The following is a 123659-nucleotide window of genomic DNA, read 5'->3' on the forward strand; positions in this document are numbered from 1 at the left end:
TGGAGTGTCTAAAAATAAGGAAACAAAATACAGGAAACTATTGTCTCCAACTGATGAGAAAGGGCTAAAAATTAGGAAACAAAAAACCATACTCAAAATTCGATGACTTTTTCCTGATTTTTAGCCACTTTTCACCTCACCTCAACCGGCCCACTCTTTCCATCTCCCACCCAACCTACGCCTATTTCGTAACTTGGAGACAGTAATTTATCATGACAAAAAATTCCTTGCTGCCAGACATGGCCTAAGTTGCATACTGGCAACCCAAGACAACCAATTGTCATGCTCAGCACATACAAAGTGACCGCCCTTTCAATCATCTAAACCGTTCATCTAGATGGACTATGCCCTATGCCTTCCCCCTTATGATGATCCTAACCATCCAATTGTTGGCTTGGAATTGGACAGTTAAAATGGAAAAAAGAAAGAATTCATAAAAGGAGCATTAGGGGTCATCTGATGAGGAAATTTTGAAGAATACCCAAACCTACCGTTTTTATGGGTTCCACCAGATAAACGGCTCAGATCCTACCAATACTTCTGGAGTATTGCATTGCTCCTCTTACTGATTTAACCTGTCACTTATTTTAATTTTCAGCAACAAAGAGAGCAAGAGTTATACAAATCTTTTGCAATTTTTCTTCATTTCTGGCCATGACTAGCAAAAGTTTCTTCTAACATGAATGGCAAAATGTGTAATAGACTAGGACTGAAGTAAGCTGTTATTTACAGAAGTAAAGTAAAACAGAAATACTATTTGCAAGTGTAGTGTAAGAGTTCTAACATGGAAAATTATTTTGAGATTTACCTACTTGGTTATCTTTGGTCAGTGATGACTTTTCAATGCTATCCTCTCTTTCCTGAGAGATTAATCATCTCCTTGTCCTCCCAAAAGAGTAAGTAGGAAAATGAAGAGATTGACAATGTCAAGATATAGACAGATAGAAGCACAGATGTATTCATCATATGTAAAGCGCTTGATCAGATTGTCGGTGTCATAGACAATGTAGCCACTGAAAAGGATCACACCCAAGGCCCCGTAGATCATCACCGCGATCTTTCCCAGTGGGAAAAAGATCTGCAAAGTAGGGAACGAGAACCCTTGATTCAAAACACGATAAACATCTAATCATTGGAAGTTTTGCATAAAAGTGGAAACAGACCCAAATGGAGAAATGGTGGAAAAGGTAAGTAACCGAATGTGATTTACCTGGATAATGCCATAAACCAATAGCACTGTGAGACTGCCAAACAAAAAAGGCCCAAGGAAGCCAAAATCATGGCCTCTCCTCGCCGCCCAAAATGTATAGAGGGAAAGGCTCACAACCAACACAGCTGTTAGAATCACGGCTTCTAAAATAACTCTTCCTGTTTGGAACAATAAATTAAAAAAGATTTAGTTTTGTTGATATAATCAAGGTGGAAGTCCAAAACATGGGAAAATATGTGCATAGTTTCCAATTAAGGTCCAAAAAACGAAGATTTTTTTTATATATACTTTTGGTGGTTATATTTGCATGAGCAGAACACCAAACAAGCACATAGAATTAATCAGCTTCTGTTTATTCCTTTTACTTTTTAAATTTTTTTTTTATATCCCCAATCAGGGTCTCAAGTCTCAACACTCCACGGGGCTAAGGTGCAGATACCTTGAAATTGAACCCAGATGGGTATAGATGTACAATCGTATTTTTAGTTTTCACAAGATGATTTTAAAAGTAACACTTCTAAGAAAGTAGAAATTTATCACCAAAAAAATAAATAACCATCTCTATGACTTTTAAGCAGACATCAGCAAGAGTAAATCTAAAAAACAAAAAAACAAAGTCATCCTTCAAGGCAAGGAATATCAAATAATCCTTTTAGCTTACATAGTTTTTCCAAAGAGTATCTTAAAAGGAAAAGAATAAGTCCTCTTTCCAATGAAGTATACCGCCATCAGGGCAGAAAATTAAGTTTTTACCTTCATAAGAGGATGGTTCAATACATTATTTAACTACTTATCCGCACTAACATTTGCAATCTTGCTCGAAAACAAACTACTCCATGCAGCAGGAGTTTTCTTGTGGCCATCCTGACAGGACCCACCTATAGAGAAGTTCAAAACCAGAGCATAAGCCAGATACGTCTAGTCTTTTTTGTGGTTTCTGTTGTTCCATGACCATCTCGGCCTTGAGTCTCTTTTTTCACTTTGCTTAAATAAATTTGCTTTGCCATTAAAATTTATGAAAACAGTAAAAAATTTCCCTTGCAGAGGCAGAAAGTCCAAGTGACCTATAAGATAGCTTCATAGCGCACTGTTCACCTGTTAAGGTTTCTATTTTGCACAAACATCAACGAAAGGAAGAATCCCATTTCTTTTCTAATTTTCGGTCGATGATTTAGTATAAAATTTTCTTAAAGATTTGGAGACGAAGTATTGAATCCGAGAACATTATATATATTCTATGAAACCACTATGATTGGACACATAACAATTCAAATCAGCGATGGAACAGAAATCAAAGATTCTCCATGGGAAAAACACATAAAATGACGGAGAATTGAATTTGACCTTGAACTCGAAGGGAAAGACGCTTTTGCATGCGAATCCAAAATTGAACCTGAGGAAGACTACAGAATTCACCTGATTCAGAACTATAATTTGAACTTGAAAAAGATGCCAATCCTGATAGAGAACTAGAGGATACCTAACTTGGTCAACTACCAAATAATAAGCTCATAGAGGATCTGAGATTCAGATCTGAGTTCTTTCATCATATTACTTTATTGAGAACTTCTGGGTTTTTTAGAATCATCTTTCAGGGAAAGATGACAAGGAGGCCTCTGCCAAATCAGGTGATCTCGGGTTTTTATTCCTTTGCTCCTTGACGTATGAAAATTTTATTATATTACAAAAAAAAAATTTAGACAGGATTTAAAGAACAAACTTGATGCATGGGATTTAATGAGAAATGAATCAAGAAACCTGATGAAGAAAAACTAAGAATAATAACTTGTCACAAAGTTTTCATGACAACTCAAAAATAAGGATGGCAAATTCATGAGACCTTCTTGAAACTAAGATTAAGAGATTGCAAGATAGCTGCGCACCCATCACGAATAGTATTGGACATCATGATTGGGACATGTTTTACCATAAAGAGACCTCTCAAGGATGAACTTTTTGACGACCAAATTGCCACCAACAACCATTACTGGCACAGAGAAAAAAAACCCTCTCCATTTCAAATTTTGAATACGACAAGGTACCCCCAACATTCAAGGTGAATGATTATCCCGGCTGGAAAAGATTTATTTGGGTGTGCTTTTATGTAAACCCAAATTGCAAATTAGCTTCAATGTAAGTCTTTTTACATTGCAGTTTACACATAAAATGCAATCTGAGAGGCACAAATTGCCAAAATGCAACCAGGTACCACAACCCAAGTAAGGATTTTTCTTCTTCTATTAAATTATAGATTCCGAATTTCTTCACCAAGATTAACAAGAAAGGATTAGGATGTCTTCCATGATTCCATATATAACTGGAAATTATAAATTATATCTCCCCATTCAACTAAATACTAGGTTAGGGTTTAGTTGAGTTGAGTTGAGATTCAACTAAATAGTAGGTTAGGGTTTCTCCCAAAGTTTTTGTGTAACAAATATTGCAAATTGGCTTCAATGTATGTCTTTTTACGTTCTAGGTTCCGAATTTCTTCACCATGGTTAACAAGAAGGGATTCGGATGTCTTTCATCAATAACTAGAAATCATAAATTACAGTTCCTCATTCAAAATACTACGTTAAGATTTCTCTCTAAGCTTTTATGTAAACCAAATTGCAAATTGGATTCAATGTAAGTCTTTCTACATTCTAGGCTCCAAACTTCTTCCCCATGACTAAGGTTAGGGTTTCTCTCCAACAAATTAGAGTTTATATCCTCATCAAGGATTTATATCTTACCACTTGCAAATGCACATGACAATCCAAGGCTGAAGCTTAGCAATACGGTAAACAGCATTAGTAGCAGAAAATTGATGGGATGGAGCTCATGGAAGACGCGTACAAGAATCAAAACTGCAGAATGAGACAGATTAAAAGAAAAAATAATCAGAAACAGCAGAAACTAAAATCAAAGGAAACAAGAAATTGGACTGTATATTACAGAAATTTAAATAAAATATAAATTATACCAAAAATCAACGAAAGAGAGTACCCAATAACAAATTGCAGATATTAAATGAAAAAAAAAAAAAAAAAGGAAGATCGCCGAAAAAAGGAAAATAAAAGGAGAAGAACAAAACCCATAATGGGATTTCATTCGAGAATTAAATTACCTATAACAGACTGTTTAATGATGGAAATGTAAACCCCAAGAAACGCAGACTCTATATTACAGAAATAAAAATAAAAATAGAAGACACCAAAAATCAAAGAAAGGGAGCAAACCCAGATAAGAAATTATAGAAATTAAAATTTTTAAAAAAAAAAACAGAAGATGGTCGGAAAAACGAAAATGAAAAGAGAAAAATAAACCCAGATTGTAATTTCCTTCGATAATTAAATCAGCAATACAAGAAAAAGATAATGAGAAATGTAAACCCCAAGAAACCCAGATTGAATAAAACAGAAATTTAAATAAAAAAAAATAGAAGACACCAACAATCAAAGAAAGAAAAGAAAGATACCAAATTATAGAAAGAAAGAAAACCCAGATCCCAAGTTATAGAAGTTAAATGAAAAAAATAAGAAGATGGTCGGGAAAACGGAAATAGAAAGAGAAAAACAAAACCAGATTGTCAATAACCCCAAGAAAACCAGACTCTATATTACAGAAATTAAAATAAAAAATAAAAAAACACCAAAAATCAAAGAAAGGGAGCAAACCCAGATAACAAATTGAAAAAATTAATTGAAAAAAAAAAAAAACAGAATATGGTCAGAAAAACGAAAATGAAAAGAGAAAAATAAACCCAGATTGTAATTTCCTTCGAGAATTAAATCACCAATAAAAGAAAAAAAGATAATAAGAAATGCAAACCCCAAGAAACCCAAACAGTATATAACAGAAATTTAAAGAAGACACCAAAAATCAAAGAAAGAAAGAAAACCCAGATAACAAACTATAGAAGTTCGAAAAAAAATAAGAAGGTGGTCAGAAAAAAGAAAATAGAGAGAGAAAAACAAAACCCAGATTGTCAATAAAAAACAAAAAACAAAACCCACATTGGAATTTCATTGGGGAATTAAATTACCGATAAAAGATGAGATGACGATGGCAATGTAAACCCCAAGTCCGGCCCGGGAGGAGACGAAGAAGTTCTTAATTGGATGAACGTTGATGATAACAGAAGAAACGGCAATAGTGAGAAGCAATTGAACGGTCACGATTGCATAGACTTTTCGGATGAAAGCCCATCGGAGTTCTGGCCGTTCTATCATCGTCGGATACAGAGGCCGATTTCCGGTTTCGATTTCAGGGCCGAATTTAGCCTCCGTTGGTCTTGACATCTTGAAAGAGAGGGCAATGGAATAGGGTTTGGGAGGTGTGTTGGGAAAGAAAGGTGGGAAAGAAATAGAGTTCTATAGATTGTTGGGAAAGAGAGGGGATGGAGACATAAGATTTGGGGAATTTTTGGGAAATTTTTGGGAAATACATTTTCAGTTTCCAAATCGAAAAAAAAAATAATAATAATAGCGCGGGGTTTCCGATTTTTGGCGGGAGCTTGGAAAATCCAGTTGCACTGCTCCGATGGATTTAGAATGATTTCATGATACCGATCAAGTCATTCTATATATAGTGAAATCGAATTAATAAAAGAGTGTCAATGTTAAGAAAGGGGTTGCGTGTATCAGAGTTTTTATACGGTGTGTGACCATATATATATCTAGGGGTGCAGCTGGGGTCGGGTTGGATCGGGTTGAGGCCAACCCTAACCAACTCACCTCCAACTCTCTCACCCCTAACCCAACCCATCTAATCTGAAATCGGCTTGGGTTGAATCGGGTTGGTTCAGGTTCAACTTATACCAAACAAAAAAATACAATAACCCAAAGAAAATAAAGATAAAATTAGAGGATGAAGGTCGGGCTCAGGTTGGGTCAGGTCAGGTTGGGTTGTCAAGGCCTCAACCCTAACCCAATCCGAAATCAAATTGGTTTGGCTTTTCCCAACCCAAGCTGTTGGGTTCGGGTTGAGCCCGACCCAAGTTGCACCCCTTATATATCAAAGTTTTTACATAATGTATACCCATACTGTCCATTTGAAGGGCCACGGTATAAATAGGTTGTGCCCAAAAAAATCATTTTCATAATATGATCCTAGCCCTCTAGATTCGTAGAGGAACTGAATATTATGAAAATGGTTATTGGGGCACAATCTTTTTATGCTTTGACCAATCAAATTATGGAAATGGTTTTGGGGGCACAATCTATTTATGCTTTGGCTGATCAAATGGATCTTCTGGATCGCCCTACTGTGTGGGTTGGGCTGTATAGTACTTTTTAAAAAAAAAATACTATACCACACATGATTACACCATACAAAAACTCTATCAATACCCTACAAAGATAGACGGTTTATTGGTTTAGCTTTTCTTTGTGGACCCTCGAAAACAACCTTATTTGAAGTGATATTTACGTCCCTTTGGATAACCAGGGACGCCCAGTTTACATTGGGCCCAACAAGTAAATGATTTACATCTTCAAATAAGGTAGGCCCCACAATATGTTATTAAAAACATGTGCATTCGCTTGCTAACACCTTATAAAAGCTCGAGAAATTTAAATCAGGATGAGTGGGCGTTCAAACACGTAAAAGCGGTACAATGGAAGTACCCCCCTTCATATTCGATCCAACGGCAGCTTCTCAAAAAGTGAGCTGCTGTTTGATCAAATATCAAGGGCAGTACCGCTAACATGAGCGGGCAAACCCGCTCATCTTATAAAATCTCATAAAAACTTAGTAGGGATTTCCTAGGCAATTTCAAGGAAAGCCGTTTCACGGCCGGCTTTTGCATGTGTAACTAGGAGAAATTATATTACAAAATTTATGTAATTAGGCCCTTCAGTTTACATAATTATGAAAATGCATAAGATAAAAACCATAATCTACATAATAAATAAATGATTTCATTAAGCACCATATGAACTTTTGCTTTGTAGGATTCGCACATGGGAGTGGAAGTCACGAGGCTTTGTTCTCTATGTGGTGGATTGGCAATAATGGTGGAGGTCCATTTCATCTAGAATATGGAGTTTTTATATGGTGTAAGGCCTTACAATTTTACGGTGGAGGTACCACCCTTAGATCAAATATCAAGGGTGGTACCTCCACCATATAATTTCTCATAGAATATGTACTTAACCTGAATCATTGCTTTATAATTCATTTTTTCATTGTAATTTTTTTACCGTGAAAACTTTATATGAAAAGTTTTATTGGAAATATTTTCTTAGTAATATGAAGACCGGTGGATGGACATTGGACCCACTAGGAAAAAAAGTGTTAGATGGGTTGCGTTAGGGTTGAGAGATTTAGAAGCAGATTGAGCTAGGGTTGACCATTGTCGACCCAATGCTTGTTTCGGGTAGGTTAGAGTTGCAGGAATGCTATCTTTGGCTGGGCTGCGGGTAGCCTCAACCCAACCCAACCCTGCCCGAGTTACACCCCTAAACAGGGCCTGTAAAAAAACATAAATGAAATTTTTTTCTCTATGAAATTTTAACGGATCTATGACACTCCATTGGACGCTCTAATTCTTAACGGAACCGTGACCCAAACATAGAAAATAGGATCCGTGAATCCTACCGGATATAGGAACCAAAGATGCTATGATTTAAATGGATCGTGAAATAGACATAGGTGAATCCGATCTAAAATGGTTGTCTAATGGCCCTAGAAATGGGATTAGCCCTAGACATGAGAATACCATGACAGTAGTTTAAAAGTGTTTTAGGTGGAAACCCCCACAAATTCTCTAATAATAATAATAATCATTTTCCTAATAATTATAATTAGGAACATGAGAAAGGCATGAGAAGCTTGATACCAAATTGATATATCCACCCTCACATCCCACCACTTTTGAAATGATCGAAACATCCTGACATCATATGGGTGGGCCCATCCGAGTTAAACAAGATAATCATAGAGACTCCAACTGGGTAGAGATAGAGAGAGAGAGAGAGACAGAGAGAGAGAGAGAGAGAGAGAGATTCACCCCTTTTTCTTTCACATACCACCCCCCTAGCATATTTTTGACGAGTCTTTTTTATACGGTGTGTGGCCATATAGATTTTTTGAAAAGTACTGTACGACCCAATGATTTATGGGGCACAACCTTTGTGGCCCAACAAATGGACGGTTTGGATCATCCTATGGAGTCGGCCATACAGTACTTTTCAGAAAAATACTTGACTACTTGACCACACACCGTATCAAATCACCATGGTTTTACACTAGAAGGGGGTGGCCGGGGAGGAAAAGGTGGGATATATCATTTCCCTTCGGATATATATCCATTGACATTACCGTGGGGTCTTATGGTCGTGGCTCGTTGCGTGACTCATCAACACACTCGACAATGGTCCCTAACTTGGTACCACACAAATGCCAGTGGCCCCACCCCGTTATCCATTCTACTTCTCCACTTCTCGTTAATAGGCTGCCAATATCAAAACAAGGGACTGCAAATCTAAACCCCCTTTCTCTCTTTTATCACCAAATTATACCGCACCAGAGCTTACACAGAAGAAGGAGATGGTGGGTTGTGAGATGATGAATCCATTCGTAGCCGTTGGATTGGGCCATGGCCCACTTCTCAATCCCTCTCCGATCTCATCCACCGTCGGATTTAACCCTCTTCTTCCACACCCACGAAAGAATCGAGCCATTGTTTTGGCCGCTGCTACAAAACTCTCCAGTTTTTTCTCTTCCAATATTGCTCTCGACACTCAGGTTTCTATTCCCCTCAGATTTATCAAATTGGATAGCTTTTGATTTTTGGGTTTCTGTTTTCTTCTTTGAATTTTGGAATTTAGAATTTGCCGCATTTGATACAGTTAAATTTGAAGAAACATGGGTTTTTTGTTGAATGGTTGATAACTCCAAATAGATTGATTATAGACACCCATGTTTCTATTCTCATCAGATATATCGAATTGGGTAGCTTTTGATTCACGCGTTTATGTTTTCTTCTTTAAAATTTAGAATTTAAAATTTAAAATTTAGAATTCAGTTCATCTTGATGAATTTGGCTACTGATCATACCGGGGCGGCGAGAAATCGATGCGTAATTTCTTGCATTTGATACTGTTAAATCTGAAGAAACAAAGAGGATTTTTGAATTGCTAATATCTCCCAAATATACCATAATTTTTTACATTGATTACATCTTGAGTGATAGTTGCTACCCGTATCCTTTGTTTCAAATTAGGGTTTTAACCATGACTTAACTTTATCAATCATGGTTGTGTCATTTTCAGCTAACAAGATATCATCAACATATAATTATAATATCACAAACGAACTCCCACCTTTTAAGACATATACGCAATGATAAAAAAAAATGTTTGGTATCAAGGTTTTATCAGAGCATTGTGAAAGGTGTGATCCCATTGCCTAGGGGACTGTTTTAGTCCATGTAATGACTTCTTTAGCCCGATATCGCACTCGAAACCCATGCTTATATTTTCCTCAGAAATATCAAATTAGGTAGCTTTTTATTTTTGGGTTTCTGTTTTCTTCTTTAAAATTTAGAATTTAGTTCTTTTTGATGAATTCGGTACTGATCTTACCAGTGCTGCGAAAAATCGATGGGTAATTTCCTGCATTAGATACTGTAAAATCTGAAGAAACATAGGGGCTTTTTGAATTTCTGGGTGAGGTTTGTTTCATTTGAAAAAGGACATCAGTAGCATTACATAGACATAAATTATCCTGGTTTCAATTTAAAATGAGAAAGGCGCGAACATATAGTGTTGGACCTGAGAATCTATCTGGAAATCCCTAACGTACAGTCCGAAGAAAGTAAACCATAATTCACTCATCTTAGAGAGTTTTAGGGCCTTTTGGGATTGTTGATATCTCCAAAATATGTGATAATTTTCTACCTTGATTAAGTCTTGTGCTATAGTTGCTTATCCCATCTTACTACCAAGGGATGGTTAGAAATGAAATGTGATTCTTCAATGTCTTGAGTGTGTTTCGATGGGTAGTTTCTTGTATTAGATATTGTTAAATCTGAAGAAACATTGGGCTTATTGAATTGTTGTTATCTCCCATATTCTTACTGATTTTCTACATTGATTAGGTAATTGAGCTATAATTGCTTAGATGGTTAGGGGAAACTATAATTCTTCTGCTGTCATCTTTCAAAAAAACCAATTCTTCTGCTGTCATGTAGGGAAAATGCTTTTTTTTTCTAAAGATTTCCATGGGATCTTCATCGTTAGCTGGTGATGCAATTAGATGATTTCCAATTTCTTGATTTAAGATCTACTTTTTTATGAGATGGGTGTGTAGTATACCATGCTTTCAAATCACTCTTTCTTTCTTTTTTTAGGGGGGGGGGTTATAAATGATGTGTGTGTGTTTTTTTTTTCTTTTTAGAGGAAAAAAAATCAAAATGTATGTATGAGAATTATGCAGGTGAGAAAATGAAAACTAGATTAAAAGAATAGGACGGTTTTCTAAATATTCAAGCAAGGTCTGGCAACACCCTAATCAGCAAAGGATCTGTGGTTGCATTTGCCTTGCCTGTTTTGTTTGAGTGTAACAAATTATTTTTCTCTGATACATTCACATGGATCACCAATATTCAATTTTCATCTTCTTGGATATGAAGAGGATGGTGGTTCTAGGAGAAAGATATTTTTTTGGTTGACTGACAGATGTTTGTTCCCTGCATTTTCAGACCTTTCAGACTCAAGATTCGTCTAAATTGTCTTGGATTGGTCCAGTTCCTGGTGACATTGCGGAAGTTGAGGCATATTGTAGAATTTTCCGAGCTGCAGAACAACTTCATATTGTCTTAATGGAAACTTTATGCAATCCCCAGACCGGAGAATGTACTGTTTCATATGACATTTCATCCGAGGAAATGCAGCTTTTGGAGGAGAAAGTAGTAGCTGTGCTCGGATGCACAATTGCTCTACTTAACAGAGCGAGGGAGGACGTTCTTGCAGGGAGATCTTTTTTCACAAATTCATTTCGAAATTCAGATGTAAATATCATGGATGGAAAGCTTCCCCCACTTGCTGTTTTCCGGGGTGAAATGAAAAGGTGTTGTGAAAGTTTGCACGTCGCACTTGAGAACTATTTGACACCCTTCGATGACCGGAGCACTGATATATGGAGAAAATTACAAAGGTTAAAGAATGTTTGTTATGATGCTGGTTATCCTCGTGGCCTAGATTCCCCATGTCAAACAATTTTCGCGAACTGGGCTCCGGTATATTTTTCATCTAAGAAAGGAGAGACGGTGTCCAAAGATTGTGAAGTGGCTTTCTGGAAGGGCGGTCAGGTGACAGGTGATGGTTTGGAGTGGCTAGTGCAGAAAGGTTATAAGACTATTGTAGATCTTAGATCAGAAAGTGTTAAGGATGAGTGTTATGAAGTAGCTATAGAGAATGCTGTTTCGAGCGGGTTAATTGAAGTTGTTAAATTGCCCGTTGAAGTTAAAACTGCGCCTTCAATGGAGCAAGTTGAGGAATTTTCATCATTGGTATCAGATTCCAATAAAAAACCACTTTATCTCCACAGCCAGGAAGGAGTTTGGAGAACTTCTGCTATGATCTCTAGATGGAGGCAATATACAACGCGCTCTCAAACACATGTTGTCCCAGACCATCCAGTCAATTTCAATGATATTCCATCAAAAAATGTAAAGGTAAATGCAGAAACACATCTATGCACACAAAACATCAGCGCCGCAGAACTACAAGGAGTAAATTTTTTAAAAGACGTCAATGGTTTTCTTCGAAAGGACACAGATGTCATTAAAAGTTCCAACGGGGCGTTCCACAAACAGGGCCAAGACAATGGATCAATAAATAGAGCTGATGCTGCTGAAGTAGGATCTCTTGAGAGCTTCTCTAGGGAAATTGATCCACTCAAGGCACAGTTTCCTACGTGCGATGTTTTCTCCAAAAGGAAAATATCTAGTTTTTTCAAAAATAGAAAGATCTCACCCCTTACTTTTTTCAATTTTCAACGGAAAAGATTTGAGATGCCGCAAGTTTCAAGAGAGATAACAGTTCAAGAGCCTACCATGATACCAAGACATCTCCAGCCAGTAAGTTCAAATGGGACTTGTAATGAGAGGGGTTTATTTTTCACTCATAATGGTTCCAATGCTGGCAATGGAAAATTTCTCAGTGATGATAATCATGGTTCTGTTGTTTTAACTGTGAACCGGTCTGGTACAGGGGATAGGTATCTCGGCACTCGGTTGAAGATCTCTCGTGGTGTGAGTGATAGCTCAGAAAATAAAATTGTATCTAGTACTACCGTAGAAGAAAAAAAGAAGAAATCCAAAGTCTCTTTAGCTTCGATTGATGACCGTGTGGAGCTTCTTGAGGGGAATATGTGTGCTTCAGCAACTGGTGTTGTAAGAGTGCAGTCAAGAAAGAAAGCGGAAATGTTTTTAGTTCGTACAGATGGGTTTTCGTGTACTCGGGAAAAGGTTACAGAGTCATCCTTGGCTTTCACCCATCCTAGCACCCAGCAGCAAATGCTTATGTGGAAATCTACACCAAAGACTGTATTACTGTTGAAGAAATTAGGGCAAGAACTCATGGAAGAAGCAAAACAGGTACAGCCCTGAGAACCTGTCGTTTTATTCGAATAATATATTATAGCTAAGTACTCTTTCGACTGTTTTATGTCAAAGTTTGACATGGATATGACATATTAATACTAATCATCCAAAAGTTTAGATGAAGATGCTAATGATGCAATCCCGAGTGATTTGATGGAAAGAATAAAAGTGTGAAAAAACTTGTAACTTAGAGATGGGTACGTGTTGGTGTTGGGGGATGGACAAGAAGTGTTAGGTAGGATACCCTGGAAAACCCGACAGACACGTCCATACACTCCATGATGGTTTGATGATACTGAAAATTATGCTACTGTGTAAGTATTTGCTTATAAATGCATGGAATAAATACTAAAATTTATCAATTACGGTAATGTATATAAATAGGGAGTTGATATCTGCACTCACTTGTTTTTATACTGACGCTTTTTTTAAACTTCTCTGATTGACTGTTGATAGCTTGTTTGGAATTTGTACCAGCCAATGGGAGAGTAAAAAGTTAATATAAAAGAAAAGGGAATGCATATATCAGCTCCCAAATAAATAATACTAAATACTAGGGAAAATTGTAAGGTTTTTCTTCCTAGAGCTTCTACGTATATTAGACATGTTCTTGAACTATTTGAGTCTAAACTCTACACATTGCATTTTTTGTGTGTAGGGTTTCTATTTAGAAAAGTTCCATTCCAGCTATCAAAAGCACTACCACCTTTCATGCGAAATGTGGATCCTGCCCCATTTCCATTTTCTCCCAAGAAAACTTCTCAGATTCATGTGGTTTTGTATAAATCACTCATCTATTTATGTAGTTTGAAAAATGACACTTCATACAATAATGCATCTCATTAAAATGTATCTTGTAAAAATGTTTATTATTTTGGTCCAAGCACTCAATTGCAGAGATGCATTCTTTAATCCAACCTCTTCATTTCTCTCCAAGTCCTATTCTTACCAAGCTAAAAAACAGTACTGGTTTTTTCAACCTGAATAGTCAATGAATTCTCTCTCTCCCACCTGCTATTGATGGATGAGTCAATTTCGCTACCAGATCCAAAAATAGATCCTCAAGATGGATTGTGGTCAGTACCATTCTAGACAAGGAACACTGTCATAGATTGATTTGACGTGAACATTAAAAGTAACATCCAAAATAATAAAAATATCTAGTTTATGTATCTGTGCTTGCCAACTTTTGTGATATGTACATGCGTGTAGTTTTTTTTAATGGTACATGCGTGTAGTTAGTATTCATGCATTTGTCTACTTTTTTGTTTGGTTAATTGTTTTCAGCTGCGTCTTCTGTATCTGTAGGTTGCTGCATACTTACATTATCAAGAGAAAATGAATGTTCTTGTTGAACCTGATGTGCACGATATATTTGCAAGAATCCCTGGATTTGGGTTTGTTCAGACCTTTTATACTCAGGACACCAGGTATTAAAATTTATGGATCTCAAGACAATACAATGGAATGGTATTATTATTGTGCCTACATGCCAAGGGCCATTGCTCATCATTTTCAAATGTTCTTGATGCAGCGACCTTCACGAGAGAATTGACTTTGTGGCATGCTTGGGAGGGGATGGCCTTATACTCCATGCATCCAATTTATTCAGGGGTGCAGTTCCTCCAGTTGTCTCATTTAATCTTGGGTCTCTTGGATTTCTCACTTCTCATTCCGTATGTTTCGTAACTCTCCTGTTATTAATCAATTGGTACCTTTTATTTTTAATTATGTTTTCCATTTCTTCTGACAACATTCCTTTTGTGATACAGTTTGAGGACTACCAGAACGATTTGAGGGCTGTCATCCATGGAAATAATACAGTGGATGGTGTTTACATAACTCTTAGAATGCGTCTCCGCTGTGAAATTTTCCGAAATGGAAAAGCAATGCCTGGAAAAGTATTTGATGTCCTGAATGAGATTGTTGTGGATCGTGGTTCTAACCCTTACCTTTCCAAAATCGAGTGTTATGAACACAATCGGCTTATAACCAAAGTAAGACCAATATTCCAATTTGATCAATTCCTTGGAAAATTGAAATTATTGCGCAAGTTTTATATTGTCAGTGAATTTAATCTTGCCCTCATAACTGTTACAATTGTTTCAAACAGTTTCTTTCCCAAACATCATCTTGAGACCAAACACGCTACTCTATGATGCTCCTTTTCTTTTCTTTTCTTTTTCTTTTTGCATTAACCCATTGAATATACCTTACTGCATTTGATTAATTTCCATATAACTTAGGTGCAAGGTGATGGAGTGATAGTAGCAACACCTACAGGGAGCACAGCCTACTCTACAGCTGCCGGAGGTTCCATGGTAAATCAATTTGTGCTCTCATGTTATACATTAATGTTTATGTTTATGACGTACTTAGTATTTTGAAATCTGTGTGGACGCGTATTTGAGCACTGTTAATGAACTTCATCATCAAGCTTTAGAATTTTCTCCTTAGAATAGCAATTTATCTCCTTCGGCCCTCTTCTTCTTGCATTCTTAACTTCGCGTGGGGGTTGTAATTCAGTTTATGCGAATACCATGGAGACCCCAAAGTGATTTCTCAGCTAATCTCTTTGGTGCGCCAGTGGTATTTAGACCCCAAACTAATTTAAAGTTGAATTTATAGGCTTAACATAATCAAACCCTTTTTTTTAAAGTACTATAATCAAACCCAATTCATGTTGGTTTAATTAGCCCGATTAATTTGAATTTCCAGACTAACTGCAAGAGACCCAACTAGTTTGGGACAAAGGCTTTGTTGAGTTGAGACTAACTGCAAGAGACTATTTCCATCAAAGTAAATTATTTGTTTATCTGTCTTTGCTTTCTCAAAACAGCATAATTTGAATTATTTTCATGAAAAAAAAAATTCGAAAATAAATAAATCTGGATCTGGTTTCTAGTGAAGGACAATCCTATGGTACCAATGTTTAATGATAGTAATGATATGTATCCTATCCATGCCCATTGCTTGCACTTGTAAAGTAAATGAGTTACTAACTGTTGAAGTATAAAAGTTAAATAATGCCTTTCTCTAACAGCATAAGCTTTTGGAGAAGTTGTTAACATGGTGTCAGCGTCAAAGGTCTCGAGTTCAAACCTCCCGGATAGCAAAAATCCACATGCGATGGTTGGCCCAAAATGGGGCCACATGTGCCACGTGTTTGCCAGGTGGGCCACACGTGCGGGGGAGTGTTAAAGTGTAAAAGTTAAATAACGCCTTTCTCTAACAGCTTAAGCTTTTGGAGAAGTTGGTAGTTAACACTAACACCATAACCATTGTGTATAAAAGTTAAATAATGCCTTTCTCTAACAGCATAAGCTTTTGGAGAAGTTGGTAGTTAACATGGTATCAGAGTCAAAGGTCTCGAGTTCAAACCTCCCGGATAGCAAAAATCCACATGCGATGGTTGGCCCAAAATGGGGCCACATGTGCCACGTGTTTGCCAGGTGGGCCACACGTGCGGGGGAGTGTTAAAGTGTAAAAGTTAAATAACGCCTTTCTCTAACAGCTTAAGCTTTTGGAGAAGTTGGTAGTTAACACTAACACCATAACCATTGTGTATCCATGGATTTAAATTTCAGTTTTGGTTTTCGGACATAGCTGAAACAGAAATTTCGGCCGAAAAATCAAAGCAAATTTCATTATTCATTATTGTACCGAAATTTCTCAAATTTCGGCCAAAATTTGGTACTCTGGCAAATTGGTTACCTGAGGAAGGTATTAATGGCCCTTTAGAGAAGAGTTTTGATAGCAAGGGGGGCGTAAATTTGGCCCATTTGAAATTTACATCCTTGGGTAATGTGCCAGAAATTGAAGTGGAAGACCATCTCAGCTCTGGGAATCCATTGCCGGCGGTGAAGTCTGTCTCCAATGAGTGGAGGAAAGGAAAAGGGGTCACACCAGACAGGCAGAAGGCGGCGATCGGACCGTTGGATGATTCAAATTTCAAATTTGAATTAGGGTCCAGTAAAGTGGAGTGCTCATTGGCTGCCATGCTTAGGCTTAACAAGGCTGGCGTAGATGCAGACTAGCTAGATGGATTGGAGTACCCTGAATTAAACGTGTTGGCCATGTGGCCATTTAGGAGGGGATATTAGGGCGGCAGAAGATGAAGCAAGGTTGAAAAAGATCGATATCAATCCGCATTCTTCTATGAAAGAATGAAGAATGTCAGTTTTCTTGAGTATGAGAAAGATAATTATAAGTGTTGTAAGAAGTGTCGATTCTCAACCTGTAGTTTGGAAATGTGGTGTGCATAATCTCGCATTTAAACACTTTGGTTGGTGATTTTTTTTTTGGTTAATCTATTTCATGATATTTGTATCATTAAAATGTGCTGTGATCCCATCTTTGTGCCGTTTTGCTCGTTGCAACTTGGTTTGATTTATTTATCTGTTTCTCCTTTTTACATGTGTCAATCTTACATCTTTTGCTCAATCTTCAGCTTCATTTTTCCATGACCTATATCTTGTTAACATTTGTTTGCTACTTTGATGTTGTAATTTTTGTAACATTCGTATAATTTTCTTTCTACATCTGGTGTGCAATTTAACATGCAGGTGCACCCAAATGTTCCATGCATGCTTTTTACTCCAATCTGCCCGCACTCCCTGTCATTTAGACCTGTGATACTTCCTGATTCAGCACAACTTGAATTAAAGGTGAAACCTCTTTTTGATGCACTCCTATTTCCATACCATATCTCACTGCTGAATTTAATGGTGGACTAATCTTATTGATATCTCTCATGAAACAAAAAAGGTTAAGTTGTTCAGCTATTTCTGTTCGTGTTATTTTGAGCACAGATCTTTCTTCTGCCTGTCTTTTTTACTGTGGTGTCTACAATATATCTTTACAACTTGTTGACTCCATTCACAACTTACTTTAGTCAACTTGCTTGTGACGGTCAATCGAGTCATCCAAACTAGCAATTCAGACTTCAGAGTGCTAGAATAAAAGTATCATAAAATTGAACCATGTGCACCCGGAAAGTTGGTCCCAAGTTTTAAGTATTTTAAGCATGTTTTAAATAATACAAATAAAATTGTTGGGTTATTCCTGGAGTATTTGTTTGTTATTTTTGTTAGGCTGTTTTCGTCCTCAATTGAAGATGAATGGTTAAAAGATAGATGGCTTGAAACCTGTGTTGCATCAGTACGGGTACGAGGGTCAAAATCTGACACCGGTATCGTGTGTATCGGATTCGGCAAACCTCAGCAAGAACGATTCGTAGATTGGCCAAAATATTTTAATCAATTCTCAAGTTTTAAAATTTCTACACAATAATATGATTATGACAAGTAATATATTGAATTTTTTAATAGGTTAAGTAGATAATAATTTTTTGCTTTCATGTAAGAAACTTACTATTAAGATGGGTAAAACTTGAAACATGTGGAAATTGTAAAGTTGTAGAGGTAAAAAACAGAAGAGATCCAGAAGTGTCTTGGAGAATTTCTTCAAAAAAAACAAAAAAAAAAAGTGTCTCAGAGAATCTTAAGTATTGGAATCCGCCAGTGGTACTTCACCCATTTAGAAGAATCCATGTAACATGGCTTGAAACTAAACGGTTTTGGAGTGGCCTTTTTTAACCTTGGCACATTTTTCAGACTTAGTAGCTTGTTCTTTCGTCTTTGTTATTTCCCTTTAATATCCTCATTATTATTATCCTGTTTTAGCCTGCATAATACATTACTATCACTTCCTCCCAAGTCTCTTTCCGCTGTTTAAAACGTTCAAATCCAACAGATACCAGAGGACACGCGAAGTAATGCATGGGTGTCATTCGACGGGAAGAGAAGGCAACAGCTCTCGAAAGGCGACTCTGTTCGTATATATATGAGTGAACACCCTCTACCAACAGTCAACAAATCTGATCAAACAGGTGATTGGTTTCGCAGCTTGATACGCTGCCTGAACTGGAATGAACGGCTAGATCAGAAGGCCCTATAATATGAAAAGAGACCCAAATACTGTATATAACTGTACAAAACATATATATATATATATATATATATATATATATATATATATATATATATATATATATATATATACACCAGGTCATGATAGTCACTCCCCACATTGGCTCCCAAGTATGAAGGGTTTGCCTAATTCTTCTTATTTCAAATTGTATGTAGAATGATTTTGTAATAGAATTTCATCTCTCACCCCTACTAAACCTTATTGTAACAGATGCTGATTTAGTATTTTTTTCAATTATAATCTCTATCTGATTGTCTTTTGGCTAGAATGTTGAATATTTTTAAATTATTTTATTTTTAAAAATAGAAAAAGGAGATTTTTCAGAGACACTTATTTTTATGTGAAAAGAATCAAAGATGTAATTTTCATTTGAAAGGGTGCCTTCATGTCTTTTTATCTTCGATGAAAGAAGATCCAGGGTCTCATTTTCAATAAGACTGTCTCCTCTTTAAGCCTTCTCCTTTTTTCTTTAATTATGGACATACTGGTTGTCTTGAACTCGGGCTGCAGCCTTTGTTCTTGGCGTAGGCATTGTACTTATTTCCGTGAAGCTACCTGCATAAGCGGGAAGATAGAGTCTATTAAGAGTGCTTCGGCTCGCCTTGGCTACCTCTCTCTCTTTCCTCCTATTCTCTTTCTATTTTCTCTTTATGTTTCTTCGATGATTTGCATCTCCACCAATCGATCATTCAAGATACCACTTTGCCCCAACATAGAATCATTTTATGTTATCAAAATGATGAGATTTGTGCGTGACCATTCATCTTGTTATAGGGGTGCAACTTTTGGGTCAAGCCCAATCCGAACCTTACGGGTTCAACCTGATTTCAGCTCAGTTTGGGTTGGGTTGGGTAGGGTATGATGACGATCATCAACCTAGGGCTCGGGGAAGGGGATTAGATATTCCCCGCGGGGAGAGGAGGGGATTCCGCACCATCCCCGCAGTGGGGGAGGGCGGAAATTCCCCGCAGCGGGGAAGGGATCGGGGACCCCAACATCCCGCCCCGCCCCATTGCCAGCCCTATAGGTGCATAAGGAAAAGATAATAACTACAAGAGTAAGAAAGATTATTTGAGTCTTTTTACCCATAAGAATTGGTATATTGGTAAATTTTTTAAAAGAATGAAACATCACTGTTTTTTAGTTTTTGAATGATTATCCTAGCCATCCAATTGTAGGCTTGGAATTGGACAGTTAAAATGGAAAGCAAAAGGCAATTAGAAAAAGAGGATCAGGGTCATCTGATGGGGAAATTTTAAAGCATACCCAATCCCACCTTTATGATGGGTCCCACCAGATGAACGGTTAAGATCCTACCAATAATTCTCTGCAGGATTGCATCGCTCTTAACCTGTCACTTTTTTTAAAAAAAATTCAGCAACAGAAAGAACAGGAGTTATACAAATCTTCTGCAATTATTCATTTCTGGCCATGACAAACATGTGTTTCTTCTTGCATAAATGGGTAAAGGTGTAACAGACCAGGACTGAAAGTAAATTGTTATTTACAGCAGCAAAGTAAAACCGACTTACCACGTGGTGAGTGGGTCTTTGCGTGTATACGTAGGTACTAGTCCTACTCCCGAAGGGGGTGGGGACATCCTACGTCATAAAAAAAAAAGAAAAAAGAAAAAAAAAAGTAAAACCGAATTACTATTTGAATGTGTAACGAAAGAGTTCGAAGATGGGAAAGTGACCACCTTTTCAATGTTCCAGATTCTCCTCCTCCTCCAAGTGACTAATTGTCTTCTTCTCTCCCAAAAGCATACGTAGCACATTGAAGATATTTATCATGTCAATGAATAGGCAGACAGAAGCCCAAATGTAATCATCATATGTAAAGCGCTTCATCAGGTTGTCGGTATCATAGACAATGTAGGCACTGAATAGGATCAATGCCATTGCCTCATAGATTACCACCGCGGTGTTTCCCAATGGGAAAAAGATCTGCAAAGGAACAAGAACCCTTGATTCAAAATTTGATAAACATCTAATCATTGGAAATTTTGCATAAAAGTGGAAACCGAAGAAAAGCATCTGTAAAGTAAGGAACAACAAACACTTGATTCAAATATTGAAAACATGTGATCACTGGAAGTTTTGAATAAAAATGGAAACAGACCCAAATGGCGAAATGGTGGAGAAGGTAAGCAAACAAATCTGGTTTACCTGGATAATGCCATAAACCACCAGCACTATGAGAGTGCCAAACAAGAAAGGCCCAAGGAAGCCAAAATTATGGCCTCTCCTCGCCGCCCAGAATGTATAGAGAGAAAGGCTCACAAACAACACAGCCGCAAGAATCACGAATTCTAAAATAACCCTTCCTGTTTGGAACAAAACATTAAAAAGATTCAGTTTTGTTGATATAATCAAGGTGGAAGTCCAAAACATGGGAAAATATGTGCATAGTTTCCAATTAAGGTCCAAAAAACGAAGATTTTTTATATATACTTTTGGTGGTTATATTTGCATGAGCAGAACACCAAACAAGCACATAGAATTAATCAGCTTCTGCTTATTCCTTTTTACTTTTTAATTTTTTTTTTAATCCCCCAATCAGGGTCTCAAATCTCAACACTCCACGGGGCTAAGGTGCAGATACCTTGAAATTGAACCCAGATGGGTATAGATGTACAATCGTATTTTTAGTTTTCACAAGATGATTTTAAAAGTAAAACTTCTAAGAAAGTAGAAATCTACCACCAAAAAAATAAATAACCATCTCTATGACTTTTAAGCAGACATCAGCAAGAGTAAATCTAAAAAAAAAAAAAAACAAAGTCATCCTTCAAGGCAAGGAATATCAAATAATCCTTTTAGCTTACATAGTTTTTCCAAAGAGTATCTTAAAAGGAAAAGAATATGTCCTCTTTCCAATGAAGTATACCGTCATCAGGGCAGAAAATTAAGTTTTTACCTTCATAAGAGGATGGTTCAATATATTATTTAACTACTTATCCGCACTAACATTCGCAATCTTGCTCGAAAACAAACTACTCCATGCAGCAGGAGTTTTCTTGTCGCGATCCTGACAGGACCCACCAATAGAGAAGTTCAAAACCAGAGCATAAGCCAGATATCCTCTAGTCTTTTTTGTGGTTTCTGTTGCTCCTTGACCACCTCGGCCTTGAGTCTCTTTTTTCACTTTGCTTAAATAAATTTGCTTTGCCATTAAAATTTCTGAAAACGGTAAAAAATTTCCCTTGCAGAGGCAGAAAGTCCAAGTGACCTATAAGATAGCTTCATAGTGCACTGTTCACCGGTTAAGGTTTCTATTTTCCACAAACATCAACGAAAGGAAGAATCCCATTTCTTTTCTAATTTTCTGTTGATGATTTAGTATAAAATTTTCATAAAGATTTGGAGATGAAGTATTGAAGCCGAGGACATTATATATAATCTATGAAACCACTATGATTGGACACATAACAATTCAAATCAGCGATGGAACAGACATCAAAGAATCTCCATGGGAAAAACACATAAAATGACGGAGAATTGAATTTGACCTTGAACTAGAAGGGAAAGAAGCTTTTGCATGCGAATCCAAGATTGAACCTGAGGAAGACTACAGAATTCACCTGATTCAGAACTATAATATGAACTTGATAAAGATGCCAATCCTGATAGAGAACTAGAGGATATCTAACTTGGTAAACTACCAAATAAGAAGCTCATAGAGAATCTGAGATTCAGATCTGAGTTCTTTCATCATATAACTTTATTGAGAACTTCTGGGTTTTTTATAATCATCTTTCAGAGAAAGATGACATGGAGGCCTCTGCCAAATCAGGTGATCTAGGGTTTTTATTCCTTTGCTCCTTGACATATGAAAATTTTATTATATTACAAAAAAATAATTTAATACAGGATTTAAAGAACGAACTTGATGAATGGGATTTAATGAGAAATGAATCAAGAAACCTGATGAAGAAAAACTAAGAATAATAACTTGTCACAAAGTTTTCATGACAACTCAAAAATAAGGATGGCAAATTCATGAGACCTTCTTGAAATTAAGATTAAGAGATTGCAAGATAGCTGCACACCCATCAAGAATAGTATTGGACATCATGATTGGGACATGTTTTACCATAAAGAGACCTCTCAAGGATGAACTTTTTGACGACCAAATTGCCACCAACAACCATTACTGGCACAGAGAAAAAAACCCTCTCCATTTCAAATTTTGAATACGACAAGGTACCCCCAACATTCAAGGTGAATGATTATCCTGGCTGGAAAAGATTTATTTTGGTGTGCTTTTATGTAAACCCAAATTGCAAATTAGCTTCAACGTAAGTCTTTTTACATTGCAGTTTACACAGAAAATGCAATCTGAAAGGCACAAATTGCCAAAATGCAACCAGGTACCACAACCCAAGTAAGGATTTTTCTTCTTCTATTAAATTATAGATTCCGAATTTCTTCACCAAGATTAACAAGAAAGGATTAGGATGTCTTCCATGATTCCATATAACTGGAAATTATAAATTATACTGCCCATTCAACCGGGTTTAGTTGAGTTGGGTTGAGATTCAACTAAATAGTAGGTTAGGGTTTCTCCCTAAGTTTTTGTGTAACAAATATTGCAAATTGGCTTCAATGTATGTCTTTTTACGTTCTAGGTTCCGAATTTCTTCACCGTGGTTAACAAAAAGGGATTCAGATGTCTTTCATCAATAACTAGAAATCATAAATTACAGTTCGTCATTCAAAATACTACGTTAGGATTTCTCCCTAAGCTTTTATGTAAACCCAAATTGCAAATTGGATTCAATGTAAGTCTTTCTACGTTCTAGGCTCCAAACTTCTTCACCATGATTAACAAGAAGGGATTAGGATGTCTTCCATCTATAACTAGGAAACATAATGACAGATCCTCATTCAACTAAATAGTAAATACTAAGGTTAGGGTTTCTCTCCAACAAATTAGAGTTTATATCATATCAAGCTCATCAAGGATTTATATCATACCACTTGCAAATGCACATGACAATCCAATGCTGAAGCTTAGTAATACTGTAAACAGCGTTAGTAGCAGAAAATTGATGGGATGGAGCTCATGGAAGATGCGTACAAGAATCAAAACTGCAGAATGAGAGAAATTAAAAGAAAAAGAAAATCAGAAACAGCAGAAAAAAAAAAAAAGGAAACAAGAAATTGGACTGTATATTACAGAAATTTAAATAAAATATAAATGATACCAAAAATCAAAGAAAGAGAGTACCCAATAACAAATTACAGATATTAAATGAAAAAAAATAGGAAGATGGCCGAAAAAAGGAAAATAAAAAAAGAAGAACAAAAACCAGAATGGAATTTCATTCGAGAATTAAATTACCTATAAAAGATGGTTTAATGATGGAAATGTAAACCCCAAGAAACGCAGACTCTATATCACAGAAATAAAAATAAAAATAGAAGACACCAAAAATCAAAGAAAGGGAGCGAACCCAGATAAAAAAATTATAGAAATTAAATGAAAATAAAAAAACAGAAGATGGTCGGAAAAACGAAAATGAAAAGAGAAAAATAAACCCAGATTGTAATTTCCTTCGATAATTAAATCAGCAATACAAGAAAAAGATAATGAGAAATGTAAACCCCAAGAAACCCAGATTGAATATAACCGAAATTTAAATTAAAAAAAAATAGAAGACACCAACAATCAAAGAAAGAAAGAAAACCCAGATACCAAATTATACAAGTTAAATGAAAAAAGAAGAAGAAGATGGTCGGAAAAAAAATATAAAGAGAAAAAAAAAAACCCAGATTGTATATAAAAAACAAAACCCACATTGGAATTTCATTGAGGAAGAATTAAATTACTGATAAAAGATGAGATGACGATGGCAATGTAAACCCCAAGTCAACCCCAAGTCCGGCCCGGGAGGAGACGAAGAAGTTCTTAATTGGATGAACGTTGATGATAGCAGAAGAAACGGCAATAGTGAGAAGCAATTGAACGGTCACGATTGCATAGACTTTTCGGATGAAAGCCCATCGGAGTTCTGGCCGTTCGATCATCGTCGGATACAGAGGCCGATTTCCGGTTTCGATTTCAGGGCCGAATTTAGCCTCCGGTGGTTTTGAAATCCTGAAAGAGAGGGCAATGGAATAGGGTTTGGGAGGTGTGTTGGGAAAGAAAGGGGATGGAGATATAAGATTTGGGGAATTTTTGGGAAATACATTTTCAGTTTCTCAAATCGGAAAAAAATAAAAACGCGGGGTTTCCGATTTTGGAGGGAGCTTGGAAAATCCAGTTGCACTGCTCCAATGGATTTAGAATGACTTCTTGATACTTATCAAGTCATTCTATATAGAGTGAAATCAAGATAATCATAGAGACTCCAACTGGGTAGAGAGAGAGAGAGACCCCCTTTTCTTTCACATGCCACCCCTAACAAATGGACGGTTTGGATCATCCTATGGAGTCGGCGACTACTATTTGAAATTCCCATGGGGTCTTATGGTCGTGACTCACCAACACACTCGACAACTGCGTAGAGAGAGAGAGAGAGAGAGACCCCTTTTTCTTTCACATGCCACCCCCTAACAAATGCACGGTTTGGATCATCCTATGGAGTCGCGATTATATGACCACACTCGACAATGGTCCGTAACTTCGTCCCACACAAATGCCAGTGGCCCCACTTCTCGTTACTAGGCTGCCAATATCAAAACAAGGGACTGCAAATCAAAACCCCCTTTCTCTCTTTTATCACCAAATTATACCGCACCAGAGCTTACACAGAAGAAGGAGATGGTGGGTTGTGAGATGATGAATCCATTCGTAGCCGTTGGATTGGGCCATGGCCCACTTCTCAATCCCTCTCTCATCTCATCCACCGTCGGATTTAACCCTCTTCTTCCACACCCACGAAAGAATCGAGCCATTGTTTTGGCCGCTGCTACAAAACTCTCCAGTTTTTTCTCTTCCAATATTGCCCTCGACACCCAGGTTTCTATTCCCCTCAGATTTATCAAATTGGGTAGCTTTTGATTTTTGGGTTTCTGTTTTCTTCTTTGAATTTTGGAATTTAGAATTTGCCGCATTTGATACAGTTAAATTTGAAGAAACATGGGTCTTTTTTTGAATGGTTGATATCTCCAAATAGATTGATTATAGACACCCATGCTTCTATTCTCATCAGATATATCAAATTGGGTAGCTTTTGATTCACGCGTTTATGTTTTCTTCTTTAAAATTTAAAATTCAGTTCATCTTGATGAATTTGGCTACTGATCATACCGGGGCGACGAGAAATCGATGCGTAATTTCTTGCATTTGATACTGTTAAATCTGAAGAAACAAAGAGGATTTTTGAATTGCTAATTTCTCCCAAATATACCATAATTTTTTACATTGATTACATCTTGAGTGATAGGTGCTACCCATATCCTTTGTTTCAAATTAGGGTTTTAACCATGATTTAACTTTATCAATCATGCTTGTGTCATTTTCAGCTGACAAGATATCATCAACATATAATTATAATATCACAAACGAACTCCCACCTTTTAAGACATATACGCAATGATAAAAAAAAATGTTTGGTATCAAGGTTTTATCAGAGCATTGTGAAAGGTGTGATCCCATTGCCTAGGGGACTGTTTTAGTCCATATAATGACTTCTTTAGCCCGATATCGCACTCGACACCCACGCTTATATTTTCCTCAGAAATATCAAATTAGGTAGCTTTTGATTTTTGGGTTTCTGTTTTCTTCTTTAAAATTTAGAATTTAGTTCTTTTTGATGAATTCGGTACTGATCTTACCAGTGCTGCGAAAAATCGATGGGTAATTTCCTGCATTAGATACTGTAAAATCTGAAGAGACATAGGGGCTTTTTGAATTTCTGGGTGAGGTTTGTTTCATTTGAAAAAGGACATCAGTAGCATTACATAGACATAAATTATCCTGGTTTCGATTTAAAATGAGAAAGGCGCGAACATCTAGTGTTGGACCTGAGAATCTATCTGGAAATCCCTAACGTACAGTCCGAAGAAAGTAAACCATAATTCACTCATCTTAGAGAGTTTTAGGGCCTTTTGGGATTGTTGATGGATTGTTGATATCTCCAAAATATGTGATAATTTTCTACCTTGATTAAGTCTTGTGCTATAGTTGCTTATCCCATCTTACTACCAAGGGATGATTAGAAATGAAATGTGATTCTTCAACGTCTTGAGTGTATTGCAATGGGTAGTTTCTTGTATTAGATATTGTTAAATCTGAAGAAACATTGGGCTTATTGAATTGTTGTTATCTCCCATATTCTAACTGATTTTCTACATTGATTAGGTAATTGAGCTATAATTGCTTAGATGGTTAGGGGAAACTATAATTCTTCTGCTGTCATCTTTAAAAAAAAACAATTCTTCTGCTGTCATGTAGGGAAAATGCTTATTTTTTCTAAAGATTTCCATGGGATCTTCATCGTTAGCTGGTGATGCAGTTAGATGATTTCCAATTTCTTGATTTAAGATCTGCTTTTTTATGAGATGGGTGTGTAGTATACCATGCTTTCAAATCACTCTTTCTTTTCTTTTTCTTTTTTTGGGGGGGGGGGGGGGCGGGGTGGCGGCGGCTGTTATAAATGATGTGTGTGTTTTTTTCTTTTTAGAGGAAAAAAAAATCAAAATGTATGTATGAGAATTATGCAGGTGAGAAAATGAAAACTAGATTAAAAGAATAGGACGGTCTTCTAAATATTCAAGCAAGGTCTGGCAACACCCTAATCAGCAAAGGATCTGTGGTTGCATTTGCCTTGCCTGTTTTGTTTGAGTGTAACAAATTATTTTTCTCTGATACATTCACATGGATCACCAATATTCAATTTTCATCTTCTTGGATATGAAGAGGATGGTGGTTCTAGGAGAAAGATATTTTTTTGGTTAACTGACAGATGTTTGTTCCCTGCATTTTCAGACCTTTCAGACTCAAGATTCATCTAAATTGTCTTGGATTGGTCCAGTTCCTGGTGACATTGCGGAAGTCGAGGGATATTGTAGAATACTAGAATTTTCCGAGCTGCAGAACAACTTCATATTGTCTTAATGGAAACTTTATGCAATCCCCAGACCGGAGAATGTACTGTTTCATATGACATTTCATCCGAGGAAATGCAGCTTTTGGAGGAGAAAGTAGTAGCTGTGCTCGGATGCACAATCGCTCTAATTAACAGAGCGAGGGAGGACGTTCTCGTGGGGAGATCTTTTTTCACAAATTCATTTCAAAATTCAGATGTAAATATCTTGGATGGAAAACTTCCGCCACTTGCCGTTTTCCGAGGTGAAATGAAAAGGTGTTGTGAAAGTTTGCACGTCGCACTTGAGAACTATTTGACACCCTTCGATGACCGGAGCACCGATATATGGAGAAAATTACAAAGGTTAAAGAATGTTTGTTATGATGCTGGTTACCCTCGTGGCCTAGATTCCCCCTGTCAAACATTTTTTGCGAACTAGGCTCCGGTATATTTTTCATCTACGAAAGGAGAGACAGTGTCCAAAGATTGTGAAGTGGCTTTCTGGAAGGGCGGTCAGGTGACGGGTGATGGTTTGGAGTGGCTAGTGCAGAAAGGTTATAAGACAATTGTAGATCTTAGAGCAGAAAGTGTTAAGGATGAGTGTTATGAAGTAGCTATAGAGAAAACTGTTTTGAGCGGGCTAATTGAAGTTGTTAAATTGCCCGTTGAAGTTAAAACTGCGCCTTCAATGGAGCAAGTTGAGGAATTTGCATCGTTGGTATCAGATTCCAATAAAAAACCACTTTATCTCCACAGCCAGGAAGGAGTTTGGAGAACTTCTGCTATGATCTCTAGATGGAGGCAATACACAACACGCTCTCAAACACATGTTGTCCCAAACCATCCAGTCAATTTCAGTGAAATTCCATCAAAAAATGTAAAGGTAAATGCAGAAACACATTTATGCACACAAAACGTCAGCGCCACAGAACTACAAGGAGTAAAAATTTTAAAAGATGTCAATGGTTTTCTTCCAAAGGACACAGATCTCATTAAAAGTTCCAATGGGGCGTTCCACAAACAGGGCCAAGACAATGGATCAATAAATAGAGCTGATGCTGTTGAAGTAGGATCTCTTGAGAGCTTCTCTTGGGAAATTGATCCACTCAAGGCACAGTGTCCTACGTGTGATGTTTTCTCCAAAAGGGAAATATCTAGTTTTTTCAAAAATAGAAAGATCTCACCCCTTACTTTTTTAAATTTTCAACGGAACAGATTTGAGATGCCGCCAGTTTCAAGAGAGATAACAGTTCAAGAGCCTACCATGATACCAAGACATCTCCAAGCAGTAAGTTCAAATGGGACTTGTAATGAGAGGGATTTATTTTGACCATAATGGTTCCAATGCTGGAAATGGAAAATTTCTCAGTGACGATAATCATGGTTCTGGTGTTTTAACTGTGAACGGGTCTGGTACAGGGGATAGGAATCTCGGCACTCGGTCGAAGATTTCTCGTGGTGTGAGTGATAGCTCAGAAGATAAAATTGTATCTAGTACTACCGTAGAAGAAAAAAAGAAGAAATCCAAAGTCTCTTTAGCTTCGATTGATGACCGTGTGGGGCGTCTTGAGGGGAATATGTGTGCTTCAGCAACTGGTGTTGTAAGAGTGCAGTCAAGAAAGAAAGCGGAAATGTTTTTAGTTCGTACAGATGGGTTTTCGTGTACTCGGGAAAAGTTTACAGAGTCATCCCTGGCATTCACCCATCCTAGCACCCTGCAGCAAATGCTTATGTGGAAATCTACACCAAAGACTGTATTACTGTTGAAGAAATTAGGGCAAGAGCTCATGGAAGAAGCAAAACAGGTACAGTCCTGAGAACCTGTCATTTTATTCGAATAATATATTATAGCTAAGTACTCTTGCGACTGTTTTATGTCAAAGTCTGACATGGATATGACATATTAGTACTAATCATCCAAAAGTTTAGATGAAGATGCTAATGATGCAGTCACGAGTGATTTGGTGGAAAGAATAAAAGTGTGAAAGAACTTGTAACTTAGAGAGGGGTACGTGTTGGTGTTGGGGGATGGACGGTTAAAATATGATCTGTCATGTTGTTAAAAGATAGTTATTTTGTGCTTTGTATGTTGAGATAATAATTGGGACACTACATCAATTTGGAAAACCACCAAGATCATAATGAAACGAAAGTAGTTGAATTTCAGGGACGAAATTCCTTTTAAAGGCTACCAATCCATAATGCCCCTGGAATTTTAATTAGCTTTGCTTTCTCTTCCATGTGTGCGGATTTCTAACTTGAGCATCAGAGTGGTCCCCCGGAACCATCACTCCGGGCCTCTAATGCTTTTTTTTGTGAGTGCAGGTCTATCATAGGTTAGAGCTCTACCATCCTAGATCGTGCAATCAGATTCTGGCACCATCAGCGGGCAAGTTGCAACCCTGCAAAAATGCTGTCGGCAGCTAATTAAAATAGAAAAAACAAATGTGAATTTGTCTTATTATCAAAACATGGTAGTGCAGATATCAGTTGCCGTTGGAAAACATTCTACTTTAACTATTAAAGTGACTATTTAATTAAGGGCAATGATAAATTCGCACCCCCTGTAGGATAATTCACACTCCTGTAAACGTGGGTATGTGGCAGACTTTAACGTTTTCTAACCTCAATTCACGTTTATGTGGTGCGAATTATTCTATAGGGGGTGCGAATTTATCATTGCCCTTAATTAATACTCTACAAAACAGGGATACATGACTTCGCTTCCTTCATATCTCTACAACCTTTTCGACTTCTCTTCAATTTTCTTCATCTCCATTCCGTGTCGCCCTCTCTACAAACCCAAATCTGAGTTTTGTGATTTCACATTGAATTCCATCACACCGGTATGAAAAATCCCTTCCTACCCATCTCTCCTTTTTTTCTCTCTTAAAAAATGGTGGGTTTTTTTTTTTTTACATTGATTTCTTGTGCTTTTTCTTGAATGTTGGGTTTGATTATGCAGGTTTGGATTTGGATCTGGTGGGTTTCTGAAATTGGGTTTCACTGCTTAGGGTCTTACAAGGGCGAATATGATGGATTTGTCGTCAAGTCAACCAGAATTTGATTATTTATTCAAATTGTTACTAATTGGAGACTCTGGGGTGGGGAAGAGTAGCCTCCTATTGAGTTTCACCTCTGATTCCTTTGAAGATCTTTCTCCAACAATCGGTATGTCAAATGTTTATTCTTAATTCACAATTATCTTTTTATGGGTCTTATTGATTTATTTAGAGCCAAATAAGAAAAGAATTACTTGTTAGGTACGTACCCAATATGCCAAAAGCTATAGAGATAATGGAAATGATAAAATGATAATGGGTTTTCGATGTCGGTTTGGTTGAAAAAAAATTTCATTATTCATTTGGAACCAATTGCAACAATGGAACTGTCTGTCTGTTACCATTTGCCTTGTTAGTTGTGTTTTCCTGGTTCTTTCCCATTAGGAAGAATGTTATGTTTGGTTTTTAAGGCGACACAAATAAGTAGCATTGGAATGCAACCTCAATGTTCCTCTATATTTTTCTCTCCTTACTGCATCCTACCCGTGTAGACATTATTTTGCATCCTACAATGGGAAATATTATGTAGAAAAAACTTTGCGTTCTTCATATGTGGAGGTTATTGCATGTATTTGTGTTGAACAAATCAGTTTTACTGCTGGTTGTTTTAGATTTTTGTTTTGTTTCCTTTTTATGTTTTTTTAGTGATATGCGCATTGGTAACTTTCAATGTATATCTCTTGAAGAACATTGAGGTTGGTGGTATCTATAAATCTCTCTTGGAGCTAAATGGTGGCTATGGGGCTGAAAATATTAGAGGATGCTTTTATTATGTGGGGAATAGAACAATATTTCTTTCATTTACCTTACCAAAACTGCAACTCATGAAGAGGTCGTCTCTTTATAAATCTTAGTGTGAAGGCCATCTACACAAATTTTATAGAACTCACAGATAACTCTTTGCTTCACACGCACAAGAATTGTTTGAAAGATAGAGCAATCTCCTTTATAAGAGGGATTCAGATTTCTGTTTCGAGGTGTGTTTCGGTGTGATGAAAATAGAAGCATGTCAGTTTCGGATGAAAGTTTCGGTGAAAATCACGGAAACATATGGAAACTTATGCAAATGATGTTAATTTAGATTGAAACTTCCAGACGTGCTAGACTAAGCACAAATACACACTAAAAAATCATTACATTGTGCCAAAACCACGTATATTGTTTAACAACATTGGACATCATGTTGGGCATGCCCAATAATTCAATACAGACATCTCATATGTAATTCATATTAATATTTATATAATATATCCACTATATTTCACGTGCAATTTCTATAAATATAATTATGTAACACATATTCGGTCTACATTTTGGTTTTAGTACGTGTTTCATTAGGGATGGGAGCAGAAATATTCCGGTCATTTAGTATCAATTTTTGCGGAACTTTAAAACCATGTTAATAAGTGTCTGTAATTTGAACTAACCAACGTGTTTTTAGTTATAAACAAGAATGGGTTGCTCCATAGATCACATCAAGGATCCTTACTCTATTGGAAGCTCAAGTTTCACGGTGATAGCTGAAGGTGCTTAGGTTTTATTGGAGAGGGAGTTTGTCATCAATGTTGACTGTTTGGCATTTTGCCTAAGCTTTGAGAGCACAAGCAAAAGACCTTTGGAAATGGTGCTGAGTCCTTTATCCATTTAAGGACCTCTCTTGTGTTTTAAGGACCACTACACAAGGTGCACTTAGAAGTTAGGTCTGTTACTTTATGGTGGCGATCTCACTTCAGGGCCATGGATTTGCAAGTTAGGAGAGGACTCATACAGGGAGCATGTTCCATTGCTCCTTGTGAGAAAGTGATCCCACCCCTCTTGGGAAGGTGGCCCCTCCATACGTTGAGTATACCATCATAGTTAGCAAAACTTTGTTTTAAACAGTGTTTTTTTTCTTTTGAAAAAAAAAAAAAAACGTTTTGGCGGTTCATTGTTTAATACTCTGCTTAAAACTTTTACAGCAAAAAAAACTTCATTTTTTAGGATAACGTTTTAAATGCATTTTAAATGTATTAAACGCGTTTTTTGGCGAACTTTCTAGCTCTACCCCCACTATATTTTATAAATGACAAAAATTTAAACGTATTAAATGAGTTTTTTCATGTTTCAACTTCATTCATTTGACTGTTTTTTTAACCAATACCGCATTAAACTCAAATTCCCCCCCTCCTCCTCCTCCTCCTCCTCTGCCGAATCATGTTTTGCTAACTTATGTACTGTATGTTCCATTCTAACATGAATATTATATGCTACAATTTGCATGTTTTCTTTTTGAATGGTGCATGGTTATACTAATAGATATTTATTGTCATTTAAGCACTACATTAGTCAATGATACCTGGATCTTAATTCAACATCTGAATATTTTATTAAAATAATATATCATCTAATTATTTGATATATGTACTATCAGTTCTTGAGAAAGGTTTTAAGTTTCAATTTTGACACGTGCTTCGGTCGTGATGGAAATAGAAACATGTGGTTTCAAATGGAAATTTTATAGAAACGTATGAAAGCCTATGTAAATGGTAGACATTTAAGATGAAACTTCAAGAAGTGCTATAATAAGCACGAAGACACTCATAAACTATCAAATAAACAGAAAAACCAAACAACATCGAATACATAGTGACGTGCATTGCCGCACATGCATGGTAATTAAGTACATACCACATTTCACATGTAATCATATAAATATTTATGCATAATGCATACACCACATTTCACATGCATTTCATATGAATATAATTACGTAAATAATACATGTTGGTGTATTATATTTATATCACTAATATGGTTACAATTTTTGTTTCACTTTGTTTCTGTTTCATATGTGTCGGTGGGGATGGCAATGGAAATGTCATTTCGATCTTTTTGTATCGTTTTCAGTGGAAATTTAAACTATGTTCCTAGGTGGACTTCACCGCCCATGATGGCTTTATAGTTCATATTAATAAAATTAAATTAAATTTTAACTTAAAATTTAATCTGTTACAGACTTGCAACAAAAAGTTATGTATAAAATAAATTGCATCTATAATATCAGTTAAAAAAATGCAAAACACAAAACTAAAATTTTATTGTTGCCTAAAAAGAGATTATAAGTTTTATCGAGAGGATGTATGTTCCAAGCAAATCTATCTCTTATCACATCCCTCTCTCTCTCTCTCTCTCTCTCTCTCTCTCTAACACACACAAACACAGAGAGAGACTCAAACTGATATCACTTTTATATGCCTAACGCTCCAATCTATAGTTGTGCAACTATTACAGTCATCATGCAATGGGTGATATTGTCCGTGGCGATGGGTTGCACTAGCTGGATGATCCTAAACGACAGATCAAATTTCCTAAAGGGCCACCTTAATCTTTCTAGTAGGTAAGCTAGGAGACCATCTGACTAGCAAATGGGAAGGCAGAAAGCCTGAATTCATGGTCTTCAATTTCAATTTGGAGGTTGTCCTGTTTTGGATTGAAATGCTTTGATGTTCTACTCATTCTATTTTTTTGATTTAAAAAAATGCAATTTTTTCTTAAAGAATAGACTTTGAAAAATGAAATAGAAGCATTGCAACAATCTGTAATAACCGACCCTACCATAAAGGGTCGATTATTTTAAGATGTCTAATGGTAGCCTCAGATCCTATGATCAATGGTTAGATCTTGAGGATCTTATTTATCCATGATCAAAGGCCTTTATTAAATCTAGGAATTTCTAGGTTATGTACAAAAGATTTCCTAGAAAATATTTCCTTAAATGCGTTTTTTTTCAAAACACCCTAATGGGTGGCCAAAATTCCATAAAGGGAAAGTGGACCACACATGTGATCTTACTAGAATGTCTAATTTAAATTAAGGCAACTTTTATTTGAAATCTGTAAAGGAGGGAATATAAATATAGCAAGATCTAAATTTAATCTTCAGTAATTTAGAAAGACAATAAATCAGTTCTAAATTAGGAGGGGAAAAAGGGAAGTAAAATTCGAAATTTAGGAGAGAGGGAATGCCCAACACACCCTCTCTCTCTCTCTCCCACTCCCTCTTCCTCTATATCATCGCCCAAGTTTTGTTCTTCCTTTCTCCCCTCACACACACATCAACAGTCGTAAGAAAGATAAAGAGAAGCGGAGAAAAGTGAAGACAAGACGTGAACCTTGGTCTCCTTGTTTCAAACACATTCCAAGTAAGTATATGATACTTTTAATAGATTGATTTCTCAACAGTGGAAGCCCACTAAATTTTAAATAAATAAAAAAATGATAATAGAGATTCACTATTCAACAGTTAGTGTGTTTATCAAATGAAATTTATTATTGTTTGTATGGTTTTGATTTCAAATAGTTGAGTGATCATATGTTAATCGAATAAAACCTTTATATGTTTATTTATTTTTCCAACAGTTGAAGGGTCACAAAAGACATTTTTTTTGTATGATCAAATTAGATCTATGAGTTCGATTTTTCTCAACAGTATGTGGACCCATTTATTTAGAATAGAGTCTATTGATAAAAATAAAAATAAAAATAAAAGGATTTTTACATAAAACCTAGACCCAAAAGTACATATACATGTTATTAGTGTTTTGAATTTAATAACATATAAATATAAAATTTGGAATGAAATATTGACCAATCAGTATATATATATATATATATATATATATATATATATATATATATATATATATATATATATATATATATATACATAGTATTTTGATTCGTCCCAAAACGGGACAGCATCATAGTGTTTCCGTGCGTGTGTTTTTGTCCCAAAAGGGGACAACAACATAATGGTTTGTAGTGTGTGCTTTGTGTCCCAAAACGGGACAGCAAAATGGTATTTATTGTGCGTATTTTCTGCCCAAAAACAGGGCAGTAATAGAGTCTTTCATGACCGTATTTTAATGCCCAAAACTGGGCAGCAATATAAGGTTTTGAATGTATAGAATTATGGCCAAAACTAGGCAGCAGTTAAGTATTCTAAATGTGTGCTTTTGATGCCCCAAACAAGGCAGAACCGTAGTGAAATATGTGCAATTTCGCTCGAACAGGGCAGCAACTTTGTGTGCGGTGCCAAATCAAATAATTTTCACACAAGTTAAATTATTACATCAATACCTTAAATTAATTAAGTACTCATTGCATAAATAAGCTGAGAAATATATATATATATATATATATATATATATGTATATATGTAAATATGTAAATAAATAAATAAAATTCTAACATCTGAGTAGGACGTAATTAATTTGAAAGACAAACATAGTAGTAGGAAGAAAATGGTTAACGTTGTTGATATGAAATTTATGCAGGGCGTCTTTCTCATTTATTTCTAGAGACTTCGGATTTGTCTCTTAAAAACTTCCTCACACCGTCGGTTGGAAAAGGCAGGTGATAGCTAAACTTTGCTCGTATGGTTTTCAAGTTATACAACAAGAATGGTGAAGTATCTAATTCTTTATGTTTTCTAAACTAGTCTATGATAAATGAAATTTTGTCTCTTGTATTCTAATGGAATCTGATTTCTAATAAAGATTTATCAGTTTAATTTTATTTGTCAAATACATGAAGCAGTTTGGAAATATAAGAAATATCCAAAGAGGAAATGGGAAAGGGTGATGGGAAACCTTGAGTTATCCCCGTAATAAAAGTTATACAATTTGGGAGAACCGCGCAACTCCCAGTTGATGTCGGAATCCTACGGAGACCAAGAGTCCCTAGGCGGTATGATCTATCGTAATAAGTCCCCACGGAATCGACCGTGTTGGCAAGGGCAACAAGCAAGTGGGAGCTGGAGTGCCCTGGGTTTAAATGAAATTGTTATGATAAGAATGTGGTAAATTTATAATTGTTCTAAATATTCTCTTTCAGTTATTAGTACATCTGATTATCATAAATGACTTTTCTATTCAGTTGCTGAAGATTTTGGTAAATTATTATTTTGAAAAATTCATATTGTCTTATCTATAATATGGATCTTGAAATGTTGTTTTAAATTGAATTCTCCTACTGGTTCAGTTTCTATCATCCTGCTGACTCTATTTTCTCCCAGGGCTAGAGAATTCTAATGAGGGTGCGTTTGCGCACGAGGACGTCTAGGAGCATAGGATGGTGGGAGCAAATAATTAAGGAAGACGATACCCTTCGTCAACCCCTTTGATTTTATTTTAGATTGACTAGTTCGAGACTTTACTTCATTGAATAAATTGGTTTTAAATTCAAGTTATTGTAAGGAGATATTTTGAAATGGAATAAGAATGGCAGTTGTTTAAGTTTCATAGATGGTTTGTTTAAAAAAAAAAAAATATTGTGAGTATTTTGACTGATGTTGCTTGTAGCGATCCGGTCACGGGAATCGGGTCGTTACACAATCTAATGTAACAAATAAACACTCATTTCCTTAGTTAAATCATCTACCAAATCTAATTACTATCAAATTGGCTCTTGAAGGTCTCACATTCATTTGGGACTTGTTAAAAAAAACAAAAAACAAAAAACAAAAGAGAACAAAAAAATTGGAGACCTTAAAGACAATTGTACCCATAGTTACCGGAAACTTCCTAGTTGGATGGGAAGCTTGCTTCCCCGAAAACTCGCTTCGGGAGCTAAGTTCTTCTCGCTTCTCAAATTTAGGGGAAGTGTGCTTCCCAAACGCTTCCTATGCGTTTCCTCTTATCTAGGATTGCGCTTCCTATTTTGGTGATTATTTCTTCCCAAAAGTATTTTTTTCTCCATTTGATAATGTTGAAGGAGCGTATTTAAAAAAAAGACTACATTTAAAACTTGAAAACTCATTTTAAGTTTTAAATGAAAGTTATGTGGATCTTTTTCAAAAACTTAACATTAAATATACATGTATAAAATATTTGAAACTGTAAATTCCTAAAATTTATAATTCTAGTTAGTTGTGAAGTCTTCTTTTCTACTTGTAATTCTTATATATACATTAACTTGTCGTCCTGAATTACAACAATCCTACTCTTTCTACGTTCTTGTTTACTTCCAATGAGGCTTCTTACACTCTTCATGTTGACTATTAATGACACTTCCCGCACATTTTCTCTGTACTTTCTTTAGAGTTTTTTTTGCTTCCCGCATTACCTTTTTTCTAAATCCCTCCCTTCTTGCACTCGCTTCCCACTCTAGCAACTATGATTGTACCTCATTCAAATCACTTAGTGGGATGCAACAATGTCGTCACTCCTAGCCCTAGATCAATTTTGTAGAAGCAAACAATGAAGATCTGCAACGAAAAATGGTGAAATGAGGCATGTTCAAGATTGGGAAGTTTTTTTTTTTTTTTTTTTTGGGGGATGAATGGTATAAATAATTTATTATAAGAAAAACAGGACGAGATGGTCGATACAAAAAAGGAACGAAAAAGAAACAAAGGAAGAAAGAAAAACTAAGGAAAACAGGAAAGAGATCAAAGAGGCAAGGAATCGTAGCTTGCTAAGCTATCTGCTATACTATACTGTTGACCGATCTTCTCACATGATGAAAGGCTAAAGATGAGGACCCAATCCAGTCTTGGATTTCATCAAAGTAACGGGCAAATCTCCAAGGATGATGATGAGAGCACGAGACCCACCGGATGACATTTAAGGCATCTCCTTCCACTACTACTTTATCCAGGCCTTCTTTATCTAGAAGTTTAATGCCTTGGTGCAAAGCCTTTCACCTCCGCCTAAGACGCATCAGCATTGCCTATTGGACCTGCAAAAGCCCAAAGAATCACCCCAACCTCGTTTCTAAGAACACCTCCAATACCGGCGGGTCCGGGGTTCCCCAAACTCGAGCCGTCAAAATTTAACTTCAAAAGACCATGATCCGATGCAACCCAATCTTGAATCACCTTATCCTTGTGCTCCACACTCGGGCAAATCTCCCTCCAACCACCAAAGATAAAAAAACTGACACAAATTTGAAAGATGGGATAGACACAAATTTGAAAGATGGGATAGCCTTGACCCATGAAATGGTTAACGCAACCGCTTTAATAAAGAGGTAGGATGACCGCTTTAATAAAGATGTAAGATTGGGAAGGGTTTTGAGAAAGAGAAAAAGCCTAGATCTGCCCAAAATGGTGTTTTTTTGTTTTGTTTTTGTGTGTGTGTTTTTCTAGCCTGTTTCTAGCCTCATACTTGATTTGGGAGTATAAATTCATCAAATACCTCTGATCCATCTAATTTTCTAGGCATAATTGCAAGAATACAAAAAATCTGGAATCCTACCATGACGGTCGACTAAATCTGCATTTTAGTCCAGATGAGGTTTCTGGAAGAGTCCAGAATGACCTGGATTTCTGGAGTTCTGTTTGGAACATTTCTTTCTTCTTTTAGTTTTGGATTCTTTCGAAATAGAATGTTCTGAAATTCCATATAGAATGGAGTGTAATTTACAATTATGCCTTGATCATATCCTTGGAATGCCTTTGTCTGGTTTAAACTCTTGGGTTGTAAATCACATAGATAGTGGTGCATTCCTTTTTTCAAATCCCATCAAATTTCTTTCTAAACCACATCAAAGTATATTTTCAATGTTCACGAAGTGAGAAATTCTATTGGATTACATTTGCCACGAAAACGTGCATTTTATTTAATATTGATTTGTTCAAGTATGTCATTGCTTTTGCCTATGTCCTTGATGTCCTAATTTGTCTTTTTTTTCATAGGTGTGGACTTCAAGGTAAAAATCGTAACCATTGGAGGCAAAAAATTGAAGCTTGCAATCTGGGACACAGGTAACGGTATTCTTTTTTGTGATTTTGAATACATACTCAACACAACTTCAATGCTTCTTTTCAGTTTCTCTTCATATTATTTTCCTTGTGATCATTTCTTGTATCTTGAGCTTATTTTTCTTCAATTGTAATAAGCTCTTTACCATTAACTATAATTTATTCGGCAAGCAAAAGATACAATTTAAACCTTGTCATTTAATTGGTGGTAGTTTGTATGAGGACTTGGGGGTTGGCCTTAGCAAGTTATCATGCTTTTAGTCCCCTCTAAATTATGTTCATTTTGCAACCCATACAACTTTAGTTGAAGAGCAATGAGCAGTTAATGCTGGTATAACAGTTGACATTAGTTGGAAAGCTTAACAAATTTTGGGTTATCCTCTTGTCTAGCCCTAAATCCAGTATTAAACATTTAAACTAGTCAAGCAGAAGAATTCAATACTACTGATAGATCTCACATTGAAAACTTTTGAAGAGTTGAGAAAGCCTACATGCTAGTCCACAACCCTAAAAACAACGACACCTAACTGCACTTTCCGACAAACTCTTCAACAGACCTATCTATCTTCTTTAACCTTTGGAAAATTAACTAGGGACATTGTTCCTCATATCACTGATCACTAGAGGACCTTCCTGCTGGGATAATAGAACAAGATATCGCTCAACACGTAGATACAATACCACTTGGAGGGAAACAACTTATACTTCAATTTTATATTATATTATATTGTCTACATATACTTGTGCTTCAATTTTTATTTGTCCCCCCACCAAATTTCAAATACAACACAATTTGTAGGGAAAAAATGGCTCTATATATTACTTGGAATTTTGTTGGTAAGCCACCCCTTTTTAAATTTTATGATAGACTGATATACTGTAATGCCCTTGTGGCCTTGTGCACTATTGAAACTGATATGCACTAGTAATCTGGAAAAAGCTGTCAGAATTTACCTACTAATGGCTGTGATTCCTCATCAAGAACAGTTATTCTACTGCCCTATGATATCTTTAAATAACAAAATCAACTTTTTTAGAGAAGTATGACCAACGGTGATGACTTCAAGTGTATATAACATTGAGAAAGGGGATCAAGCCTCAAAGTTTGTGCTTACCTATGATATCCGAAAAAAAATATGAATACGGACATGGATATAGGATTATATGGAGCAAAGATTCGTCTCATTATTTTCCACAATCCATGATATGGGTACTGAGACAGGTATCAAATACCTTTTGATTTGCCGCATGACAAATCTGGAGTGAAAAAATTAGAAAACTCATCTGGATTTAACAATTTTTCTCGTAGGAACGTGATTAACCTGGAAAAAGAAATTATTGGGATCTTTGTTATAGAATCTACTAGACTTGCATATAACAAGGTTTAAACTGCAAAATAATCACCCTCTTTAGGAGAGGGCGATCGATTTTTTTTCAGTGCTTTTAGTTGTTTTCTTTTGTTTGTATAGACGTCCTCGGTCTTTGCTCAGTCTTAATGAAATCTCTTACCATTTAAAAAAAAAGATTTAATGACATGACCACTCATATGCATATGTGAACACATTCCACGTACTAAGAGTGAGTCTATGAAAGATAGCATGGCTGGAAATAAATAATGTGAATGTTTTGTGCTGGGTTAAAGCTAGATCTATTCGAAATGGTGGCTGAGCATGTTGTTCCATGTCTACTGACATTTTCATTTTGACCAATTATTTGTTTAACACAAGAAAAAGTTATTAAAAACATCCCAGTCAGTAACCTTTTGTGATTTCCATCTGTCCCTCAACACGAGACATACCTGGATGGGACAGCATGTCAATGTCGATGGGGAATGGACATTTGCAAATAATTGAATTCACCTACTGATATGCAAAGTGGCTAGGTGTCGTAATTGAAATAACAGTGCTAGATAAGCCTGAATAATGGTTCCGTGCAGAATTTTATGCAATGTTAAATGTAAAATCCAACGTGTATTTGGTGATTTATTGCTTAATAGACAAGTAGTAAAAGAGATGCCGATAACTGAATAATGGTTCCGTGCAGAATTTTGTTTCAATTTTTTCATGTACGATGACAAACTAAGATGGGAGGGAGTGGCTTATTTTTAGTGTCTTAAGTCATCCTCCCATCCCAGAATTATCTCTCAATGAGAATCTCTGAAATCATCATAGGGCCTATCCTGATGCAGGAAATGAAATTCCAGCTGAAAATATCGAAATGAAGCTACTAGAAGCTAACTGGAAAAAATATATCAGATCTTCATTCTAATATTCAGAGCACACTTACTATTGTACTCACCCATGACTTACTAAACAGAACCTTAGCAAGTTTTGGAGAAAGAACTTACTATAATTGGATAATCAACGTTATGTGACAAAATCTAGTCATATGACTCACATCATGCCATGAGTGCTTTCTTTTTAAATATTTGTGACTACTGAAATAGTTACTTTTTGCACATTGGCTGCCTGTTAATGAAGGTAATCCTGGTGCTCATTTCCTATTTATCATTCCATAATTTATGCAGAAAATTGCTGAAAGATGAGGTCCTGTTGTTATTTATGTTTGTTGTCTCATCCATGCATTTCTGATTTTGTCCATTTGTTTGTTGATCACATGAATAGAATCATAGCATTCATCACAATATTGCATACTGTAAAATTCGTTCTTAATTTCCAATTATATTGTTGAAGTGCATACATGATCACAGTTCGTGTTTTTTGATATCATATGTGGAGGCCGGTATTTCTACCTTCATATTATATTGAGAAAGTAAAAGTACATCCAATGCCCCTGTTTGGCACCGGCGTTCGAGAATCCAGGGATAGCTGGATTCTCGCCAATTCACCTGTCAGCCAAGCCCTCACATCATTTTCCGCTTCCTCCTCAGCCCTAGGCATTTCGAAAGGGATTCTCTGATGCCACCTTCATTGCAACCACACTTTCTCCGATCACCTATGGAGGCCGGGAAGGAAAGGGGCAGATACTGAAATCTATTGGCAGAGCTGATATTTCTATATCCTCTCCGACCTCTCTGCATGACCGGAAAAAAGCGACAGTTACAGTGGGAGAGAGCTTCGTCAAATCTTCTCGAAATCCTTGAGAGCAATGGTTTCTAATCTTAAATCCCGGTGAATGTGTCACTGTTCAGCATGGCTCTCCGCCTTCCTCGTGACGGACCGGCAAAACCGATGAGAATCCAGCTATCCCTGGATTCTCAAATACCGGTTCCGAATAGGGCCAATAGGGCTAACTAACATGGGTGGCTATATTTATGGGCGGAAATACTCCAGCCCCTCATATTTCATTGTTTATGTTGACTTGGTTTCTGTAGAGCATGTTCTCTGTTTCATCATCATCTTTTTTCTTTTTTTTTATCTAAATGATTGACATTAATCCGGCACTAGACTCTGATCAACTTTTGGAGTATGGTAAGATTTTAGTACTCTTTTTTTTTAATTCCTTTTATGTAGAAAATATCTGAATTAATAACTTGTAGTTGAATTTTCCGCATTTCTTCCTGTAAATATAGAAAGGTTGGTTGTGTCAATATATGCCACCCTAAATATTTGGTTCATCATGCAGCTGGACAGGAGAGATTCAGAACATCAACAAGCTCATATTATAGAGGAGCACAAGGGGTTATAATGGGTACACCTTTTTCTTTTTCTTTTTTCTTCTTCTGTCTATGTGGAGAATGTTGAGGATTTTCCCTTTCTTCCCTCTTCCATTTTTTATGCTATATGTTTCATGAATGCAGCATAACTGATGTTATGTGGGCATGGCTAGACACAAGGTACTTATTCGATCGAATAAGTACATTAGATCTAATAGATTTTTTTTGCCGTATCCAGAATGTTTGGTTCCTTTTATGAACCCCACTGGTCGTCCATGGATCATTGGTGCTATCCATTGTATATAAATACACTCTTGTACGTGTCATGCTTTGTTCATGATGACCTAAGTTCTACATGCAGAATCCAATAGTAGAGTGGGAGAAGAAGTCTGCTAAAAAAAGAAGTCTATTGTTATGCGTCATTCATGACAGCCTAAGTTCTAGATGTAGATTCCAAACCATTTCATTCCTTCTACCTGTAAGCATGGTTTTAAATTTTCATTGAAACTGACAGGAAATGACTGAAATGTTTTTTTTCCATCCCCACTGAAACACATACCGAAACCAAAGTCGTAAGTGTATCTGTGGTATACTATATCAATATGTGTTACATAATTATATTTATATTATTGCATATACAATGTGATGGATCTAGCCTTGGTAATCTGGGGCCGGCGGGAATAGGAAGCCTCATTAGAGATGATCATGTAGCAAATATGTGGGCCTTTTCTAGTCCTATTGGCATAGCGGACTCCAATGAAGCGGAAGTTAGAGCTGTCCACCGGGGGCCTCAGGAGTATACAACATAACAGTATGGACGGTTTATTAGGATGAGGAAGCCTCCTTAAATGTCATAAAATTGCTGCAAGGCCCACATCCCCCCCACATCCATGGAGGTTTGCGCATTGGTTTGACGGGGTGTCCCTCTCCTTTCACCATGTAAGAAGGTCACCCAACAGTGAGGCGGATAGGCTGCAAGGGAAGGAGCCTGACCAGCCAACAGTGAGCACAACATTTATTATGGAGCTCTTTTATGTTATGGTAGCAAAATAGCATTTTATGTACTTGCAGTTTGACTTATACAAATAAAAAGATCTTTCTTATGAGTCACTTTTATTATGTGGTCATTTTCGACTTGCAGAAGTCACTTTATTATGTGGTCATTTTCGAGTTGCTATGATTTCCTTTCCTTTTTCTTAAAATTTTCTAATGCAGAAATTGTAATATAAAATTCAGGTAATTTTATTTTGATATTGGAATGGTTACAGTTTATGATGCAACAAGGCGAGAAACATTTACAAATCTTTCGGATATATGGGCCAAGGAAGGGGACCTCTATTCGACTAATCAAGATTGCATCAAGATGCTTGTTGGAAACAAAGTTGATAAGGTATTTCCTATGGAGTTTTACAATACTGCTTTTATTTTATGTAGGAACTCATGGGTGTGCCAATAATTTAATGCATCTAGTTACTGACCCTATTTATATCATTATATACTTACGTTTATACAAGGTATTGGAAACATTTTCTATCTCTTGCACTGATTGGTCTATCCATTCTCATGAATTATAAAAACATGCACAATGTAATTGCAAGGTCCAAACCTAATTATTTCAATGTTAGCAGGAAAATGAAAGGGTTGTCACAAAGAAAGAGGGAATTGACTTTGCTCGGCAATGTGGATGCCTTTTTCTTGAATGTAGTGCAAAAACTCGAGTTAATGTTGAGCAGTGTTTTGAGGAGCTTGTTTTGAAGGTAAGTGCTTTGTTCATGTTTCTATTTTATTTGCAAACAAGTGAACATGGAACATTATTTGTTCAAACCATACTTCATGATTTTACTTTGTAGGTTTGTTTTTGGCCTTTTTGCTTTGTTTCTATAATCTGCAAATTCAAAAGAATAGACACCGGGTTTCATTTCAAATCATTCAAGTGACCAAAATTCCGAAATTTCGGTCGAAATTTGGTAATAAATTAAAAAAGTGTATTTAATAAATTTTGAAATTTCGAAAGAGCGTTGTGCTTGGAAGGGGAAGTCAGATCTAAGGTGGTGCAAAAATGGAACCCTCCTCCTCCTGGTTGGTTGAAGCTCAACTTTGATGGCTCGAGTTTTGGCAATCCCGGGCCGGCGGGAATTGGTGGGTTGTTTCGAAATTCCAGTGGGGAGTCTCTATGGGCCTTCTCTGGTCCGCTGGGTGTGTGCGATTCCAGTGAAGCGGAGGTTAGAGCGGTTTTTGAGGGTATTAAAAAAATTGCTAGGGATGTTTTGGATAATACAATTGTGGAAGGTGATTCTATGAATGTGGTTCGATGGCTCTGGGGTCCGCGGTGCCGCCTTGGAGATTCTGGTCATTCTTTGATGAGATCCATGATATTGTTGGGGGCTCAGCTATCGCTTTTGCTCTTGTTCGTAGATCGGCAAATGGCGAGGCAGACTCATTAGCTAGAGTTGGTGTTATCAGTGCGGGTTTGGAGTTTTTTTATTATCTGCCCCCTTGAGGCTTTTGTATATTTGTGATTTTCGTTTTCTTTGTTGTTTTTTCTCTGGATGACCTTCTCGGTCTTCCCTTTTCTCTATTAATATATTGCTTACCTTTTAAAAAAAAAATTCAAAATTTCGGACTGAAATTCATTCCGAAATTTTGGACCGAAATTCCGAAATTTTGTAACACTTTTAAAAAAAAAAAAATTTACATTTTCTCGAAATTTCGGAATTTCTGTCCGAAATTTGGTAAAGGCCGAAATCCGAAATTTCGCCAAATTTCGGTTTCGGTCGAAGTTTAAAACCATGGTTTTAGTCTTTTTACATTGTAATTGCCTATAAAAGGCCATTTCCAACCATTTGTAGCTAGACTCTTCAATTTTGAGAATGAAATAGAACTTTGGGGATTTTTGTTGCAAATTTTACTTTTGAGGAAACCTCTGGCAAAAGAGGGTTTCGAGGTGGAAATTCATCCAAGAACAGAGAAATAAAGCTGGATTTGCAAGTTCCCCCCCCCCCCCCCCCTCTCTGATCAGCATCTCTCTCTCCAAGAACACCAAAAAGAAACATAAGGATGGCGGATCTGTTTTGAAATTGAGTACGTGTGCTAGCCGCTACAAGATAGGGCATCATCTTTGTGAATTTTCTCATTAGTTCTAATCTCTGTAAGTAATCCTTTCCAGCTAGTTCATATTTTACATCCTATCTGAGTAATTCGGGCAAGATTTGGCATTTTCATTCAAAGCAAATTTCGGAACGATTGCATCTGGAATGACACCGATCTGAACCTAATATAAGCTTGTCAATCTGGAAAGCAGCTGAATTATTGAATAAGATCGTTAGATTATTGGCTTCTTCCTATTCCAGAATTTGATTGCGAAATTGACCTTCATTCTAGCCTACTATGGACTTCTGTTCTGAGTTTAGAGAGTATTGCAGGTTATTTTCTGATTTTGTTTTAAAATCCCCTAGACATGTGCCTGGTTTTTTCTATTAGATCTACAACTTGCATGCTTGGTGTTTGGTGAAATGCATGTGAAGAGGTCCGGATGTGCATGTTGCTAAATCATTTCACCTTTGAAACAGTTGTTTACATTTTCTTGTTGCTGATTGATGCTTCACATAAATTCTTAGTAATCTCCTTCCCATGAACTTCCATCTGTGCTGTTAGTGTGATGGCCTTTGATCCAATAAAGATTCAAAGTGGCAAGGTTCCAATATAATGCCCCAAAGAGCTCCCAAAACAGTGATGTGCTCCCTCAAATATTAGTAGACCTATATTCATTAATACATGGAAGCACAGGACTATCTCATTTAATGTGAACTGTCAAAGTGCTAAGAATCAATTTGGGGCTATATTCGGTTGATCATGAGTTGTTTGGCATAGCCTATTTTGTCCAACATTTAACGACAGTTCAGCTCCCTATATGCTATGGTAATGAATCTTTTAGTTCCAGAATATGTAGGGATTGATGGGAATCAGATCACCCATAAATCGACCCTGTGCTCAGAAATTGTCTTGAGTCAAGAATGTTTTATTGGTATAATTTTAGACTGTTGCGACTAAAGATCGCTTTGTTAGTCATTAAGCTCAACTAAAGCTTATGGTTCGACTTGTACCAAAGTGGTGACAGAGCATTTTCTTCCACACATTCGGTATGTCTTTACTTCAGGCTTGTGCTTCCATAACAGCCCCTGCATTTCACCTGCATCAGCTCAGGGGCCCGATAGGAGGACACGTATCACTTCCGTGGCCTCAGGGACCAACTGTGACGACGTTTCTCACCTACGTGGCCAAGGCCTCTGTCGCCTAAGGAGCCAGGTGGGATGACGTGTCACTCTGCGTGGCCTCAAGACCTTAGTGGGCTCAGGAGCCTGATGGCGCTCTCCGGTTGGTGCTCGATTTTTGTCCCCAACGATAACCTTCCCTTTTTGCCATGACTAATATGATGGCTACATTATTTATTTGGAATTCTTCCATTTGTAGTTCCGATAGCATAACTGTGATTACCTGGCATATTGATAAAAACATAAGATCTTGATATTAATCCGATGGCTACAAAACTTTCATTGGAAATACGGGAATGATATTTTTTTCTAACCGTTAACCCTGTCGAGAAATTCCTTGGTTGAGTAGTTGTTCCAAGTAATAAAAACCCATCTTGGATGAACCATTTTGCAGTGAAAATGGTTGTCCAAATTTCAAACATTGAGCACAGTGAGGAAATGGTACTCTGAAAACAAGCTCTGAGAGGAAAAACAAAGCCAAATGCACAACAAATGAAGTCTTGATAGTTTAACTTCTAAGAAAGATGGATCAAATCCTGATATCTTTTATGCAATAATTGAAACTGCGGAGTTCGACGGGCCTGAAATTATCCTTTCTATGAAAGAAGACATCCTGAAAGTATTATTCTAGTTTTCTAGAACTGTGAATCTAAGTTGTTTTTTAGCCAATTTATCTCATGACATAAATGTTGAATGCAGATTTTGGATACACCAAGTCTATTGGCGGAAGGGAAGGCTCGACGGGTGTGAAGAGGAACATTTTCAAACAGAAGCCCCAAACAGATGCATCAACAAGCGGCTGTTGTTAACAACAATATAATCATTTTGTGAAATCTTTGAATTCTCAACTGTTTCAGTGCAAAGGATGTGGTGTTGGTGGTGTTTATCTTTCTGTTTAATCCAGTAGAACATCTCTGTGTTGGATATGGAACTGTAAATTCAGTCTCAAGATTTCATCATTTGTTGTGACTATTCTTTGAGCTTTACCTTCACAGCAGAATGGAAAATGATATCAGCACAACCATGTTTTAATAATTGCACGGTCCTACATCTTTTCTTCTTTAAATAGCTTGTAAGAGCTTTTTCGGAATTGTAATGACCTTTTGACAGGTCTTTAAACACTATATTATATTATAGGTTTTTCTGCAAAAGAAGTCTGGTAGTTTGCTTTATTTGCAAAAACAGTCTTCGAGTTTGACAATTTGCAAATAGGGTCATCACAGTTGAGTGAATTTAGCCAATCAGGTGATGCCATCAATTTGTGACCATGGTAGACTTTGTTTTACTTAGAAAAAGACCAAAATATCCTTACGTATGGGAAAATGAATTTTACCTTGTAAAAACAGCAAAATACCCTCGATGCTCACTGATATGTTTTTAAACGATGGGTCCACCAACTTAACTCAAACCCATGCAATGGCATTGATTGGCCCCATATTGTATTCGAAGTGGATGAGACTTTGAGGGAAGACAAAGACATCACCCTTAATCTTTGTGACTACGCGATTTTCAGCGTCGGTATAAAATAATGGGCCAATAATGGGCCCATCTCATCAGGTACATGATAGTGGTCCTCCTCACCCTATGGGTGGAGAGCGTCATACCCAACCATGGCCCCACCCATGATAACAGTACAATAAAGTATACAACAAGTGCAAATCACACAAGTTATCAAAGTAAGCAATTTGACTGAGCTGCCTAAGCTAAAGAACACAATCTAGTCAAGCTTTAATCTTTTTTTAGCTACTCAGGGCCAGAGCCAGGAATTTACCCGGGCAGGGGATTGGTTATTCGGGGGGCCCAATTAATAACTTTCAGGAATTTTGGTTGAAAATTTCCTAGCAGATTCCTTGTCGCATAGGGATTTTGCAAGTCATTGGAGGGGCTATGGCCAATAAAAGACAAGCTGAGTTTGTGAAATTATCAAAACATTGTAGTGCAAATATCAGTAGCCTTTTTTATGGTAATGTTGATCAACATTAGCGCCCAAAAGTTATATGTTAATTGGAAAATATTTCCAAATTTGCCAATCATACCTCCAACAGTGTTGTGAAGACATACTTAATGCGAAGCAACTTGAATATTAAATCCAATGTGAAAAAAAATAAAAAATCTATAGAGTTTGGGAAGATGGAAACAACTTGATAACCCTTAAAATCAATAAGATGAGTTTTTATATAATGAAAGGCCTCAGACTCCATTAATTTTCAAAAAAGTACCACCCACACCATAGGATGATCCAAACCGTCCATAAGATAGGAGACAGTGCCCCAGAAATCATTTCCATAGGTTAATCCTAACCATTCGATCAATGAGCAACCCTCAAATGCTTGGTCCCTCTATAGATCGGACGGTTAGGATCAACTTATGGAAATGATTTTTGGAGCACAACCTATGTGTCCCATCTTATGGACGGTTTGGATCATCGTACTTTTTGAAAAATAGCAGAGATCCCAGAGATATTGGCAGTAAGAATGCGTGTCTGTCCTCTACTGCTGTCATGGAGATTGGTATGGTGGAACAACAGGTGAGGGAGTTAGGGCCTTTGGGCCCACTTTAATTCGATTACAGTACATGGAGATTGGTAAGGTGGAACGTCTACTTTTTTCGTCCTGTTAGTTTCATTTATAATAATGTTTTTCGACATCAATATTCGCAACAACCAATCCTTTGCACTTTGCTATGGGCTAAGGACTATATTGTATGCCAAGGAGTCAATGAAATTCGAATTATCAGAAATTCAAGCTAAGAGAACCTGGTGGGAGAAGATGGATTTGGCCGTGTATATAAAGGACGACTTAAAGATGGACAAGTTATTGCTGCCAAGCTATGGAAAGAAGAAAGTGGACAGGGATATACTGAATTTCATTCTGATGTACATGTTCTAAGCCTTGCACGCCACAAAAATATTGTTATGCTCTCGGGTTACTGGCCATATTATCCAAATTAAGGCCTATTAGATGGAGGGTTCCGATCAATCACAGATGGGACCTCTTTACCATAGTAGACACACCTCGATCACTTGTGACCAAGGTTTTAAATTTCGGCTGAAATCCAAAATTTCAGATTTTGTCCGAGACCGAAATTGAAATGGACGAAATCAGAAATTGGCGAAATGTAACAAATTTCGGCTGAAATTTCTGTAATTAGGTCGAAATTTCAGGAAAAAAATTAATTTTTTAATCCTTTACCAAATTTCAACTGAAATTTCAGTAATTTCTGCCCAAAAAATGAAATTTCGAGCCCCTTTACCAAATTTCGGCTGAAATTTCAGTTTCGGTGGGGTCCGGAATGAACCCGAGACCGAAATTTAAAACCTTGCTTGTGACTTGCTTTAATGGATGAATAAAATGAAAGAGTCAAAATAGATAGTCTGTAACAATGATCATGTTCACAAACTGCCTCGCACAGATGGTAAAAAAATAAAAATAAAAGAATAAAATAAATAGAGCAACACACATCCAAATAAAATACACGGCCAACCCGGAATTAATGCAAGCAACATATGTGCAATTCTGATACAAAATATTTATTCAGCAATGTATGTTTCGGGTCCATCTCCCAAAGAGAATAGAAAATAAAAGAAATAAATAAAGAAAGGAAAAGAGGATGCCCAATGGAGGGATCCATTGACTAATATTACAGAGATGGGAAGAGAGAGAGAGAGAGAGTACTGCATAAGGCAACAACTGCCGTGTCTCATCCCAAACCAAGCTGGGTCCCACCAAGTTCCATACCTCGCCTGTAGGCAGGCTCCAACCCAGGACAGTAGCATCACCATTTTTTTCCATCTAGGACTCCATTTCTTCCAAGGTTAGGCATAAAGGTAAAGCCTAGATAGGCTTTTAAGACACTTTCAAGAAATCGAGAGACCCCATTGTGATAAAGGGAAAGCCTAGATAGGCTTTTAAGAAATCGTGATTTATTTGCTTAATGCCTATTAGATGAAGGATTCCCATCAATCAAGGATGGGACGACTTTGCCATTGTAGACACACCTCGATATGTTGTGACCTTCTTTAAAGGGTTGACAAAAAAGAAAAGAATAAAAGAAAAGAGTAAAAAAAGAAAGTCTGCAACTATGATCATATTTGTAAATTGCCTGGTGGAGATAGTATTCAACAGTTTTTGATACTTTTTTCTTTTTTTATTTTCAGCTGTCAAAGGTAAAATTATTGCAAGAAGAAGAAAGACAGGGAAAACTACTAGAAACCTCATGGATAAAAACATATCTACACAAAACCCCCAAAAAATTTGTTAATTACCAATCACCCCATAAATAGCTTTTAATTTTGCCAATTACCCATTTTACCCTTTCTTATGTCACCTTGCAAATCCCTAAAATCTCTCCATCCATTAATCTCTCTCTCTCTCTCTCTACAATAGGTATCCGTTGAAAACTTTCTCTTGCTCTCTTAATTGAGAAATTTTAGCCATTCATGCACGTGCAGCCCAAAAAAATACAGTGGGCCCACATTCTTTTGGCGATCCAAGCCATTCATTTGTTGTAAATATAGTGGGCCCACATTATTTTAGTGATCTAAGCCATTCATTTGTTGTTCCTTAATGTGGAGAGAGAGAGAGAGAGAGAGAGAGAGTTGAGACGATTAATGGATGGATAGATTTTAGGGATTTGTAAGTGTGGTATAAGGGTAAAATGGGTAAAAGGCAAAATTTAAATCTATTTAGGGCCCTATTGGTAATTAAGAATTTTTTGGGGTGATTTCTGTAGATAATTTTATATTTAGGGTGTTGTTAGTAGTTTTCCCAACAGGCATGGGTGATTTCTTCAGTTCCTTTAGCTTCTCATATACTTGTGACCTACTTTAAAGGATGAATAAATTGAAAGAGTAAAAACAAGATAGTCTGCAACAATGATCATGTATGCAAATTGCCTAAAAGAGATAGTTAAAAACAAAAAACAAAAATAAATAAATTCAAAAGTAAGAAAAACGATAGAGTAACACACTTCCAAATAAAATACACGGCCAAGCTAGAATCTACTATAATATGGCTGGATGGGGGTTTCACTGTTCACGCCCATGTGGACAGTCCCCCCATCCCGCGCTTGATCTACGCGGCTTTTTATCAAAAAATGTCGAAAACAATAAAACCCGTAGTTTCTTTTTATCACAACCCAATTCCTTTCCTATGCGTTTCCTCTTATTACCAAATACCAACCGACTAAAAGTTAAGATCTTCTAAAGAGATTTTACTATTAGATCTTCTTAATAGGAAAAACTTATGCAACCGAGTTATTAGCAGCTTCCTAATAAAAAAACTATTCAATAAAAAGATATTCCCGTTAGGATCTTTCTAATCGCAATTCATAATAAAAGAAACTTATGCAGCCGAGTTATTAGCAGCTTCCTTATAAAAACCTACTCAATAAAAAGATATTCCCGTTAGGCTAACAAAATTCATTTATTCATTGAGCATTTTCCATTTAGTTCTTTCTGAATAAGCTAACAAAATTCATTTATTCTTACCCATCAAAAAAAAAATTCATTTATTCTTTGATCATTTTTCATTTATAAGGTCACATTTACATTCTGGGTTTAATTCTTATCAAAATCCATTTGTTTTTTCTTAGTTTCTTCTTATTTTGTATTAGACACTTTAGACTTTCCTTCATCCTATGCCATTCTCTTTTTAACCTTACAATCTGATGGTATTTTGTATTAGACACTTTAGACTTTCCTTTATCCTATGCCAATAAATGCTGATTTATAAAAAAAATCAAAATTTTAGGACCAAAATGCCCCTCAGTACCTTTATTCTTCTTCCCTTCTTCTTTTACAGTTTTACTTTACCCATTTTGTTCGAACCCTATTTTTAACCTAGTCGAAGTGCTTCTTCTTCTCCGGCGAAACCTAGTCTTTTCTCCTGTAATACGTAAGAAGGTCAGTCTGAAATCTCATTCTCTCTCTCTCTCCCTCTCCCTCTCTCTCTCTCTCTCTCTCTCTCTCTCTCTCTCTCTCTATTTTTTTTCAAAACTCCATCTAACATCATCTCCTTCTCTCCTCATTTTTAGGGTATTCAAAGGTTTTTTGCTTGAAATGCACAAAATTGGACACATCGGCCTTTTACAATTTTACTCTTTTACTTCCAGGTTTTACACTCTTTCATCTGTAGGTTTTACTCCGACGAATTTTGTGTGAAACGGCCTCATTTTCCGGCGAAACATCTTCATTTCTCCGGCAACAGATGTTTACCACCGTCTGATATTTGAACAAGGTCTACTTGACCAAAGGCAAAAAGAGTTCCGAATGTAGTGGAATTAAAAATTTTAGTCGAAGCCGAAACGTCCTAGTCAAAGCCAAAAAAAAGTTAGTTGAAGCCAATCACGTGGTAGTTGAAGCCAAAAAAATATTTGTCGAAGCTAAAAATTGCTTGGTTGAAGCAAAAAAAAAAAGTTCCGAATGTTACTGGAATTTAAAAGTTTTCATCGCAGCGAAAAATATGTTAGTCGAAGCAAAAATACAGTTATTCGAAGCCTAAAAAAATTTAGTTGAAGTGAAAAACACAACGGCGAATGTTACTGGAAACACATTTTTCGCTTTGACCAAGTAATTTTTGGCTTCGAATAACCTGTTTTTGCGTCGAGAAAGAGAGGGAGAGATCTTGAAACCCTTTTTGAGAAAGATTTGATGAGGCAGAAGGCTGATGTGTCCAATTTTGTGCATTTGATGGAAAAAACCTTTGAATACCTTAAAAAATGAGAGAGAGAGAGAGAGAGAGAGAGAGAGAGAGAGAGAGAGAGAGAGAGATGGAGTTTTGAAAAAAAATAGAAATATATAGAGAGAGGGAGAGAATGAGATTTCAGGCTTACCTTCTTACGTATTGCCGGAGAAAAGAGTAGGTTTCGCGGGAGAAGAAGAAGCATTTCGACTAGGTTAAAAATACGGTTCGAACAAAATGGGTAAAGTAAAACTGTAGAAGAAGAAGGGAAGAAGAATAAAGGTACTGAGGGGCATTTTGGTCCTAGAATTTTGATTTTTTTTATAAATCAGCATTTATTCGTTTTTTCTCAACAAGCGACATTTTCAATTTTCATGTCATTTCTTCAACTCTCCGACACGTAACAGTAATTTACCCTTCTCTTTTTAACCTTACATTCTGATGGTATTTACATTCTAATTTCCCTTTTCCCTCGAGAAACCTTATTATGCTTTTCTATGTTTCATATATATTACTGGATCTTACAATTTCTGTTGGCTCATTTAGAAACATGAGTAAGATGAGATGGAATTAGGTTGGATGTTCCATGAAATGCAAGCGGAATTAGCTTTGTGCCATCATAAGGTAACAACTTTCATTTATTCTTTAATTGCTTTCCATTTATATAGTCACCTTTACGTTAGTTGGAATTGAATTTTTGTACAAGACAATATTTTAGGTGGTTTAACCACGTATGAATTGTGATTTCTTCATGGGAGTGCAAGGAATTTTGGTCATTACTTTTTCACATGGATCGAGGTTTGTTTTTCCATATCTTGATAGCAATCACTTCTTTGCTTCTTCAATTATATTAGGAATTTGGATATAAATGATCAATTAATAGTTAATATCTATGTCCATTATGAACTGAACGTTCAAATGCGTAGTCAAAAATGCTTATTCACATTTTAGTCTCGTTTGAAGTATGTTATAGCAAGTTTTCCCAATGTAGGTTATAATAAGATGATGTCAATTGCTGCCATGCAAATATTCACATATATCATCACTGACTTTTGTTTAGCTAGGTTACTAAAAGTGTCCGTTTTTTCTTTTTGTTAGAAAAAGAATGAAGTTTCAAGTTTCAACTCATTCATACTCACAAGATGCTTGAGCAATTGCAGTAGATGAAAAAAGCCTTATGTGTTGAATTATTAGGTCATTTCTTCTATTTCTACAACTCACAGTTTGCAAATCAATTAAAGTTCTCATGTTACAATATACAGACTTTATGACTAAATTGAAGGCTGATGCTAACTTATTTCTGAATTGTAGAAGTAACCCACGTTTAATTTGCCCCCTCCAATTCCTTTTTCTAAAGTATGTATCTTTATCTTCTATTTTCCTCTTTCATTTTTGCCGATACACCCGTCTAGTAGTCGAAGGGTTCCCATCAATCAAGGATGGGACGACTCTGCCATACTTAGACACACCTCCATCTTTAAAGGGTTGACAAAAAAGAAAAGAATAAAATAAAAGAGTAAAAAAAGAGTATTCAAACAGTTACCAACTTAGCACAGATTTTGAGACTTTTTTTATTTTTTATTTACAGCTGTCAAAGGTAAAAATATTGCAAGAAGAAGAGAGAGAAATAAGGTAGAGAGGCATTTCTTCAGTTCCTTGAGCTTCTCATCTACTTGCTATTCCTTCCACTCTTACTTTCCTCTTTGAGATCCCTTGTTTTCTCCAACATCATGTCTGATGTAGTTACATGCTTCTCAGCAGTGGCGAAGGTTTTATATGATCCTATTAAGCCCCATGTTCTTTATCTTTTTCGCTATAAAAAGAGTGTTGAAGATCTTAAACTCAAAGTTGAAGAACTAGGGGTGAGGAGAGATGATGTGCAACGATCAGTGGACGATGCTACTAGGAATGTACAAGAAATCCTTGGTGAAGTGCGGTCATGGCTAGAAAAAGTAGATGACATTGAGGCAATCCTGAAGAGATTGGAAGAGGGGGTGATGGAGAACAAGACATGTTTCAAGGGATGGCGTCCAAATTGCTGCTCACGCTATTCTCTAGGTAAAGAAGCAACGGAGACGATGGCTGATGTTGATGTCCTGCTAGCAAAAGAGCATTTCCCTCATCTAGCAGCTCCCCGCCCTTGTCCAAGCTTTAACCCAGCAGAAGAATTTGAGGCTTTTGAATCCACAGAATCAGCTAAGAAGCTGGTCATCAAGGCATTAAAAGAGGAGAGACTCAACATCATCGGGGTATATGGGATGGGAGGTGTTGGCAAGACGACTCTAGTGGAACAGGTGGGAAAGCAAGCTAAGGATGAAAAGTTGTGTGATGAGGTTGTAAAGGTCACTGTTTCCCAAAAACAAGACTTGAAGAAGATCCAAGGTGAACTTGCTGAGAAATTAGGCATGAAATTTGAAGAAGATAATGAGGAAGTGCGGGCGGGCCGATTGTTGGAGAGATTAAAGCGAGAAAAGAAGGTACTCATAATAATCTTGGACGATTTGTGGGATAGATTGGACTTAACAAAGGTCGGAATCCCCTGCGGAGGTACACAAAAGGGCTGCCAAATTATAATCACAACGCGGAGATTAGATGTATGTTCCATGATGAATTGCCAGAAAAATATCAAAGTCAATGTCTTATCCGAACAAGATTCATGGAATCTGTTCAAAGAGAAAGCAGAAGTTGTTGAAACTGATGAATCGCACCGTTTGGCAAGGGAAGTTGCTAAAGAATGCAGGGGCTTGCCTTTAGCGATTGTCACGGTTGCAAGGGCACTAAAAGGCAGAGGCCCATTAATTTGGGCTAATGCACTGCAAGAATTAAGGCGGTCTTCTCCAAGAAACATCGAGGGTGTTGATAAAGAGGTGTACTCTCGTCTCGAGCTGAGTTACAACTACATCGAAAGTGAGGAAGCAAAGTTGTGCTTCTTGTTTTGCTGTGTCTTTCCTGAAGATCATAACATTAAAGTGGGTGTATTGATAAGATACATGATGGGCGAGAGGGATTTCAAGGATGTCAACAATTTTGAGGAAGCATGGAATAGAATAAATACCTTGGTTGAAAAACTTAAGGATTCTTGTTTGTTGTTAGACGGTGACTATAAAGGTTGTGTAAAAATGCACGATGTTGTTAGAGATGTGGCCATATCGATCGCATCAAGAACAGAGCATGGATTTCTAGTTAAAGTGGGAGTGGAATTGACAGAGTGGCCAGAGAATTTGAATGAATGTAAGAGGCTTTCACTTATTCAAACTTCAATTGATGGGCTCCCTGAGCAGCCGAATTGCCCACGTCTCTCAACCTTATTACTACAACGAACGAATGGTTGGGAAGAAATTCCAAATAATTTCATTGAAGGAATGAAAGCCCTTGTCGTCTTGGATCTAAGCAATACCAAGATTTCTTCATTGCCCCCATCACTACCGTACTTAAAAAACCTCAAGACACTATGCTTAGATGAGTGCAAGTGTTTAGATGACATATCCCTACTTGGAGGTTTGGAAAAACTTGAAGCACTTAGCCTAAGGGTAACTGCGATCAAAGAATTGCCAATAGAAATAGGGCAATTATCCAATCTGAAGGTTTTGGACTTGACCGGGAGTTTTGCTCTTACAATGGTGGCACCGAATGTCATTTCAAGGTTGACTAAATTAGAAGAACTGTACATGGGAAATAGCTTCAATGAGTGGGAGGTAAGAGGCAGCAGCGGTGATGGAAGTAAAGCAAGCTTTGATGAGGTGGCATCTTTGGCTCGCTTGACCGTTCTATACATCCATGTTAAATACGTGAATTGTTTGTCTCTAGAAGTCCCCAGCTCTTGGGAGAAACTGAAGGAATTCGGTATCTGCGTGGGGAAAGTAGAGTACTCGCGTAGCTACTACGAGAAGTATACATCCATCCACAAAATGTCATACCCTTTATCAAAGTGGTTTAAACTCTTATTAGAAAAAAGCGAAGAAATTAAATTGAGTAGAGTCTCCAAATCCAATATTGTACACCTCCTAGATGTCTCTTTCAACAGCGTGAAGCGCCTCAATCTCTACTATTGTGACGAAATGGAACATTTCATCAACACGGTGGAAGAATCTCATCGGGTTCCACCAAATGCCTTTAGGATATTGCAACGATTGGACCTCGATGGCATGGAGAAATTAGAGAAGATCTGTCACGGCCCGCTTCCTAATAGATTCTTCGCGAACCTGATAGAGCTCAACATTATCGGTTGTGTGAAATTAAAAAATATCCTTTCATATGATCTGCTTGAAGGATTGAAAAGCTTGGAGAAACTCAAAGTAGTCAATTGTGAAGAGTTAGAGGAGGTATTTGAGTACGAAGAGGGGATGAGAGAAGAGATTCATGCTGCTATTACTACATCACCTCTCTCTACATTGAAACAAATGGAATTACGATATCTGCCCAAACTGTCGTGTATATGGAAGGGGGCCATACCACCATCTGGGACATTCCACAACCTAACCGACTTGACAGTGTTTGAGTGCGGTAGCTTGCGATGTCTATTCTCCCCTGTTCATGTACAGTACCTTCAACAATTGGAGAAACTCTACGTACTAGATTGCTCAGTGTTAGAGGAGGTATTTGAGTACGAAGAGGGGATGAGAGAAGAGATTCATGCTGCTATTACTACATCACCTCTCTCTACATTGAAACAAATGGAATTACGACTTCTGCCCAAACTGTCGTGTATATGGAAGGGGGCCATACCACCAACTGGGACATTCCACAACCTAACCCGCTTGATTGTGTTTAGGTGCCCTAGCTTGCGATGTCTATTCTCCCCTGTTCTTGCACAGTGCCTTCAACAATTGGAATACCTCCGTGTAGAACGGTGTGGAGAAATAGAGGTGATAATAAGTGGAGAGGAAGAGGAGGAGGAATTGGGTGTGGTGGATAAAGAGACTCTGCTCCCTCGATTAGAGACTATACTGTTAAGAGATCTCCCAAAGCTTACAAGTCTCTGTTGCCATCTCCATTTCCCTTCCTTGAAATCTATTACGGTATGGGATTGCCCGAATTTAAAGAGGTTCCCGGTAAGACCCCAGAACGCACCTAAACTTGAAAAGATTCGCGGCCAAGAAGCATGGTTTGAAGGGTTGGAGTGGGAGGACGAAGGCGACATGTCACGCCTCAAGCCTCTTTTTGATCCAATTCGACGGTGGGAGTTTTAATATGAGGTAAAGTTCATTTCGTTTCCTTTCTTATCTAATTTCATTTGTGTTTCCTTTAATTTATTGTAGACATAATGGCAATCTAAGTTACTACGACATGGATTCCACAATCCTTATCTTATAGAGAATGAAAAAACTCTGTAATTATGATTGTATTTATTATTCTTGTTTTATCATTCTCTCTTATTTCTTATTGTTCTTATGCATTATGCATCCAGTTCTCTACCCCATTAAAGGATGTTTAAAGTAACAAGAAATTTGGTATTCCATTTTGAAGTAGATTTTAGCTTTAAAGCAACCCTTATGTGTTTGATATTATGTTTGTTAGAATCTTGACGGTTGCACCTGTTTTGTTTACATTTAGGTATAGCTGGTCTGCATGATGTTGATGCATAGGAAATTAACTCCCTGTTTGTTTTGGATTAAGAGAATTGATTTTGAGACCAAATCTGATTATTGGACTAAAAATCAAATACAATTTTAATTCCAATTATCTGTTTTGGACTCAAAATCAATTCTCAAAGTCCAAAACAAACAAGGCCTAAGTGTGTCATGCCCTCTACAAAGGGAGATCAAAAGATTGAATCTTGTAGAGTTGGTTTTGTAACCAGTTTCAGTAATGCCTAAATTACCATACCCCTCTAAAATCCAAAACCCCATGTAGAAGAAGTAAAAGAAATACAATGGATAATATTGAGTCTATAATTATTACTTATCTATGTTCAATAGTGTGGCAACATGGCATGCAGTTGATGACATTCTTGGAGTCTTTGGTCATCCGGCTTTTTATTAACTGTATCAACATTCAGAAAAAAAATTAGTGTGACAATAAGAGTCTTCTTTTTAAATTATAAAAAATGCTTAAAAGACACTGGTTGTAAGCTCCTTCCTAACATTCACCTTTTGGGTCACCACTTTTGCCATATGTGTAAGTGATCAGACCTGGTTATCTGACCTGTGACCTGCAACCACAAGTCCGGCCAAATGCATTTGAGAACACCTTGATCAGATGATCTTAGGCCATTGATCAATCAAGCGTCATCAACAAATTATGATTTATTGATGGTGGAAAATGTTCCCGGTGAGTTTGTCGTAAACACTTGGCACTTGCTGTTGCATCATTACTCATAATGTGCTGCTTCAGTTGCTCGATGTGGTGTTAGCAACTTGGCTGCAAGGGTTACAGATTTAAAAGCCCTTTTTTCTTATGAACTCATGTTGGTTGTTTATGATTTGCTGTCTTTTAGATCCTTAGACATTCGAGAATATAACCAATTTTTTTATAATGAAATGCTTGTGGTGCAGGGGTCCTCTTCATGTGATCAATTCTATGTATGAATATATTGGCTCCAAAGAAATAGGACTATTGTGATATTTCTGTTACTTTGTTTCACCTTGATCAAAGTAAATAGTGCTGGTTGTTGCAGATGTGATTAATGAGAGATCTAGTCGAAGGTTAAATCTCATTATTCTAAAGTATATAGTTACATTGAGCCATATTTGATTGTCTAGTAATATTATGTATTCAGGATAAGGCAATTTCTTATCTTTCTTTAAATTAGTCTGAGACATCTGCATTTTGCTTAAATGAAGCTTTCTTTCTTTTGTTCTGTTTCCCTTGCAATGTCAAAATTAAGAGTTTTCCATTTAATTGCAGCCAGAATGGATGGCACCAGAAGTGTTAAGAAATGAACCATTCCAATCTCATGTAAGTACTAGCTATGTTTCCTTTAGGAACCATTGATAAGGAGCTACCTTTCAATCAATGCTTTTATTTTGTCTCTAATTGATATTGAAGAGGACACTAATTTTTTGCAGATGCAATGTCTACAGCGTTGGCGTGATACTATGGGTGCTGGCTAGCTTGTGTATGCCATGGAGTTGACATTTTGACATACCACAACAACTTTTGGTGGATTACCAACTCATCCTACCATTTAATCATTGATGAATTTTAGCATTCTGTTGCATAGAGCTGTTCTGTTATTTGCTATTTTACTGGATTAAAACTCCATAGATCATGTGTCTAAAGTGACTTCTCATGCCATGTATTCATTTGATTTGTGTGTATAACTATTATGGTTCGTTGTTCTGTTATTTGCTATTTTACTGGATTAAAACTCCATAGATCATGTGTCTAAAGTGACTTTCATGTATTCATCTGATTTGTGCTTATGACTATTATGGTTCCTTTAATATGTACAGATCAGATTCCATAATTATCTGGTGCACATTATCTGGGTGATCCAAACCATTTATTTTCTGGGTTGATGTAGATAGGGTGTTCCCAGAAAATGTTCTCCACATGATGATCCTAACCCTTCTATCCGTAGAGTTTTACATACTGTGCCGTCCATTTTAAACCTCGACAGATAGTAGGGTTAGGATCATACAAAGAACAATACTAATCCAATCCAACCAACAAGGGATTTGAATGGATCGTAAGTAAGACATAGGTGGATGTGATCCAAAGTGATCCGTTGACACCCCTATCATTGAAATCTCTATTAGAGAAACAAGTTGGCCAGTTATTTTTGGGCGAAGATCCTGGACTACTTTCATGTCCACTTGGAAGACCTTAGCAAGTACATCACTAGAGATGAGCAGGTTCGATCCGAAGAGAGCACTAGCCATGACAATGACACGAGGGTTCTCACTATTCAAAGCGGCCATAGCAATGGCATTGGTTGGCCCCATATTGTATTCGAAGCGGATTGAGACTTTGAGGGAAGACAAAGACATCACCCTTATAAGGCATCTTTGTGACCAGGCGATTTTCAGCGTCAGTATAAAATAATGGTCCCATCTCATCAGGTACATGATGGTGGTCCTCCTCACCCTATGGGTGGAGATCGTCAGACCCACCCATGGCCCCAATCGATGCATGGGTTTGAGTAGAGGTGGTGGGACCTACCCTATCGAAATATTGTGTAAAATGATCGGCCCACCCTATGCATAGATTTGGGTGGAGATGGCTGGCCCATTCATGGTTGTAAAATAATGGGCTCCACGGTATGCAAGGGTTTGGGTAGAGAATGTGGGTCCTACCATATCAAAACATGAGGTGTAGAATGGTGATCACGCCTATGTCATGCATGGGTGTAAAATGATGGGCCCCGCCTTGTCAAAACATGTGTTCTAAAATTATTGGGCCCCATCCATGTCGTTCATGGGGTATAAAAAAAATCCACCATAGAAAAATTCCAGTAAAATTTTCCATGGAAACTTAAATAACCACATGTAGTTTTAAATAAGAAGTTTAGAAAAGACAATATCCAACAAAACTAGAAAACCAACTACAGGTATATACAATTTCCTGCACTCCTCTCCAAATCCACCTCCATCCAAACACATCAGAAGTGTTAAAGCCTAGGTTAGTTCATGAACATTCTTGCAAAAGAGAGTTCGCATCATTAAAAATCTTCCAAGGATAAGATCTTGGGAAACTGCAAAAGAAAAAAAGAAAGAATAGAGCTAATTAACATGTGTTTTGAACTGTTTTAAACAAAGGAAACAAGCATGGAAAGGATAACGCTTAGCAAACAAGAGATAACTTACAGGTACAGGTTGGTTACAGGATAATGTGTCCCATTAAGGTCTAAAGTAGTGTTTCAAAACGTGAACGTAGGCCGAAACAAATCATAGTCAAGTTGGCATGAGTGACGTGATCGAGTACTCGGTTGACACGGCTAAGTACGTAATTGGCTAACTCAGTCTTAACTCAAGAAAGTCAAAGGAGTTTTGATTGACTCTGTACGGTACAACGTGGACTCCAACAAGAGCGCAGCCAAAGTAAAAAGAAATTTACTAGGCATGTCCATGACAGCATGGGAAAGATATGAAATTATGGTCTAAAGGCACTTTATTTTGGGATAATGGTTTGTAATCAGGTTTCTGTAGTGGAGTCCTAATTGACCTGATATGTATTTTACGTGGATTCCCCGTCCCCACTATAAAGTGTGTAAGTATTTGTTTATAAATGCATGGAATAAATACTAAATTTTATCAATTACGGTAATGTATATAAATAGGGAGTTGATATCTGCACTCACTTGTTTTTATACGATCACGCTTTTTTTAAAATTCTCTGATTGACTGTTGATAGCTTGTTTGGAATTTGTACCAGCCAATAGGAGAATGAAAAATAATGAATGTCAATATAAAAGAAAAGGGAGTGCATATATCAGCTCCCAAATAAATAATACTAAATACTAGGGAAAAATTGTAAGGTTTTTCTCCCTAGAGCTTCTACGTATGTTAGACATATTCTTGAACTATTTGAGCCTAAACTCTACACATTGCATTTTTTTGTGTAGGGTTTCTCTTTAGAAAAGTTCCATTCCAGCTATCAAAAGCACCACCACCTTTCATGCGCCATGTGGATCCTGCCCCATTTCCATTTTCTCCCAAGAAAACTTCTCAGATTCATGTGGTTTTGTATAAATCATTCATCTATTTATGTAGTTTGAAAAATGAGACTTGATACAATAATGCATCTCATTAAAATGTATCTTGTAAAAATGTTTATTATTTTGGTCCAAGCACTCAATTGCAGAGATGCATTCTTTAATCCAACCTCTCCATTTCTCCCCAAGTCCTATTCTTACCATGCTAAAAAACAGTACTGGTTTTTTCAACCTGAATAGTCAATGAATTCTCTCTCTCCCACCTGCTATTGATGGATGAGTCAATTTCGCTACCAGATCCAAAAATAGATCCTCAAGATGGATTGTGGTCAGTACCATTCTAGACAAGGAACACTGTCATAGATTGATTTGATGTGAACATTAAAAGTAACATCCAATATAATAAAAATATCTAGTTTATGTATCTGTGCTTGCCAACTTTTGTGATATGTACATGCGTGTAGTTTTTTTTAATGGTACATGCGTGCAGTTAGTATTCATGCATTTGTCTACTTTTTTGTTTGGTTAATTGTTTTCAGCTGCGTCTTCTGTATCTGTAGGTTGCTGCATACTTACATTATCAAGAGAAAATGAATGTTCTTGTAGAATCTGATGTGCACGATATATTTGCAAGAATCCCTGGATTTGGGTTTGTTCAGACCTTTTATTCTCAGGACACCAGGTATTAAAACTTATGGATCTCAAGACAATACACTGGAATGGTATTAGTATTGTGCCTACATGCCAAGGGCCATTGCTCATCATTTTTAAATGTTCTTGATGCAGCGACCTTCACGAGAGAGTTGATTTTGTGGCATGCTTGGGTGGGGATGGTGTTATACTCCATGCATCCAATTTATTCAGGGATGCAGTTCCTCCAGTTGTCTCATTTAATCTTGGGTCTCTTGGATTTCTCACTTCTCATTCCGTATGTTTCGTAACTCTCCTGTTATGAATCAATTGGTACCTTTTATTTTTAATGATGTGTTCCCTTTCTTCTGACAACATTCCTTTTGTGATACAGTTTGAGGACTACCAGAGCGATTTGAGGGCTGTCGTCCATGGAAATAATACAGTGGATGGTGTTTACATAACTCTTAGAATGCGTCTCCGCTGTGAAATTTTCCGAAATGGAAAAGCAATGCCTGGAAAAGTATTTGATGTCCTTGTTGTGGATCGTGGTTCTAACCCTTACCTTTCCAAAATCGAGTGTTACGAACACAATCGGCTTATAACCAAAGTAAAACCAATACATTCCAATTTGATCAATTACTTGGAAAATTGAAATTATTGCGCAAGTTTTATATTGTCAGTGAATTTAATCTTGCACTCATAACTGTTACAATTGTTTCAAACAGTTTCTTTCCCAAACATCATCTTGAGACCAAACACGCTACACTATGATGCTCCTTTTTCTTTTTCTTTTTCTTTTTTTTGCATTAACCCATTGAATATACCTTACTGCATTTGATTAATTTCCATATAACTTAGGTGCAAGGTGATGGAGTGATAGTAGCAACACCTACAGGGAGCACAGACTACTCTACAGCTGCCGGAGGTTCCATGGTAAATCAATTTGTTCTCTCATGTTATACATTAATATTTCTGTTTATGACATACGTAGTATTTTGAAATCTGTGTGGATGCGTATTTGAGCACTATTAATGAACTTCATCATCAAGCTTTAGAGTTTTCTGCTTAGAATCGCAATTTATCTCCTTCAGCCCTCTTCTTCTTGCTTTCTAAACTTCGCGTGGGGGTTGTAATTCAGTTTATGCGAACACCATAGAGACCCCAAAGTGATTTTTCAGCTAATCTCTTTGGTGCTCCAGAAGTATTCAGACCCCAAACTAATTTAAAGTTGAATTTGTAGGCTTGACATAATCAAACCCTTTTTTTTGAAGTACTATAATCAAACCCAATTCTTGTTGGTTTAATTAGGCCGATTAATTTGAATTTCCAGCCAAACTGCAAGAGACCCAACTAGTTTGGGACAAAGGCTTTGTTGAGTTGAGACTAACTACAAGAGACTATTTTCATCAAAGTAAATTATTTGTTTATCTGTCTTTGCTTTCTCAAAACATCATATAAAGCTATTTGAATTATTTTCATGAAAATTAGAAATTCAAAAAAAAAAAGTTTGGATCTGGTTTCTCAAAACATCATCTAAAAGAATTTCTAGTGATGGACAATCCTATGGTACCAATGTTTAATGATAGTAATGATATATATACTATCCATGCCCATTGCTTGCACTGGTAAAGTAAATGAGTTACTAACATCATAACCATTGTGTATCCATGGATTTAAATTTGGGTTTCGGTTTTTGGACATAGCCGAAACCGAAATTTCGGCCGAAAAATCAAAGCAAATTTCATTATTGTACCGAAATTTCTGAAATTTTGGCCAAAATTTGGTACTCTGGCAAATTGGTTAACTGAGGAAGGTATTAATGGCCCTTTAGAGAAGAATTTTGATAGCAATGTGGCAAAAAAACTCTGATGTTAAAAGTTCCTTGCGGGGGGGTGTTGTAAATTCGGCCCATTTGGAATTTACATCCAAGGGTAATGTGCCAGAAATTGAAGTGGAAGACCATCTCAGCTCTGGGAATCCATTGCCAACGGTGAAGTCTGTCTCCAATGAGTGGAGGAAAGGAAAAGGGGTCACACCAGACAGGCAGAAGGCAGCGATCGGACCGTTGGATGATTGAAATTTCAAATTTGAATTAGGGTCCAGTAAAGCGGAGTGCTCATTGGCTGCCATGCTTAGGCATAACAAGGCTGGCGTAGATGCAGACCGGCTAGATGGATTGGAGTACCCTGAATTAAATGAGTTGGCCATGTGGCCATTTAGGAGGGGATATTAGGGCGGCAAAAGATGATGGTTGAAAAAGATCGATATCAATCCGCATTCTTCTATGAAAGGATGAAGAATGTCAGTTTTTTTTAGTACGAGAAAGATAATTAGAAGAGTGTTGTAAGAAGTGTCGATTCTCAACCTGTAGTTTGGAAAGGTGGTATGCGTAATCTCGCATTTAAGCACTTTGGTTGATGAATTTTTTTTTTGGTTAATCTATTTGATGATATTTGTTTCATTGAAATGTGCTGTGATCCCATCTTTGTGCCGTTTTGCCCGTTGCAACTTGGTTTGATTTATTTATCTGTTTCTCCTTTTTAGATGTATCAATCTTACATCTTTTACTCAGTCTTCAGCTTCATTTTTCCATGACCTACATCTTGTTCACATTTGTTTGCTACCGTGATGTTGTAATTTTTGTAACATTCGTATAATTTTCTATCTAAATCTGGTGTGCAATTTAACATGCAGGTGCACCCAAATGTTCCATGCATGCTTTTTACTCCAATCTGCCCACACTCCCTGTCATTTAGACCTGTGATACTTCCTGATTCAGCACAACTTGAATTAAAGGTGAAACCTCTTTTTGATGCACTCCTATTTCCATACCATATCTCACTGCCGAATTTAATGGTGGAGTAATCTTATTGATATCTCTCATGAAACAAAAAGGTTAAGTTGTTCGGCTACTTCTGTTCGTGTTATTTTGAGAACAACTCTTTCTTCTGCATGTCTTTTTTACTTTGGTGTCTACAATATATCTTTACTACTTGTTGACTCCATTCACAACTTACTTTAGTCAACTTGCTTGTGACGGTCAATCGAGTCATCCAAACTAGCAATTCAGACTTCAGAGTGCTAGAATAAAAGTATCATAAAATTGGACCACTTGTACCCCGAAAGTTGGTCCCAAGTTTTAAGTATTTTAAGCATGTTTTAAATAATACAAATAAAATTGTTGGGTTATTCCTGCAGTGTTTGTTATTTTTGTTAGGCTGTTTTCCTCCTCAATTGAAGATGAATGGTTAAAAGTGAAACCTGTGTTGCATCAGTACGGGTACGAGGGTCAAAATCTGACACTGGTATCATGTATCGGATTCGGCAAACCTCAGCAAGAACGATTCGTAGATTGGCCAAAATATTTTAACCAATTCTCAAGTTTTAAAATTTCTACACAATAATATGATTATGACAAGTAATATATTGAATTTTTTAATAGGTTAAGTAGATAATAATGTTTTGTTTTCATGTAAGAAACTTACTATTAAGATGGGTAAAACTTGAAACATGTGGCAATTGTAAAGTTGTAGTGCTAAAAAACAGAAAAGAGATCCAGAAGCGTCTTGGAGAATTTCTTCGAAAAAAAGAAGTGTCTCAGAGAATCTTAAGTAGTGGAATCTGCCAGTGGTACTTCTCACATTTAGAAGAATCCATGTAACATGGCTTGAAACTAAACAGTTTTGGAGTGGCCTTTTTTAACCTTGGTACATTTTTCAGACTTAGTAGCTTGTTCTTTCATCTTTGTTATTTCCTTTTAATATCCTCATTATTATTATCCTGTTTTAGCCTAAATGATACATTATTATCACTTCCTCCCAAGTCTCTTTCTGCTGTTTAAAATGTTAGAATCCAACAGATACCAGAGGTAATGCGTGGGTCTCATTCGACGGGAAGAGAAGGCAACAGCTCTCGAAAGGCGACTCTGTTCGTATATATATGAGTGAACACCCACTTCCAACAGTCAACAAATTTTATCAAACAGGTGATTGGTTTCGCAGCTTGATACGCTGCCTGAACTGGAATGAACGGCTAGATCAGAAGGCCTTATAATGTGTAAAGAGACCCAGATACTGTATATAACTGTACAAAACATATATATATATATACCAAGTCATGATATTCACTCCCCACATTGGCTCCCCAAGTATGAAGGGTTTGCCTAATTCTTCTTATTCCAAATTGTATGTGGGATGATTTTGTAATAGAATTCAATCTCTCACCCCTCCTAAACCTTATTGTAACAGATGCTGCTTCAGTATTTTTTCGATCATAATCTCCATCTGATTGTCTTTTTGGCTAGAATGTTGGATATTTTTAAATTATTTTATTTTTAAAAATAGAAAAATGACATTTTTCAGAGAGACACTTATTTATGTGAAATCTACTCAAAAGCCACTTGTGTTGTGAAAAGATGTTATTTTCATTTGAAAGGGTGCCTTCATGTCTTTTTATTTTCTATAAAAGAAGACTTAGGGTCACATTTTCAATAAAACTTTCACCTCTTTAATCCTTCTCCTTTTCTCTCTAAGTATGGGCATACTGATTTTCTTGAACTCGGGGTGCAGCCCTGTTCTTGGCGTAGGCATTGTACTTATTTCCATGAAGCCACCTGCACAAGCAGGAAAATAGAATCTATAAGTGAGCTTCGGCTCTCCTTGCCTACCTCTCTTTCTATTTCTCTTTATGATTCTTTGATGATTTGCATCTCCACCATTTGATCATTCAAGATACCACTTTGTCCCAACATAGAATCATTTTATGTTATCAAAATGATGAGATTTGTGCGTGACCACTCATCTTGTTATACGGGTGCAACTTTTGGGTCAGGCCCAATCCGAACCTTACAGGTTCAACCTGATTTCAGCTCAGTTTGGGTTGGGTTGGGTTTGTCTTGACGATCATCAACCTGAGGCTCGGGAAAGGGGAAGGGGAGAGGAGGGGATTAGATATTCCCCACGGGGCGAGGAGGGGGATTCCACATCATCCCCGCAGTGGGGAGGGGGGAAATTCCCCGCAGCGGGGAGGTGGTCGGGACCCAACAGCAGGCCCCGCCCCATTGCCAGTCTTATAAGTGCATAAGGAAAAGAGAATAGAATAAGAACAAGGAAAGAGAATAAGTACAAGAGTAAGAAAGATTATTTTAGTCTTTTTACGAAATCATATATATAGTTGCCAAGCATGGCCTTAAGTAATTATAATTGCATGATATGCTACTTTTTTATTTGCCTTTCACCCTTTAAGCTTCACAACATGAATTAAGACTTTGGATGAAGGCGGGGTGATGGAGGACGGATGCTTAGTTATAAGACCTTTCTTTTAGGGAGATGATATTTTCACCCCTCTGCAGTACGCATTCGCCTACTTATAACGTGAACAGTGGACAACTTTGACGCTTTTTGACGTCAAATCACGTTATAAAGGGGCGAAAGCCCTTCTTTTATTTTTCGTGAGTATGATTGGAACTTTGTAATAATTCTAGTATTTAATTGGGTTGGGGTGAGATGACTTCATTTGCTTATTAGTTATCATTTTAGAGACTCAAATGTTGATACATTGGATTGATAGATTAACTGATTATTAATGAAGTTAGTAAGCCAGTTTGGGGGGAGAGAGAAGGAGAGAAAAAGGGAGAGATGATCACACGAACTAAAAGAAACAATTTATTCTTAAACCATTCCAGTTGTCTTCATTTTTGCATCCATATCCAAAATGGTGATAGCTACCATTATCATGGTAACTCCTTAGCTGTTGTTGCTTCGACTTCGTTTAAACAAAAATATATGCATACTGTCAGAACGCATGTGCTTATGCATCCCTTACGGAAGGGACAAGTTAAAAAGAAGATGCAACGCGGAACTGCTTTGACATCTGGGGTCCGCATAAGTTTGAAATCTGAGGTCGAGGAAGCCAAAGCTGTACACATTCCAATTGAAGGACATTAATAAGTTGAGATCACATAAAACAATGAACCTAATATTTTGTACACACCATATCTATGATGGGCCTTACAAATGAATGGTTTTGATCAGCACAAAAAAATGTGGGACCCATGTGTTTGGGCCCTCGACCGCACCTAAGCTTAGCTGCGGTCGACCGTACAATCCTATTCCTATATATATATATATGAGGAAAATGATTGTACGCTCGAGCGAACCTAACCTTAGGTACGCTCGAGTGCCAAATCACATGGGTCCCACATTTTTTTGGTCATCTAAACCATTCATTTGTTGGGCACACCGTGTCCAAAATGGACGCATATAAACGTGGACGTTTATATGTGTCTATTCTGGGCACCACAGGGCACTACAAAACGAAGGGCTAGGATGACCCTTTGGTGCTGATTTTTTGGGCACACCCTATCTATGTTAAGACCTATCAAATGAATGCTTTGGATCATCCAAACAGCGTGGGCCCACTGTATTTTTTTAAAGGGAGGAGTAGATAAGCTTATCTAGGGGACCGAGTAGAAACACTTTCCTCTATATATATATATATATATATATATATATATATATATATATATATAACTGATAATATTAGCGATGGATAAATCTGTCGCTATAAATCTTTTTAATTTTATAAAAAAAGTATTAAAGTTGACCAATAGCTTACATCATTATAGATCTTTTAAGCAACGATTGACGGTTTATGTTCTGTCGTCAATGAGTGTATTTCCAACTTCAAGATTTTTAAAGCTCGACTCGAGTAACAACTATGGTATACTTTGTTTTTGTTCTTTTATATATATATATAAAACCAATACTTTGTTTTAAGCTATTGGTCAACTTTAATACTTTTTTATAAAATTAAAAAGATTTTATAGCGACAGATTTATCCATCGCTAATATTATCAGTTTTTAAATTATTTTTTCGCTATTCATAAAGATTGCCAAATCATATAAAGTTTCTATAGGCAAGGGGCCACGGAAAAAAAAAATTTCAAATGCACTTAGGTGAGGCTAAAAACCCTTAGCAAAACAACAGGTTTTTCCATCTCAGTAAAGTTAACAGTAAACCCCTCAATAGAATAAGGCGGAAACGGAATACGATGCTGATTCCATCATCTTATTCCAACAAACCAAATGCACCCTATCTCTCTAGCATCTGTACAAAAACACAATCATGTTTCATATAACGTGTAATATGGGAAATGTTATTTCCAGCATTTTGGAATTTCCAAGAAATGGAAAAAAAGAGTGAGAAAAGCACTAAAGTTTTTGAAAAGACAAATTAAACAAAGGAAAATTTGTTAATTTCACCATTTTTCTAAAGGATTAAGATTAAATCATGTTTTTCGGTCATTCACAAAAAATGTGAAAGGCTAACTTATGGTGATGCTTTGAGTCATCGGGGAAGGTAAAACTACTATTTTAAAATGTCGATGGTGGTTAAAATTCGGCCAAAACAAACCCTAGTTGACTCGGCATGACGTGGTCAAGAACTCAGTGCACACAGCTAAGTACTAGGTTAACGCGGTCATAACTCAGAGAGTCAAAGGAGTTTTTATTGACATTATAGGATAAAATGCGGAATTGAACAAGAGCGCATCCAAGGTAAATAGGAGTCGGCTCGGAGGACTCCACGATAATGATGGGGAGTTTTGAAGCTAAGAGTGAAACAAACCTCAACAATAGATGTGAGAATGTTAGAAAATGGGGTGAAAATATCATTTGCCTTATCACATATGAGGCGTGCCACCGTGATGATAGGGAAATGATATATTCACCTACTTTTCCTTCTCAAGCCACCTCCTTTAGTGTATTTATGACTACTATTTTTGCACTACAAGGGGTTGGCCTGGGGAAGTAAAGGGGCAAATATATCAAATTCCTCGCCTTGCCCTTCACAAATCACTCAACTTTGGAAAATCGTGGAAATAATCTAAAGCAAATGAAGCTACAAGGAAAGGAGGGAGAAGAAAAAAACCAGATGCCATAAGGAGGAGGGCGACTATGAAAACCAGCTTAAGGGAAGTCTTCTCCATATTATATTCTCTGTGATGTAAAACAAGTTGTTTATGCATGTGGTATTATATAGGGAAGAAATTGTCTATATTTAGAAATGGATATAAGAGTATATTCGGGCACGCCTAAAAGATTTTGCCCCAAATAAAGAATTTTATTTATTGAGAAGATTATTATTGATTGAGATAAGATATCGACCAAATCTGATTAATTTCTATTTGTGCCACTGGGTATGTTATTTGATGTGAATCTTTGGGATGACCATGGTAATCCACTCCATTAAAGATGGTGCCATGGAAATCAAATAATCCTAGACCTTTGATCAAGAATACATTTTTTAGGGTATCTCCAAAAGAAAATTTGAAAATTTGAATTGTAAGCACTACTGATTGAAACCAAATAGGCAACCCGAGGGGGGGGGGGAATTGGGTAATAAAAATTTGCCCTAGTTAAATCCAAATAGGTTTAGATTTTACCAATCACCACAAAGAGAAGGATGAAGAAGATATAGGAGACGACGCAATCATATAGAGTGGTTTGGTCACAAACGGACCTACTCCACTACCCAAGTACTTTGGTATTTCCTTGGGGTTTTCCTTCACTATTTGAGATTCTGCACGCCGAATCTTCGGGCTTTACAAATCAACTCCTTCAAGGGACAAATCCCCTTTTATACAAACCGCCTCCAAGGAACGATTGGATGGGTTTTATGGATCTAAATAAACATTGTTTATCTATCAGTTGTTGTTGTAACTATGTATGTTGTGTTTATGTGGTAACAGGTAATGGCCATGGATAAGTTTTATGTCGTTTTCAAAGGACGACAGGTAGGCATATTCGACAGTTGGGCACATTGTCACCTTCAAGTGAATATGTATAGTGGAGCATCTTATCGCTCTTATGGCACGAGGGAGGAGGTAGAAGCGGCCTTCAATGCGTATGTTGAATGCATTAGTGCAGAGCCCCTTGTTCGCCAATCTGATGAGCGCCATGAAGAGAACTTGGAAGACAAGCGTGAAGAGGACATCCACATCCCTGGAGATCCCTAGCACAGTGTTCCTAGGTTTTCGGTGTTAGCCATTGGTGTAGGGTTAATAGCTATGAAAGTAGCATTTTAGACTTTTTTTCACTTGTTTATGAGGTATGTTGACTCACATATATGGTTTTATATGAAGACTGGGCCTATTGAGCCTTATCTAAACCGTGTTGGGCTACAAATCTGTTTGATTTTTATACTGAACAGCATAATTACCAATTTCCTGCATATCTTCCCTTATTTTCTGGGTAAGTGAACAGCGAGAAAACAGGTTTCCTGCATATTTTTCCTCGCTTTCTGGGCAAGTGAACAGCGAGAAAACAGGTTTTCCGTTACAGTTTCTTTTCCTTTCGTCTCCATTTTGCCACGTCAGATTCATTTCCTTTCTTTTCTTTTCCTGCAGCGGGAAAACAAGTGAACGAATCCCCTCGGAAAGTTGTTTCAAAACCTTTCTCTTGTTTTTATTATTCGTAACTGAAAAAACCAGCTTTACCTCTCTTTGTTTTTATTCGTACTGGGAAACTGAAAATGTTTCCCCAAATTCTATTTGTGTTTCCCCTGTCCTTACCAACAATCTCACAATCCCCATTTCTCTGCCCCCTTTCTTTCCCAACACATCCCCCTCTTTCAAGCTATCGGAACCTATGGAGCCTAAGTTCGGCACTGAAATTGAAGTCGGAAATCGGCCTCTGTATCCGACGATAATCGAACGGCCAGAACTCCGATGGGCTTTCATCCGTAAGATCTATGCAATCGTGATCGTTCAATTGCTTCTCACTATTGCTGTTTCTTCTGTTGCGATCAACGTTCATCCAATTAAGAACTTCTTCGTCTCCTCCTGGGCCGGACTTGGGGTTTACATTGCCATCATCATCTCATCTCTTATCGGTAATTTAATTCCCCTAGGAAATTCCAATATGGGTTTTGTTTTTCTCTTTCTATTTTCGTTTTTCATCACCATTTTTTTCATTTAATTTATATAATTTCTTATCTGGGTTTTCTTTCTTTTTTTCTCTACGCTGTTGCCTCGTCCGGGGGGAATCCCTCTACGCTGTTGCCCAAATTAACATCACATTAACTTAGCATAATCTCTGCTGTTACAGACTTCCATACATAAATTTTCAGAGAATAACTTCCCTAACTGACTCCTAAGAAACTCCCCACAACACTTCCTTCAGTTTACATAGTTAGGAAAGTGCATTTGCCTAGGAAAGATGAAAACTATAATCTACTCTCAACCATGGTTTTCGGTCGAAATTACTGAAATTTCGGTAAAATATTAAATTAATTAAAAAACAGGTTTTTTGGGTGAAATTTCGGGAAAAAAAAAAACGAAATTTCAACCGAAATTCCAAAATTTCAACCGAAATTCCAAAATTTCAGAAGAAATAAAATACCATTTCATGTATTAGTGATTCCGGTGTTGGTCTCAACCGGAATCTGAAATTTCGGCACAAAATTTCAGATTTGGTCAAAATTATAACCACGCTCTCAACTCTACTCAATTAAGCCTTTGTCCCAAACACAAAGACCTTTTGAGAAGTCTTGGATAGGTCGGCGAAAAAAGGGTGAAAAAAAGGCGATAAAATACTCCCTCCCTTGGATGTCGGCCTAGGGATGGAGGCGTCTCTCTCTCTCTCTCTCTCTCTCTCTCTCTCTCTCTCATACACTTTCTCTCTCGCTCGTTCTCCCTCTCTCTCGCTCGTTTCCCTCTCTCTCCATTGCTAACCCTCTTTTTTACCTTCTCTCCCATGGTTAAAAGAGAGTTTATATTAAGAGAGTCGAAGGAGGAAGGGGGTCGAGGTGCCAGGGTTTCTATTATAAGAGTATGGCTTGTGCTTTCATATAAAAAAGTTAAGAACAAAAGGACTTAAAGGAAAAATATATAGGATTCACATTCTAAAAGAGGCAAAAAATGAGTCGGATTAGCCTGAAAAAAAGAGGACCCATGCGGGACAGCTACGACAAGAATCCGGGTGTATCCCACATGAATCCAAGTCTGATTCGGGTACGAACGGATTCGGCATGGGGGGGGCGCAAAGAATCCATGCAACACAGCCAATCAGATAGTGAAAAATTAATGAGTGTCAATATAAAAGAAAAGAGATTGCAGATATCAGCTCCCAAATAAATAATACTAAATACTAGGGAAAAATGGTAAGGTTTTTCTTCCTAGTGCTTCTATGTATGTTAGACATGGTCTTGAACTATTTGAGCCTAGACTCTACACATTGCATTGTTTATGTGCAGGGTTTCTCTTTACAAAAGTTCCATTCCAGCTATCAAAAGCATCACCACCTTTCACTCGCCATGTGGATCCTGGCCCATTTCCATTTTCTCCCAAGATAACTTCTCAGATTCATGTGGTTTTGTATAAATCATTCATCTATTTATGTAGTTTGAAAAATGAGACTTGATACAATAATGGATCTCATGAAAATGTTTCTTGTAAAAATGTTTATTATTTTGTGTTGGGTTGTGGTCCAAGCACTCAATTGTAGAGATGCATTCTTTAATCCAAACTCTCCATTTCTCCCCAAATCCCATTTTTACTGTGCTAAAAAAAAGTACTGGTTTTTTCAACCTGAATAGTCAATGAATTCTCTTTCTCCCACCTTCTATTGATGGACGAGTCAATTTCGCTACCAGATCCAAAAATAGATCCTCGAGATTGATAGTGGTCAGTACCATTCTAGACAAGGAACACTGTCCATTCATGTTTTTACATAGACTGATTTGACGTGAACATTAAAAGTAAGATCCAAAATATAAAAAAATATATATTTTATGTGTGTGCTTGCCAACTTTTGTGATATGTACATGCGTGTAGTTTTTTTCTTTACTTGCATGTATTTAGTATTCATGTATTTGTCTCTTTTTTTTTTGGTTAATTGTTTTCAGCTGTGTCTTCTGCATCTGTAGGTTGCTGCATACTTACATTATCAAGAGAAAATGAATGTTCTTGTACAACCTGATGTGCACGATATATTTGCAAGAATCCCTGGATTTGGGCTTGTTCAGACCTTTTATACTCAGGACACCAGGTACTAAAACTTACAGATCTCAAGACAAAACACTGGAATGGTATTAGTGTGTGCCTACATGCCAATGGCCATTGCTCATCATTTTCAAATGCTCTTGATGCAGCGACCTTCACGAGAGAGTTGATTTTATGGCATGCTTGGGAGGAGATGGCGTTATACTCTATGCATCCAATTTATTCAGGGGCTCCAGTTGTCTCATTTAATCTTGGGTCTCTTGGATTCCTCACTTCTCATTCTGTATGTTTCGTAACTCTCTTGTTATGAATCTATTGGTACCTTTTATTTTTAATTATGTGTTCCCTTTCTTCTGACAACATTCCTTTTGTGATACAGTTTGAGGACTACCAGAACGATTTGAGGGCTGTCATCCATGGAAATAATACAGTGGATGGTGTTTACATAACTCTTAGAATGCGTCTCCGCTGTGAAATCTTCAGAAACGGAAAAGCAATGCCTGGAAAAGCATTTGATGTCCTGAATGAAATTGTTGTGGATTGTGGTTCTAACCCTTACCTTTCCAAAATCGAGTGTTATGAACACAATCGGCTTATAACCAAAGTAAGACCAATACATTCCAATTTGATCAATTCCTTGGAAGATTGAAATTATTGCTCAAGTTTTATATTGTCAGTGAATTTAATCCTTCACTCATAACTGTTACTATTGTTTCAAACAGTTTCTTTCCCAAACATCATCTTGAGACCAAACACACTTCTCTATGATTCTCGCTCTCTTTTTTTTTTGCATTAACCCATTGAATATGTTTTACTGCATTTGATTAATTTCCATATAACTTAGGTGCAAGGTGATGGAGTGATAGTAGCGACACCTACAGGGAGCACAGCCTACTCTACAGCTGCCGGAGGTTCCATGGTAAATCAATTTGTCAGCTCATGTTATACATAAATATTTCTGTTTTATGATATACTTAGTATTTTGAAATCTGTGTGGATGCGTATTTGAGCATTATTAATGAACTTCATCATCAAGCTTTAGATTTTTCTGCTTAGAATATCAATTTATCTCCTTCTGCCCTCTTCTTCTTGCATTCTTAACTTCGTGTGGGGGTTGTAATTCAGTTTATGCGAACACCATGGAGACACCAAAGTGATTTTTCAGCTAATCTCTTACGTTCTCCAGAAGTATTCAGACTCCAAACTAATTTAAAGTTGAATTTGTAAACTTAACATAATCTAACCCTTTTTTTTGAACTACTATAATCAAACCCAATTCTTGTTGGATTAATTAGCCCGATTTATTTGAATTTCCAGAACTAACTGCAAGAGACTATTTTCACAAAACATCATATAAAGCTATTTGAATTTTTTTAATGATAGTAATGATATGTATCCTATCCATGCCCGTTGCTTGCACTTTTAAAGTAAATGAGTTACTAACATCATAACCATTGTGTAACCATGGATTTAAATTTCGGTTTGGACATAGCCAAAACAGAAATTTCGGCCGAAATTCTGTAAAAAATCAAACTAAATTTCATTATTGTACCTAAATTTTAGCCGAAATTTTGGATTTGGATGATTTTGGTTTCAGTCCCAACTGAAATCCGAAATTTCGGTATTTCAGCCGAAATTTAAAACCATGCGTATATCTAGGTACCATCGGAATATTGAAAAATAAAAAATAAAAAAATTGTACCATTCTCTATTTTCGTAATGCCTATAAAATCTTTGTTATCTTCCAATGAATTCCTCCGGAGCGAAAAAAACTTCTGTTTGTTTATTGAATTAAGTCGGAAAATAATTGTTTCTTCTTAGGAAAAACTCTTTTATGTTCCCCCTCTTGTAAGATGCTAGTTAGTTATGATTAGGTGAATCTTGAAGCAACTTACCACTTAGAAGTCATGCATTTTTAGATGCTTGAATTAAAAATTGGAGTATTGAAAGTAAACTGATTGCCAAAACTAAAAATGTGATCTGGTCTAGTTTAATAAGAAAATCTTTGTATTGTCAATCTCTTTTTTGGAACAGATCTTGATCACTCTTGGCCAGTAGTGGTTTACTTTCGAAGATTGATCAAGGGACATCCCTTAAGAGCATTTAAGGAGTTCAATGAATTCTCCAATAGTAATATGAGTTTATTGAAACATACGCAAAAACCAGCTCTCAATAGTAACAATCTAACTGGTAACTAACTTGAGGGAAGGGAAATTTCTCATATGATAGATTTATTTTGTGGATATCTCATTGAAAATACAATCCACACATTGAATTTTCTCGAATGTAGGAAGTTGTTTAGGTGATTTCGATAATGTTGTCAGTTTTTATTTCCAGATTGGACTTTTTTAGGTACTTTGTTTTGAAACAGATTGCTTTATTTAGGGATTTGATTTTGGTTAAAGTTTGAGGTCTAAAGTTAGGTTGGGTTCTAGTTAGAACATATTCTTTTTATAGCTTATAAAGATATTTTATAACAGATGGTGAAGTCATATTTTCTGTTATGAATTGTTATCTTTAGTTTTGTCTTGCTTCTTCTTATGCTACAGCCAGTGTTGCTACTGATGTAGCTCTTTTTATTTCAAAATTATGCTTTATTTTGCTGCAAATTTCCGTCTTCCTGGGGTTGGGCCTGCAGCTCAATGGTTGAGGCTTTGTTTCTCAACCTTGAGGTCACAGGTTCGATCCCAGCTTACCTAAAAAAAATTATGTCTTCCTTTAAGGTTGTGTCAAATTAGTTAGAGGTCCGTGAAGTGTGATTTTTTTTAGTTTCTATGGCTGGTCTGGGAAGAAATTTTGGGTCTCACCAAAACGAATCGTCCAGGGCTGTTGAAGGTTAGAGTCAATGGGACCACATCAAAAGGGAGCAATTCTTCAATTTTATCATGAATCTGAACAATTTCCTTTTCAAACTGAACAAGGAATTCAATCTGTCAAACTTAATCTACAAGATGTCTGAAGGATGTTTGAAACTGATGCAGTGTCACCTTGGCAGCCACGTCACGCGTAGGTGGCTTGGGTGGAGTACCCAAGGTTGTTTTGTAATGAATGCTAATGAATGCTCAGAATAATTGTTCTACAACTACCTGCTTTATTAGTCCTACTACCTGATTTATTAGTCCTAGTAAGTTGTATTACGGATTAAGTAGTCTAGTGAGTTGTGCTTCATTAACTAGTGTCTAGTAAGTTGAGTTTCATTAGATAAGGGTAAGTTGTGTTTCTTTAAGTCAAGTTGTGGTGTTGAGAATTGTAGTAATTAATGTTGTGTAGAGATTCCAATGTAAGAGGTCTATAAAATGTGTTGTATGAAATGGAGTTGGGATATTTTGGACAAACTTAGATTATTGATAATATATCAATTTCGTTGAGCATTGCTCCCATTTCCTTGTCATCTTGGTTGTGTTCTTATATTCTACTTTCTTTTTCTTCCCTCAATCACTTTCACTAGAAACCCTAGTCATTGAATTGAGAATCTTGGCTGGTAGAGGCAGCTAAGCGAAATTCAAAGCTTAACCTTGCCCAACTCAACCTACTTTTCATCTTTCTATTTTGGACAAACTTAGATTATTGATAATATATCAATTTCGTTGAACATTGCTCCCATTTCCTTGTCATCTTGGTTGTGTTCTTATATTCTACTTTCTTTTTCTTCCCTCAATCACTTTCACCAGAAACCCTAGTCATTGAATTGAGAATCTTGGCTGGTAGAGGCAGCTAAGCGAAATTCAAAGCTTAACCTTGCCCAACTCAACCTACTTTTCATCTTTCTAAGAGTGGAGAAATCTATTTCTACATGCACGAGCTACAAAACCTTGCATTAAGCATCCTTAGGACTAGATTTTTCCAATATGTACCCCACACCTCTCTTTCCAAATCCATAGCATGTTTACGTGTAGAAATCACTTCTTGTATAAGAAGCTGAAATATGTAATGCGTCCTACATACCACGAGTACAGTTTCTATCAAATACCAAAGGAAAACGGATGCTCATGCAATAAATATGGGTTGTCCTCTTGTCATGAAAGAGAATGTCTTGGAGTTTCTATTTTTCTCATTCGTGGATGACATTGTTCTAGTCGTAGAAAATGATATAAGAATATAAAGGAAAAATTAAATCAGGAGTCAATATGAAAGATATTTGACTGCTTGAGTATTTTCCTGGGACTAAAGTTCGTAGGGAAACCAACGGAATAAATCTGACTGAACATTTATGTGCTATAGATGACTAGTAAAGTGCAAAATTACAACTGTAAACTGGTTCAAACTCCATTGAGATGAACAATGTGTTTTTTAATGGGATGATCAAAAAGTTGAATTCAGATTGAAGGAGTCCTTTTTGAAGATTTGACTGGTTAGGAATCATAGTTGAATTGTTGACAATAATTAATGTTTTTTAGAAGATGGATATTTATTAAGAAAGAGACAGCTATGGCTAAGATGGCCTTCGGCCATCGAGAACTGATACAGACCCGGTAATCTATAGGGAAAGATTCAGAAACCGTCACTCTGTCACAATCAGCCCGAGATTTACCAAGCTCATCATCCATAGTATCCACTGACTGAGATATGAGAGGGAAAGAGGTAGGTATCCATCGAGTTGCTTAGATCTCTGATTTGTGAGATCACACTGACAAATCTCCACGGACCTGTGGACTTGTTAGTGGCCCCAAAAATGACGTTTGGCGAGCCACCCTAAGCCCAAATCTGATTGAGGATGAGGCCTTCAAGAAGGGCTTTGATTTCTTTGAATTGCAAAGCTAAAGTGGGGTCTGCCCGGCCCGGGGTTTCTTTTTCAACTGCCATCAAAATTGAATTCGATAAGAGTTAAGTGGCGGAGGTTTCCATCTAGGAGCAGGTTTGTATTGACAGTAATTGACATTCGCAAAACTAATATGAACCTGTAAATCGGCCATAATTAACAGGCTAAAAAGCCAGGCACTTTTCATATGGATGCTGTAGGCAGAAATATAAGTCGCATTGTGGTTACAATTAAAGATGGATTACAGCTCATGGGAAGCTCTTGACTGTAAAATGATTTTGATTTTAGTTGGGTTTTAGATCAATGATGGGTCTACATGTTGCCTTCCCTTGGATAAAAGATCATTTCACGGAGAAGCAAAGAATAAGTGGAAAACAATGTCTGAAGTGCAGAAGTCAAAATGCATATATCAGTCCAGCTACAGCACAAATTGCCCTACATATTTCCTTGAATTCAACAGTGGAAAACATTAACATAGATAGCGCTTTTTTAACGGTGAAGAAATTTTATTAAAAAGGGGAAGAAATCCCCAGGACAGAAGTGGTCAATACAAGAAAATCAGAGTCGAAACCAATAACAGATACAAAGCTAAAGCAACGACTAAGTGAAATCAAGGAGGCGGAAAATCAAACAACTCCAATATAGATAGCATTTTTAATGTGAAGTAACTAAGCCAAACGTCTGAAACGCAAACGAATTAATAACTCAACCAGACAACATTTTGGGACTGAGCGCAAGTGCTAGAAATAAATTTATGCAACCATCAAGCAAAATATGCAGACAAGGAACGTGAGGTAACCTGAGGTGCTTTATTTGTCAATGCAGTGGGTTGGGCTTACATTCAGGATTCAAGAGTTAGATGTGCCCTTGGAAACTGTAGCTCATATTTTACCATGACTTGACTTTCTGGTTCTCTATATGTTTGAAATCATGTGATATGTGGCATAAAAATATCTCATATGCATGCTCAAGTATATATGCATGCTCCATGATCTCAAGTATATATGCCCCCTGTGTGAAGCCACATATATTAGCGTGTCTGTTGCTGTTTAAGCACTTTGGTTGATGATTTTTTTGTTAATCTATTTCATGATATTTGTATCATTGAAATGTACCATGAGCCCATCTTTGTGCCGTTTTGCTCGTTGCAGCTTGGTTTGATTTATTTATCTGTTTCTCCTTTTTTATATGTATCAATCTTACGTCTTTTGCTCAATCTTCAGCTTCATTTTTTCATGGCCTATATCTTGTTCACATTTTTTGCTACCGTGATATTGTATTTTCTTCTAACATTTGTATAATTTTCTATCTAAATCTGGTGTGCAATTTAACATGCAGGTGCACCCAAATGTTCCGTGCATGCTTTTTACTCCAATCTGCCCTCACTCCCTGTTATTTAGACCTGTGATACTTCCTGATTCAGCACAACTTGAATTAAAGGTGAAACCTCTTTTTGATGCACTCCTATTTCCATACCATATCTCACTGCCGAATTTAATAGTGGAGTAATCTTATTGACATCTCTCATGAAACAAAAAGTTTAAGTTGTTCTGCTATTTCTGTTCGTGTTATTTTGAGCACAAATCTTTCTTCTGCATATGTTTTTTTTACTGTGGTGTCTACAATATATCTTTACAACTTGTTGACTCCATTCACAACTTACTTTAGTCAACTTTCTTGTGATGGTCAATCGAGTCATCCAAACTAGCAATTCAGACTTCGGAGTGCTAGAATAAAAGTATCATAAAATTGAACCACGTGCTCCCGGAAAGTTGGTCCCAAGTTTTAAGCATTTTAAGCATGTTTTAAATAATACAAATAAAATTGTTGGGTTATTCCTGGAGTGTTTGTTATTTTTGTTTGGCTGTTTTCCTCCTCAATTGAAGATGAATGGTTTAAAATATAGATGGCTTGAAACCTTTGTGGCATCAGTAAGGGTACAAGGGTCAAAATCTGACGTGGGTATCGTGTGTCGGATTCGGCAAACCTCAACAAGAACGATATGTAGATTCACCAAAATATTTTAAACAATTCTCAAATTTTAAAATTTCTACAAAATAATATGATTATGACAAGTAATATATTGAATTTTTTAATAGGTTAAGTAGATAATATTGTTTTGTTTTCATGTAAGACTTACTATTAGGATGGATAAAAAATTGAAACATGTGGCAATTGTAAAGTTGTAGTAGTACTACTAAAAAAACAGAAAAAGAGAGATCCAGAAGTGTCTTGAGAAATTTCTTCCAAAAAAAAAAAAAAAAAAACAGAGAGTCTCGAGTCCAACAGTGGTACTTCACCCATTTAGAAGAATCCATGTAACATGGCTTGAAACTAAATGGTTTTGGATTTTCCTTTTTAACCTTGGTACATTTTACAGACTTAGTAGCTTGTTCTTTCATCTTTGTTATTTCCTTTTAATATCCCCATTATTATTATCCTGTTTTAGCCTAAATGATACATTATTATCACTTCCTCCCAACTCTCTTTCTGCTGTTTAAAATGTTAGAATCCAACAGATACCAGAGGACACGCGAAGTAATGCGTGGGTCTCATTCGACGGGAAGAGAAGGCAACAGCTCTCTAAAGGCGACTCTGTTCGTATATATATGAGTGAACACCCTCTACCAACAGTCAACAAATCTGATCAAACAGGTGATTGGTTTCACAACTTGATACGCTGTCTGAACTGGAATGAACGGCTGGATCAAAAGGCCCTATAATGTGCAAAGAGACCCAGATACTGTATATAACTTACAAAACATATATATACCAGGTGATGATATTCAATCCCCACATTGGCTCCCCATGTATGAAGGGTTTGCCTAATTCTTCTTATTCCAAATTGTATGTAGGGTGATTTTGTAATAGAATTCAATCTCTCACCCCTACTAAACCTAATTTTAACAGATGCTGATTTAGTATTTTTTTCAATCATAATCTCTATCTGATTGTCTTTTGGCTAGAATGTTGGATATTTTTAAATTATTTTATTTTTAAAAATAGAAAAAGGAGATTTTTCAGAGACACTTATATTTATGTGAAATCTAGTCAAAAGCCACTTGTGTTGTGAAAAGATGTTATTTTCATTTGAAAGGGTGCCTTCATGTCTTTTTATCTTCTATAAAAGAAGATTTAGGGTCTCGTTTTCAATAAGACTTTCTCCTCTTTAACCCTTCTCCTTTTCTCTTTAAAGTTTGGACATACTGCTTGTCTTGAACTCGGGGTGCAGCCCTTGTTCTTGGCGTAGGCATTGTACTTATTTCTGTGAAGCCACCTACGTAAGTGGGAAAATAGAGTCTATAAGAGTGCTTTGGCTCGTCTTGCCTACTTTTCTCTCTTCTCCTATTCTCTTTCTATTTTTCTCTTTATGTTTGATGATTTGCATCTCCACCAATTGATCATTCAAGATGCCACTTTGTCCCAACATAGGATCATTTTATGTTATCAAAATGATGAGATTTGTGCGTGACCATATATCTTGTTATAGGGGTCCAACTTTTGGGTCGGGCCCAATCCGAATTCATCTTGTTATAGGGGTGCAACTTTTGGGTCGGGTTCAACGTGATTTAAGCTCGGTTTGGGTTGGGTTGGGTTCGTCTTGGCGATCATAAACCTAAGGCTCGGGTCGGGTTAGTGTTGAGGGAATGACCCAACCTGACCCGAATTGCACCCCTATCTAGTGCGCCAAATGAACAATCCACACATATCACCCTCGTTTATACCTTGTGGCAAAGAAGTACAGTATTTCAGAAAAGTACACTGGGCCCCACTTCATAGGATGATCCAAACCGTTCATTTGTTGGATCAGAACTTAATAGGCTGTACACAGTAAATCATCTATGATAATCTAGGCCAAAAAAAATTATTCAACATTTGAGAAACTTTTTGGAAGAAATATAGTCATAACTGATTATTCAAGGATAGATCTTTGTTCAACATATGAAAAAGCCAAATGTGTGGTCCGATGTAGGCCCACAAATCAATATTGTTATAAGGTCAATCCAAAGTGGACTTCTAGTGGGCCCGCCTTTTCAATCAATACTTACTGTCCTATTAGTGGGGCCTCTCCTTGGATCTCCGGGACCCACTTTATAACAATCCAAATGGCAAAAACTTTATTCTTTGAATCGGCCATGGGAGATCCGGCTAATGGCATATTCATAGTTAGCAAAACTTAAGACAGCTGGGTTTGTTCAAATATCAAAATAGGGTTGTGTTGATAACATTTCAAATATCAAGACAGCTGGATGCCGAGAAGATTTTGATTTTGATTTCTCATATTTGCAGCCCTTTTTGCATTGTAATTTGCATTGTGTTGATCTAATTCAGCAGCTGACAGTGAAAAAATTAGATTTCTAAGTTTGATGTGGAAATAGAAATTCGAAATCCACCGATCTGGCAGTTACTTTCCTTTACCCTCTCTGCTCTTTAACCTCTCCTCTCTCTCTCTCTCTCTCTCTCTCAACATGACCTGCCGGATCTATTCACTTTGCACTCAAAACTCAATTCCAAATCCAAATACAGAGTATGAGGTATCCAAACAGGTATTTGAAATGTTATCAGCACTGCTGTATTTTTTGATGATCTCACTCCTCACTTTATTAAAAGTACGGTGTGGCCCGCACCATAGGATGATCCAAACCGTCCATTAGATGGGCCATTGCCTAAATAGGTTGTGCCCCAAAATCATTTCCATAGGTTGGCCCTGACCCTCCTATATGAAAGTTAGAGGGTTGATCCTAACCCTATGAAGGTCGGAGGGTTAGGGTCAACCTATGGAAATAATTTTTGGGGCACAACCTATTTAGGCTGTGGCCCATCTAATGGACGGTTTGGATCATCCTACCGTACTTTTAATAAAGTGAGAAGTGAGATCATCAAAATATAGCAAGTGCTGATACCTGAAATAGGGGTTCTACTAAAGTGCATCAAAATATAGAGCAATGTGTACGGTTGGGCCCACAAATCTATACTGTTACAAGGTGGGTCCCACCTTCTGCACAATCACAGTGGACTGTTAGTGGGGCCCACCGTTTCAATCACTACATAGGATCCCCAACAGGTGGGACCCACTTTATAACAATCCAAATGGCTAAAACCTATTCTTTGAAGTTTGAATCGGAGATCCGTCTAATGGCATATGCGCATATACATATTCCATAGTTAGAAAATTTTACAACGGCCAAATAATGAAAAACGGGAGCCCAAACAGATGGTTTAAACGAGATTCTATATGATGCAAGTCATTGTCCAGTATTTTTCAAAATGTACTGTCCGGACCACACCACAGGATGATCCAAACCGTCCATTTGATGGCCACAATGTAAATATCTTGTGGCTCAAAAATCATCTCCATAGGATGGTCTCAACCTACTGATCATCTATAGAGGCTTCCAAAATATGCATATCCTCTGTAGATCGGAGGGCTAAGATACTCCTATGGAAATGACTTTTTTGCGCACAGCCTATTTAAGTTGTGGCCCATCAAATGGACGGCTTGGATCAAATGGTGTGGCTCATACAGTACTTCTTGAAAAACACTAGACAATACGGCCTTACACAGTATAGAATCTCGTTTTAAACAATACTAGTTAATAAGAGAATTTACATTGTGGACACCCGTGCTTGCACATTCAGACCCAAACACTGGGGCCCACTTTTTTTGAGTGATCCAAACCATTCACTTGTTGGGTCCTAATGCACAGACAGGGTATGCTCCGAAAATCTTTGCCATAGGAGTATCCTAACCCTCTGGTCCGTGAATGTTGTGAATGTTTTCATGCTGCGTGGTTTATTTTAAACCTCTTCAAATCGAAGGGTTGGAAACATACTATGGAGAAGAATATTTGGGCACACCCTATCTGTGCATCAAGGCCCAACAAATGAATGGTTTTGATCATTCAAACAATGCGGGTCCACTGGTTTTTTTTGGGCTGCACCCGTATAAATTCTCCCCTAACTCAACAGACATTTTATATGGTGTAAGCCCTTACTTATAGACTTGTATTTTTCAAAAAGTATTGTACAGCCCACACTATAGAATGATCCAAACCGTCCATATGATGGGCCATAACATAAATAGGTTGTGCCAAAAAAAAATTAAAAAATTCTATAGGATGATCCTAACCCTCCGATCTGTAGAGGAACTACATATTAGAGATCGGAGGGCTAGGATCATCCTATTGAAATGATTTTTGGGGCACAACTATTTAGTATTTAGGTTGTGTTCCATCACACGAACGGTTTGGATCATCCTATAGTGTGGTCCTTACAGTAAGGGGACTGTAAGGGCTTACACCATATAAAATCAACCTAGTCAAGTTTAGAAAAAGACAAATAAAAGGGAGTGGGAATATCATTTCTCCAATTTAAAAACACCCCGGCCGGCTCCTCTTCTTCTTATTAATAATGTACTTGTTTTGCAACTATAGAATACAAACAGGCCATTGCCATGGAAGAAAGAGTGCCCTCTCTTCCTCTCCTCCTCCTCTTCTTCTTCCTCTTTTCTACTGCTTCTTCTTCTCCAATCCCCAAAGGAGTCTGTATAATCGGCAGCGGAATCGGAGGCTCCTCGGTGGCCCATTTCCTTAAAAAATACTCCACTCATCTAAACACCACAACCCTCTTAAAAGACATCACAATCTTGGAAAAAAACAAAATCGTCGGGGGTCGAATGGCCACCGTAACGATCTCCGGTGACACCTTCGAAGCCGGGGGCTCTATCCTCCGCCAAGAAAACCTCCACGCCTATAACTTTGCCACTTCACTCAATCTCAAAATCAAAACCTATGGTAGTAATAGTTCTTCCTCTTCCTCATTGATTGGTATTTGGAATGGGACCCAGTTTGTTACTATTCTTAATACCAGCATCTCTCAGCGTTATGGTAACGAGTCTCTCATTCGAACGCGTCAAATTGTTCAGGTTTTTGTCTTTATTTTTGGTTTTCTCTTCTGGGTTTTGTTGTTAAGCTATTACCTATTAGTGGGTTTTTTTTTTTTTTTTTTGTTCTTGTTTTATAGAAAGCAGTGGAGAGTTTCTCGCTTTACTATACTAGTTTGAAGTCTCGGCCTGTTTTTTCTACGGTGGAGGAGATGCTGAAATGGTCAGGTTTGTATGGACTCACGCAAAAGACTTTGCAAGAGGAGTTAGCTGATGCTCTGATATCTCAGAGATTCATATCGGAGTATATCACGGTAAGCTTCCTACTTTCTTAGATTTCTTCTGTTATATTATGGGTATATGGATTTTATAATCCAGGATTGTAAAATCCAGGTTTGAGCTTATAAAATCAAGGTTTTAACTTATAAAATCGAGGTTTTAGCTTTGCAAAATCCAAGATGATTAAAAACTCCATTTATCCATACCAATGTTTCAAAAAGCAGGTGCGGGTCAAAATGTGGCCAAAGCAAATCCTAGTCAACTCGGCAAACCGGGGCCAAGTTAACATGGGTAAGCACTCAGGAGAGCCAAAGGAGTTTTGATTGATTTTGTAGAAAAAAATGTGGGCTCGAATAAGAACACAGCCAAGGGAAGAAGTAGTCGATCGACTTAGGGAGTCAACAATTATATGGTGTGTCCCTGAATTATATGGTGTGTGCCTGCATGAAGTCAAGTATTTTTCAACAAGTAAGCTGGAGCCACTTCATAAGATGATGTAAACCATTCATTTGTTGGGCATAGCGTAAATTGATTGCCCCGAAAATAATCTTCATAGAGTGATCCTATTTCTTGTTCTTTCTTTAGACTTTATACGGTCCGTGCGAGTGAATTCACAGTAATTTTATAAGTAGAGTGAGGCCCACTTCATAAGATGATCCAACGCATTCACTAGTTGGGTCACACCCAACATAAATAGACTATACCTCAAAAAGCATTTTCATAAAATGTTCCTAATCCTCCGATCTGTAGAGGGACTGTAAATTATTGAAACCACTATGTCGGAGGTTTATGATCATCCTGTGGAGATGATATTTGTTGTGGCCTAACAAATGAATGATTTCGATCATCCTGCGAAGCAGGTATCACCATATAATTTCAATAATCGACTTAGTCCAGTACAATTCTCTAATTTGGGAAGGATGAGTTTGTCCTCGTAGTCTTGGCGATGCCAAGAGTGGCCTCAATTATTGGGTGGAAGTTGCGAGGTCAAAACACGGCCAAAGCAAATCTTAGTCGACTTGGAAAGATGCAGTGGAGTACTAGGCTAACATGGCTCGGTACTCATTGATGCGGTCATAAAAAGAGAGTCAAAGGAGTTTTGATTGCCTCTGTAGGGCGAACTGTGCGGTCATGGTAAAAGGGAGTCGACTCGGTTGAGTCCATAATGTTGTGGGGGAGTTCTGAAACTGCTGTAGAATTGATTCAATATCCCTTTAGTAGATACATAGTTGTGAAATCTTTCTCCTACCAGTAGAAGATGCGAGGTTAAAATGTGGCCAAAACAAATCTCAGTCGACTTGGCATGATGCAGTTGATTTTTCGGCTGGCGTGGCTGAGTACTCGGTTGATATGGTTATATTCAAAGGAGTTTTGATTGCCTTTGTAGGGCAAAATGCGGTCTCGGACAAGAATGGGGTAAAGGTAAATGGGAGTCAGCTCGGGATAGTCCACGATGTTAGGGAGGCTTTTGAAACCATAGTAGAATTGATCTCCCTCTAGTAGATAGATAGCGAGTCATGGCACAACGGTAAGGTTGCTCCATTGTGACCTGGTGGTCTCGGGTTCAAGTCACGAAAACAGCCTCTTTGCAAAGCAGGGTAAGGCTGCATACATCTAGCCCTCCCCAGACCCCGCAATGGCGGTAGCCTCGTGCCCTTGGCCGCCCTTTTTAGTGAATCTATGAATCATTCTTTTTGAAGTTTGTCAAATCCGACACTTGATACCCAAGTGGGATGTCACAGTGTCATAGATTTGACACTCTTACATGTACTGATACAACGTACGCTAAAAGAATGCGAACCAGGATAAATAAAAACTGTGGAATTATTCTTCAATGTTTGTTGGTTTTGTTCCAAAGATTATGTTTCTTTTGAACAGAGAAGCAAATTGGGTGGGTGGTTACACATTCTCATTGAGTGGCTTCCATTTCTGCAGATAATCACAAGAATCATGTATGGCCAGAATGTGACCATCAGTGGACTAGCTGGGACAGTTTCAATAGCAGGCTCTGAGGGAGTAGCATGGTCAGTTGAAGGAGGGAATTGGCAGATTGCTGCTGGGATGATCGGCCATTCAAATGTGTCATTGAATCTTAATGAAGATATAACATCAATCTCCTATGTTGGAGGGTCTTATGAGCTCAATTCTACCAAAGGAAATTCTTATTGTTGCAAAGTGGCAATAGTTGCAACACCACTAGATGAGCTGAACATCACCTTCTCCCCTCCAATTTCAATTCCTAAGAGGAAGTTACAACAAACATATGTAACGTTTGTGAGGGGCCTTTGGAACCCTGTGAGTATGCTGGCAGTTATTTTCTGCAATGTTTCCTTCCATAAGACGGGTGCAACTTGGGCCGGGTTGAGTCGGGTTGAGGTTAACCCTAGCTCAACCCGAGATAGCATTCTCTCAAACCAAACCCCGACTCAAACTGAGCATCAGGCCCCTCAACCCTAGCCCAACCAGAGATAGCATTCCCTCAACCTTAACCCCCACCCAAACTGAAACTCAGGACGAGGGTGGTGAACCCCAACTTAACCCATCTCTAAGGGCAAGTTTGGCTTCCATGAATTTGTTAAAATAGTGTCGCGGGTGAAGTGGCAAAAAATTAGAAAACTAGTGTGCCCAAGTTGTGAGAAGGCGCTAAAAATCAGGAACTACTCAATATAGGATTTTTCATGATTTTTAGCCACTTCTCACCCTTGTCTTAACCCTGCCCCCTCAAATATCTCTCCTCCCACCAGCCCCACCCCCCTCGCCACTTGGAAACACTAATTTATCATGGGAAAAAATTCCTGCCTGCCAGACATGGCCTAAATCTCTCGATCCTAACCCGACATGTCTAAATCTCTCGATCCTTACCCGACATGGCCTAAACATCTCGATCCTAACCCGACATGTCTAACCCGTCTTTACCAAATCAGATCCGGTTAAGTTGGGATATGTTCGGGTTAGTCTAAGGCGAAAACAGAAAACATACCAAAATAAAAATAAAAACATAACCTTAGGATTTTGAAAAGGGAAATGATAAATGTGGCCCGTTTCATCACATTGGACACCCAACTGCAGTGTACGTGGCAATCAAATACGTAGAATCCTTCTAACATGAAGTACATTAGCCCCTTTGCAGTCATTGATACACTGCTAGTGGGTGTCCCAAGTGATGAAAAAGGGCGCATTTATCATTTCCCTTTTGAAAATCATGATAAAATAAGAGAAGTCGTGTTCGAATTGCCCCAGGTCTCAACCCTAACTCAACCTGAAATTAAATTGAGTTGGCTTTTCCCAACCCAACCCAACCCTAGGAAAGCTAACCCACCCCAACCCGAGCCAAAATCAGGTGGAACCCGTCAGGCTCGGATTAAGCCCGACCCAAGTTGCAACCCTATTGTGTTCTCATGATCCACACATCCTGATTTTTATGTACTTTCCACATAATATTCATTAACTAACATGAATCTGTGTTATTTACAGGCATATTTTGGCCTAAATTCTCTTTCAGAAATGCCCCACCTTGTAGGGACAATTGAGGCACCTGATCTTCCGTTCTCCAGTATCTCTATTCAAAGGTTTTACAGCCAAGAGGATATGGTGTATAAGATATTCTCTCGAACCGTAGTGACAGATGAGCTTCTGGACCTTATTTTCAGGTGAATTTTTCATTTTCATTTAGTGGGTGGGCTGTGACAAAAACAGCAGTGTACTTGGCCCCTGTTTGTTTTGGATTTTGGGAACCGATTGTGAGTCTAAAACTGATTATCAAACTCAAAATAACATTCTGGCCCTTTGGTGCTGTATTTTCTCGTTCTGTATGTATTTTCATAATGCATTTAGAGTCCAAGGCTAATTATTGGACCCAAAACGAACAGTGTCTAAATGTAATTTTGAGTTCAATAATCAGATTAGTTTTGTACTCAAAATCGATTTTCAAAATGTAAAACTATCCGGGCCTTTTAGGCCTCATTTGTTTTGGATTTTGAGAACTGATTGTGAGTTTAAAACTAATTAATGGACTCAAATTTACGTTCAATTTGAGTCCCATAGTCAGTTTTGGACTTACAACCTATTCTCAAAATCCAAACTAAACAAGACCTCAATTTTAAGTCCAATAATCAGACTTAATTTTGAGTCCAATAATCAGTTTTGTACTTACAATAGGTTCTCAAAATCCGAAACAAACAGAGGCTTAAGTCATGTTTAGCTACCAAGAAATCGTTTTCCAAGGTATATTAGTTTATCTAGTGGTGAGAGAAGACTAGGGAGCGTGGGGGAGGAGAAAATTGAGAAGGAATGAATGAGAAGAGGATAGGAAGTGGCTGAAAATAGGGAAAAAAATACATAAATCATGTTTTGAGTTAGTTTTTATTTCCTTGTTTAAAGCCTTTTCTTACCATTTTCTCACCATTTTCTCACCCAGTCCCTCGCAGTCTCTCCCACTCTCCCTCACCATTGAGTAAGATAATATTTCATTGAAATTAAATTCATCGTTGCCAAACGCGGTCTTACAGATTATCAAATGTTTACATGTTTCTGTGATTTTTTAGTGTAAGAAATGAGACTGTCCAGATAAATTGGGCTGCTTATCCTCATTATCAAGCTCCAGAAGTGTTTGCACCATTTGTGTTGGATGGGCATCATTTATATTACATAAATTCCTTTGAGAGTGCGGCCAGTACTATCGAGTGTAGTGCGATTGCAGCTGAAAATGTCGCCAGGCTTATCCTATCAAGGCTTTCCTCTGCTTTTCCTTCAGATTTACCAAACTTCTGATCAAAGTAAGCATCTATGAGGGAGAGAGGACTTGGGTTTTTCTTCTCAATCTAGTGGAGTAGAACCAAGTTACAAATGGTTGTAAAAAGCATCTTTCTGTGTTGAAATTGAATTGGATTGAATTGGGTCTCTTGAGTTAGAACAGTTGGTTGCTGATTTGATGGTATTGCTTCTCTTCAGTTGGCAAATTTCTCTACATTCTTGACTTAGAACACGAAGAGCATAGATCTTCTGATTCTCTTGTTTGTACCAGTTGATGCCCAGAAGAAGAAGGAAGTGTTTGTGATCTTCGTGTAGCATTATTGATTGATTATCTCATTAATGTAAAATGATATGACAAGAAACATGAATGTTTGTTATATCAATTATTTATAGAGAAAACTGTTTCTTAAGCTCGAGCTCAGATAGCTTATGTGAGCTCGAACGTCAAAAACTCATGTGGGCACACATTTTTTAGGTGATCCAAAGCATTCATTTAAAAGGCCCTTACATATATATAGGGTGTGTACTGAAATCTTCAAAATCCAAGTCAAAATGCCTACCTTATATCAAAAACACAAAAAACTCACCATCCCGAGACAACGTTGAAAAAAAAATTCTCTCCCTTTTGGTTTGAATTTATGCCGGTAAGGGACCGTTGATCTTGTGGCCCAGACCAAATTATCTTGTCTTAGATCCTACCCACTAAATCAAGACATGTAAATATTATCAAATTCTTTTTGAAAAAAAAATGCCAAGAAAAACATATTTTCTATCCAAGGGTTAGAATTCGTCCATTCAGGCTTGACAAAACATGTTAGTTTATTGTCATGTTGCCATAAATAATCAACGGTCTAAATCACCACACCATCATGCTAAAATTAATTGAGAATTTGAATCGAGAATATTGCATTTTCTATTCATGATCGAACTTCCATTTTCAAGAAGTTATATGGGTTTTTAGAGATTATTACACGGAAGATTTCACAAACATTAAAATAGAAATTAGATTCCCCAAAATTATCAAGGAATCAAAAGTTGCTCGGTTGGGATCTTGGACAGTTGGACAGTTTCTAAATTTCTCTCAAACTCTTTCATGCTTCCTTAATTGGGTCCTCCTAAAATCTTGCACGAATAAAAAATTGCTCACTTGGGATCTTGGACAGTTTACAAATTTCTCTCAAACTCTTTCATGCTTATTTGGGTCCTCCTAAAATCTTGCACCCGGTGCTTCTAACTTTGTCTCTGTTTACATATTTGCCAAATCTTTGTAACACGCCTATAAATAAGTGGTCTGTGATTCCTCTAAAAGGTGGTGTAATAGATTTTGAGTGTGAGTAATGGAGGCCATGAGGATGAAAGTTGTTATGGTGCTTCTTTCCATGGCCATGGCTATGAACAGTGTTACTGGAATGCGTGCAAGAATTGAGGATTTTGGTCTACGTTCTGGGCCTAGTCCTATAGGAAATTCTTATGGCTTAGGCGGAAGAGTGCGTCCAAACCACAATGTTCCTGCTGGGCCTAATCCTATAGGAAATTATTTTCCGCCTCCCGGGTCTAGTCCTATGGGAAATTCTTATGGCTTTGCGGGGGGAGTGCGTCCAAGCCACGATGTACCTGCTGGGCCTAATCCTAAAGGAAATTATTTTCCGCCTCCTGGGTCTAGTCCTATGGGAAATTCTTATGGCTTTGCGGGGGGAGTACGTCCAAACCATGATGTACCTGCTGGGCCTAATCCTAAAGGAAATTATTTTCCGCCTCCTGGGTCTAGTCCTATGGGAAATTCTTATGGCTTTGCGGGAGGAGTACGTCCAAACCACGATGTACCTGCTGGGCCTAATCCTAAAGGAAATTATTTTCCGCCTCCTGGGTCTAGTCCTATGGGAAATTCTTATGGCTTTGCGGGGGGAGTACGTCCAAACCACGATGTACCTGCTGGGCCTAATCCTAAAGGAAATTATTTTCCGCCTCCTGGGTCTAGTCCTATGGGAAATTCTTATGGCTTTGCGGGGGGAGTACGTCCAAACCACGATGTACCTGCTGGGCCTAATCCTAAAGGAAATTATTTTCCGCCTCCTGGGTCTAGTCCTATGGGAAATTCTTATGGCTTTGCGGGGGGAGTACGTCCAAACCACGATGTACCTGCTGGGCCTAATCCTAAAGGAAATTATTTTCCGCCTCCTGGGTCTAGTCCTATGGGAAATTCTTATGGCTTTGCGGGGGGAGTACGTCCAAACCACGATGTACCTGCTGGGCCTAATCCTAAAGGAAATTATTTTCCGCCTCCTGGGTCTAGTCCTATGGGAAATTCTTATGGCTTTGCGGGGGGAGTACGTCCAAACCACGATGTACCTGATGGGCCTAATCCTATAGGAAATTATTTTCCGCTTCCTGAGCCTAATCCTATGGGAAATTCTTATGGCTTTGCGGGGGGAGTACGTCCAAACCACGATGTACCTGATGGGCCTAATCCTATAGGAAATTAGTTTGGGCCTCCTGAGACTAAAACTAAATAAAGATTGGTATGAAGTTGTCAGTGATTTTCCTCATTGATTTTTCTTAATCTATTAGAAGCTTATGGCGTACCTTAATTCCTTCTCAAGAATTTTCTTTTTAGTTATTAGCATCTCTGTCTAATTTTTGTTCCATGGGTTGCGACTGTAATAATTATTTCTTAAATTTTCTAATATTTTTACACACGAAAAATATTAATTGAACCAATCGGCAGTCATATTCATTTTCAAGTTAGGCATACTTCTTAAAAGAAAATCTTTTTAAAGCTTCCAATTAGAAATCACCCCAAAGTGGCAACAAGCTATTTCTTGAGATATGAAGTTTCCTTTCTTAGTTATTAAGATTAACAATACTCTTAATTAGAGTAATTAAAGTGGCAAGTAGCTAAGGTTAGCTTAGCATGCAATTACCTTTTTATTCCATTTAGTTTATTTGAATAGGATTTAGGAGTTATTTTTATTTTAGTTACTTCTTTTAATATTACTTGTAATTCGAAAGAGAGGCAGCATCTTTTCTTCTTTTTTTTGACAAATAAAATATTAATGAGAAGGGGGAAATACCGAATGTGATGGGTTTATTCATTGAACTTCTCTTCAGAACCACTTTTCAAACTAAAAGGAGGGACAAAGACTATATGGGCCACACCCTACATAGGTTGTGCCCCAAAAATTATTTCCACAGGTTGATCCTAACCCTTCGATCTATAGAGGGTTAGGATCAACCCTCTAACATTCAGATCGGAGTGTTAGGATTAACATATGGAAATGGTATTTGGGGCACAACCTATTTAGGCTGTGGCCCATCTAATGGACAGTTTGGATCATCCTATGGTGGGGGCCATACCGCACTTTTAATAAAGTGAGGAGTGCCCTCAGCAAAATACAGTAGTGCGGATAACATTTCCCATGATTTGTTATTAATGGGGTTAAAAACAACATCCATTGGGAAGCTGACACGTGGCACCTGAGGCTGTAAAGGCAAGAGGGTAATTTTTCCTCCCAGGCCTTCCCAGTCGTTAACATGGGCTTCAGACCATTTTTGCCAAATATCTTGTACCGGCCCACTTGGCCGTTGAGACCGAAACCCAAATGTACCGAAACTTCCGAAATGTACAAAATTTCTGAAATTTCGGCTAAAATTTTGATAAAATAATATATTTTTATTGTTTTACAGAATTTTGGCCGAAATTACAGAAATTTCAGTTTGAATTTATGCCGGTAAGGGACCGTTGATCTTGTGGCCCAGACCAAATCATCTTGTGTTGGATCGTACCCACTAAATCAAGACATGTAAATATTAATAATCAAATTCTTTTTGAAAAAAAAATGCCAAGAAAAATCATCTTTTTATATATCCAAGGGTTAGAATTCGTCCATTCAAGTTTGACAAAACATTTTCATGTTGTCATAAATAATCAACGGTCTAAATCACCACACCATCATGCTAAAATTAATTGAAAATTGTAATCGAGAATAATGCATTTTCTATGTATGAACTTCCATTTTCAAGAAGTTATATGGTTGAGATTATGGTGCTTCTTCTTTCCATGTGTGATTCCTCTAAAAGTAGGTGTAAGAGATTTTGAGTGTGAGTAATGGAGGCAATGGGGATCAAAGTTGTTATGGTGCTTCTTCTTTCCATGGCCATGGCTTTGAGCAGTGTTAATGGAATGCGTGTGAAAATTGAGGATTTTGGTCCACATTCTGGGCCTAGTCCAATCGGAAATTCTTATGGTTTAGGCGGAAGAGTGCATCCAAACCACGATGAACCTGATGGGCCTAATGCTATAGGAAATTATTATAGCTTAGGTTGGTGGAGTGCAGCCAAACCAAGATGTACCTGATGGGCCTAATGGTCTAGGAAATTATTATGGCTTAGGTGATGGAGTGCGGGCAAACCACGATGTACCTGCTGGGCCTAGTCCTATAGGAAATTATTTTGGGCCTCCTGGGCCTAATGGTATAGGAAATTCTTATGGATTTGGTGGTGGAGTGCGTCCAAACCACAATGTACCTGCTGGACCTAGTCCTATAGGAAATTACTTTCCGCCGCCTGGACCTTTTGGGTCTAATCCTTGAAGAAATGTTGTTGTTTTTCACAATCCTATCAATGGTTTAGTCAGTGCAATAAAATAGTACCACAAACCAAGATCATGCAGCGAAAGGAAGCCCATTTCTTCTCTTCTTTTTTTTAAATTTCGAGGCACATTAAGCCCTGTTTGCTACATTCACACCCAAGCATATCATGGGTGTTTCCCACCATTTTACACCTTATGTTTGATATGGTGAGGCCCACATCTCCACCCAAACTGATGCAGGAACATCTCACCATATCAATGGCCCAGACTGACGATCATGCAAAGCATATTTTCAACTTAATATATTTCTATTTTTAAACTTAGTTTATTTACATTATTAGTTCATTATTTATGTACTTAGCGTATTTACATTATTAGTTAGTTACTAATTTTATGTTTTCAAGTTGTGCATACTTATAAAAAGAGAATCTTTTTAAAGCTTCCAATTATAAATCACCACAAAATGGCAACGAGCTAAATAATTCATGGGTTTTTCTTTCTTAGTTATTAAGATTAACAATACCTTTAATTAGAGTAATTAAAGTGGCAAGTAGCTAAGGTTAGCTTAGCATCCAATTACCTTTTTATTCGTTTATTTGAATAGGATTTAGGAGTTATTTTTAGGGAAATGTTATCAGCACTACTGTATTTTGATGAGGGCACTCCTCACTTTATTAAAAGTATGGTATGGCACGCACTATAGGATGATCCAAACTTTACATTAGATGGGCCACAGCTTAAGTAGGTTGTGCCCCAAAAATCATTTCCATGGGTTAATCCTAACCCTCCAATCTATAGAGGTTTAGGATCAACCCTCTAACATTCAGATTGGAGGGTTAGGATCAATCTATGAAAATGATTTTTGAGGCACAACCTATTTAGGTTGTGGCCCATCTAATGGACAGTTTGGATCATCCTATGATGCCGGCCATACCGTACTTTTAATAAAGTGAGGAGTGCCCTCATCAAAATACAGTAGTGCTGATAACATTTCCCTATTTTTATTTTAGTTGCTTCTTTTAATATTACTTGTATCCGAAAGAGAGGGACCCATATAGATGGTCAAATAGAATGAGAAGAGCATCTTATTATTTTTTTCTTGGATCAATTACTGTTACATGCTGGAAATGCTATTTTGAAAAAATGTTGAGTTTTGAAAAAACACGAAGAAATGCTATTTTATTAAAAAAGAACTTTTTAGGACGAAAATACCCCTAACCTTACTTTATCTTTCTCTTCTTTGTTTTTACACTTTATCTTTCCGGCGATAGAAGCCTTCTTCTCCGGCGATAAAAGCCTTCTTCTCCGGCGAAACATCTTCATTTCTCCGGCATATGCTTATTTGTCTTGAGAGTTTAGAAGGAGTTCTCTAGAGACGCCCCTTTCTCATTTTCTTTTTCTTCTTCCAAATATCCAAAATCTCATTATCTTTGTAAGTATTTCCCCTTTTCTAATGGCTGTAGCCAAAATCAATTGCCCAAAGAGCTTTCACTAGGCAAAAGGGTAGTGGAAGCCAAAATGGTACTCGAAGCAAAATGTAAGTTAGGCAAAAATGATAGTCGAAGTCCAAAAATGCTAGTTGAAGCCAAAAAAAAGTTACTCCAAGCCAAAAATGATAGTCGAATCCAAAAATTGATATAGTCGAAGCAAAAAAAAATGATAGTCAAAGCCAGCAAATATTTCTCGAAGCTAAAATATATTAGTTAAAGACGAAAAAAGTTCCAAATGTTACTGAAATATAAAAGGTTTAGTCGCAGCCAAAAACATGTTAGTCGAAGCAAAAAACCAGTTATTCGAAGCCTAAAAAACTTTAGTCGAAGCGAAAAACACAACGGCGAATGTTACAGGAAACACATTTTTCACTTCGACCAAGTAAATTTTGGCTTTGAATATCCTCTTTTGGCTTCAAGTACCTGTTTTTGCGTTGAGAAGAAGAGGGGGAGATCTCTGAAAATAACTAATCATTTGATGTTCATTGGATAGCACGAAAATGATGAACATATGACTTTGCCATAGCATCTCTTTTACAAGTTTAGAAGTTAAGAGAGGTAGTGGAGTTTTCCATTAGCCACAGTAACACAACAAAAAATTATCAAATGGGGTTTCTCAACATGTCCATAATCCAATTTCTCTTTCTCATCTTCCCATTCTATTTTATTCCTCTGCTCACATGACGATATAAACACTGATAGATTAGTGCTCTTGGCTTTCAAGAAAGGCATAGTTGTTGATCCTCAGAATCCCTCGGGACAAAGGAGCATCTGCTGCCAGAGAAATGAGATGTTTCGCTGGAGAAGAAGGCTTCTATCGCCGGAAAATCTCGTCGTTTCACACAAAATGCGTCGGAGTAAAACCTAGAAATGAAAGAGTGTAAAACCTGCAAGTAAAGAGTAAAATGGTAAAACCAAGAAGAGAAAGATTAAAATAAGTTGAGGGGTATTTTCGTCTCTAGCAATATTTCTTTTAATAAAGTAGCATTTGTTAGTGTTTTTTCAAAACTCAACATTTTCTCGTCATTTTTTCAACTCTTCAGCGTGCAACAGTAATTGATCCTTTTTTCTTTGACAATTAAAATATTAAAAAGAGGCAAATATTGAATGTTTTGGCTTTATTCATTGAACCTCTCTTCAGAGCCACTTTTCAAACTAACTTCCTAATTCACACTTTTACACCCTACAAGGAGAGAAAAGACTATTTTACCCTTTTTAAACATTTGGACGAAAATCGGAATGTGACACCATTAGGAATCGAAATGCAGCTTAAGGGTAATTTGAAATTGAGGGCAATGCAGATTTCCTATTAAGGGTAATGCATGTTTTCTATCGAGGTAATGCATGTGTCCTCTTATAGTACCTATTTTCTATTAGAGTAATACATTTTTTATATCGAGGTAATGCCGTATCATAACAATGTCATGTATCAACCTGATTAGGTTCACCCGACCTGACCCGAGGAACCCTTTTTTCCAACCTAAACCAGACCCAACCTATGTTCAACTGGACTTTTTAAGCTTTACTAAAATAAAAAATGATAAAAACTGTTGGATTTCAATCGAGCCGGGTTGCCCAAGCCCTCAACCGGAAACCAACTCGACTTTTTTCCAGGTTGAATCCGACCTGAGTTGCACCCATATTTCCATTTGTGTAAAGGCAGTGGATGGCAAGGAAACCCGACCCGACTCAACTTTTATTCAGGTTGAACCAGACCCAAGTTGCATCCATATTTCCATCTGTGTAAAGGCAATAGAACTCAATGAAGAAGTGCCGTTCCCCTCTTCTTCTCATTCGCCTGAAATCCAATTCCAAGGGACCAAAAGATTTCAATCATCAAACCCCTTCGAATTGAGTTTCTGATTCTTACCACGGGAGAAGAAGACACCCCCCGCACATATACACACATGATCACACATCAAGGTGGCAAACGGGCCGTGCCGGCCCGCGGCCCGGCAAGGCACGCCACGCCACAGGCCGTGCCGGTACGAAGTCGCAAGCCGTGCCGGGCTTGTTTGGGTGGGTCGGCACAGCACGGCACAGCCCGCGAGCCCAGATGCCCCCTTTAAAAAATGTGTGTTTTTTTTTTTAAAAAAAACCCGAGAATACCCCCAAAAGATGTTTCAAACGGCTAGTTTGGGGGGTATTCTCGTCCAAAACTTATATATTTCATAAAATCTCGAAAATACCCCCTCCAACAATTTTATTACAAGGTTATTTTAGTACTTAGATTTCTCATCCCTTTGACACATGGCACAAGTTTATTGCATAGTTTTTTTTATCCAAAAGTGAATAGTATTTTCTTATAACAACCCTAATAAAAAAAATTTATAAAGATGGGAGGTCTCAAAGAAAAAAAATTTCAAAATTAAGTATTCATTCGCTGCTCCACGGCACGTTTGCCGCGTTGAAATTTTGGGCGTATGAATAGATTGAATTGAAGAGAATGGTAATGTGAAATTACCATGTGAACCCATCGTGATTATAATATTGGTTCATTGGTGTCTACACCCACCTTAGGTAAGATATGGATGGGTTAGTGTAAACCTGTCACCAATAATTATTAGATAATCACTTTCCCATTAGATAATTATTTAAAAAGGGATAGATATATATATATATCACTTTCCCATATAAAACTCATAAGTTTACACGATATACATGTAATATGGTGCAAGCCCGTATAGTAAAGTATTTTTCAAAAAATATAAGGCTTACCCCATAGGATGATCCAAGCAAACCATTTGATGGGCCGCATATTTACCCCAAAAATCATTTTCATTGGATGACCCGAACCCTTAGATCTATAGAGGTTTCCACAGTATGCAGTTCCACTATAGATTGTAGGGCTAGGATCCAAGAATTTATTTATTTTTTAGATATTTAAGTCCTTTGGTTGAAAAATGTGATTGAACAGGCCGGCCCTGCCCGGCACGGCGGGCCACAGGCCGTGGGCCGTGCCGTGCTCGCCTTGGAGAAAATCGGCCTGGCACGGCACGGCCCGTGAACCCTTCCGTGCCATGCCCGGCCCGTGAGCCCTTCCAGGCCTGACTTTTCCATGCCGTGCCGTCCCGGCCCGGCACCGCCCGTTTGCCACCTTGAATCACACACAAAGTCACCCTAGCTCACACACCCGGACCGATGGACAACAAGCATATTTATGTCTTTTTCCATTACGACAAACCTCCATTACGACAAACCTCCATGGTCAATGATTTAAAAATTAACCTGATTAGTAATTTTAAACAAGATTTTGAATTTAAATAGTAAAAATACAAATAAAAGAAGTATAGTTTGCAGAAAAGAAAAAATTAAAAAAATAACTAAAATAGTTCCTCAAGTAGAAGTCAATAGGTAGAGTCTGGGAAAAAGGACCAAAGAAAAAATTCCATCCGGCTCTCCTCCTCCTCCTTATTTACAGATACAGTCTGCAATTCCAGAAGACAAAAAAAATAAAAAATCCCAATGGAAAGCATAAAACCCTCCTCTCCTCCCTTCCTCCTCTTCTTCCTCCTCCTCCTTTCTACTTCTTCCTCTTCTTCCATCTCTCCTCCATCTCCATCCCACAAACCAGTCTGCATAATCGGCAGTGGAATCGGTGGGTCATCCCTAGCCCACTTCCTCAAAACATACTCCATTTCCCACCCAAATTCCACCCTCTTCAACCACATCACAATCTTCGAAAAAAACTCCATCGTCGGTGGCCGGACGGCCACAGTATCCCTAGCCGGAGATACCTTCGAAGCCGGAGCCTCTATCATTCACCCCAAAAACCTTCACGCCCTTAAATTTGCATCCTCTCTTAACCTCTCAATTCGAACCCAAAAGGATGATGATGATGATGATGATTCTTTTGCCATTTGGGATGGGACCCACTTTGTCTTTAAAACCCTTCCTTCTCAAAATTCCAAAATCCCCCTTTATCCAAAAATCGTTAATTTTCTTAATTCCCTCCTTTTATTTCGTCGGTATGGGTTTTCTCTGATTCGGATGCAGCGTTTTGTTAAGGTTTTTCTCTTTATGTCAATCTCCTCCAATTGGGTTTTCTTTTTCTTCTCTTTTTGTGTTGTTTGATTAGTCAATTTTTTTTTCCTATTTGGATTTCTCAATTCTGGGTTTTTAGATTTTGTTAGGAACCTTCCTAAATTATTTTTAGTTCATATTTTATGAGTTTCCAAACTATAAGGGTACTGCTGTGATTGTTTGATTCAGGAAATAATTATAAGCTGTAATTGCTTGATTTAGTGAGTAATTATGTGGTTGAATTGAGGAGTTAATCAGGGTAGAATTAGTATAAAGAATGGCTTGACTGTAAAAGAAAGATCATAGAAAATTTTCAATATCAGTTGGGGGTTTGGGTTTCCTCGAATTAACCTGGCTTCTTTTTCTATTCTTCTTCTATCATCTCTTTATTTTTATTCTATAAAGTGGCGCTTCATCATTTTTATTTTTTTTTTATTTCCCACTTTTCGATTTATTGCCCTTTCTAGGTTTTTAGATTTGCCTTTTTGTTTTGCAGAAATTGGTGGACAATTTTTTGCGTTTCTACATGAGCCACGAATCTCGGCCTGTTTTTACTACGGTGGAGGAGATGCTGAAATGGGCGGACTTATATGGGCTGACCCAACGAACTTTGCAGGATGAATTGGCTGCTGCCGGGTTATCTCAGAGACTCATATCGGAGCTCATCACTGTAAGCTTTCTTGTTTTATTGGTGTTAAAATTATAAGTGATTAAATAACACCAACTCTAACAGCTTAAGCTTTTTGACTAATTGGTTGTTTGACATGGTATCAGAGCTATTGCCTCACCACTGGTCCCGTGTTCGAAACCAAACAACTCCTGGATATTAAAAATCCACATGTATGGCCAACCCAAAAGAAGGGCCACACATGAGGGGGAGTGTTGTATAAATGATTAAATAACAGCATCTCTATCAGCTTAAGCTTTTGGAGTAATTGGTTGTTTCACATCTTTATTCCTTACCTAGCCTTGTCTTTCTTTGGTTCCTGCTATTTGCTTGATAGATTTATGGGACTGAAAGGCATGAATAAGTCATTGTCGTTTTTAGTAGTTTATCCCATCCACCCATTTCAAATAAGCACTATTATTTGCTGGGCTTGTGAGGGGTGTGTGATTGAAGGCCATAATTTGTTTTTTTTTCAGTTTAGCGTACATGGGTCTTCTTTCTTTTATAGATAAGATAGTTTATTTGTTCTGGCATTGTTTACAAATGTAAGATAGAGAAAATGATCCGTGGAAACTAGCAACCTATGCAGATGACCAGCATGATAATACAAGAGAACATATGTAGGTCATAGGACTCATAACAATTTATGTGTACTTGTAGGAAATGTTTAATCATTGCTATGATCTCTAATTGTCATGAAATCTTTGCCAAAAACTTCACCTAAGTTTGTGGTGTTAAGCTTTTAATAGGGGTGAGAAACCAAACTTTTTGTTTATTTGAAAGGATAACTTTATTAGATGAAAAGATAACTTTATTAGATAAAATAGGAATTTACAAGATTGTATCTTCGGTCGACATCGACCCATGTACAATATTTGCACTTCTTGGAACATGATAGCTCTCTTCTACCGCTCCGCTCATATTTTTCTTTTATCTCGTTTATATATTGATTGAGACTCCACAGACCTCCCTCATCTTCTTTCAACCAGGAAATGCCATTAGACGACTCACCCTCAACCAATGATCTACCCCTAGTTCTGTCCTAAACAGTTGCAATCCTGTTAGAAGTATGCCTCTGTTGAATCTGTTTGTTCGACTGGACCCAAGTAGGCTAGAAGAATATCTCAATTCACATATCTAAAAATTCCTGCTAGTTCTGGGTTTCTGAGGCAGCAACCTTCAATTTTGAGCTTAGTTGTGTTTGGGGGAGGGCTTTTCCATCGGGCCTGATCTTCCTTTTTGGACCCCTTCCAATTAATATCTCCTTCTAGCATCTAAGTAATATCTCTTGGGAGTAGTATCCTACTGCCTCTTTCCTGCAGAACATCCATTTAGCTAATGTTACTCACGTTTTTTTTTTTTTTTTTTTTTTTTTTGAAGGTGATTTGAATTGTGAAAGTAAGAATTTACAAGAGAAGGACGAATGTCCCTACAACCAGTAAGAACGCCAGAAAAATACAAAAGAAATTACACTACGGTAATGGTTGCTTATAATCAGGCCCGAACATAAGATTCCTTCTTTAGCGAAAGTGTCTGCCTCATTGTTAGCCACTCAAAACTGATGGTGCAAAGACGGATTGATAAGATAACATAGATCAACTATCTCCAGGGTGGTTTTTAATGGTACTTCGGTGGGTCCATGGAGATCCGCTCCTATCATCCTTGAGATTATGGATCTTTGTACTTCTATCAAGCCTTACTCGCAGTACCACTGGAGATCGTCAAACAAAGAAGCAGTTGTGTTGGCTAAACAAGGCATTAGTCGGGATGGTCTAGTGATTAGCCACCAATATCCTATTGGTTAATGTCTCGTGTTCTCTTTCTGCTGAGGCCCTCTTGGTTGGAGTCTTGTTACCTTTTGCATGACTTTTAAGTACCTCTAGTGACATGGGGGTCAGAAGGATCTGTTTTCCTTTATGTACAAAGCGATAGGCATTGGCTCGTGCGCTATACTATACATATTGGTCGTACATTCAAGGATGACCCAATAATACGTGTCACTTTCATCGAATGACGTCACACCAAATAGAATCTTGGTATTATCAAGCCATGCACTTTGTTATGGCCGTGGATGCGGTTGGACAGTGAGTTGTAGTCGATCAACAATAGCTTGTGAAATGACGTTCATGCTACTACCTTTGTTGACGATGAGCTTTCAATACTTATCTCTGCTTTGACCAAGTACTGGAAGATGGTAGTACGGAGCTAATCCTCTTTCAGATCTTATTTAGATGTCTTTAAGATACACCGACTGTGCCAAAAAGCAAACTATTGATCTTCTGAGGGTGTATCCTCATAAAAAAGCAAGCTTTCTTTTTGAGTAAGAATTTCGTCAAGAGCAAGGTTTTAAATTTCGATTTCGGTCACCATAGAAACGGAAATGTTTCGGTTTCGGTTGGAAATTTCGGCAGAAATCCTCTAAAATAAAGGAAATGCTAGAATAAGCACAAATACACACTTAGAAACCATCATATAAGCAAGACAACCATCCATAACAGTTTGAAAACATCAAACTCCTAGTGACATTCATTGTTACACATGTTGATAATCTGGTTTAGAGGCCCTATTAGCATCGATGGGTCTCCTGGGTTTGCATCGCCTTGGGATGTGAATCGTCTAGTGAGCAGTGTTCTCAGGCTCTTCTTAACCTTGATGGTTGTGAGGGTAGCATCCTCCAAGTTCACGACGCGAAAAGTGGCCATCTCCTTTCAGATCTCGGCTCACAATCTATCATTGAAATGATAAAGTAATGTGTAATTGTTTCAGAAACATCACACCTCATGGTCAGCTCATCAAACTTACTTGCCTATTCAAGTCGGATTACAATATTAGAGGTTTACCATCTGGTAATAGAACTCCTCGCAGAAGTTAGCAGAAAGGTACTTCTCTTTCAATCGTTTTTCAGCTCGTGCCATTGAAACTTTGAAGATAGGGGTGGGTCCCACTGCGTCCGCTTATTTTCTAAATTTCTCTACCATGTCCTGGCGTGGAAAACCAATTTCTGACCCCTTGGTCCTCTGCCATGTCGTACCACTCAAAGAATCATCCATGGTAGCAAGCCAATGATTGAATGCTTTAGGGTTTGTATCAATGCCAAAGTCAAGTGCTTCCTTGCAAAATCTCCTAGTAATGTCATCCATTTGTTCTCCATAACTGCATTCATTCCAATCCCAATGATCTTGCGCCTCATTGCCGTAGGCAGTGGTTGGAGTGGGGCTCAGGCTTACTACTTGTGTGGCTTTAGGGTTGATCTGTTGATGGAATCCCCCTAGATTCTGGTCCAACTCAATTGTTGCTCAATGATTAGTCTCTCAACGATGTTCTGATACATCTTGAATAGATCTTGATTGGAGGGTGGTTCTTGTTGGTAAGTCCTACCACTGGTCCACTTCTAGTGGCCACGGTAGAACATAGGCTCTGTAACGTAGGTCAGCCAACTGGGAGGGCTTTCTTGATGGTTAAATCTAATATTAGACGATAATAGATTAGAGAATAGGGTGAATAAGGTCTGTACATAAAGTTCAGGGACCGGTAATGGGTGTAGAGGAGACTGAAATTGCTTAAAATAATTTATAGCAGGTCTGGGAATTTTCTGCAGTAGTGGATTTAGAACTGGTTGGGTTTTAGGATTGATTTGGTATAAGAATTACAGGGTTTAGGCCGTAATAGGAGTGTGTATGGAGTAGGGACTGTTTTGTAGGGTGGATGGTTTGCAGTGTGCCAGTATGTTGAGATGGCTGTTTACTGGTGATGTTCTGGTCCACTGCAGGAATGTGGAATTAATTATAGAAACATGTTGCAACAGGAAGAAAACTAATCTTAATTACCATTCAAAAAAAAAAAAAAACTAATCTTAATTTGAAAACATGTTGCAACAAGAAGGAAACTGATCCTACGTGATGTCATTATTATGTCATGCATATGTAACTGGGTCAAAAATGAATAAGCCAATATTGATATTGGTACCCAAGACACAATATGAGACCTATTTAAATTGACAAGGGGCCCCATTTCAGGGATCTTTCCAAACAGAAGCTCCTCAACCTTCATCTTCACATCAGATTACTACTGAAAGCCCAGAACTTGTCCCTTTGGTGGTGCTGGCATCTTTAGGTCTTTTTTGATAGGTTTTTAATGGCTGTTGATTCCTAGCACTGATGCTAGAGCCTGTTCTTACGTCTTGAAGGAGGTTTTGGGTGAGGATGTGGATTGAGAGAGGTTCCTAGAATGCCATTGGGCGGCTAGGAAGTAAAATGTTGGGTTATAGCAGCTACAACTAGCGCGTATTCTTAATAATGTAGATCTTTGTAGGGCTGGAGACATTTTTTCTCACGCCACAATGAGTTGGCAGTTTCTGCAGTTCTTATTATTATTTTTCATTTGTGGATATCTAATGGGCTTTTTTTATCATCTCAGAAAAGAGGCAATACAATTTTTTGAAAAATCCTTCACTTTTTGTTGATTTTGTTTCAAAGATTCTGTTTATTTGAACAGGTTAGCAACTTGTATGGGAATGTGCAAATCTTCATTGAGTAGGGTTCTATTTCTGCAGGTAATCACAAGAATCAACTATGGTCAGAATGTGACCATCAGTGGACTGGGTGGTGCCGTTTCCTTAGCAGGCTCTGACCCAGGATTATGGTCTGTTGAAGGAGGGAATTGGCAGATTGCTGCCGGGTTGATCCGTCGTACAAATGTTTCATTGCATCTCCATGAAGAGATAATATCGATCTCCTATGTTGGAGGCTCTTATGAGCTCAATTCAACCAAAGGAAATTCTTACAGTTGTGATGTGACTATAGTTGCTACGCCACTAGATGAGCTGAACATCAGATTCTCCCCGCCAATTTCAATTCCTAAGAGGAAGTTACAACATACGCACGCAACATTCGTGAGGGGCCTCTGGAATCCTGTGAGTATGCTTGCAGTTTTTTTCCAGAGTTTCCTTCCATATACGTGTTTTCGTGATCAATACATCATGATTTCCTTTGTTGTGTTGCCTTGGCCCTTGTCTTTTTCTGCATTCCTCTGCTTTGTGTTTCTCAACCAATGTGTAATTTATGATTTCCAATGGGCCATTCTCTTGAGTGATTAATTTGCTCCAGATAGGTGGAGAAGGAAGAAGACAAGAGAAGAAATAGGTTGAATAAGATACCTTAAAAAAAAAAGGTTGAAGACAATAAGTAGGGACAAGATGACAATGGCAGTGCAGGTCAACAATTTAATCATATTATGAAAATCTCAGATTACCCTTGAGATTTCAATATCCCCAAAAATCTGGGTTAAAATAATCCCTTGCTCTCCACCCTTCCCTTCCCTTCTCCTCTCTGCCGTATCCGGGGTTATTTAATCGCTCAAGAGACCAGGCCCAATAAAACCAAATAAATCCTCATGGCATATTGTTTAGCTTAATCCCTTCAAGCAAGAAAATATTTTTTGGATACTTCCCACATAAGATTCATTAAGGGTCTGTTTGGATGCTCATAACAGAGGAAAAGAATATAGATTCCCATTTCTCTACTTCACTTTTCTCTTGATTCGAGAGGAAATCAAACGTCCAAAACGGCTTGCATTTGGAAATTTTACAGCAGACAAGTTCTGCCATGTGAATAGTAAATGGCAACAAAATCATCCTAGTAAATGGAAAATGTGATCTTTTACTTTAATTTTCCCACTTTTGGTGCATCCAAACTGACCATTAACGCGAATGTGTTGCTTTCAGGCATATTTTGGGCTCAACTCTGTGTCGGAAATTCCCGAACTTGTGGGCACAATTGAAGCACCTGATATTCCATTTTCCAGTATCTCTATTCTAAAGAAATACAGTGAAGAGGATATGGCTTACAAGGTATTCTCTCGTGCCCCGATGCCAGAAGAGCTACTGGATCTCATCTTCAGGTGAATTCTACATTTTCATGTCCTATCTAGACTGGGACAACAACAGTGTACTTAGTTATTATCGTCAAGGAGTTTATACAGATTATCAAATGCTAACATTTTTTTGTGTTTATCAACAGTGTAAGGAAGGAGACTGTCAGGATAAATTGGGCTGCTTATCCTCATTATGAGGCTCCAGAAGTGTTTGCACCATTTGTGTTGGATGGGCTGCATCTATATTACATAAATTCCTTCGAGAATGCGGCTAGTAGTATCGAGTGTAGTGCAGTTGCAGCTGAAAATGTGGCCAGGCTTATCTTATCAAGGCTCTCTTCTGGGTCTCCTTCAGATTTACCAAACCTGAGGAAATCTGCTACAGATGAAGGTGCACATTTTGATCTATGAGGGAGTGTGAACATGGGTTTTTCCTCTCAATCCAGTTGGGGTTGAATCAGATGAGAAGTCGCTGTAATGAGCATTTACTGGGTCGAAATTGAGTTGATTCTTTCCATCGCCAGTCATTTGCAGATTTGATGGTGTTTTTCACTTCAATTGGTGTAATTCAACGACATTCTGGAGTTAGAACTCGAAGAATTTTGATGTGTGGATGTTCTTGTTTCTTAAAATGGAGGGAGGTGCTGGGCTCTTCTTGTAGCATTATTGAGTAATGACCTCACTAGTGTATGATGATAACTCAGAGAAAAACAGGAGGGCTTATTGTATCAATAAAATTAAAATCCATGTTCTAATGCATTGCATTTCTACTATTTCTACCATTCATGCCTTTTGTGTTAGATAAAGTAAATTAAAGCCCAACGAGCCAAATCATAATAAGTTGAGTCGACTCTACTTGATTGAAATCGAGCAAAGTCTTGGAACTCAGAGGCTCTGGGGAAGTCGGAATAGGAGAGCACTCATCTTGGGGTGGGCTTACTACTTAGATGCTTTCAACAGTTATGCACTCCGCACTTGGCTACCCAGAGTTTTCCGTGGGCACGATAACTGGTACACCAGAGGTGCGTCGAGTCGATGAGTTGTTACTATAAAAATGTATAGGAAATGTATACAAATTTATTAAACTTAGGTATTTCTGCAGAAAATTTCCATTGAGTTTTTATCAAGTCATGAATTAATAAATCGAGTTGACTTTGCTGGGACACACTTTTCAGTCTAATCAAGTTTTTAAACTATGTTTTCAAGAGTGATTTTCATAATTAGTGTCCATAACATAGTTCAAAAACCTGACTTTACTCAAAAGTGGGTTGAGTTGGATCAAGTTTCAAATTTTTAGGTTGTGCATTGGTTTTTCACTTTCTTTTTCCCTGCTTATCAAGTTGTTAGGATAGAATTCGTTTTATTTGTGAGTCAATAAATCCATTTGGGTTCCACATCAGCAAAATCTCTTGTTTGGTTCCCAACGTAGCATCGAAATCCCTTGAGACTACCAGACAAATTTCATAGTAATTATTGCATGTCTAGTGGCGTGGCGTCCATGTCCCCTCCTTATACCTTCTAAGCCAAATTTCTCAAAAAACGTGGGATTTGGCTTCGAGAATTTTGCTTCTCTCTCTCCTCTCTCTCTCTCTCTCTCTCTCTCTCTCTCTCTTCTCTTTTCCCTCTTTTCTCTTTCTATATTGGTAATGATATCCCCTCCTAATACCCCACAAGGTTGGCAACCAAACATTACTTGTGACTATTCTACGAGGTAAACTATAGGTGAATCAAATGTTTGTCTTCTCCATATTGACTACTTATACCATGAGAAATTATACATGTAAAGGTAGTACGATTGAAGTACGGCCCTTGATGTTTGATCCAACAGCAGCTCCTCAAAAAGTGAGCTGTTTTTGGATCAAATATCAAGAATGGGATAATGAGTAAGTGTTCATACTGCCCTTCATCATATAGTTTCTCCTTATACCACTAATCTACAAGCTAACTACCTGCAGCTAGGGTTGCGACTTGGGTGTTGTTGATTAGACTCTGCTTTTGGCTCATATGATTAGACTCTGCTTTTGGATGTTGTTGATTCAGTTTTTGTTTTGTTTTTGTTGGTAGCACGATGATAAGATCCCAATTGAATAAACTGAGAATACTCCTCCAATAATCATGCATGGATCCTCCCTTGTTTTTTATCACATGATTTTACACTAATTGGATTACAACAAAAACATCTCTAACAGAATTTGTTTTTCTTTTCATGATTTAGAGGCAAATGATATGATTATGATTATTTTAGACAGATATTATCATAAATTGAAGGTCCATCTAAGTAAAAATTGAATAGGAGATAGGATCAGTTCAGGTAAGAAATTTTTGAAAATTTTCCTTTAAAATTCTTGCAATCCAAACAGGGCCTATGTGGTTGGGGTTGATAAATTGGGAGGGTTTGCATTAGAAATTACATGTTGAATTACAGGGTTAAGTCTCTGAGATGAAAATTTCAAATGGTTCTAGTCGAAATTTAGTGGAAATGATCTCACTTTTGCTGGTTCTGTTTTACTGTTGAATTTCGATGGGTATTCTAATGTTAACAGTGCTTTTGCTCATTGCGTGTCAGATGAGCCACATCATTGTTTTTTATGTTTTTTTAAGATAACAACTTTCATTAATAGATGGAAATCTGAGAGACAAGTGGAGAAACGAGGTGTCCCAATACAGAAATTACAGGCAGAATAAACAACTCAGTAATGATTGCCTGTATCCCAAATCCCACATAGGAAAGAAAACGTACAGAGACCACTGTCATTGACATGATCACTTGTGTTGATTCATAATAATTTGCCCTTTTTTTTTTCTTTTATTCATAATCGATGATGAATGAGTAAGTGTAGAAGTGGATGTGTTCCCACTAAGCAAATGGTGTAGTGATTCCAGTCTAAATGACACCGCCTCGATGAAGCTTGAATTAGGTTGCATGTTATGCTAGCTCAATAGTTAATTAAACTTAGGTGAGGCTCAATTTCATTCATTCAATGACACCACCAAGCTAAATTTGCCATTTGTTAACTTGATAACACACCCAGAAATTCCTGGCTGTAGTGAAATGAGTGATTCTGCTTGGTAAAAAGGTTAGCACGCTATGTAAAGGACAAGATAAGAGTGTAATTAAAATCTCTCTTCAATGAAACGATGATTAACATCAACTTCTTTTTGCATGCTTCTGAAATACATTATGGATATTGATATTGTTATCTCACATTATAGCAGCATGAAGGTGGATGCATATCCCAAGCTTAATCCATAGAGCATAAATTCTTAGAACCTTATTTTGTGCAGACGACATGGTGCAATAATTGTCTTGAGAAACAATGGCTTGTTTCTTGTTTCTCATAGGGGCACAGACGTGTGAAGAAACATATAATAGCTTGTATAAAGGGAATGAATCAGAAAAATCATGTTGGGCAATTTATGTAGATCATTAATAATATGCAATTCATATTGATCTCATTAGGGATAACATCCACCGACTAGAAAGTCACTACACCACCACTTGAAATGCATATCTAGAAAATCTACTTGTTTCTAATATTTGTTAGAAGACAACACTATCGCTTTGCAATGACAAAATCAATGGAAATAAGAAGAATTACACGTATCTATATGATTCACTTCCACACTATGCCCATCGGGAAGACATTTAGAGAGTATGTGCGTGGGATAAGAAGATTGGAATAGGAATAAATATTTCCATCAGTTTAACTAGAATAAATTGGGCAATACCTTATTTTTTATACTGACACATTCTGGTGACATTTTAACCAAGACACCCACACAAAAAGGTATATAGTAGCATTGGATGCAAGACAACCACGCAAAAAGGTATATAGTAGAATATTTGGTCTTTCTTTTGTATTTTTACCGTAGAATTCATACCTCACAACACCAATCCATATACCTCGATGAGAGCTTCATTCTGAAGTCACGTCTGAACTGGGTCTCAAAAGAGGAACATACAATAATGAGGGTCAACAAAAACAATAGATTACTTAAAGAAAAGAACAATAAGATCGAGAAAACAGGAGGGTTGGTTGTCATTTTCAGGTGAAAGCTTGTAGCTGAACAAAGAATAACATGTACTATCAACTAATTTAAAGACCTTTACAACTTAAATTAAAAATTGCTCCGAGTTCTCCTAAAACTATAATAACATTAATTGTCAACTTTTAGCGTAAACCAAATAAGGGACACTATAACTCAATTTAAAATAGTATTCATGCTTTTCAAATGAGATCTAACTTAACACCTACCTCAACAAGCGTTTGATGTTCCCTACATAATTACATATCCCTACTACTGTTATATCTGTTATCAAGACCCTACCCCGGTTATTGTTGCCTTTGTGTTTTACTGCCATGATCCCTTAACAACCAACTAATAATTTAGTTGGGCAATGGGATCGGGGTTTCGAATCTAAGTATTTGATTAAATGTATGCTTACAAGAATTTGAGTTCTGGTTCATGTCTTTACCAAGTCATTTATTAGAACAATTGTAGTTGTGAAGTTCCACGGTTCCACCCATCCTTAAAAAGCATTTGTCAATTGTCACATCATTGAAGAGGCACAGTATAAAGGCTTTGACAACGAGGAGGCTTAGGGAAATTAAGTAGAGCTTATAATACAATCAAGCTTAGAAGCACGAAGCGGGGGCGGGGGCGGGGGCGGGAGCGGGAGCGGGAGCGGGGGCGGGGAAGTGTGAGGTCTAGAAGAGTCTAAGTTTGGGAGCGCCATGGGAGTGTGTATGTAATATTTTCTTTATATATCTTTCAAACTTCTAGTACACAAAAAATAATAGTTTCTAACCATTTTGATATGTATCTTTCAAAATTTAAGTACATCTTAAAGCTAGTTTCTAACCATCTTCATTCGTGTGCACTCGTTGCTCGTGCCTTTTGAAGATGCACAAGCCTTTGTGCTTGTTCCAATGAAGTACTTTGAAGAGTTGGAGGAGTTTGATGTAAGGAAGTTGGTGGTGGTGGGACTTATAGAGTAATAGAAGCATGCTGGGAGCGTCATTAGAGCTGTTCCCGTCTCTCTGGGTCACGCTCCCTGGAAGCTCCTTCCTAAGGAACACCGAATCGAGGTTCCAAGGTGGGAGCGGCACCCCGAGAGAAGGTTCCTGCTTCTAAGCATTCAAGTCATGTTTGAAATAGTCTCTGCAACCAAATTGTTCATCGGTACCCTATATAACACACATAGACAAACCCACAGCTTCTAATCATATTAAGCACCTCAACCTTTTATCAGATCTACAAAATCATTCTTTTATTTCCAAAAAAAAAAAAAAAAATTGGACCAAATCTCCTTTCTTAAACTCCAAACTGGTCTTGCTGATTTTCCTCTGGACCTAGATCTTCTAATCTTGTTAGGCTGTTAGCTGATCCACTTTTTCAAAACTCTCTGCGTCAATCGTCGACTCGTTTGAGTCATCTCCCTTTTAGGTCGAGTTATGGTTTGAGTCCGCATTTTCCCCTACGAAGTCAATCAAAACTCATTTGATTCTCCCAAGTTATTACCATGTTAATTGAGTAATCGAACACACCGCCCTGAGTTGAAGTCAACTAGGATTTCTTTGCCAGCATTTTGGCGCACATATGTGTTTTGAAATAATAAGCTGATCTTGCATCTGAATCTCCTGAATCTCCTCCTAGGCTGCCAGACTTTCATCTCCATGAGATTCTCTAATCCTCCCTAAATCTCCAATGCGGTTTACCCAGTAAGGTGCTACTAACTTCCCTAAGCTTCCTAATCTTCAATATTCCTTTGTATTTGTAAAAAGGTACAACTCCCATCTCACTAGGTGAAACTTATTCTCATAGTCCTTACAGTGAAAATCCATTTGACTCCTTTCTACCTGTCCTGAGTGCCCTTGGGATCTGCAAAAGAAAAAGTTGTAATTAGAGATGCTAGCAAGGATTTCTTTGATGAGCACGATTGTCTCTGCCTCCCTTCTTAAAATCAAACAAACTGGCTCTTCCATGGGGCAAGGGTTCTTTGAAATCCGTCTTTCCACCACTATGTTCGTAAATATACTTTTGGATTTACTTATGTATGGAGGAATCCACATCAATCACTAGCAATGACTCCTTAGTCATGCTTATAGTCATTTGGCCTCTAAGCGTATGCATTTTGATAGTAAACTGAAACATGGAGAAGGATCGGATCCTCTTGGTGTGTGCTCTTTGAGTTCACGAGTGGTCCCTTCAGGGAATATTCACGGGGATGGAGAAGTGAGCCAGCCAAACACAACCATGCATTCAGATTTGTGTGCTGTAATATCTTCATGTTTGTAATAATATTTTCTTGGACGGCAGCATTAGCACCTTGATTTCTATGGTCTTGTTTTGTATGTTGTATTGGTGATTATGATAGGCATGGCTATTTGAATAATGTAAGTAAAGGTCTTATACCACAACATCTGAGATGAAACTATTCAGGTGTAAAATTTGTTCCAGAATTGTGACTAACCAGGAAGGGAAGGCCAAATCAAAGGCAATACACATTGAACTAATGGGAAAGCGTCGGGAGATTCACATTGGAATCCATCTTGTCTTTTTTGTCTAAGCACTCAGTGTTTTTTGTTTAATGATGGCAATAGCATTAAAAGGCCAAAAGGCAGAACGAAAGCACTCAGAGTTATTTCCTACTAAAATCTCATCTCTAATGTTGTTTCTATGGCAATTGATTTCTTTTTTTCTCCATCTCTATGCATATTTTCAGCCATATACAATTAATTGGTCTTTAATCTTAGTTGGCTGGACAAGTAACTCTGGGTAACGTACTTTTGTCCTGAATAATGGTTGCACGAGACATTTTTGTAGACATTTTCTCAGCCACGTATAATTGACTGGCCTTTAACCCAAATTGGCTTGACAAGTAACTGGACTTTGTCTACCATACTTCAGACCTGAATATGCAGATTGAATACACGGAGGACTTCTTTGACATTATTTTTGTTCTTTTTGCCATAAGCATGTGCAAAATACTTGGTTGTATTTATAATCAAAAAGTGCTTGCTTGAATTGGAATTTATAAAATCCCCATAAAGATTTAGGAGTATCATGCAATGTAAGAATCATAGGATAGAAGTTATGGATCTGGAAATCGTCCGTGAATTATTGGTATTAGATCCATAGCCTATTTACTTAACCGTTTATGGTTTTTTTTTTTATTTGGAATATCTTCTATGGCTGAGGGCAGCTGTGAATTATTGATATTAGATCCATAGCCTATTTACTTAACCGTTTCTAGTTTTTTTTTTTTATTGAGTTGAAGTGTTTCTATTTCAGCCTTAATTGGATTTCCTCCAGCAAAGCTATGAAAGGAGGGAAATTAGAGAGTTATCATCAGTGAGCTGAGAAAGAGTCAGGAATAATTTCGATCGTCATTGTTAAAATATGGCTGAGGGCAGCTTTCTTTTATGTTACATCATATATGATTCCCTTGTTTTTGTTTTCCAATGAACTGTTCCAGCTAGATGCAGTGATTGAAGCTGAGAAGCAAGCTGCAAGGGACTTGATTCGAGAGAAGAAGAAAGACAGGGCCTTACTTGCATTGAAGAAGAAGAAAACCCAGGAAGAATTATTGAAGCAAGTTGATACTTGGCTCATTAATGTTGAGCAACAAGTATGTAATTCCATAGCAACAGAGAAATACATCTTTCAATTTCGTTTCTCTTTTCTCTATTTTCAAGAGTAAATTGTGGCTACATTTATTAGAGATACTCTATGATTTGGCCGACACTTCGAATTAATTGCCGACTCACGTGTCCAACAGTGTCCGACACGACACCCGTGTCCACACGTGTCGACACTCCTTTTGACACTTTTACTTGTATTGCTTAAGTGTTAGACTTAATGTGGGTGTGTAGACATGTTTTTGTAATGTGTTAAGTGTGACATTCTGTTTTTTTTATTGAATATTGTGTTTAACTCATTTAGACAACGCGTATCCATGTCGAAACTGGACACACAAATCCATATCCACAAATCATGATTACATATACTTTCTATTTTAGCCGTGTCCCCGTTTCTAAAGCTTAGGGGTTTGCCGTGTCCGACACTCCGTGTCCGTGTCGACACGCGACACTCATGCCCGTGTCCACAAATCATAGGAGATACTCTTCTTTTAATAGGTCTTTTATCTTTAAGTTTTACATTGGAAATAAGATATCATGGTGCTCTAATCTGGAATGTGTTTTAGTTGGCAGATATTGAATTGGCAGGCAGGCAGAAGGCTGTTTTTGAGAGCCTGAAGACAGGGAATATTTGCTATTAAAGCTATACAGAGTGAGATTAATTTGGAGGATGTGCAAAAGCTGACGGATGATACAGCTGAGGCTAAAGCTTATCAAGATGTAATTTTCATTTCAATTGTTTTTTTCTCCTTGATGTTATTGTTAGTTAAATAAGCAATCTAAGTTGTGTTATTTTTTTTTAAATGAAGCAAATTAAGTTGTTCCGAGCATAAACTTTTGTAGTTGTGTTCTTTCTCTTCAAGAAAGTAAGAGAAGCATGCGATGATTTATTAGAAAAAGGGGGCAAAGCCCAGGGATCGAGATGGTCAAAACACATCACGATAAAAGGAAAATACAAAGAGAAAAATCAAGGCAAAACAGAGCCTCAAGGAGGGAGAAAGTAAAAACAACTCCAAACTAAGTCTCTCCACCGCAGTCCGGTGAGTCGGTCGGCCTTGCTAGCAGCCGGTCGGTGAACATGCCGAAAGATCATGGGCTGACCCTCAATACAGGCTAAATTTTCTTATTTTTCTGAGTCAAGTATTCAAGAGATACAAACTAATTCAGGGTTAATATATCATTATTTATGCTTCTGGAAATGATTGTACACCACTCTCTTCTTTGAGTTCTATCCCTACTCTCATAAAATTATTGCCCTGGATGAATAGATGATATTAGATTTTTCAGGTAACTGCCATGACAATGTATATATAAATATATACATATATATAATGAGAGAACATTTCCTACACACTTGTGTAGGTAAGTTACCTACGCACTACCTTAAAATACAGTGGGGGCCCACATTGTTTGGGTGATCCAAACAATTCATTTGAATGGTCCTCACATAGATAGGGTGTCCACAAAAAATCAGATCCATAGGATCATCCTAACCATTCAAACTATGGAGGCAAAAAATGGACTAATTTGTGAAGGTTTATACACGTCCATTTTACCTCCACAAATCGTAGGGTTGGGATGATCCTATGGATCTGATTTTTTGTGGACACCCTATCTATGTGAGGACCATTCAAATGAATTGTTTGGATCACCCAAATAATGTGGGCCCCACTGTATTTTAAGGTAGTGCGTAGGTAACTTACCTACACAAGCGTGTAGGAAATGTTCTCTCATATATAATTGGTATATGTACTGATTATGTGTCTTTTGTTTGGACGATGCCTATATAGTGGTTATATATAACTGTATATTGTATATGTAGTTAAGCTACTGATGGTGGCACTACCATGTTTTAATAATTGCACAAATTCGTGCTGTATTTTCTTTTTTAAACAACTGTCAAAGGTTATTACAGTCCCCAAAACGCTCTCAAAAGCCAATTAAAAAAGAAAAGACAAGCCAGGTTTGAGAAAATATACTGCTTTTTATCCCATTGGCCTATGAGATCCTATGCAGCACTGCAGTGTAAAATTTCTGGAATTCCACACATGAATCATTATTTTGAACATCGTGTCTCGGTCAAGAAGATTTTGGTTAGAACAAGAAGATTATGATTAGAAATACTTTTGGTAGAAATACTTTTGGTGTCACCACTTAAAAGAAAAAGTACTTCTGGCCATGTGGCGTTTTTTTGGTGGACTTGGTTTTTTCAATTGATAGGCGCTGTTTCAATTCTAGGAGCGGAATTTTGTTATAGTCATTAAAAAAAATCTAGCAACAGACAGAATCTGTGTATCTGGAGATCACTGGACTATTTTTAACATGTACATACATTTGTTGCTTCACTTCTAGTTGCACGTTGATTCTGTATGTATGTGTTAGGATCTCGTGGACTGAGAAAATGGTTGTTTTTAATTTGGAATTATGGTTGACCCATTACGTCTAAAAACATTCTGGTATTGTCATCCTTCTGATACCTCTGGTTTAATCTTTATGATGTACTATTCATTCATGTTAGAAAGTACCGGGTTGCCAATGTTATTGTTAAACTATCTTTTGCTTGTGCTTATGCCTTTTCTCATTTCTGAATTATTGTTTCTAACTAGAATTTATTATCAGTTTCACTGTTAAACCTCTTCATCCTTTTGCCTTTACCATTTTTTGTTTGTAACAATAATTTAACCTCTTCATCTTTCTGCCTTTACCTTCTATGCTCCTAAAATTTTCTTGTTTCTAAACTTCAGCTCACATCTTTTTTTTTTCCTTATTCTGAAGGAAATTAATGCAATATTGGGAGAGAAGCTGTCAGCAGAAGACGAAGAGGACGTTTTAGCAGAGTTTGAGAACTTGGAAACGGAGGTATGTATATAAATAGTAGCATAGCCGGACCATATTTACCATCTCTATAAGCACATAAATGAATATGTTTAGTAGTTTAGTGGATTTGGCATTTTTAATCCATATCACTGACATTGTGTCTTGTTGAATGAATGAGAGCATAGCAAACTTCTGTAAGGTTAGGTCTTCTACCAAATTAGAGGTCTTGATGCCATCTTTCGTGAGAACATATTCAAAATTAGTTTGATGGAATAATCTTCAATCTTCATCTCTCTCTTTCATCTTCATAATTCTTTTATGCAGCCTATGTTATAATGTGTGAAAATTCTTCATAATTCTTATATGCAGCCTTATGTTATGATGTGTGAAAATTGGCTTCTCTGACTCCGATGACATTTTTGCAAGTTTTCTTCTGGATGTCATTCAATGTCAGTGAAGCCTTTTTGTTACAGAATTGGAATTCAAACTGACTATTCAGTTCTGTTTTGTGATTCTGAGTGTTCTTATGCTGTTTGGAACTGTAGACTGAAGCTTCCTTTGAAGATAAGTTTTGTTCTTTTGAGACTGTCATCAAAATATCTCATCCTGTTTCAATTATGATTGAACTTAGTCATTTTGATTTTCCTCCTGATGAATCCAGCCTGTTTCTATAGAAGTTTTGTTGTTTCATCCTGCATAGTACCGGTCTTAAACCAGTTTTCTCATTCCGATCCACTGTGTGCTTTGTTCAGCAATAAAAAAAAGAGACTATGCTATGCCTGTACCTTAGTGTGTCTGAATTTGCAGCAATAAAAAAAAGAGACTATGCTTTGTCTGTACCTTAGTGTGTCTGCATTTGCAGTGTGCATGTTTTTCTTGTATCGAATATATAAACTTTTCCTAACACCTTTCTTTCCTTTTTTAGATCACCCTTCAAGCTCTGCCAAAAGTTCCAGTCCCTCCAGTGCCATCTCCAGAGAAACCTGATGGTGAGAATATCGAGATAGTTGAAGGTGATGAAATGAATGAGGAATTGATTCTTCCTGATGTGCCAACCAAAACCCCAGTTGCAGATGGTGTTGGAGATGTTTCCAAATCATCTAGGAGAGAAAAAGGTGAGCTCACCCTGGTTGCCATTCACACACACACTGCCAATTTTGCACATTGAAATATGGTTACGCACTGATTTACTGATTTGTGCTGAAAACCACAATTTACAGTCATGGAGGAACCGTTACCTGCTTGATCGACGGAAGATTGAAGCAGGCTCAATTGCATTTGTACCTATAGCATGTAAGTGGTAACCAGTTCATTATTTTGGGAGGTCATTTGTGACTCTCTAAGTATTTGTTTACAGCTATCCTCCCCTGGACCCTAAACCCCGAAACCCTAAACCCTTGTATTACCCATCAATACTCAAACCCTAAACCATTGTATTACCTCTCCACATACTTTATCCGAAGTCATCAGCGTACAAAATACATACTTTGATCACAGATTGCGGCTCTTGGATTGGTGTTTGCAAGGCTCAAATTCTGGTTTTAGATTGTGAAAAGTTTCATTTGTTCTGCTTTAATGTTTCTGGCACACCATTCCGGCTTCTTAATCAATCAAGTACCATTTGTGTTTTATCATGTTGATTTGAAAGCGTAAGATTTCATTATGCGGCATGCTTCTCCTGGATTATTATGTGCTTTATCTAGTGCTTCTTCAGGCAATTGAATCTCTTGACAGGATCTTCCAGTTCTTATAAGAGTGGCATTAACAAAGAAGGAGTCTGAACTACCATTTTATTTGATCCCACAGGTTTCATTACTGTAAACAAATTAGACCTCAAATGAAGGGATAGGGACCCCACTTCGCATTCTGTGGGTCACAAATTTAATGCAGGTGGGTCCCATTGTTTTCCAGTGATGCTGAAACTGCAGGACCAGTTAAAATGGTAATCTGCCGACTTCTCATGTGTATTGGATATGAGAATGTTCACATCAGTGAGCTGTTTGGTGGGAGGTCTGTCATTCTTTCTTAGGTGCCTACTGGCATGTTTGCATGGTTTAAAATTTTGGTTTCGGTACCGGTTTCGGACCCCTGAAATTTTGAAATTTCGGTCGAAATCTGGTACTCAAACGAAATGATTATTTTATTCACTATAAAATTTTGGCGAAATTACCGAACTTTGGTGAAATATTAAATTAATTAAAAAAAACAGGATTTTTGGGTGAAATTTCGGAAAAAACGAAATTTGACCGAAATTCCAAAATTTCAGATTTTGGTCTAAATTTAAAACCATGCATGTTTGGCAACCATGAAATTTTTTTCCTTATCTTTTTTTTTTTTCAAAAAATGTTTTCCAATCCCCTTTTTTAGGTAAAATTTTTTCCATTGATCTAGAAGATCTGATCTTCGTCTAGTGTGGGACCTAGATCCATTATTTGCATAGCTATGGCCTATGAGATTTACGGTCCTGATGAGTGATGGCCAAACAAGTGTATCATGTAAAAAGAAATCTTTTTTGTTTGACAACATTGAAAAAATATTCCTTGGAAAACTAAAATCAACCCTCTAGCTGTGATTTTTCAGAAATTACTTTTTTAGTTAGTTTTTCAGTTAATTTTTTCTCATAAAAAACAACCCATCCTCTAGCTGTGGATTTCACTATTTTCTCATACTTTTCCATGGGAAAAGGTTCAGGTTGCAATATAATTTTTTTATGCTAAAGTTGTTGCCACAACTCACGAGATGATTTTTTTTTTTTTGAGAAGGTAACAAAATTTTATTCCAGAAAGAAAATTACATCCATCCAGGGACACGATGTCCCCAAATATGGATTAGAACGCATAATTAGCAACCATAATACAAAGGCATTAACAAAAAAAAGAAAGTACAAAGGAGATATCCACTCTTTCCACGCCTTCTTTCGCCAACTTGTCCGCGGTTGAATTTGCCGATCTCCACATATCAGTCAAATGAGGGCGGATGATACCCACAAGATCCCGGATTTCATCAATTTTCGGGGCCAAGCGCCAAGGCCCACAACTTTGATTGCAAGCCCAGGCAATTGTATTTGCTGAATCCTCCCCCTCCACAATCAATGGTCCAAGATTATTAGACATGTACCATCTTAAGCCATAAAGCATTGCAATGACTTCTGCTTCATTAGCATCACAGGGGCCAGCGGGTCCCGAATAAGAAAATAAAATCTCGCCACTATGGTTGCGAATCACCCCCCCAAAACCGGCTCTACCAGGATTTCCTAGTGAACTCCCGTCAAAATTCAGCTTTAACCATCCTATTAGGGGAGGCTTCCAAGTGGGTGTTTTTGATGGTTCACAACGTTTCTTCTCGCCAATTACCGACTGCCAATGCCGTAAAGCTTCGCCCACAGGGATTATAGTCGAGATTCGCTTCGAAAATACCTAACACGCCCCAAAAGATGGCAGAATATCCATCTAG

At 37.4% G+C, this 123659-nt stretch overlaps 6 protein-coding genes and 5 pseudogenes across 12 annotated transcripts; 9 read left to right on the plus strand and 2 right to left on the minus strand.

Moving 5' to 3' along the window:
* Positions 1-627: 627 nt before the first annotated feature.
* On the minus strand, positions 628-5800 carry LOC143864792 (protein LIFEGUARD 2-like). Its single transcript, XM_077375621.1, has 4 exons — positions 5241-5800; positions 3949-4062; positions 1211-1368; positions 628-1078 (listed from the first exon to the last, which is right to left on the minus strand). The coding sequence occupies exons 1-4, from the start codon at positions 5494-5496 to the stop codon at positions 869-871; spliced, it is 738 nt and encodes a 245-aa protein (XP_077231736.1). The 5' UTR covers positions 5497-5800; the 3' UTR covers positions 628-868.
* Positions 5801-8665: 2865 nt separating this feature from the next.
* Positions 8666-18818, plus strand: NADK2 (NAD kinase 2). Of its 2 annotated transcripts, none has more exons than XM_077375476.1 (8): positions 8666-8944; positions 10902-12800; positions 14115-14236; positions 14341-14482; positions 14579-14803; positions 15053-15127; positions 17372-17473; positions 18491-18626. In XM_077375476.1, the coding sequence occupies exons 1-8, from the start codon at positions 8747-8749 to the stop codon at positions 18497-18499; spliced, it is 2772 nt and encodes a 923-aa protein (XP_077231591.1). In that variant the 5' UTR covers positions 8666-8746; the 3' UTR covers positions 18500-18626. The 2 variants fall into 2 exon arrangements, with proteins under 2 accessions (XP_077231591.1, XP_077231590.1); XM_077375475.1 differs by having other exon boundaries at positions 8667-8944; positions 18561-18818.
* Positions 18819-20193: 1375 nt separating this feature from the next.
* LOC143864896 (protein LIFEGUARD 2-like) lies at positions 20194-26157 on the minus strand (annotated as a pseudogene). The gene is made up of 5 exons (XR_013241373.1): positions 26055-26157; positions 24632-25002; positions 23777-23890; positions 20966-21123; positions 20194-20743 (listed from the first exon to the last, which is right to left on the minus strand). The product of XR_013241373.1 is annotated as a protein LIFEGUARD 2-like (transcript).
* LOC143864892 (ras-related protein RABC1-like) lies at positions 25384-48497 on the plus strand (annotated as a pseudogene). Its single transcript, XR_013241371.1, has 8 exons — positions 25384-25763; positions 27735-29639; positions 30160-31005; positions 39573-39641; positions 43224-43289; positions 44523-44644; positions 44883-45011; positions 48225-48497. The product of XR_013241371.1 is annotated as a ras-related protein RABC1-like (transcript).
* Positions 27863-29651, plus strand: LOC143864897 (NAD kinase 2, chloroplastic pseudogene; annotated as a pseudogene).
* Positions 48498-56268: 7771 nt separating the features above from the next.
* On the plus strand, positions 56269-61517 carry LOC143864891 (putative disease resistance protein At4g27220). Of its 2 annotated transcripts, none has more exons than XM_077375759.1 (3): positions 56269-59400; positions 61052-61102; positions 61213-61517. In XM_077375759.1, exon 1 carries the CDS (start codon positions 56284-56286, stop codon positions 59392-59394), a length of 3111 nt encoding a protein of 1036 aa, XP_077231874.1. In that variant the 5' UTR covers positions 56269-56283; the 3' UTR covers positions 59395-59400; positions 61052-61102; positions 61213-61517. The 2 variants fall into 2 exon arrangements, with proteins under 2 accessions (XP_077231874.1, XP_077231875.1); XM_077375760.1 differs by having other exon boundaries at positions 61228-61517.
* Positions 61518-61993: 476 nt separating this feature from the next.
* LOC143864898 (putative NAD kinase 2, chloroplastic) lies at positions 61994-68681 on the plus strand. Its single transcript, XM_077375765.1, has 7 exons — positions 61994-62176; positions 64361-64482; positions 64587-64728; positions 64825-65040; positions 65292-65366; positions 67128-67229; positions 68293-68681. The coding sequence occupies exons 1-7, from the start codon at positions 61994-61996 to the stop codon at positions 68374-68376; spliced, it is 924 nt and encodes a 307-aa protein (XP_077231880.1). The 3' UTR covers positions 68377-68681.
* A 4855-nt stretch (positions 68682-73536) lies between these two features.
* On the plus strand, positions 73537-84127 carry LOC143864899 (NAD kinase 2, chloroplastic-like; annotated as a pseudogene). The gene is made up of 8 exons (XR_013241374.1): positions 73537-73541; positions 74258-74324; positions 76359-76480; positions 76584-76717; positions 76814-77038; positions 77279-77353; positions 82532-82633; positions 83713-84127. The product of XR_013241374.1 is annotated as an NAD kinase 2, chloroplastic-like (transcript).
* A 3520-nt stretch (positions 84128-87647) lies between these two features.
* Positions 87648-93125, plus strand: LOC143864900 (farnesylcysteine lyase-like). Its single transcript, XM_077375766.1, has 5 exons — positions 87648-88118; positions 88217-88390; positions 90291-90650; positions 91830-92005; positions 92900-93125. The coding sequence occupies exons 1-5, from the start codon at positions 87648-87650 to the stop codon at positions 93123-93125; spliced, it is 1407 nt and encodes a 468-aa protein (XP_077231881.1).
* Positions 93126-102533: 9408 nt separating this feature from the next.
* Positions 102534-110528, plus strand: LOC143864751 (farnesylcysteine lyase-like). Its single transcript, XM_077375556.1, has 5 exons — positions 102534-103193; positions 103705-103878; positions 108428-108787; positions 109598-109773; positions 109893-110528. Exons 1-5 carry the CDS (start codon positions 102651-102653, stop codon positions 110155-110157), a joined length of 1518 nt encoding a protein of 505 aa, XP_077231671.1. The 5' UTR covers positions 102534-102650; the 3' UTR covers positions 110158-110528.
* A 6274-nt stretch (positions 110529-116802) lies between these two features.
* On the plus strand, positions 116803-121712 carry LOC143864827 (vacuolar protein sorting-associated protein 20 homolog 1-like; annotated as a pseudogene). Its single transcript, XR_013241363.1, has 6 exons — positions 116803-116874; positions 117227-117379; positions 117956-118109; positions 120165-120248; positions 121132-121321; positions 121427-121712. The product of XR_013241363.1 is annotated as a vacuolar protein sorting-associated protein 20 homolog 1-like (transcript).
* The last annotated feature ends 1947 nt before the right edge of the window (positions 121713-123659 follow it).

The sequence above is a fragment of the Tasmannia lanceolata genome, unplaced genomic scaffold (genome assembly GCF_043159265.1).
Source record: "Tasmannia lanceolata isolate RefF3 unplaced genomic scaffold, GAP_Taslan_0.1 ptg000054l, whole genome shotgun sequence".
NCBI lineage: Eukaryota > Viridiplantae > Streptophyta > Magnoliopsida > Canellales > Winteraceae > Tasmannia > Tasmannia lanceolata.

Excerpts from the sequence above, each read along its gene's own strand:
- LOC143864792 (XM_077375621.1), bottom strand. The coding sequence starts at position 5,496 with ATGTCAAGACCAACGGAGGCTAAATTCGGCCCTGAAATCGAAACCGGA. Across the intron at positions 4,063-5,240 it reads CGTCATCTCATCTTTTATCG|TTTTGATTCTTGTACGCGTC; the intron begins GTAATTTAATTC and ends CTCATTCTGCAG. Across the intron at positions 1,369-3,948 it reads GTCATGTGCATTTGCAAGTG|GAAGAGTTATTTTAGAAGCC; the intron begins GTAAGATATAAA and ends TGTTCCAAACAG.
- LOC143864751 (XM_077375556.1), top strand. The coding sequence starts at position 102,651 with ATGGAAAGCATAAAACCCTCCTCTCCTCCCTTCCTCCTCTTCTTCCTC. Across the intron at positions 103,879-108,427 it reads TCATATCGGAGCTCATCACT|GTAATCACAAGAATCAACTA; the intron begins GTAAGCTTTCTT and ends CTATTTCTGCAG. Across the intron at positions 108,788-109,597 it reads TGAGGGGCCTCTGGAATCCT|GCATATTTTGGGCTCAACTC; the intron begins GTGAGTATGCTT and ends TGTTGCTTTCAG.
- NADK2 (XM_077375475.1), top strand. The coding sequence starts at position 8,747 with ATGGTGGGTTGTGAGATGATGAATCCATTCGTAGCCGTTGGATTGGGC. Across the intron at positions 14,237-14,340 it reads TTTTATACTCAGGACACCAG|CGACCTTCACGAGAGAATTG; the intron begins GTATTAAAATTT and ends TTCTTGATGCAG. Across the intron at positions 14,483-14,578 it reads GATTTCTCACTTCTCATTCC|TTTGAGGACTACCAGAACGA; the intron begins GTATGTTTCGTA and ends TTTGTGATACAG.
- LOC143864898 (XM_077375765.1), top strand. The coding sequence starts at position 61,994 with ATGAGCAGGTTCGATCCGAAGAGAGCACTAGCCATGACAATGACACGA. Across the intron at positions 62,177-64,360 it reads GTGACCAGGCGATTTTCAGC|GTTGCTGCATACTTACATTA; the intron begins GTCAGTATAAAA and ends CTGTATCTGTAG. Across the intron at positions 67,230-68,292 it reads CAGCACAACTTGAATTAAAG|ATACCAGAGGTAATGCGTGG; the intron begins GTGAAACCTCTT and ends AGAATCCAACAG.
- LOC143864900 (XM_077375766.1), top strand. The coding sequence starts at position 87,648 with ATGGAAGAAAGAGTGCCCTCTCTTCCTCTCCTCCTCCTCTTCTTCTTC. Across the intron at positions 88,391-90,290 it reads TCATATCGGAGTATATCACG|ATAATCACAAGAATCATGTA; the intron begins GTAAGCTTCCTA and ends CCATTTCTGCAG. Across the intron at positions 90,651-91,829 it reads TGAGGGGCCTTTGGAACCCT|GCATATTTTGGCCTAAATTC; the intron begins GTGAGTATGCTG and ends TGTTATTTACAG.
- LOC143864891 (XM_077375759.1), top strand. The coding sequence starts at position 56,284 with ATGGCTGATGTTGATGTCCTGCTAGCAAAAGAGCATTTCCCTCATCTA.